The sequence below is a fragment of the Haliaeetus leucocephalus genome, unplaced genomic scaffold, assembly GCF_000737465.1.
Source record: "Haliaeetus leucocephalus isolate CR32 unplaced genomic scaffold, Haliaeetus_leucocephalus-4.0 Scaffold184, whole genome shotgun sequence".
NCBI classification, from domain to species: Eukaryota; Metazoa; Chordata; class Aves; order Accipitriformes; family Accipitridae; genus Haliaeetus; species Haliaeetus leucocephalus.
In genome coordinates this window covers 4,703,776-4,837,596 of record NW_010972620.1, presented here as the reverse complement: position 1 = coordinate 4,837,596, position 133,821 = coordinate 4,703,776, and the positions used below count along the sequence as shown (strand labels likewise).

General features: G+C 40.0%; 4 protein-coding genes across 4 annotated transcripts; 3 read left to right on the top strand and 1 right to left on the bottom strand.

Moving 5' to 3' along the window:
• The first annotated feature begins 4,918 nt into the window (after positions 1-4,918).
• HABP2 (hyaluronan binding protein 2) lies at positions 4,919-16,475 on the top strand. The gene is made up of 12 exons (XM_010564987.1): positions 4,919-4,937; positions 7,759-7,887; positions 9,059-9,169; positions 9,620-9,736; positions 10,104-10,223; positions 11,144-11,315; positions 11,756-11,850; positions 11,977-12,223; positions 13,105-13,247; positions 13,596-13,730; positions 15,244-15,389; positions 16,299-16,475. Exons 1-12 carry the CDS (start codon positions 4,919-4,921, stop codon positions 16,473-16,475), a joined length of 1,611 nt encoding a protein of 536 aa, XP_010563289.1.
• Positions 16,476-17,739: 1,264 nt separating this feature from the next.
• Positions 17,740-70,793, bottom strand: NRAP (nebulin-related anchoring protein). The gene is made up of 42 exons (XM_010564731.1): positions 70,712-70,793; positions 70,351-70,445; positions 69,570-69,657; positions 66,380-66,484; positions 65,736-65,840; positions 64,993-65,100; positions 64,049-64,153; positions 63,381-63,488; positions 61,750-61,854; positions 58,909-59,013; positions 56,895-57,011; positions 55,039-55,143; positions 53,999-54,106; positions 53,190-53,294; positions 50,684-50,782; positions 50,059-50,163; positions 48,340-48,447; positions 47,420-47,521; positions 46,715-46,912; positions 46,387-46,491; positions 44,003-44,101; positions 41,866-41,970; positions 41,279-41,386; positions 40,328-40,639; positions 39,165-39,269; positions 36,919-37,017; positions 34,992-35,096; positions 34,490-34,597; positions 33,599-33,712; positions 31,956-32,153; positions 29,996-30,100; positions 28,858-28,956; positions 28,085-28,189; positions 27,619-27,726; positions 25,642-25,953; positions 23,543-23,647; positions 22,686-22,784; positions 22,465-22,569; positions 20,845-20,952; positions 19,864-20,175; positions 19,464-19,616; positions 17,740-18,175 (listed from the first exon to the last, which is right to left on the bottom strand). Exons 1-42 carry the CDS (start codon positions 70,781-70,783, stop codon positions 18,074-18,076), a joined length of 5,214 nt encoding a protein of 1,737 aa, XP_010563033.1. The 5' UTR covers positions 70,784-70,793; the 3' UTR covers positions 17,740-18,073.
• Positions 70,794-77,135: 6,342 nt separating this feature from the next.
• Positions 77,136-100,419, top strand: CASP7 (caspase 7, apoptosis-related cysteine peptidase). Its single transcript, XM_010564732.1, has 7 exons — positions 77,136-77,905; positions 78,737-78,849; positions 95,009-95,157; positions 96,037-96,165; positions 96,664-96,839; positions 98,336-98,474; positions 99,104-100,419. Exons 2-7 carry the CDS (start codon positions 78,737-78,739, stop codon positions 99,325-99,327), a joined length of 930 nt encoding a protein of 309 aa, XP_010563034.1. The 5' UTR covers positions 77,136-77,905; the 3' UTR covers positions 99,328-100,419.
• Positions 100,420-105,600: 5,181 nt separating this feature from the next.
• PLEKHS1 (pleckstrin homology domain containing, family S member 1) lies at positions 105,601-120,766 on the top strand. The gene is made up of 13 exons (XM_010564730.1): positions 105,601-105,631; positions 106,883-106,974; positions 107,080-107,186; positions 108,570-108,704; positions 110,071-110,146; positions 110,824-110,931; positions 111,619-111,714; positions 115,226-115,336; positions 116,320-116,435; positions 117,752-117,952; positions 118,196-118,297; positions 119,761-119,896; positions 120,698-120,766. Exons 1-13 carry the CDS (start codon positions 105,601-105,603, stop codon positions 120,764-120,766), a joined length of 1,380 nt encoding a protein of 459 aa, XP_010563032.1.
• Positions 120,767-133,821: the final 13,055 nt, after the last annotated feature.

Below are 133,821 nucleotides of genomic sequence, written 5' to 3'. Positions count from 1 at the left end.
CACTCCCCAAAACCTGCAGCCCCCTCCTGGACCCCCCACCCTGCAGCCCCCAACCTGTGTCCCCCTCCTAACAGCCTCCTTCTGCATCCCGCATCCCGCATCCCGCAGGAAAGGGCGAGCTCAAGCAGGCAGGAGGGAAGGAGGTGAGCACTTCTCCCTCCTCTGCTGCACACCACCATGGAAAGCTTCATGCAGGGAGCCAAAAGACTTAAATTTGGCCCTGTGGTGGCTGGTGGGGGTGAAAAGGCTTCAAAACCAGTGTGGTCTTGGTGAGTGGTCCAGTGGACCTCGAAAGGGAGGAGAAAAGTCTCCGTGCTGAGAGGTCAGCTCTGCCTGGGGTTTTGTCCCCTGTGGCTCCTCTGGTGACAGGCACACGACTGGGAAAAGCTCCAGGACAAAACAGGACACCAGAGCCTTAAGGTAAAGATTGGGTTTAACTCTTTGTCTCCCTGTGCCAGGTGCTCCAGGAGCTTTTGTTCCCAGTAACGTTTGTACTGTGGCAGCAGACAGAGGCTTTCATCCAAAAGCAGGAATCAAAATTCGGGACTCAGCCACCCTAGACTACAAGCGACTGCCTGCTCTGAAGGATATTATTGGAAACCTGCACGTTTTTTAGGGCCCCAGTTTATTGCAAGTGGGAGTTTAGGATATCTGCCCTCTTGCAGTCAGCTCTGCCCATTGGAAGAGTGCTTGGACAGGAGGGATAGGTGGGTAACCTGGAAAAGAAAGTAGTGTAGCAAAGTGCTTGGTCTCTCATCTTTCTTCTTTTCTCAGTGTGTGAGCCATCCCCTTGGGCACTGCGAGACTATCGTCTCTGCTCTACAGTGGGGGAAACTGAGGCACAGAAGAGCATGATGCGGTCATGTCCTGCACCTAACTCAGCCTGGGCTGAAACCCTCTGGCATTCCCGTGTGGTGCCAAGGGCTGCCCCAAGTGCAGGGGCAACCTCGCTGAACTCAAACCCTTCTGCCCCCAAACCCTTTCCAATCCCATCAGGCGAACAGCACAACAGGGTGCCGCGGAGAGCTGGGGGGGGAGATGAAATGTTTCTTGCTTCATCCTGCTCCCGTTGCTGCTTCCTTGCTCTTTGTTTCGTCTGTTCCTCCAAAAGAAAGGAGTACACTTGCAGGGTTTGTTTTGGTCTGTGTTTATGGATGAACGCTACCACTAATTGTAAATGGAGCAATTAGACCTTTTCTTTATACAGGCTCCATCGGGGTCTGGCAAAGGATCTGACGAACCCTGTACCTGCACTCAAGAAACACATACACCAAGGGCAGAGCTTTTACAGCCTTCTCATTTACTGTCATGTCCGCACTCATTCAGGAGGGGCAATTGTGTGAGTGCGTGTGTCCTTCCAGCTGCAAAGGATTTACTTATGTATGTGTGTGGCTCACTTAAGTGCACCTGGAAAGGGGCTCCGCTGAGCGGTTCAGGGGACATCGCTCTCATTAAAGGCAGTGGGAAGGGGAGAGCTGGAGTGTCTGTTCTCCCTGGCTTAAACACAAGAGGGATGCAAACGTGCCTGAAGCAAAAACTCATTTATATATTCCAGATAATATTCGCAAATGTGAATTCTGAGCATTTTTTGTCCTGTTTCTTATTCATTGCTTCTGATTCATTCGTTCCTAGTGACAGCCAGCGTTAACTGAGAATGTCTTTCTTCTGTATACCGTTTCTATACATAATGCTCAACTAACCAGGGCTTATATTTACAGTTAATTGTATCTGTAGCAATGCATAAGTGCACATCGTGTGTGAGTGTGTGTGTATGTACGCTCTCTTTATTACGCGTGTGAAATTGTTTGGAAACATGTTTTCTTCTGACAAATCATGAGAGGGATGAAGAAGAGCAGCTCCAAATCTCCTTCTTTACCTCCACTGTTAGCACGCATGTTCTCGTCGCAGGCAGGTAATCCTGTCCGCAGCTGGGATTTAGAGCAAGAGCTGAAATCGTCACGCAGGGGATGCATCCCGGTGTGGAGTCTGTGTGTCTCCTTTCAGACAAACCTCACTCACACTCTTCAAAGGCTGGGAGCCGTTTTCCTTCTTCTTCTGTTCCCTTTTGTCGCTTGCCCTTGATCATGAGCCAAACAGGAAAGGCTGGAGCCCCACGTCGGAGGTCAGACACATGGCATTTCCTCATGGCAAGTGCCAGAAATGTTCTCCTCCACCCAAAGGTGGCTGACAGCCTTCCAGCTCGGAGGTCCGGATCCCACCGCCTGCAGCAGACGTAGGCTCCCGGGCCGTGCCGTGCTGCCCGACCTCCGCTCTGCCCTGCCCAAGCGCGTCCCAACCTCCAGCTTCGGCAGCTGGCTGGGGCACGGTCTCCGTCGGTGCTCAGAAGTTAGACAGATAGTCAGTGCGCGGTCACTTAATAAGAAAAGAGGCAATTTAACTTGTTCAGGACAGGTTTTTCCCAAACCACACCAGCCCAGCAGTGTGGGCTGGATGCTTAGAAAAGCCAGAGCTCCCACGCAGGTTGTTGGGAGCAGGGGGTGTTTTAAGACGTTTTGTTAATCTTTTGAAAGAGCTCTTAAAATCCAGCCCAGTTAGCTACAAAGTGGGTAATGAGCTTATCTGAATATCCAGCACTGGGGGCAAACAAACTTTGTGCCATAAACCTGGCTCTGTGCTGGCTTTTGTTTTTCCAGAAACTGACCCTCTGCCCTTTTTTATCTCATGCAGGCTTCCCATTTCTTCTTCTTTATCGACCTGCTGCATGGTAAGTGGTTTCAATTTCTTCATTTTAACTTCTGCATACAAAACTGAGAGGCTGGCAACCTGGTCCACCAAGAGTCTTCACTAGTGCCCAGCACTGAATTTTATTAACTTCATACACAGCTTTGCTGAGCTCAGAATAAGGCCTGTGATCAAGCAGAAAGTCTGTTTGACTTTGGACAAGTAACATGGTGAGCACTTTCAGACCTCCCCGTGTGCTCTATGTCAGTGCAGGAGACAGCCCTGCATCAGGTTGCAGCCAGGAGCGTGTCCAGCACGCTGGAGCCCAAAACAGAGGTACGGCAGCAGTACCAGCTTGCAGCTGATCATGGGGTATTCCTAGACCCCACCTGCAACTCACAGCTCCATTCCAGTCCAGGACTTTTCTGCCACTCTGCGGCTTCATGTGCTCAACACAGTTTTGGGGACCCATGGGTGACACAGTGGGTCATGGGCTGGAGGAGAGGTCATGGTGCTGGGCTGCAAACCTCACAGAAAGATAAGCAAAGAGTCTAGCTGTGCACAAAAAATTGAAGGTCAAATAAATGAAGGCTAACTTTCCCTTGCAGCATACAACTAACTGTGGAACTTATTTCCGCAAGGTTTTGTCCAAAGTGCAAGAAGGTTCAAAAGCTCATGCAAGTAAAAAATCATTAAAGGCTATGTAGCATTAAGATGTTGATAAGAGAAACGCTGTGATAAATGTTGTGTGAGGATGTGTAGATTGTGTGAGGATTTGTACATCCTTTCACAGCCTACTTGGTCCACGTAGAAGATTATGGTTTTATTGATAAATTTAGTATTTTTGCAAGTAAGCCCTGCTCCTCCTTTTCTTGATTTCAGTGGCTCTTAGATATGCGTTTATAATTTATAGCTAATAAAGTATTACATTAATATTTCTCATTTTCCTGCAAAAAAGTGTGTGGCTTTTACTATGCACTCATTACTCATCTGCATTCCGGTTCATTCCAGTGGCATTTTGGCTTCCAGGACAAACCTGCAAGTCTAGCAGCCTTGTAGCTCGTACATGACTGCTTCTTTCCCCAAATCAATGTTACTCTTCTAACAAGATGTTTGTGGAAAACAAATTTCCAAAATATTTGTGCATCTGAGCTCAGTATTTGGCTTCTGCAAGTATTTGGCCACAGAGTCACGTCCTTGGCTTCAGGCTTTACGCACAAGCCTTGTGCAAACCGGTTGATTTGCCTTTTGATGGTAGAGTAATCCCTTTCACCGTTTCTTAATTCATTCCCTCCCTCGTGTGTTATGGTCCTTACCTCTGTCCCTCCACCGTCCCTGCACTCTCCCGCTCCCCATCTTCCTGCGAGTCCCCACTCCTTCAGCCGTCATCGGCCGCCTTCGCCCAGCGCCCGTCCCTCCAAGGAAAAGGTGCTGCAAAACTGCTTTTAAGTAACAGCCACAAAACTATTTGAAAGGCTTGCTGGCTTTGTTGTTAGCGAGTCTCACTTTTTTCACAAGTTCTTTCTGAAGCCACAGATAGTCCCAGCCACAACCTGCGTGGAAGGGAGGAAATACCGTGAGGTCTCATCTCTGCAGAAGTGAATGGGGAACATCTCGTTATTTAAAATACAGTCAGGATTTCAGCCTCATAAAAATAACACTACATTATTCTCAGAGCTGGAGACAAAAAGTATTTAGAGAGGTGGTAGAAAAACTCATCCTGCTTAAATTAGGCCAGATTTCAGTCAGTCCCCAGAGGTTCAGAGAGCTTGAATAAATGCTGGGTACTTTCTGGTGCTCTTGATGTGTGTTGGCAATATGCTTTAACTTTGCACATCACTCATCTTGACAACTGCAGTCCAACAAAGTTACCTCGCAATTCAGGTCACTCGATGGCATCCTAATGCATCACTTTCCCACTCGGAACATTAGTCATGACTTGATCCAGTGAAGGTTTTGAAAACAGTGTGACTGCCGGCGTTGGGATATCTGTTCTCTCCATAACAGAGAGCCCGTGTAAGCTAATGAACAAGGGGATATTGATCAGAAATCCATCGCTTGATTGACAGCTCTTGGCAATGTGAAAAACTGCAGATGAAAGCTTGAGCAGTTTAAAAGATCACCCAGACCTCAAAGCTGATTTGAAGCTTTAAAAGTCAATCTCTGCCTATCAATTATGGGGGGATTTTTTTGTACTACACAGAGGAAAGTTATTCTTTGAAAATTTGCATGCAGGATGTCTAATTTAATTTCATGTAATAGTCACATTTCAGTGACAAATGTCAGATCACTGCTTTTTTTAAGCATGTTAAGGTTTTCCAGCACTTACAAAGAATGAACACTCTGATTTAGTAATATGTTTAAATCAACCACAGTATCAGACTTTGTGCGTTAATTATGTGCTCAGATAAAAAAAAAGTGTTGTTTTTGCTTTACTAAACCTATAGCTTGTTATGAATAATTAAAAAAATGGAATGGGAACACTTCTTAAATAAGAGATGTGGAAGCCAAATAGTGATTTAGTGTTGAAGCAATGATAAATGAGAAGACATCTTTTAGTTTGATGTCACGTACCCAAGTCAGGGTATTCTGTTCTTTGTTTTTCACAGCTTTGTGTGGCTGGGGAGGACACGGAGTAGCTGGGAGATAGGAAGCATCACTCACGTGACCCGTAGAAGCTATTTCTGTTTCACAGTTTCATAAAGAGGGATGGCAATGGAGAAAGCAGGGACACTGGTGATTTCTCAGATTGGCTGCACTCTCACATCGCTGTGGCTGGTTTCCCAGCCAGGCAGCTCAGCTCCACGACTCCCACTACTCACACGAGGGGCCAGGGTACCCAAAAGGGTTTGCTGATGTTTTCCGAGCCCTTTCCGCGTGTGCCCTTAACTCCACAGCTTGGCCATAAAGTTTCACTTAATGGTAATCGCCAGCCTACGAGGGGGTTGCTCAGTGCCACTCACTCGACTTTAGCCCTGGCCACCCAAAGGTGCTATCCTCGAGGGCTGCTGGGTGCCAGCCTGGCCTCAGGTGTGCATTAGCCTGTCCCAAAACTGCCCAGGGGTCATCTGCCTCATCAGTGCAAACAGGGGGTTGTGCTCCTCCACCTCTCAGAGCTGCCAGAAGCAGACATCCTGCAAAACGTGAATTGCAGCTTGGCCAACTTGGGTTTTACTGCAGAGATGCGCTTAAAATAGTCCATAATGGGTCAACAAGTAATTTCCTAAGTGTTGTTAATAAATGATTAATCTATTGCTAAGAAATTATGCCAGTGTAACAAAATGAAGTGACAGTCTTGTAATTTCTTAACACCATACTTACACTGAGCAGTTGATTTAAAAATCATGGTAGAGGCTTCTACAATGGCTTAGCTATTTGTGCTCATTCTGAGCACTTGTTTTTCCTCTGTCAACTCAAGAGAGTCCTCACCAGCCTCTGTAAAACATGCTGGGAGTCTTTGCAGTCTGCTTTTGACAGCTGTAACTCCCCTGTTCATCCTTCATAACTTTTAACAGGTATATCTTTTTTATACAAAGGGCTACCCCATCCCTCAGGATACTTCTTTAAAGCATCTGTGGAATAAAAGCGAACATTCCCCACTAAGATTTTGAAAATAAACAGGGGAAACAAAATCAGACTTGTTCAGACAGTTCCCTCAAACTCAAGTCCTCTTGCAAAATCTCCCCTCCGACAAAGTGAGCTTGCAGGCTGCATTTCAGGCAAAACCCTCTTTTTGTTTTCCTTTCTTAACTACATCACATTAAATTTAATTTTGTTCACTGTAGACAATGTCCTTATCTTCCAGTGAGATCCTTCTGTTCCTCAGCAAGGCACACACTTCTGCAACACTTGCACACTGTCGAGACTCAGCTCCTGTGGAAATAATGAGCTGAGGAAAAGGAGTCTTGACTTGACATAGCAATAAATGAGGTGAAACTTTCCTCTTTTTTTTTTTTTTGGTGAGAAATGAGAGTTGGCATGTAGGAAAAAAAGAAGAAAAAAAGACAGTTCTATTTTAATATGAAATATAAAACACCCATTGTACAAAAGTGGAATTTCTTTTTTTTTTTCAGAAGCAAAGAAAGAATAAAGATAAAGGCTGCAAGCGAATGAATGAGGAGAGAAAACTAAGATAATGCAGTCGATAATCAGTTCAAGGCAGAGCATTATCCATGGGGCCATCGGTCCGGCCCTAGGGGAGAGCTTTTTAAAATGTCTCTGTACGTAGCTTAGCTTTGCTCATTACCATAGCTTGTCTTTGAAACACCGGAGTGGCTTCCACCGGCAGCGGCCGTACCTGTGCAAGGAGCTGCCAGCCCACTTTAATCAACCGACCCCCCCAAACGCGGGCTGGCAAAGCTGCGGGTCCTGCCAGCGCCAGGCTCCCGGGGAGGACGCTGGCTGCTGGGAGGCTGCAGGCTCCGCGGAGGCAAGGTTGGGTTTTTCGGCACGTGTCTGCTGTGCCCGACCCTCGCTCCTCTGCAGGGGCTTTTGGACGGGGAGCCACATAGGCGTGCGGGTGCCTTGGGCCCTCGTTCCCCTCCGATTTCCCCCAAAATGGGTTTCTGTGTCCCCACGCGCAGCAGGCACCCACGTGCTGATGAAGGTCTTGCCTTGCGCTGCGGCGGCGGCGATGCTGGTGGTCAAAGCAGCTGGACAAAGAAAAACCCTTCTTCTCGTAGGAATCTAAATCTCCTTTTCTCACTGTGCCGGTAATAGCCATCAGCACCTCTCCTGGTTGTGGGGCCGTGCGGGGGGGGTCGTGCCCGTGCCTGCAGAGCCCCCCGCCTGCGTCCCCTCCGGGGCATCCCAGTTGCCACCGCGGGAACTGGCTGAGCAGCCAGGGCTCCAGCACCGGTCCGGTGGTGCACTGGGTGAGCTCTGTCCACGCCAAGGAAGAGCTGAACAGCACCCTTGGTCCTCCAGACAGTGCGAGCTCTGGACCCGCTGGTGTCCCAAACAAGCTGAAGGAGAAAAGGACTGGGCATCCCAGGGAACGGCTTCTTTGATACCCTCTCTCCTTCAAGCAGTTTTAATTCCTCTGTTCTTCCACCCGCTTCTCTCCCCTCCCTGCAGACCAGGCTGATGAATACGAGTACTACGACGAGTACACGCAACCGGACCAGGACCCCCTCCTCCAGCAGCAGTCCTCGGAGGACCCCGACTGGTTCGAGGCATTTTTTGGCTACAGCGATACTGGAAGAGGTACCTCTGAGGGGTGGGCAGGGAGGTGAGGAAGGGGTAAAATCCCAGCCCTGCGCTTGCAGCATGAGCGTGGCAGGCCTCGGCTGCCAGCCTGCTCTGGAAATGCTTGCATCAAAGAGATGAGTTAGGAGGATTGTTTGCAGTGTTCTCCTTTGTATTTCTCTTGTAAGGAGCCTGTGTTTTATCTCTGGGTTTCACAGGATGGATTCTGATAATGCAGAACATTTCTGATTGCTACTACAAAAAAGCACAGGCTTATTTGTCTATAGACACTGTAAGATGTAATTGCTGTTTTCATGGGATATATGTTCTGTATCTATGCTGGGAACCAAATGTAGAGCAGGCTTCCTTTTTTTTTTTTTTATTTCTTCTCAGTTGCAGGGTCTCCTTTTCTCTTTTCTTTTCTTTTTTCTTTTCTTTTTTTCTCTTCTCTTCCTGTTTTGCCAAACTTCAGGAAAGCAGGAAAGGTTCCTTGAGATTGCTCAGGGAACACAAAAGGAGAGACAGGGAAGTTGCCTGTAACATCCCCTGGGTTATCCCCAGGTACAAAGAAAGCAGAGCTGGTATGTGACTGTCCCCAGCACAAATTGCTCCTGGCAGCCTGGAGTGGAGTGGAGAGGTTGAGCATGGTGTAAGGAGCAGCACTCCAGTGACTCTCAGCAGGTGCCTGCTCCCTTGGAGCAATAGCAATAACACCAGGAGGTATTACACGGTATAATGGTGGGGGATGGCTATTGCAGGGGAGATTTACTGCCCAGTTGTGACCAGGGCAATGCCAAATCCAGACCCCTCCACACTAAGTGCATGAAGGCACATGCCCAGGGCCAGCTCTAGTTTTTAAGGCATCTGCTTCTGCCGCTGCCATCGAGTTAAATCTGTCCCTGAGCAAAGGAAGGGACTTGCCCCATTACAGGTCCATCATAGACATGGCAAAGGGAGCTGAGGAGCTCCAGACCCAAAGCCATGAGCTGTTACAGCTTGCGATAAGCTCTGCAGCAATTCATAGCTGCTCCTATGGCTGCTGAGCTGATGCATAAGCACGGTATGTGTTACACGGGATGCTGTGCCCAGCAAGGCAGCCTTCTGCAATTAGAAAATGTGAGAAGAAAAAGCAGGTGATGGAGGTGGAGAAGCTGAAAATAAAACTAAAAGTTCTCCATCCTTACCCCAGCAGACCCATGCTCCTCCAACCCCTGCAAGAACAACGGTAGGTGTGAAAACAGAGGAAGCAGCTTCAGCTGTCTCTGCCCCGAGCCATACGCTGGGACTACGTGTGAGAAAGGTAATCGCCCTTTTGCTGATTTACACTCCTTATGTTGGCAACTGATGTTACCGTTACAGCTCTGTCAATGGAAGCAAACACAGGGCTTTATAAACCCACTGTTTGCTAGGCTGGGGGTTTTGACACCCCATTGCAGTCATGTTCATAGGTCTCACACTTAGTTCCTCATCCAGATCAAGGTCTGTCTAAAGCAGTATCCAGTAAAATAGACTTCAGGTGTGCAGGAAGCACTCCTCTATCCCCTGCCAGGTGGGCAGTGGGGAGCTGCTCGTTGGTCCTGCAGACTTTTTGCCATAGATACTGTGAACAAGAAGAGAAATCCCAAGTCCACACCAGCCAAATGAAAGCCTCCTCAGAACGTCAGCGTGTCTTCCCATGGTCCCTGCAAGGGCACAGCTCTTGCGCACACACAAATGCTGATGAAGTACCTCGTGTCTCTGTTTCACACAGTGAAGAACATGTGTCTGGAGAAGCGTTGCCATGGTGGAGACTGCCTGATTACATTAACCCCACCTTATTTTCAGTGCAGATGCAATCATCCCTACAAGAAACCCGACTGCCAACGAGGTGAGCACTCAGCAGAACGCTGAGTGAATTGTGGTGGGGACAGTACGGTGGGGTCACCTCACCACGGCTGGTCAGAGGTGGGAAATCACAAAGAGCCCACTGCAGAGGGTGGTCCTGCCCTAGTCGTCCAGCCTGAGTCTGCTACAGCTCCCATCCGTGGGGCTGGTCAGTGATGAATCATGCTTGATTTATAGGGTGGTGGTTCAGTCACTGGTAAAGCCCCCAGTGATAAGTGTTTTTCAAGAGTTCATAAGAACTTGATGCCGGCAGGCTAAGTGGGAGCTCTCCCAGTTTCCATTGGGCATGCAAATGGCTGCATAGTGTTCAGCAGAGCGACAAAGCTGTTCTGTGTTTTCCACATTGACAGCATCTTCACCGTGCAGGCCAAACCCTTGCAAAAATGGAGGTATCTGCATACGGCACAGAATCAGATCCAAATTCACCTGCAAGTGCCCTGAACCTTTCAGCGGGAGGTTCTGCGAGATCGGTATGTCACCACACCAAGCGCCGAACATACCCGGGGCACTGGCCTCCTTGGGGAGAGCGTTGGAGGAAGAAGCTGACTTCTGCAGCCACCATTAGCAAAGGGACTCCAAACAGTTCCCATAATGATGTTTTCTAAGTGTGCTTCAGCAAGGCCCCACTGGTATATAATGAATGAGCACATATTTCGCAGAGGTTGCATGTGTCTCATGGGGTAGGAGCGTCGGGCTTTCCTTAAACACTCGAAAGCTGATGTAGTAAAGATTCATGTCCAGTTGCCTGTGACTCCCCAGGCTGAGGGGACAGACACTGATACAGGATGGGTGGCCAAGGGCATGGGATTACCCCAGCCTGCGTGGAGAGCCTTCTGCCCCTGCAGCACCACCATGGGCACCACACTCCACGCATGTTTCCAAGGAGAAGGATTTCTTTCTTTCTCTTTTAAAAGTTGATTGCACGTCAAACTCTATGTACCAGTACGTGCTCCACATTGCAGGTGACTTTTCCTCCACCTCGCTTATACGTTAGGTTCACAACCCCACAACCTTCCTTTTGGCTCATCCATTGCCCTAGAATGATAGCAGCTCTATGCCCACTTCTGTCTAATCCTGCTGATACCATTTCTTGCCCAGGACACTGATGGACAGATTCAGCTTTGGCATTAAGACACCTCTTAGCTGCTAGGTCTTCACCAAGCAAAGAGGTTTCAGGCATTTGAAGTCAATCAAGCTTCAAGCTGGACAGATGTTGGGACATTACTCTTATTTCTGGCCTCTGTAGGATAAGGGATATAATTACAGGACCCAGTAGGTCCTTCTGATCCTCCATAAAATTAACATAGGGCAAGGAAGGGAAGGAAGAGGAATCACTTTGGGCAAGGAAAAACACAAAAATAATTTTCATATCAGCATTGTCTTCCTACAGGACCAGATGATTGTTATGAAAAGGCCTCCTCTAAGTACAGAGGAAGTGTGAACCAAGCGGTGAATGGCAAGACCTGCCTGCACTGGAATTCCCACGTTCTCTTGGACTACCCTATTAATGCCTTTATGGAGGACGCTGACTCTTATGGCATCGGTGAACATAACTTCTGCAGGTAATATTTTGAAGAAGCAACTGTGGAGGTCTATATCAAAGAGAGCACTGAGGAAAAACTGCTCATGAGTTTGGCAAACTGATGGTGTTAAGATCTCACGTCTTTCTAGACACCGCTTGTCTATAAAATACCAAGATGTTAGAGGTGCATTCCCTAAGTCACTGTACTGAGGTGAGGTTTCCAGAAGCAGCCCTCATTTCCCTGAATCAGTCCCTCATTTTTCTTAGGGTTAAGATGGGTATGGGAATAGTAAAATGGCAGAAGCCCTGCTTTCTTATCTCGGGTATCTTCCTTGTCAAATCTTATGAAAGAGTATCTTTGAAAGCTTGGCTGTCATATGGGAGCATGAGGCTGCTTCCCTAAGCATCCTCAGATCCTTCACTGGTTTCGTGGAGATTTCCCCATTCCTGCTGGCTGATGCTCTCAAATGTTCCCTTCAGGAACCCCGATGAGGATGAAAAACCCTGGTGCTACATCAGAAAAAGTCACAAAGTGGAATGGGACTTCTGTGATGTTTCACCCTGCTCAGGAACAGGTAAAGAATCAGAAGTAAGTTTGGCGGCATGTAGGTGGTCCAGAGCAGCAGGTAACTCCCTGTTACTTAACTCCTCCAGTCCGATATTATCTCTGCATAATGTATCTGCTGTCTCTTCCAATGCAGCTGAAGAGAGCCTATGGCCAACAGACAGCTCAACAGACCCACCTGGATCAAATGAAATATTCAAAACATGTGGACAACCAGAAATTCAAAGGCCACTCACGAGGATCTATGGTGGAGCTAAGACTACAGCTGGCAAACATCCCTGGGTGGCATCTCTGCAGATAAAGACTTCAAAAAGGAACACACATTTCTGTGGTGGAGTGCTAATTCAAGCATGCTGGGTTCTTACTGCCGGGCACTGCATTGAGTAGGTGCATGTCCTATGCCTAGGGTAGATAAATGTATAAAAATCAGGATGGTTATTAAAGGCAGTTTGGAATTCAAACTATCTGCAATCTAAATGATTGCTGGGAATCAAATTGAAAGGAAAACTTATATGTGAAAAAATGAACACGTACATGAAAATATGTATATACTTGAAGATGGTGCTTGCTGGAATAACAAATTAAACTTACCCCCCACTCACCCAAAATGAGCTAAAATAGTTGTGTGAGAGGAAAAAAGGAGGAAAGTAACAAAGTTTTGCAATGTAGAAAAGAATGTATGAGAACTTCAGGGGATATTGGGATACCATAAACATCATCACGTATTGCATCATAATTAATATCTCCAAAACAGCCAAAATATGCATTGTGCTTTCAATTGTTTATGTGCCAGCTAGCTTAGAATATGACATTCCCTTCAACATTTTTGTTGAATAGGTTGGAAACCACCATACTTGGAAACTGGTAAATTACACTCTGGAGATCATTCCAGCTCAGATGATTTTACGCATGCCCAGACAATGGCAAGCAATTGTACCCCCATGGCTCCATGAGTTGCCACTCATCATCATAGCTGTAGTAACAGACTGTGTGCACTGCTACTCTGCCCTAAAATGCAAAGAAAACAATGTTTGTGCAGCTTTAAATCACTTTATTTCATGATTGCAGCAAGTTAAGAGCACATGTATTGTCCAACACCACCGCTTCCCTGACTAAGCCCTCCTATAACAATCTTAGGAAATCTTCTTGCCATGCTCTACAACAGGAAGCAATATCTTGACTTCCAGATACTAAAGGTGCAGGTTTTCACCACCACTGATAGACAATGTCTGCATGTAATTTACTTTTTTTTTTTTTTTTGCAGGCAACCAGCAGAAAATCTTCAGGTAGCCCTTGGAAAGCAAAACCTCAAGAAGAAAGAGCATCAAGAGCAAATATTTGATGTGGAGAAGATCATCGTACATTACAAATACAGAGAGAAGGATGGTGTCCCACACAATGATATCGGTAAATCCCTTTTATTGAATATTCATGTGGCTCACCTCCAACCTCAGTTATTTGAACGCCTCTTTCCAACTCAAGTCAATGTACAATTTCCATTGAGACTATATTCTGGAAATAATTAGGCCAAATTGAGGTTTAGACCCATTTGAATCTTTAGGATGTGAATTGTGATGGGCAGGCAGAAGTCACTGTGTGGGAGGAGCAAAACAACAGGGACAGGTCCAGCATATAGTGCAAATAGCACGTCAGGTATATGCAGCTTTGCGTGGGGTTGTGTCACAGACTGGTAATGATGGTTAGGGATTAAAATTAGCTACAAATACTTTTTGTTGTTGTTTATCGTCTCTCCAGCACTACTGAAATTGAAGCCAGTTGATGGTCACTGTGCAGTGGAAACAAAGTATGTGAAAACAGCGTGTCTGCCGCACTTCTTCTTTCCCGTTGGGACTGACTGCTTCATTTCTGGATGGGGCATGACAGAGACAGGTATTTGTGGCCTAGCTGGATTTTGGTGGGTACTTCCATGGCAAGGTGGGCTGGTGCTTTCAGTAGCAATTGCCAGACCCAAATGTGGACCTAGGCACTTAGTGAAAACAAGAGATGGGATTCAGAACAAAGGACAGATAAACCCTGCCATGGAAATTACTCATTAGGAGAAATCTCCAACTGCTAGACCAACCAAACCTTTCAGAGTTCTGAAAAAATCTCTGATGCATTTTTTTTGCTTGCCATCTGACACACCATGTCATGGTTTCATCTGAAGCCAGCAATAGAAGCAAGAAGGTATCAAGAGAGAGGCTATTGTATAGTTTGTGTGTTTCAAGACAGGACCAAGAAAGATGGGAACTTTCACATGGTTTTCCAGCCCATTGGGTCAGATAAAGCTTTTCAGAAGCAGCATCTGGATCTTCAGATGCACTGAAAAATAAAAAATCCCAAAGCTTTTCAAGTTCAACCAGCTCTATCCAAAACCTTTCTTGCCCACAGTAAATCCTAAGGGGAGAAATTACTATGCTTAAAAAAAGATAATGGCAATTTTCTGAAAAATGCATTTTCTCATGTTCTGATTGATGTGTTGCTGTAAAGCAGCAGAAGGAAAATGTGTCACTGAGGCTGCAGTAGGTGTCCTAGTGCTTTGTGACTGATACAGCCTGATACGATACATAGGACCAAATTCTCCCTTCTGATGTAACTCTCATTGAAGTCCACAAGAGACAAGCGTGTTCATTTGATCAGAATGCACCAACAGAATTTAATGGACATTTTTTAAAAGTTCCAAATAAAAAGTCTCTCTTAAAAAGGGTACGGGGAATTTTTTTTTTTTTCCCCCAACAAAGATATCAAGTACCCTGTACATGTTCACACTAGATGGCTACTTCTTTGAGCAGAGCTATTATTAGCATTTCAGGAAATCACTGCAGAAATGGAATATTTCCTGAAACTCAAGCAGAACCAAACTTATAAACCACCTTTGATTATCTACAGATGTAGTGCTTTGAAACTCTGGCTATTGCCTTTAGATGTCAAGTTATGTCTTTAGATTCACTGTAATTAATCATTGCCCTTAAATATTGTATGATTTTCAGTTTTCATCTGTTTCATTAACTTGTGTGTTAAAACATCTAATCGCACCAGTCTGAGAAGTGCTGAGCAGCTCAAAGCCCCATGGGGACCTGTGGGAGCTGCAGACAACCAGCACCTTTGAAAAGCAGGATTACACGGGTAAAGCTGATTGGAGCCAAATTCTGAATACTTGACCTTATGCTTTTATTCAAGCAACAACTTGGTATCCTGAGTGAAGCTTCCAGGCTCCAACTCTATCCCTTATCATTTCAGACAGGTACTTCTTTTCTTCCCAGGCTAGCACATGCATTCCCCCCCCGCGCCCGCTATTCCCCCCTCCCATCCAAATGGCAAGCAAGCTCGTATTTTGAACAAAGACAACATGTAACAGGATTGGAAGGAAGGTGACTCCATTTTTTTGGTGCACATCCTGTAGATGAAGAATCCCATCAGCTGCTAGATGCCAATGTCAAGCTGATTTCACAGAAGAAATGCAGTGCACCCAGAGCATATGATCACATACTGGATGAAAGCATGTTTTGTGCAGGAAATCTTCGGAGACCCAGAGCCGATTCTTGTCAGGTCTGTTGCTTTTTCTGTATTTGAACACTAATTTTTTGTGTAAATAGTCAGGCTGTGCAGAGTAATAGCTTTGGCAGGGTGCTGCATATGTATCTGTTTCTCCCATCAGTGTATTTCAACAGTGACCATCTTTCTTCAGTACAGTTTGAGATGTATATCCCTAGAGCTAATATTGTCACTGTCAGCCACAGGCAGATCTATGGAAGCTAGAGACTAGCCTGGAAAGTTTGGCTTCTGAGGCAGTTTGTCATAATAACCTGGAAACTTGCCTTTTTTCTCTCAATTTTATTATGGCCTCTGCTATGAGCACCAATTCTAATCTGATTTTCAGTATCAGAGCTAAGACTCGCAGGGAAACTCAGGACTGGTATTTCTTTTCACTACAGCCAGTGCAAATGTGAAGCAAGTTCATATTTATACTGTTGTAAGATAGGGAAGAGTTTGAACAATGCTTCCTGACATGCAAACTACCACTGCAAGCATACTTCACAATAGAAATCACCAATAAAACAACAACAAAAAAAAGAGACCAACCAGCTCAGTATAAAGTTATTTTGAGGGGTGTGGGAGAGATCAAGTGTTTTCATTTATGTCAAGGATCACATCTTTATCTTTCTGAGGTCAGGTTCTTAATGCCTGGTACTTTCATGCCTGGGAAATTTCATGTGACCTTGTCAGATATACGTCACAGACTTGAACAAACAAAAACTTACATCCAAAAAGTCTGGTATCATTTGACCTGGTTCCAGAACTGCAAGCCTATTCAGGGACTGAGCAGCATCTGATAGTACATGTGATAGGAAAAAAAAAAATCATTACAGCTTCAAAGCCTTATGATGGGAGGGGGACATTCTTATTCTGGTTAATGTCTTGCTCCATATTTTGAATGTGCGTGCTTTTTCTCATCAGGGAGACTCCGGAGGCCCACTAACTTGTGTAGAAAATGGCTCCTACTATGTATATGGCCTTGTGAGCTGGGGTGATGGATGCGGGTTAAAGAACAAGCCAGGAGTTTATACCCAGGTGACAACATTTCTCAGTTGGATTAAATCCAAAATTCAGTCTGAGTCAAGGTCACTTCATTAGGAGACAGCTTTGGAATGACACATGGTAAGCTTGAGATATTTACTTATTTTTATCATTTCCCCAAATGCCTCCTCTTTGACCAAAACCATTATTGATATTTCCTCATGGCCTACATGGAGCATCCTTCACCACCATCTTGAAAATAGCCTTAGAGCATTTGCTAGAATGCCAGTGACAGTTTTCCTGTTGGGGACTTTGAAATAAGCCCACATTTTGTATGCAAAACAGATCAGAGAGTAAAGCAACTCCAGTTCTTCCCCAAATCAATCAGAGCCACAGTTGCCAATGTTTCAGTTTTGGTTTTGAAGCCTTGAAAATTCTGCAGGCTCAGCTGCTGCCACCCTGTCCCTCTTGCCCTCATGCCCCAGGCTAAGGTGTGTTTTTTCTGGACACATTGGACCCTGACACCTCAAAGCTATTGGTGTGTGCTCCTAAAGCCAGTACTGTTTTTCCCATATATAAAAATCATCATGTGCCTATGTTTGCAAGACTGCAGCCATTAGAATTTATCTGAGGAGGGAGGATCAGGCAGAAGAATTGTTTTTAAAAGCACTTCTGTAGGACAAATTCCACCAGTGATGGATTCCAGATTGAAAAAGCAAAAAAAATTTCAATATTAGAATTATCCACTTTATTCCTGATTAGAGGATAATTACTTCTTATGCTCCAGATCTACAATGGTATACATGTGCTTAACTTCAATATCAGTGAGACTTAAGCGGTATTAAAGCCCATTAAAAAATATGGGTCTAAAGCCATTGGATAATTCTTGGGTTTTCATAAGTTTTGCAAGTCAAATTGTGTAAATTTTGCCCAATGATTCTGTACAGAAATTTGAAAAACAGAGGATTGGTATTAAATCAGGATATAAAGAATAGATGTGTTTTTGAAGAGTCAATTCCTTAAAATAGTAATGTCCTTTTCATCTGAATTCCAGGGTTTACAACCTTCTCTAAGCAGCTACGTAATCTATCAATATCTACCCTTATTGTGATAATTTCTAACAAACTAATTCTGATTTTTTTGCTTTGGAAGATTTGAAAAAGACTGAAGAATTAATTGCAATATGAATACATCATGTTAATCAAGAACAAATTCTTTGACGTCTGCTAAAAGGCATGCCCTTGGTTAGTCAATGATAACTTTGCTTCCATTGGCCTTTGTCTTGTTTATCTGTTAAACCACCTGAATCACGCTTTTGTATTCTCTTAGGTCAATGGTGCCAATAATCCAGGAACATAAAAATCTCCAAAGATTACAAGTGTGGAATAAGATTCATCTGATTTATTCATTACAAATTATTTTATATTCTACCAATCAGGTTCATTCATCTGTAGTACAAAGCTGAGCCTGCCAGTCACCTAGTATTAATTTCATTTACAGCTTTAAATAAATATCAGATTCTGTAATACATACAAAGATAAATCACAAAATATCCACACAAAAATAAAACAATCACTTATAAATTGCAATGTTTAGGTTGCTTTTTAAAACAAAAAGTTCTTAGACGCCATCTATTGTGCTTCCCAGAAAACTGGAAAAGCTACAGGATTTGCAGGACAATATGAAAATCTATTTGTGTTATGTCATGTTTCTGTTTACTTCTGATACAGCTGCATTTTCCTTCTCTTGAATTGCAGAATTTCTGAAGCATCAGGGTTGACTGTGACCTGCTGAGATCCTTCTGTCTCCAATTCGTCCTGTAAAATCAAACCCAAGTAAATTGTGAGGACAGCCAGTGGACAGGAGGTTTTAACTATTATTCCATAAAAATGTTTGCATATTAAAAATTACCACAACTGGCAAACAAGTGAGCAAAATCTGCATCACTGCTCTGCACTGAGCAAATCTCTACAGTGGGAAAGTGCAAAAAATGGAGCCGTTCATATAAGTTAGATACTACACATACCAAAGGACTGAATGTGCTCAAGTCCTAATTTCTAATTTGAGCCCTAAATAAAGAGCAAACTAGCAAACACCTGTGTTCCAGATGGATTGCACACCTGTAGATTTCCCTGGAACCATCAGATCATTATCATACGTAGGGCTTAAGATATTGCCTGCAGTCCCCACTGCCTGCATTACTCAACCACAGTTATAATTTATTTCTGGAGTAACCTTTCGGATGGGAATGTAAATCATGGATATGTCCTGTTTTTCTTGGGCTGGATTATTGTTTGACTTGTTGCCAAAGTTAAAACTTAAATGAAACAAGTATTTAAAGTGCAGAGCTTCTCTTTTATTGTAATTTAATGCTTCCTAACTGCAGGGGCTACAAGGTCCCTATGTAGACTTCTGCTTTCTTGTGCAGGTTAGGAGTCACCCCTGTGGAGGCAGGGTTCTCCAGGAAAACCTGGAAGATCCCAGGTTGTAATTTCTTGCCTCTTGATCTGGACAGAGATGGAGGAGGCTGGAGCATTCCCCCTTTGCAAAAAGCCTCCCACAGTATTGGGGAGCCTCCCACAGTATTGGGGAGCCTCCCACAGCACAGATTATGCTGTTAGGAGTCTACACTGAGCCTGTCAATACAGTTGCCAGTGGAGATTACATGGCAACATGTAATTACATGGCAACACATGGTGTCTTGCTGAAACTAGGAAAAGAGAAGGGGAGTTGTACAGGGAGTCCCTTCTGCCTCTACTTCTGCTTTGCATGGAGGTACCAGGACTTTTGGAGATCTGACAACATCCACAAGTTAAGGGAAACACATCCCATAGTATAAGTAAATCCTATTCTGTGGCACTTTCTAGTCCCTACAGGAATTCCTCAGCCATGACAGTGCTGAATTCTCTTGAGAGGTTCCTTCAAGTTAAGGTGTACACAAAGCCACAAAGCTTTGCAAGGGAAGTATACGTATTCTGTTCAAATAAAGGGGACAACTGTTGACTCCAGGGAGTATTCAAAAGCATTAAACAGGATGTGTGCCTGTCTGCCTTCTGGAGAGCAGTGCTGTTTGGATTTGTGAGAAGAACAGTCTACTCTACTTACAACTCCAGGTCCATACTGAGCAGAAGCACCCTGCAATCCCATTTCCCGAATGTACGCCAACTCAGCAGCTCTTCTTGCCATTTCGACTTTGTGAGAACCTGGGGGAGTCCAGCCAATGCCTCTGAGCCAGTTCAAGTCAGACTTGTATTTTACCTGAGAGAATGAACCATACACCAGTGTGCATTATTTTGTTTGGCTCTAATCAAACCACATGTCCTGGGTATTCAAGAGAGAGCATATAAAGAGCAACAGAGTCAATAATAAACAAGCTATTCATTTTCAGCAAGCAGACTGTAGTTCTTTCAAGAGTGTGATTTTGTTGATAGGTAAAGTCTGTGAAGCACATTGCCACAGGCAGCTCCTAGCACTTGGAAGGACAGTGTTGCTCAGCTATACTTACATCACTCTGCAGCTTGTAGGCCTGCTTTGCATGCTTCACATTCAGCTGCTCAGGATCACAAGTGTATTGGTGCAAAGGCTGCCTGTAGTTAACACTGCTTGCAAGCTGCTGGCTTCTCTTAGCATGAAGGAATCCTGGCTGGTTGATGTGACTCTGGAACTGTGCCCTGTTTTGGGCATATCCGCTCCTGTATTGGTTGTCACTCTGGAGTTTCCCCGCTCTGAGGACATGCCTGATTTTGGGATCATCATTTGCACTGAGGAATCCAATCTGCTGGCCTCTGTCTCTCAGGAAGGCTTCTCTGTATTTGTACTGCAGGAATTGCAGAGGAAAATCTCATTTTCACATTCAGATTACCTTCAAATTCTGTTATGAAATAACTTACCCTCCCCTAGCTACCGTTCATGCTCCTGTAGTACCCAAAGACCAAGTGTTTGTTTGATATCAAACTACATCTTCTAATCTAACAAGACACTTCAGAAGAATGCTCTTTGTTCTAATTTTTAAAGGAGTAGGAAGACTTAGGGACCCCAAATTACTGATCCCTCAAAAGCAATCAGAGGTCCTCTTATTGTTGCACTCGGGTGCACCCAATACACAGCTCAACCAATGAAGTTCCCCCATCTTCAGTTTTCTTGCCAACTGTGGTCTTCTGTGTTCAAAGGTGACCCACTTTAATCTAGACCATGCTTTAACTATTCATAGCCTAGTACCTATTTTATTTAACTACATCATAATATGCCTCCTTCCCAAGAATAACTCTTTGAAGTGAAACAGAGCAGCCTGGTATTGGACATTATTAATGGTAGCCTTTAGTTGGAAATCTTTGCACTTAACTCACATTTGGTTACACTGGGTCACCAATTTTCCAAACCAGAGCCAGAACAAGGTTCAGAGTTATGTCAGAATTCACCCATTTTTACAGGGTGGGGGTGGCATAGGAAGAGGGTTGGGAAGTGTGTGAAACAGAACAATTCTTACATCACTAGCAATCTCTCTTGAAGCCTTTGCTGTCTGGAATGGGATGGCGTCAATCCTAAAATCATAGCCAGATGCCCTTGTCTGTTCCCAAGATGTTTTATACAATTTCTGTGTTGAAAAGAAAAGAACAAAACAGTCATTTCCCCCTGCAGTTTCTTAAATGCAGTCCCATAACTGCAATAATAAATGTTTTATCCTACTGGGCTTATTTGTATCAAGAGTCATCAGTACCATCTCCAAGGTTTTGATCCAGTTCTATAGCACTTCAACTTCTTTTCCATTCACCATAATGATAAAATGCCTCATCTGAAAAGTGCCACCAGGGTTTCCTTTTGTACTTGAATGTGGTTGGTTTTGATGTGATTTAATTTCTATTAGAAACTGTGAGGCATCAGTCACATCAATATTGCATTGATATTGCCCTTATTCTCTCTTTTGATGCATCCACTTGCAGTGTCTTGGGTTTCGTGGCATCATAATTTCAATACCAGTTATTTCAAGCTTTTCAAATGATCCCTGTCTCTATCCCCAGCCACATGTGGCTTCATTAACTCATATGGAATAACAGCCGGTTCTAACATATTTAATGTGACTTTGAGGATGTGAAATACGTTTACATCCTGAAGAGAAAATGCTCTAGATTTAGTTCTTCCATTAGTAGCTTTCTTAAAATAGCTTCCAGTCTGCAGGTCCGGCTGCACAGCCATGGTATCTTAGCTGACACTATTGGCTTGTCCCTTTCTGATTTTATTCATCTGCTTTCTGTAATTCTTTGATTCATCCTTTCTGGGGTTTGTGACCATATGAAAACAAGCACAAAATCCACTTCACATTTTAAAAGATATTCTTCTGTTTCACTGGTGAATTTAGTGCTAGGTGGTGCTAAATTTGAAGGTAAACTGAGCTGCCAGAAATCCTGCAACACAGCCTGGGTAGAAGCAATGCAAGCATTACTGTACACCCTGCCAACAGGTCTAGGGCTGACCTTTGCCTTTTTACCTTCTCTTCTATCGCTTCAAAGAATGGAAATCCTACTTGTTTCTTTCACCTACAGAGCACCTATCACCAAACAAGGAGCTCAAAGCTTCTTACAAAGGTTGCTCTGACCCTACAGTTAAAGACAACAGCTAATTTAATCAGGGAACAGTAGATTAGGAATAGACTGAGTGCCTCTGTCTGGGATAATATGGAAGCAAAATCCCTTTAAACCTGATTCAGTTGCATCCAGGTTGATGACAACTGTGCCTAAGGGCACACAGTTCAACACAGTGGTGCAGCTTCATGACAGTAGATAGTCAAGGAAAGAGGATTCTCCCTCCTTCCCCACCCAAACTTAAGTAAAAAGATTTAAATTTGTAACTAACCATACCTATATTAAAGGACTGAAATCCTTAATAATAGTTTCCTGACCTAGAAAGCAGAACCAATTCTCAAAAGAAAAATCAACAGACTTTTCCTGATCCCTCCAGCCCAAACCTAGCAACATGTTGGCTGTCCACAGCCTCTGGCTTTTTTAGTTTTGGTCAGGCTCAGAGAACCTGGCTTCTACATATGTATGAAAGTTTTTCATTCCCAAGCAAGTTTACCAAGTCAGCTCCCCAGAGTAAAAGGCTTACTTACATCGCTGATGTGAAGTGCATTCTGGCGGGCTCGGATAAAGTCTGGATGATCAGGAGGCAGGGTGTACCTGTGCCTAGCTTCTGAGCCTCCAGCCTTGTATAATCTCTGTGGAGTCAAAAGTCATTGAATGCATCTGATACTGGAAGCAATGTCGAGATCAATTCTTTTATGCATTGTAGTACAACAAAAGTTAAGATTACTTATAGTAAAATGAAACCTACGTCACTGCACTGGAGATAGCTGGTTTTAGCATGAATCAAATCTGGAGAGTCAACCACGGCAGTGAACTTCAAACTTTGTGGCTTCTGGCGGTATTTTATCTAAGAGGGGGAGGAGGCAACAAAAACAAACGAAGGTAAAAAAAACACAGGACATTTCTGTTAATGATATGTCACAATTCCAAGTGTGTGATAGTTGGAATAAAACATAAAAGCCACCTTCCTGAAGCCACAGTATTAAAAACATAATGTTCTGCTTTAGTCTCAGTTGCTCTTTCAGCTAAGGAATGGGGATGCCACTGTATGATTGCTGTGGTGCCCAGGCACCAAACTTCTTTTTTCGTTTGTGTGCAAGAAGGACTTCCCACTGAAAATTCACATGCAAAAAACTTTTGAGGCACCAAACTTCTTTTTTCGTTTGTGTACAAGGACTTCCCACTGAAAATTCACATGCAAAACTCTTTTAAACACTACACTTTTGACAGCTCATAATTTTTCTCCATTAATGCATGATACTGAGCAGGCAAATGCCCCTTCAGTGTGGTTGTCAATGCTGTATCTTTCTATATCACTTCCATAACCACCTGCTTAGAATTTCATAATGGAGTTTACTGCATTTATTTATTGCTACATGTCTTGTTTATACTCTTGTGTTTCATTCGGAATGGAAAATATTCAGCAGGTGTCACACAGTGGACTTGCATCTCCCGTACTGCTTCTTGGTAACTTACACCTTGTATAAACAGGCTCCCACATCAAAAGGAAATGATAAGCTACATTCGTAAGTGTCATGTAACGAGGAGCCTTGATGGTAAACAATTCCTACAGACGTGCTATCCCATGAAAGATTTATCAGTTACCTCGCTGATGAGCTCTCCAGCCTTCTTTACACTTTCTATCTGCGGAGATCTCAGAGCCATCCAACCAACTCCTTTCATGAAGTTCAGGTCTGATTTATAGCGATGCTGTTAAAAATGAAAATCATTAGCTATCAGTTTTGTATCCACAGCTATTAAGGTTTTTTAAAAAGACTCCCTGATTCATATTAACATTTTGAGGTTTTCATTTGCCATGCACATATCACATCGTAAAGCCAAACTGTTTGCATTTGTTCATTCCACTAGGAATTAAATAATGTATCATATGCAAGTTACAAGAGAAGGCCCCGTGAGTGAATTAGTATGACTCAAAGCAGTAAGTAATAACCTGTTTGTACTGGGCGTAAAAGAACCCCTTTTGAAATAATTTTTCTGAGGTGAGTTCAAGTCAGGAATACTAATTATTTTATCTGGTGCATGCTTCCTCATTAACCCCATTTCTAGGACGACACATTACTCTTTACTCACATTAAAGGCTTGCTCTACCTCCTAATCCAGTAAAGAAAACAAGGCAGACCCAATAAAAAGTGAAAGCCAGTAAAGTACCCACAATCCCAACAATTCTGACTTCTCCTTCAGAGTGACAGTGGGTTACTGTGTGACTTCAATCCAACCATCCATTTTTTCAGGGTTGGGTTTTTTCCCCTATATGCAAAAGTACATAACAGCCAGCTAGCTCAAGCGTGTTGTATTTTACTCTACTAGATAGTGAGCGTATCAGACAAAACCACCTTCATCATTTCTCTGGATTCCTAACCTGTGGGGTCTAAAGGCAGGGAGCCAAGTGCTGAGGTTCTTATTCATCTTCTATCCTGTCCCTTTGTAGGCAAGCTCTGAAGTACATGCTGTTAGGGTCTAAGGACTGAGACCCTAGAAATGCTACTTTCCTATCACATGAGCCACCATCACACATCAGTAAATAGTAAAAAATCCTGCCTTCCTGGATCTAACTACCCATATGCCAATCTCTTAGCTATTACAGGAGAAGGCAGGAATGGGAGTTGGAAGGGCAAAGAACTGCATCTAGCATCAGCTTCTATACCATCTCAAGAATATCCCCAAAAAGTTCTGGCAATGAATAGTACATTTGGGATACCAGATAGCAAGTACACCAAGTAAGAAAGAAGGATACAAGCTCTCTGGTGCTTTGACTGCCACTCTGACTTTCATAGCTGGAATATCTGTTAATATCTGTTCATCAGATCTGAATAAATCCAACAAATATCCCATCACTTTGTCTCACAACAAAATCCTGAGCTCAGTAAATGATCAGCTCTCTAAAGACCTATAAAGAGTTAGCATAACTTTCTGAACAAACTTTTTCACTTCCCTGCTGAATGAGTCATTCTCTTTTCTTATAAAACAAAAAACACCCTAACAGAGCTTCCTGCTACAGAGCAGCTAATGACACTGGACCCTAAACTGTCAAAATACAGCTGTCTGCATCCATGCAGCTTTATGCATGCACTCAACATCTACATCTGTTTGAAAGCACATGCAGACAATGGCTTGTCCCTGGACAAAGGTACAGGCTAAGGCAAAGTGAGCATGGACGTGGCCTATGCTGAGATTCCATCATTTCTGTCATCAAAGTTTGTCTGAATTTACATTTGCATAAGAAATTTCTGCAAACACATCTGGGGAACTGGTTATTTGATATGACCCTTTCTGTTTGCAAAATGACCTTCTAACATATCCCAAATTAACCTCTGAGCGTATCCTAAATCAGCCTCTGAGCATTTAACCTTCTGCTCAAAGAATTCTGCATGTAGAGTAGTGGCTGTCAAATCACTGACTGGCTGTGATCCAAACAGCTGAGAGATGATTGTGCATATCCCTTGGCTCTACAATGAGTAACATGGACCACAGTGATTTTATGTCAGGTTCACAACACGAGAACCTCTGTGTTCCATATATTCCATATGTGAGGAGCAATCAGATATCTTGCTGCTACACATACATAAGTTTACAAACAGTCTTTCTAAAAACACTGCCCAACATCAATATACAACTCATGCCAGTCACACAAAGCTTTGTTATTGCTAAATTCAATTTGCTGTTAACAGAAGGAAAGTCTTTACCTCACTCTGTAGCATGTGGGCTCTTTTGGCCCACTTCATCTTCATGTCTTCCGGGAGTGCTGTAAATTCATGGAGTCTCTTTCTGTAATCTTGATCACTCGCTAAGGCCTGGGCTTTCCTGGCATGGACAAGATTCACCATGTCCATGGGCAGGTGGTACTGAGACCAGACTTCTTGGGATCCCTTCTTATACTCCTGTTCACTCTGTAATTTGGCAGCATGCAAGCAATGCAGCAACCTGGTGTCATCCAGAACACTTCTGGCACCAATGTGCTTTCCTCTCTCCATCACAAAGTTGTGTTTATATTGGTACTAAAAATAGAAAAGGGTAAAAGTGAAAAAGTGCCAAACTTAGACTGGCTACTTTAGCTAACTAACTTAGGGTAAGTCACTAAAACATCTATGCTGTCCGTAAGAACAGCCAAGGTATGCAGCACTAGAAAGTAATTGTTTGAATCTCTCATTGCTCTCAAATTTAAATACTGCAGTAGCTGCAACATTAAAGTTAAGCACATCTCAATACGTTCTCTGAATATGCCCAAAGCATTGATCATGTTTAACCTCATATCATGTACTTTTATTATCTCTCATAGAATTTTATTCCCATCACTAGGAATGAGAACATAAGAGAAACAAACAAAAGACAGAAGAAAAAATCCATACAAAAGAGAAACATTATGCACTCTGTAGCCTTCAGATTTGCAAATGCCACCCAGCTATTTTAAAGAGTAAATTCAGTTTTCCTGGATCAATAACTATGTTGAGAAGCCTAAGATGGTGGTCTGAGCACAAGAATAAGCACGAGCAGCCCCTCATTCTTATCTTAGCTGGGACTATGACTCTCCCTATCATCTTGCATTTATCCTCTCTGTGAAATAGTGATGATGATGATAATGATTATTTATACAGCATCAACAGAGTGCTTGGAACTTTAAAGGGAAGGCCTGGGCCCTGAAGAGTTCATAATGTAGTTGAAATGGGATAATAACACTTATCTACCACACAAGAGAGTTGTGGGGATTAAATTACAGTAGCTAATGTTTATAAAGTGCTTCCAAGATGAAGGGCCAAATTCAGATCTGTTGTGAGTGGATGTAATTCTATTATGGACTTGTACCCTTTAGAGCAGATCTGAAGCTGTAACCAAAAGCACTCTGCAAAATATGTTTAAGTATACATCATAAATTACAGCTAGAAATAGTTGCTTCATAAAACAAATACATATGAAATATATTCATATTTTATCACATTAGAGATAAAATATGCAACTAAATACTGCACAAAATGAAGACTTTTTTTACTAAATTTAGCTTAATTGTCAGTGTTTCCTAGAATTTATTAAATTTCTTGTGAGGAAGGGATGAACTTAGGCTTTCTGAGAAATGCATACCACCATGTCTGAGTGTTTTGCAAACAGCAATCCAAATGAGACAATATTTTTAAGGGTAAGAAGATTTGTTTCCTCTGTTTCAGAAATTAAGGGGACACATATTTATAGAAGCATCCACTGATCTTCACTTCTTAACCAGACAGGCAGTTTCTGATTTTCAGAGATTCAAAGAACGCTCAGCTTCTTCTGACTTCATTTCAATTCAGGAGCACTAAGCACTTCCAAATGTCAGCTCAAAGCATGGTGGACAGAATTAGTGGGCACTTTATAATATGAGGAGCTGAAAGCCTGCAAAGGAGCAGAATCCCTCTGATTTGTCTGTCTGCAAATACTTTAATTCAGCTATTTCCCACTGGAAGATGTTTAACCAAGCTTGGTTCCCGATTAGCAGCGATTCTTCCTCTTCTTTTTTTTTTTTTTTTTTTTAATTCACACAAAGAAACTCATTCATAAGTAATATATTCTGTCCCACACTTGTCTCACATGGTTATGGAGTTGCTTTAATTCAGTACAATCTGCTTTAGACATTGTTTTACATGAAGTTAACAGAAATTAGGCAAGAAGGAAGGTTGAATCATTCAACTCACATCACTGGCAATTTCTCTGGAGGCCCTGGCAGTCTGGAATGGGAGTGCTTCCGTTGTCAGCTTGTAGCCTTGAGCACGTAGATTATGCCAAGATTCTCTGTATTTTGCCTAAAGTAGGAAAGGCACATGTAGATTGCTGTTTCACTTTTAAATGCACAAAGGAACAAACAAAGGAACCCTCTTTCATTTGTTATTCTGCGTTACAGTCTCATTCTTCATAATCAAAGGATTTTTTAAAATTATCTTTGGGAAATCCTACTAACTCAGACAAAACATGTCTCGTTCTTTATGTAGATATAATTTACTCACAACCGTATATATGCTAATGGAGACAAATATCATTATAATCAAATCAGGGAAAGCATAATTAGAATAGACCTAAAAAGTATTCTACTTATCCATCTTCCTTGCCACTGCACAATTCATCCTCCATCCCAAGTGTAAGAAATACAGAACAAACTCTTACATCACTGAGGTTGGCTGCATTTATTCTTGCCCGTGTAAACTCAGGCAGACCCACTGTTGGTGTATAGTGATGCTGACTGTCCTCTCCCGCTGCTTTATACAGGCGCTAAGAAAGAGATCAAAAAGACAACTGCAATTAATTTTCTCTATTGTTTCAATAACAGCAGTACTAAGTTGTTTATGATTATGACAACTATAGTCAGCCAGCACAAAAAGCAGCTAAGAATATACCATTGCAATTGCAATTGCATGGGGTTTTTTTCTGGGCATAAAAAACTTTTACATTAATTTTTATACATATATCATGATGCCAACCCACTACAGTCTTAGCCTTGCATTGTTATGTTCTCAGCAGGCCAAAAGTAGACCTAAGAACATTAAGGGCATCATAAATGTGTGTTAAACAAAAGGGTAGGCATTTCTGGTAGACTGGCCATATTTTCTAGCTTGGATTTCTCCTCATGTTATTATAGGTGATTTTGATAATCTGCCTGTGGGCTTTGTCTTGTTTTTTCAAAAATTAGAAAAGCAATTCTTTTTTTAGGAACCCTCTAAAGTGGACCATACTATGCAAATGATTGAATTGAACATGGTATTAAATGTTTGGAAATAATAAAATGTGATCTAACTGTGAAAAAACACAAATGAGTGATGCTTGCTTTCTTTTTGATGCATTTTTTTTGTCAGAAAAGGGTTGTCTCTTTCCCACTCCTCCATCTCTCGCTTGCTGCATTTTGAAAAGCATATTTTCTGATTCACGTTAGGAAAGCCTACCTCATTAGCAATCATATTGCTGAATTTTGCATGAAGGAGGCCAGGAGAGTCTGTCACCGATGTGTACTTGAAGGAATGTGGCTGCTGACGATATTTACTCTGAGTTCACACACAAAGAAAAATGAACAGAATAACTAAATTGTCTTGTCAGATGAGGGACTTTTTCCAATACCAGTGGTATAGTATTGTTTCTTAAAATTCTACTTTGCAAAGGGTATGTGTCTATGAACAATTAGACTAATTTACCTTTTGCTACTCTGAATTTGGTGCATTCAAGTCTCAAAGGGGAAATGAAAAGTAAATAAGGAATAAGGCGTTAAAAAAAAACCACCTACGTGCTGCTGTGCTGAATACAGTAATAAGGTTGTTTCACTCCTTCGTGTCATTAACCCTGGCTAGTGGAATTATAGTAAAGGCAATCCAATCCAGAGGGAAGGTGCTGCACAAGCACACTGAACTTTTCTGTGAGAAAAATGAGGTTCCACCTAGTCTGTAGTCCTATGTCAGAATTGTGAACAAAATAACTGCAAGATCACTGCAAGCAGGGATCTGTTCAACACAACTAGGAAAAGGACTTTTATTTTTTTTAATTTCACATCTATGTGACTATGGGCAATAGATTCAAGATTTGAAACTGGGAGAGACTGTAAGAAGAGAACATGGCAGAGGAAATAAAAATCCGGTTACAGAGGGGACAAAAAAATAGCACACAAAAGCAGGAAGTGAAAAACAGACTAACTGTAAAGCAGGAGCAGAGCTGAGGGCAGTGTAATATATTGGGCACTCCACAGGTCAGTCTAACTTTGGAGAAACGGTACGAGGTACGTATTAGAGAGAGACACAGCCCTTATTTTTAGTCAAAAAAGCCCATTTTAATTCTAAAATAAATAACATAAAATAATAACCTCCTGGGTCTGAAACACAGGAGAAAAGATTTGCAAAAACAGTTAGCAAAGTCTGCAAAACCTTGAACTCCATCAGGTTCACCCATCTGCAGTTAGGACACGAATGGAATGATCAAATGCAAGGGGAGGGAGCCTAGCATTATCCAGTGAGTCACTTTGCCAGCCCAGTTTAATAGAAAGACATCTGGCAAACTCTTGTTTGTAGTGGAGAAATCAAAACCCTCTTTTGTTACCTCACTGATGAGTTCAGAAGCTTTCTTCTTTCCTTCAATCTCTAGGGCCCCTGAAGTAATACATCCAACTCCTCGCATAAAGTTCATGTCAGACCGGTATAAATTCTAAGGAAAACCAAGCAGAAGTAATTACAAGTTTGCATTTGAGATGCCCTATATTTATTCATCCAAAACCACACAATAATGGTATTCAAATAAATCCATTAAAATTAGTATCTACCACAGAGAGTTCATATACATTACCCTGTGCTCTTGTGTTTATATATGTGTCCGTGTGCATACAGCCCTGACAGATCTACAGTACAGATGAAAGATTCTGAGGAGTACTAAGTCTCATGAAACACTGACTGATACTTGGACTCCTAACTTCCATTTGTAACCTTGAAAAAACTTTTCCTAGATACATGAATTTTCTTCATGTATTATACATAAATCACAGCTAGATATTATTTATTTATAAATATATATAAAATAAGACCAGTTTATAAAAGTGTATAAAAATATTTTTAAATAAATGCTGGTAACTTTTTAATAAGTGAAATTGCAGACAAAATAGCCTTGGTTTTCAACAGTTCTGAATATCATAATGTAAGTAGGCAATACTAAGGAAAAATAGCACTAAGTCACTGTACAGACCTTGTTAAAATATTTTCCAGACCACCAAACCCAGCAGTGACTCATTGTAAGTATTACTTTTTCAAAAGTTACCAGTAGGTTACTGGTAGATATATTCTGACAAATATTATTTCATTTGATGATGAGAAGGGTGAGGAGGAGGAGGATCATCTTATTTTCTGCTTCAAAAGAGCTATAAAGACCAAACAACTAGTTAGATCCACTACAAACAGATTTGCCTACTTGACGGATATGTGGAAACTGCTGCTGCTTACTGAGGGAAGAACTAGCTTTAGTTAATAAGGCGTTTTGGTTCAGCCAACCACTTATAATGGAAATGGACTATGCCTTCATTTTATTCAGCTGCCTAGGAGAACAGAACCAGCTCCTCTTCCATCCGGGTCTGTCCAGTGCTAATCTCTAGACTCAAAGGCATCATGGTGCTGTGTACAGGAAATATCCTTTGTGAATCAGAAGGTAAGAGACGACAACACTAGCTCTTGTCAGCTATTAGCACTAGCTGGTAAGAGAGTAAACTCTGCACCCTGAGATGTGTTGCTGCCAATCAGCATTTCACTCCCAACTGAGAGAGGCATGGATGGAAACCTGCCTCAGAATCTCTGATTACCTGTGTTTTCACCTGAATTGTGGGCAGCACAACTGGCAGGTGATGTTTACACTTGTTTGAGCACAGTCTGCCATCTTTAAGACTGTTGGCTGAAAGTGTTAAAGTGATATGAAGTAGCATTTGGGGGCCAGATGTGTTTTTAAGATACAGCCCCTCCTGAGGTCTCCAGAGGCAATGTAATCTATTAAAAGCCCTTTGCTACCCTTGAATTTGTAAGGCATTATCCGGTTAATTTTACTCAAGATTACGTAGAGAGCTAAACTCATCCTTAGAATTTCAGTGCTTATGTCTTGGGCCAGAGTTTGTAAGTCTCTTACAAATCAGATTTTTAACAATAGGCACCATTCTTGTGGAAGTACACACGAATTTCACCTAGATGCAAACCAACTCAAATACCACTTGGTAAACATTTTGCATAGTTAGCAAGTTCTTAGAAAGAGTAATTCACCAACAATGCAATCATGCTCACTTGCAAGCGCTTCTCTGCCCAATCATCAAAGACTACTGTACTTTATCTCTCAGTATAGTGTGATCACACATGTTGTACAACTGCCCAATAAGATAAATGTCTCATTCCTGAATGTAATCAAGGGGGAACAGCCATTGTTGATCCCTCAGCTGCTGCTCAAATACATACTGTCAGCTGTCATGATTTGGAACAGAACTATCTTGCATGAGATCCAACAGGGAAATATCACTGGGATATTTTGCAATTACCTCACTCTGTAGTTTGTGTGCATTCTTGGCACACCGCAATCTCACATCATCAGTCAAAGAAGTGTACTGGTGTAGCAGCTGTCTGTATTCTTGTTCACTGACCAAAGACTGGGCTTTCCTGGCATGTACCAAGTTTATCATATCCAGTGGCAGGTGGAAGTGAGTCTTTGTATCCTCAAAACCTTGCTTATATTTCACCTATCAGGTTAAAAACAGATCACATAGATATCACAGCACAGTAATTAGAATTCAGGTTTTAATCAGAAGAGACATTCTCCATATTTCTTCCATTTTCCAGGATAAATTATTCTTTTTAGAAGTTCCCTAACTTGTTTAACTATACTGTGAATGATCGATACTTATAATTACAATATGTGGCAGCCTATTCTTCATCAAAATAGTAACCATCTACATTATATTCAATTTAGCTGAGATAGTATTTATAATTTTTTTTTGTTAAAACTGGATACATTGAATCTATAGAGTTACCAAACTGATAAATGAAATCTTAATTCAATGTATTTCTAGAAAGCACAACAAAAAGGTGAAGCTACTGCCTGAGGATAAAATGCAAACAGCCATATTTATATTAGAATTAGTACAAATCCCCACTCAAAATATTTGTTGGTCCCATTGATTTGGCCAGTTTCATTTCATATTTTTAAATGTCTTTTTTAGTGGTGGGGGTTTTTTGACTTCTTGTCTCTGTCCAGGAAAAGAAAGGTGTAGAAATCTTCAAAGAACATTTTTCACATGACATTTCCCTATCAGGTTATGCAAATTTGAGATGTTCATGCTGTTCATCCAAATAATGAACATCTAGAGTTATTGATGATCACCAAACTGACTTAGACTAACCTGACAGATGGATTAATTCTTCGGACATTTATTGTTACCTGTATGTCTAAGCATACCATCACACAAGAAAGAATCCCAGTACAAGCCCAGCACTCACTCAAATCTATGAACACTCTTCCATCTATATCCACAATCCAGCTCACTATGGACAGTTTTGGTAAGAAGATAAATAGTTCTTAGATTATTTATGTGCTTAAAGTCAGACAAATATGTCACTGCTTTCTGGATCAAGCCACAGTGTTCAAAATGCACTGAACAGTTACAATTCTTATAGACAATGAACAAATTATATGATTCTTAGCATAACCCAAGACCAAGTGAGAACCATCCCCCAATCAAAAAAGTCCAGCTTGAAATTCCATACTCATTCATCCTTTAGTCTTTCAGGAAAACAGTAAATTGAAAATAATCACTGAATAACTTTGTATCTCTACCAAATTTAATTTACTTCTGTACAAAGACCACCACTAATTCTCAATTAGACCTGCCTCTGAGTGATACTTTTACAGAGTAAAATATTCTGTGCTAGGCAACACTGGTATGCATCGGGATCGTGCAAGAATGCAGTCTTATTTTATTGTCAAATTAACGTTATTGTAAATAATGTAAAAGAATGGAAAGAATATCGTATTATATCAAAATATCTGGAAAGTGGGAGAGAAAGCCCTAAGTTTTAAATAGTAAGCTATTCAACAGCTAGTCCACAGCTAAGTGCATCTTCCATGAGGAACTACTAACTGTTAGAACCAAATCCAAAAAGCCCACATCTTCTTTCTTTTACTTACATCACTCTGCAGCGATGCTGCATGGACTGAATGAGCAATATGAATATCACCATCCAGGCCACATGAGCCAACCATCTGTCCTTTCATTTTCTGAAATGCCTCCTTATACTTATGCTAAAAAGGAAATAAGAATAGGAGTGAAGAGAAGTAAGTATTAGTCAGATTGTTAAAACCTGAATAAAAGGTGTTTCATATCACAGAAAGAGAGCCATGGACAATAAAATCTGTCTATACTCAATATGATAATAAATCTGAATGAACCTTTACTGCATGCTAGGAAGACCTCATATGTGCAAACATTTTAATATTCTATCCTATTTAGAGAGAAACACACAAAAATACACCAACAAACACTTACAAATAGCTTGGGTTAGTTACCTGCTATTGCACAGGTCATGGAAGACAAGAACCTGGTGCAGGTGCTCAGAATCAACCTCTGAGGAGCCTCTCTCCATCAGCTCTCTAGCAAAGTCAGAACAACTGGTCCCCTACTCTTGAAATTAATCTATATATCTCAACAACCTTTAAAGGACACCCAAGACAAACCCCTAAGGGTAGAATGTCCTGAGCAAGATCTCTCTTCCAAAACTTGCCTAACTAACAGTGGCTGACAGCTCCTGAACAATCCCTGTGATTGCCCAGTCACTACAGCATGTTGGTCAACTTTGATAATGGATGTTTGCTTTTGCAAACCTTCCTTTGCTTAGTTACCAATAACACTTTGTTGTTGCTGCTCCACCAAAAGTACAACTAACTAGACCGAGGCCAGATGTCTCCCAGATGTAGAGTTGGCTGGACATGATGTTTCCATCAAGAGTCACTCAGCAGAGCAGAAACAGTCTGGAGTGACTGACATACCTACTGGACAATATCAGCAGTAAGTTCACTTACATCACTTATGATTTCACCCGAAGCCTTTGCTGCCTGGAAGGGAATGGCATCTAGTCTCAGTTGATAGCCACCATCTTTCATCTTTCCCCAGGACTCCTTATAGCGAATCTAGGAAACATGGAACAGGAATAAAGCAGAGTTGCTGTTCAGAGGGTTGACATTGCAGCATTATTGCTATCCTAGCAATGTTACCACATTGGTTTCATTCTATTCTGATGCAGAGGGCTAACATAAATCAAACTATCAATACACAACAGGAATAATCACATGACAAATGTCCATTGAAAAAATGTATTTGTTTGTTCATTCTTAATCTTTCTAACTTAGGAGAAGTTTGATAAGAAGTTTGATTTCTCATATTACTTCAGAAACATTTAGACCATAGTATGATCATGTACTGGGGAAAGAAAAGAAATTTAGTATGATTTCCTGTGTAGGACAAATAGCAAAGCACTATCAACTTTTTCACTTTCCTTTAAAGTATTAAACATCATATTTATACCTCACTGATATTCATAGAATTTAATTTGGCCTGAAGGATTTCAGGAAGATCTGTCGTTGGTGTATACTGATGCTTTACACTCTCTCCATGCTCCTTGTACAGCCTCTGCAAATAGAGGTGAATTTCAGCAGCAAGTACTTACTACACATTCGATCACTAGTTCAAACAAAAACATTAACAAATAGGTTTATGGAAAGCAAAGACTACACAAAAGTGACAGCAGCATTAATAAATACAGGCAATTGTATCAGTCAGAAAGTATTCAAAAAGCTTTGGGAGTCCGATACACCTACCAGCTAGAGTATGCTAGAGAGGAACTCCTTGAAGTTTTGAGTGTATAAATCTATGTATATGAAAATTCAGATATTTCAATATTAATTTGATAAGACTTCCAACATATGTGAATAGGGAGAGGGAGAATAAACAGCATTTATTAAGGATGTGCAGCCATGAGTGGCCCACCAACACTTTGAAATTCCACAGAAATCTGGGGAGTTGAAGTTCCCCAAACACATCTCTCCAAAGTTGTTCATTTTTAGCAGATAAATATGATGGTAATTATCTGTGCAATTAATCTGAATTTATTTCCAGAGCTAGTTGCAATGGGCTGCTTAATAGTCAGTGGCAAGAGGTTATAAAAAACTCAGAAGATGACTAATCCCATTGTAAAACAGGTGTCTATGTGAGCTACTCCTATCAATCTTTGGAGGAAGAATATAGGGTTGTCCCAGAACTAGCTAACTTTTGGATGTCTGCAGACAGATAAGAGGAGTTCTATGCAGTTAACTGGAACTTCCCCTACAATGGATATGCAGAGTTCACCTCTTTCACATTATTTTCCTTTCCTAGCTTAGTTTCTTCTTACATTGACACCGTAATTTTCAGATGACTACAGACAGCTACCACTAGTTTTGGCCTTAGATATGACCCATGTCTTGACCACCCGACTTGCCTTTCCCAGTGTGAGTGTTTGAGACCCTCTAGATTATGATGAACCTCTCCATTTCACACGGCTGCAACTTTCTTTAGCAAGTAGGCCCACTTGTATTGCAGCTCCATAAGAGGAAAATTAATGAGAACTCCAAGTGTGAAGAAATAGAGCAGCAGACAGATTTTGACTGTGGCTCAGTGGAACAAAATGATTTATATTTATCCTGTCTGAGATGTAAGCATTTTGGATCTTATTAATTAAACCAAAGGCATAGACACTATAAGTATTACAATAGCATGTGTTTTACACAAAGTCTTTCATCTTCTTCTTCACTTTAAAAATATCTATTTTCACAATAAAACATCCTCTCATGTTTGAAACTTGTCTTTTTTGAGTGACTTTTGCTTATTATTCACTTCTGTATTATCCCAGTTAAGTCTACAATATTTTTAAATCGCTCTTCTATTAAAAATAAACATGTTTAAACACCAAACAGCCTCAATTCTTCCCTTTAAGGTTTCCCCTCCTGGATTTCTCTCTCAGCAGGATGACAGCTTGAAATAATTTATTTTTTCTTCCTTGTCATGCTGCCTTACATTTTGTTTCCAAAGAATATGCAGAAACTGAAATTTGAAAGATCCATTTGAAAAGAGGAAAGAACCCCAAATGTGTTCTTCCTCAATGAATATAAAAAAGCCAAAAGTCTCTAAAGGTCAAAGGTCAGCCTTAATCCTAAACTTTACTTCTGAAAAAAAAAATTGGACATGAAACTCCTTTTTACATGAAACTCCCATTCACTTCAGTGGGATCTCTATGACTTTCCATTCCAAGTTAGAAACATGCTCTTTGTGAGATGCACCACACCAGAACACAGAAGTTTCATGGTTCCCAATGATAATCTCAGAGAAAGAAAAAGAGAGAAAGCCAGTGCTTCAATCAGGTCGTTCAAAGAGGATACCACTCTTATAATCATAATGTATATACATTATAACTTACATCCACAGCCTGGTTATAACTAATTCTAGCCTGGATCATCTCAGGAGTGTCTTTAATACTGGTAAACTTCAAAGCATATGGATGCTGACGGTACTTCTTCTGTTGAGCAGAAAAAGATCAAAGCTGTGAATTTTGTGCTGCTCTTTCATGCTATTTGAAAGAGAAAAATCATAGGTTGCTGGAGATTAGAGTGAATTTGTGAACATAATTATTATTCCTCTTTCCTCATCTTTATGTCCTAGGTACTTTCAGATTAATATTTGTTTCGATTTAACAATAACCTTTTGCCGATTAATATTAAAGTATTTCTCCCTAAATATAAGGAAAACATTTCAAAATCAGATTCTGCCTACCTAAATACTCCGGAACTCAGGATTTTAAAATCTTTTTCAGATTACTTCAAATACCATATGACTGATTATATTTTTAATTTATAGTTTCTTTAAGCAAGAAATGACATACAATTGTAGTGTGTTAATAATGGCAACCATTTAACTTACTGTTTCAGGGTTTAGGTTTCCTCCTAAAATCTATAGGAAATCAGCGCAGCCATTAACACTGTGCCTAATTGTTATGGTATGTCTTCTAGATAACGATATTGATTCTTCTTGCTTGAAAGGACCCATAGTAGCTTCTCAGAGATCTTGTTATATTTACGTGATTAAAATGAAGGCTGTTTGATGGCAAAATGACAATTTTTCCATATGGCCAGGTAAATAAAACTTTCCCTTCCTCCATGAGTTGTCCTATACCCATCAATACTCTTATCTCTTCTCCAAATAGTACATAGCAAATTTTCCCAATGCCTGTAATGAACTCCCAATTCAATAAGCATGTCCATGACTCTTCTGGAAATTGTTTATATCTCAAAGTTCAAGTCTAAAGGGAAGTCATTCTCCTCTAAATTGAGCTGTGATCCACAGCAGTTTATTTGAGGCAACATCTTGACTGTGGACTCAAAACACCAATGTAAAACACATTAACTCTTTTAAGGCATTACAAGCTTTTAAGCAATGTCTTGGTTTCAGAAAGAAATCCCTTAAAAATGAGCAATCTTACTAAGTTTAACTGGGGACAAAAGTGGTTTACTCTTTGTCCTGATCAGCTGTACAGACCAGTAAGAGTTGACCAGAACATCTCTACATAAAAATCCTAGAAAATATATTCTGGCAATTGCTTTGTAGCAGTATTACAAGGACTAGTCATTGTGTGTATATAAGAAGGGAGGAGGCTCATAGCCACCTAAAATTATTTAGTACTCACAAAAAGGTTGAGATTAACAACCTAGTAGGTCAAATTTCTACTCGGCAGTTTTCACTACTATAACATCAAAATGGTATACCTATACAAATTCACAGGTACTATTCCAGCAGCGTTGCTGTACTAGCTTTTATGAAGCTACCTTGCTTTACACTAGTTGAGGATCTAGTTTATTGTGTCTAAAAAAAACATCCTTCTTCACTGTAGATGATTACACAGGAAAAAAATAGTGTTAGCAATCAAGCAGAAGTGAAAGGATGACCATATTTTTCTGAGACACTACACCAGTGGTTTTGCTGTTATTGAGTGGACAGATGATTCCTGTATCACCAGTGATTATCTAAAAAAATCACAGGATTCAGTCTCCTGCTGCAGCAGATTTGGCCAGTAGGACTTCCTCTGAAGGAACAGAAACAGAATACTATGAACCTTTTAACCATTTCCACCAGAACCTCCTTTGAAGGCCTCATTCAAAGGATTCTGGAGTTCGCTTTTTCCTGTAAGTGATATTGCTTATAGAGAGAAATAAGGATGAAAACTACTTGGGCCAATAGATAGCTACAGACAGAGACATCTAATGAATTTCAATTGCTAACGTGAATATATATGAAAAAGGAGCAAGAAGGAATGTGTATCTGTACAGAAGAAGGTTCTGGGTCCAATGACTGCATCTTTTCATCATCTCTCTTGTTTCGCTTCATTAAAAAGGTAGGTTAGTGGGTAGCAATTGAGCACTGTTTGATTGCCATTATTATTCATAATATCATTTGTCACCTACTTTGTTTTTGCAAAGGCTATATGGACTCCTACTGGTGTGTGTTTGGTATCTGGTTTCCCTCTAATTACCAGTCCTATCCCTGGTTTTGAGGGCTTTCATGTGGTATGCCTTTTTCTTTCCCCTTTGAGTGGAAATTATTTTAATTTTATACAGACATTTTGCACGCATTATGCAGCAAATTCTGTTACATGCTGTCATGAAATCTCACCTCACTAATGAGTTCTCCTGCCTTCTTAGCCTGCTCCACATTTAATGACCCAGTGGCTATCCATCCAACTCCTTTCATCCAGTTCAAATCTGCTCTGTATCGGTTCTGACAAAGAAAAAAAAGTCCTATTGTTGGTGTTCATACACTTAAAATGCCATTAAAGGATTCAGACATCTCAGGAACAGCAACCAAATCAAATTAGTGCCCGCTTTTGTTTTATTCACTATTGCACAGTTGCAAGGAAAGCAAAAAAAATTACAGAATGAAATAGAAGTATCAAGACTCACTAGCACTTGTGCAATATGCTTTGCAAGGTAATTTTTAGAAATGGTCTACACCTTACTGTCATTTGTAATTTTTATTCTAACATGGCAAAAACTTCAGTTTTATTGTATATAGTGCACTGTTTAAAAGATTATTAATGATTTGCAATGATAAGAAAATTATATTTAGCATTTCCCAACCCCTATCCTTTTGTTATACTGGAGGGAAAGCATTTTGTTTTGCTTTGTCCATGTGTCTTTAGGGAGGAAGAGTACAGGAATACGTCTCACTTTCCTCACAAATCTTTCCTACCAACAGTCTACTGAATTCCAAAAGCTTATGCAAGCACTACAGCTGGGTTTCTCAAAGAAGCCAGAAGGCTTTCAGCAGCTATACCTCAACAAGACCTGTGCACATATCTATCTTAGTCTCCTTGAAAAGTTCTGACTTAAAACCTCAGAATGGAAAGTCTAACTGATAGTAACCATTTACAGTATCAGACAGTTCAGTTAATCTGATGGTTACAGCTGAGCATGTGGTCTCCATATGCAATTTTATCACCATAAATTATTTAACCTCCCCGCACATTAGGTAAAAAAAAAAATATATACATCATATATGAATCCTAGTGTTTTATTAACATTTGAAGTAGGCTTTGAATAAGCCATGCTCATAAACAGGATTATAACTCTCCTCAAACACTGCAAATCTTAAATATATCTCTTGAGCAAATAAGTGGTTAATAGTTACTGTTTTAATATCAACTGTTTAATAGATGAAAAATTAGCTGCATAAATATGTCATGACATTAAAAGCATAAACATCTGAAGAAACTCAGCCCTAAGTGTCTGAAGGGATTGAGTGAAAGGGTATTGAAATATATTAAGCTCTGGACTTACATCGCTTTGCAATCCATAGGCCCACTTGGCCCATGCTACTTTCATGTCAGTAGGCAGGGCTGTGTAGTGATGGAGAGCTGTCTTGTACCCTCTGTCTGTGGCCAAATTCTGAGCCTTTTTGGCATGGACAAGGTTAACCATATCCATGGAGACATGGAACTGGTTCTTTGTGTCCTCAAATGCCTTCTTGTACTCCAGATCACTCTGCAACTTTGACATTTGAAGGGAATGAGCCATCTGCGAATCTTCCTCCACAGCCTTTACTCCAATCAGCTTACCCTTCATCTTTTCATAACTTTCCTTATATTTAATCTGTGAAGAAAAAAATAGACCATGAGTAAATGATCTAGGCTGCCAAACTGACAGCTCTGCTAGTAGTAAAGCAATGCTCTATCAGTATTGTGACATGGTTGGTCCTCAATACAAGCAAGTAAGAAGTCCATTTGCAAAGAGAAATTGAATGCCTTAGAAATTAGTGTTTATAAAGAATAAACCCTTTCTCAATAATAATATGTTCACAAAAATTGTTCACAAAAATCTGTAAGAAATCTTCTCTTTCTGGTTCTCTATAGGAAAAACAACATTCTGTAAGCACTGAGGTCAGATGGTTCTTTCAGGAATTTTCTGGCCAGGCATAGATGTACTAAGCTATGATGTTTCACAGGAGATTTCCACTTCATTTTGAGTTCTAAAATTCACCCTCTGGTCAAAATGAGAATAGGGAAAACACAGTCAGCATGTGGAGAAAAACTCTGAATTGCTCAGAGCAAACCTTCTGACTAATTACAGAATGCCAGTCACCCAGACAACTTCTCCATTGCTCCTTAGCACGAATTGAGTGAGGATGGCTCAGAGCACTGAGACATATGTGACACATCCCCAACACTCTGGTAGCAACCTGGACTGTCACCTGTCCTAAGAATAAAGAAGGCTGATGGAGTCCATACTCACATCACTTGCCAGATCCCTCTTTGCCTTAGCTGTCAAGAATGACAAAGCATCCAGACGAAGAACAAATCCTTTTTCCTTCTGCTTCTCCCAGCTACTCTTGTAGAGTTTCTAAAGAGATGACAATAACACAGTCTCTTTATTATTATCAGTATATTCTATTTGTTCTATAGTCACAGTGAAAGCTCTCAGGTAACATCAGACCAGCGTACACTCCATGCCCAGCAACCATATGTCTAAGGATCAGATAATGGTGTCTTCATTTACATACTGTAACTGTGGATATTGTGGATACTGTAATCCCATTATCTCATTGGTTCCAGTGAAACTGCTGATGTGCCACCCATCTGGAAGCATGTGGAAAATACATAGCTTCAAACTCTGAAAGTGACAAGTCTTCAGAACAGCAGATGTGACTCATATTCAATTAAGGGCAATGAATTAAATTTAGATATAAATTTTTTTACATCTAAAACATTTGGACCTTTTCAGAGAAAGAACCTAAGTTTTACCTACAGAAAAAACATTTCAACAGCAGCTGTAACTATTCACAAGAGTGAGGGAGTCCAAACCTCTGTCTTACACAGTACCTCACTGATATTGGCAGCATTTGTTTTGGCCAGTATGAAGACAGGATCATCTTTGCTGATGGTGTACTGATGAAGAAACTGCTCTTTTCCTGACCTGTAGGCAACCTGTACACAGAAAGCAAAGCACGGTTAACAAGCAGTAGTCTGTGTTTAATGTTGAAGGAATACTGATTAAAACACCCCAAATATTCAAGGATTTTTTACAGTTAATTTATTTGGTGAGTAAGTCTTTAGTATCATGACTTTTTTTGTCAAATATGAATTTAAAAGCTGACCCACAGAGTCAGGTTGACCAAATTACTCATGGTTAAATTTCAGGGAAGTGATGAAACAACATACATATCAGGATACTTTAATCCTCTTTCCTAAAGTTAGGTACTTAACTGGCTATAAAGCTGACAGTAATTCATACTCTCTACAAAATGTATGCAAAAATACATTTCATCCAATATTAAACTGCAGCTACTTTAATAGGACAGAGAAATAGTGAATTTTAGGCATGAAATGAAGAACACTAAACAATTGAATCTGCAGAGAAAATTTGTGACCTAAATGTAATTGCTGACATAATATTCCAGTGAGGACTAACATTGCAACTTTAAATGAAAATAGCAAGGACCTTTTATAATCCAAGTAGCAAACATCTCCATCGCATATCCCAGGGTAACATCAACAGAGAATTGAACTGCTCTGTTTCAGAAGCCCATAAAACTGTTGGAGCAGCTGTTGAAAAGCTACGAAAAGATGTCCCATTTCACAAAGTGTTACGCTTCTTACATCTCACAGAAAAAGAAAAAAAATATCCCTACTATAAAGCTCTAAATTCATGGTTACTATTCTGACTGCAACACACATACAGAAAGGCAGCATTGTCCAGTACACAGGAGATAAGTAAGAGGACTCAGGAGACCAGCATTCTCCTCTGATTCAATTTGGTGTCATCTTTGATACACACAACACTCATACAAGTAAGTGCCAGGTTTTTATTGATGCAGAGGAGCAAAAAAAGGAAACATGGTAGCTGCCTAAAAAAAGATCAATCAAGAAGCAATAATTCTTCATTCACATAACAGCTGAGAAGCTGACAGTATCTTCATTTCAAGGCACAACATATTAAAAGTAATTTTTAAAAAACCTTGGCAAGTCACTACTGTCCCAAAATTAGTTGCTCAGCAATTTTAACAACAGGTTCCCCTTCTTTTGAAAACTTAAAAGTGAGTTGCTGTCAGCTAAGTCCTGCCAAGGAGTTCTAAGTACCATCTCAGCCCTGAAGAGGTCAGGCAGTTGGACTAGATGACGATTGTAGGTCCCTTCCAGCTGAAATAGTCTATTCTAGTCTATTCTATCTGACAGGGTCGCCCAGCCCCAACAAAAATAGGGAGCATTCTGAAGTCACCCAGTTTAGGAAAATATGCCAATTTAGCATTTTACCAAATCATAGAATCAAAAAGTAAAGTCTTTTAGTAAAGTAAGTAAAGGTTAAGTACTTCAATGGCAATAGCTGAAGAACATGTGACCTAACAAGGCTGATACAGCTTTAAGTAGTATGACAAGGCCCTCAGTGGAGAGAAACACAGAACCTGGGATGGATGTATATCAGTCCCTGTGCTAACACCTAACTAGCTTTGAAGGACTGCCTGAGGATCAGCTGGGAAATACTGTGTTTTCCCTCCAGCTTCCTTCCTCCACTTTTACTACCTCATGGATAACCAATTTTCATGCAGATGACATTAATGTCTCAGGAATACTCAGGTATCCTCTCATGAATGCATTTCAGCCATACTTGAATCCAGCCTGCACCACCCACAAGATTGTCACCAAGACTGTCTTGTAGAGGCATCCCCCCACCCACCCAGCCTTTGACTTCATTTATAAGAAGCCTCACTTGTCTATTTCCATTCCCATTGGGGTTTGATTTTTGTTGTTGTTGTTCTAGTACAGAGAATTCAATCAGAGAATTCATCAAATAAACAAATAAAAACCCTTAGAAATAAATCTCAATAAATTTCATACATTGAAAGGTTTCATGACTGGGTTCTCTTCCATCACCCACCCCACTCCCCAGTGTACATATCTAAGGAGTTGTCACATTATGAGTAAGCTACTTGCAAAGAGACAAATTCAGTCAAGGACTCACATCACTTTGCAGTTCCTGGCTTTTCTTGGCATGCTTGATCTGAGAACTGTCAGCCACACTGGTGAACTTCAGAGCATCAGCCTTCTGTCTGTACTTTTTCTACATCAAATTAAAGCAGGTTACACAAAAGTTTCTACAATATTTACCTTCCCCCCAAAAATGTAGTGCTTTCAAAAATACATGACTGATAGAGCCAAAAGTCTCCTGTAATTCCCAAGACAGTTTTAGCACAGGTATCAACAAAATAAGCTTCCAAATACTACCCAGTGCTAGTATTTTCAAGGCAAGGAGGGTAGTGCAAGGGTATGCCAAACACATTGTTGCTGACACTGCAAGCATGGATACTCTTTTGTGCCAGATGTACTAGCTACATATCTTACAAGATCTAGGTTGCACACCAACCAATGAGTGTCCTTCACAAACCAGCTATGAATCAAGTCAGGACCCAAGAGACCTCATAAACTAGGCAGTCAATATTACTATCTCATTTTCTTACATGAGCTTTCTCAAGCATATGCATGTGTTGTTCAAATCACTGAACATATGTTACTGAGATATTTGTAAATTATTAAGATATTTCTAAACTATCAAATTAGAACAGGCAATTTCAGGCTCCTGAAAGTAACTTAAATTCAAAACCTTCCCCACCATCTCCCAGTTCTTTTCAAAGCAGAGCTCAGTGTAGACATTGCAGTCAAGCCTTCCTGGGAGCAATAGCTATAAGAGGCCTCCACAAGGCTCAAGTCTTGGATGTAGGAGAAAACATCGTACTTCATTCATCCTCTGGTACCAGTACTTACATAAAATCTATTTGAATGGACAAATTTGCATAGACTAAAGTTTCTAGTTTGATAAATAAGACTGCCCTTACTTTTATTCCATCTTACTTTTTGTTTTACATCTGAAACACACCAAAGTGAATGGAAAACTTCCACTGACTTCATTGGGCTTCGGATCAGGCCTGTTTTGAATCAATGTCTCTGCCTCAGCCTTTTGCATCACTCATTTGAGAGCAAGCTAAGTACGTCTTTCTATCTTTGAGACACTACAAGGAAATGCAGCACCCTGTTTCAAGACCACAGTATGATAGGGGAGACCAAGCAAACACCTCTTGTATACTTTAGTTGAATTCTTATTCTAACAGTTCAACCATGAATGAAGTGGGGTATTCCACCTAGGAAGGGTGTAAAAGCATTTTTTCATTGTCTGGCATTTCAGGAGGGAAATCCTTCTGTTTGAACTGATGGGTGAACAGATCAGTTTACGCTGTGTCTCTGCTAGGGGAACACAAAATACAAGTTAAAAAAGCATGCAACACTTCAAAGAGGCACTCATGGCTTTATTTTAGGAACCTGGAAGGGAGGGAGGCAGATTAAAACCAGTATGTTTTGTCACATTGCATGGAACACAATGTAGTGACATTCTGCAAAGAAATGACAAAATGCCAGGCTCTGTATGGCAATAGAGATCTCTAAAATAATATCCACCAGTCTCCAGCTTAAGTGACTGTCAGCCATCTCTTGGACTTACACAGCACTGGAATGAAAAGGCAGATCATTATGGATTAAATATTTGTGGAAGTGATTATTACTACAGCACACCACAGCAGCAGATGTCAGTCTATCCCTAGCAAGACACCAGATCTGAGAGTAGCTGCTCTTCTTTTGTTTCTAAGATGTATTTTTTCCCCTTGCAGGAGTAGGGAGAGGATGTCAGAGACCCAAGGTATCAGAGAGTGTGATCTCCAGTAACTAACTGGCTTCTATTCCTTCCTCCAGCACTAAGTTGGATTTTATCCTTCTTGTCAAACTTCCCCTAATTTATTCTTCTATCTGTCCTCTAGTTTTCCTAGCACTGGTGAGACAACTCAACCATAGCCAAGCAGCTGAGGACGTGTCCTTCCATAAGGTTAATGGCAATGCAAAACCATGAATTAATCAAGCGAAAGAAATGAAAAGCAGCACAAGCTGAAGCTGCCAGTAAAGCCACAGCCCTTATTTCCCAAAGAGCAAGGAAATTTCCAAACACGGTTAACAAATATTTAATTTTTCAACACTGTTCCTTAAAACTCTATGCACTTCATGTAGCATGTACCACAGGAAATTCTAATTCCTTTCAATGCCGCTCTGCAAAATGGGCAGGTGAATGAAAAGAGGTGGAAGCACAATTATGGGGACTTGTGCCTCACAAACTTGACACAATAATCATATAATGGGAAAACATATTTTTAACCTCTAACCCAGGATCTCCTAAACTGTAGAATAACTAAACGATGTCCATCAGTTCCTCCATTTCTCAGATTTTCCATATTAGGAATTCCTTACCTATTCCACATAATTAACCTTTGAATAAACAACAGACAGAAGCCTGAGCACTTTGCTTACCTCACTGACCAAATCTCCTGCCTTTTTGGCTTGTTGTATATTAAGACTTCCTTCTGTGATACACCCAGCGCCTTTCATCCACATCAAATCTGCTCTATATCGAAGCTGTAGAGGAAAATGACATTTATTGATATGGGGAACACAGGTACAATGTTTGCATGTGAACTTGTGCACCCTTTCCCGTTTCAAAGACATTGCAAAGGCATTTTAAAAAGGCATAGTGCAAATCAAACAGCGTCCATATGAAATGAGAATTAATGTCAAACTGAAAAAGGTTATAAACACTCATACTGCTTGTAACGGTTAAGCTGAGTATACATCATCTTACATCACTCTGGAGACCATAGGCCTTCTTTGCCCATTTGGTCTTCATATCTTCTGGAACCACTGTGTATTCATGCAGTCTCTTTCTATAATCTAAGTCACTAGCAAGTGCCTGGGCCTTCTTAGCATGTCTCAGGTTTATCATATCCATAGGCAGATGGAAATGGCTCTTACTCTCCTCAAAATCTTTTTTGTAGGCAATCTAGAAATAGAAGGAATTAAAATAAGTTGTCTGTACTAGTGTATTGCAAAGCCAAAGCCATCTTAAATCTCCACTCTTGTTTAGGTCCTTATGCAGCTTAGGCAAAAAACACATGTAGCAATCAGGTCCTATGAGAGATCCACAAAACAGATGGCAGGATGAATTTTATCGACTCTGGAGACATCTTCTCTATTACAGTACATCTTACTTTTAAACATACCTTTATCTGCTTGAAAGTTTTATGTAGAAGTGTTTATACTGGGGTTTTAATAGGATTTTATTTTCCTGCCCCAAAATAAGGACACCATCAACCCAAAAGTCCCTATGAGAACAAAAATACTGTGCAATCATTGCAGATTAACAGATGGAGGAAGGAAACAAATTTTTGTTAAATGCTTCCAAGAATTTCTTATAGTGAAAGCAGTAACAGTGGTAGATTGCATATCGTTGCTGAAAGATTTATAATTATGAAAAACACCTTTTGAGTAAAAGAAATAAATAATTTACCTCACTACTCATCTTGGCCACCTGCAGAGAGTGCAAAAGTCTTGAATCTTTGGTTCCAATTGCTTTTCCTTTTGTTTTTTCATATTCTTCTTTATATTTAATCTGTGAAAAAAATATAGTTTAAGCCAAAGAACATTTCCAATTACCCAACACATAAGCAATATGTTCTCCACTGGCATTTGGATGGTTAAAATTTACAAGGGCTTAGTCTGATTGTCACTTTGTCACTTCAGATTTCCCAGATTTTCTCAGAGGTACAAGGTTGGTCTCATTTATGTTGTCATTAACCTAATTCTTTAAGGCTCACTCCTCTGAGGTGGATATGCTTATAAATTTAAAGTCTTCTGATTAGCTACATTATCTGATTCTTAAAGCAAAAGATAAGAAAACAATCATGTAAAAACCAAACAAGGAATTCAAGATTTTATTTTCTTAATGAGGTGGGATTTCAGAATCACCATCATTGCTGAACACTTTCCAGCTGCAGGAAAAGTTTCTTCTTTTTCTGCCTCTCCACAGGTTAAGAATCATGAGATAAGCTGCTTAGGAGTTTGTCTGGAAATTTTTTTATATACATGTGTTTATGTTAAAGAAGCAGACTAAAGAAATATGCATTCCTTTTGCAGTGGATGATAGCAGTATTTTTGAGGCTCTAAACAATTCAAACCACTGAATTTTACTAAGGGATTATTTTGCAAATTTTGTTTCCTTCTGTACACTTGTATTTAAAAAAATAATTTTCAGAGAGTGAAATTTCATAGCAGAGTCTGAGAAAGTTTCCAACTGTTCATCAGCCATTGAGAAAGATGGACAGCCAAATGCAGTACTTAAAAATCTAGATGAAGTGAGCTAAGCTTTATTGCCCTGTGCTATAGCAACTTATGTGAAGAATAATTCCTAGGTAATTAAATATAACATACATCACTGGCAAGATCCCTTGAAGCTTTGGCAGCAAGTAAAGGCAGAGAATCAAGTTTCATTTCAAAGCCCCGGCCCTTACTCTTCTCCCAGCCTTCTTTGTACTTAATCTGAGAAAGGAAAGACAGCAACATGTTGCTAACCCATGAACACACAAGATCTTCAAATGAACATGAAAATTACTAAGAGCAAAACAGAAGTATAAATATGCTCAGTCCACAAATTGGAACCTTCTTAAGTCAGAGTTCATTATCATTTTGAGCTAATTAATTGGCCAGGATTGAGTCAAGAATCTTATTCTTGGAGTTTACAGGCACTTTAAATCCCAGAACATGCACCAATAGCTCTCAATTTCAAACAGGCATGAAGGAGGGAAGGTTCTTCAAAAGTGCCTGTGGTTATGTCTACATACACAAATAGTGTAGATCAACAGGAACTGATCTATAGGCAGAACAGCTGGTGCTCAGAATCAGACATCACACTACTCATTTCAGGATTTTTCTTTCCCCCCACCCCCAAACTAGAGCTAGTCAGGTCACATGCACTGAATGCCTATTTGTAGCTTCAGTTCTTTATGTGAGCTCCTGGAGAGCATCTTTCGGTTTGGCTGCATTCAAAAGGAATCCAGCTCATGTGCGCTGAGACCACCCCACAATGTGAAGCAAAGCTCAGTGAAGAAACCCTTATAATCCCATTTGCTTCAGAAACACACTCATGAGGTACACCATATCACAAATGTAGATGAAATGCATGAGAATCACATGCTTAACTTCTGAAAGTTAATGGAAGTTAAAGTACTAGTTGTTTAAGCTCTTTTTCAAGGTTCTACTTGAAATTCTATTAGAGCAGGATCAAGTATGCCTTCATGCATACTATGCATGCACCTAATGAAGTATCCAGGAAGCCCTGATCTCTGGATTTGTCTTTTTGCATGGTTATATTTTCCTAGTATCTAACAATGAGCATGCATCCCAACACATTATAGCCACAAAGAGTGCTGCTCCACAACACTCCACCAATGCAACTCAAATAAAACTTTGGGGAAGAACACAAGGTATGAATAGGCCAGGAAAAACTTGCAGTAATGCCAACTCACAACCATGAAAAATTATGAAACTGGTTCAAAAATAACAGTCACACCGGTAATAAGTCTGGAGTTTTTTTCTGGTTTTGCCTTTATTTGTCTTGTTGGGCTTTTTTCCCTCCAAAACTATCTACAACAATGGAGGCCTGAAAAATACTTTAAAAATTAAATAGAGGTTAAACTTTCCCTGCAAGTACTTGACTTCAACACCCAGGTCTCTAAGTAAATCACTACATATTGTCATGAATTATGAATGGCAGCAACAGTGGGCTTGATCCAAATTCACTGAAGTCACTGTGTTTCTTTCCATTGACTTCAGTGGGCTTTGAGTTATTAGAACTGTGCAAATGTTGGTTCTCCATAAAAATACCATCTCAGAAGCAGTTAATTTTCTGAAGTGAACACTGATTTACTGAACAAATTCAAATCATCTGAAAAGGTCTTGAAAAAAAAGTCTATCAGTTTCACTGTACTTAAGATTGTATCCCTACCTATTCTGGTTACCATATTTCATTCTGTTTAGTAAAGACCAATGATAAACATCAACTGCTTCCAGAGACAGCATCATCATCTTTACATTTATTTCTGTCTATTAACAGCATCATGAATACCAATATTTCCACATCGCTTGGCTTACCTCACTGTATAACTCAGCATTGGCTTTTGCCTTGACTAACTGAGGTACGTCCTGAGGTAGAGTGTAATTTGTTTTTGTCTTCTCGTACTGGGCTCGGTAGTTCAACTGCCATATATTGAAAAAGTCAACAACAAACTCAGTTATTTTTAACTCACTAAAATTATGACCATTACACTGATTGACTGCTGTTGAATTTCAGGCTATTAGTGCCATATGTTATAGATACACTTATAGGTATGGCTGACATAAATATGAGGGCAATAAAGCAATTATAACTTTTACCTAGGTACTAGGAAGTAGAATAATTATTCTATAAACAGAATAGCTACTGTTTATCTATAAGTAGAAAATATATTATTAAAAAGCATGCATTAATAAATACACAGAAGTTAAATCCCTAACAAAGCACACTAATACAAATCTTAAAAATGGAGGAAGATATTAGATCTACTAGTCTGCTTGGCACATTTTTGGAAGTGATTTCATTCCATTAGTATTCTTGTTTTGGTTGTAAATCTGCTGATGAACTATCAAGAATAAAAACACTTAAGTGCTACAAATGCTATGAAATAAAATTATCTCATAATTCTAATAAACAATGATGGTTAATGGTGACAGAACTTACATCACTGAGCTGCTGTGCATTTATTTTGGCTTGAGCAATTTGTGGAGTGCTGGCAACAGAGCTGTACTTCAGCTTGTCTATACTTTGCCTGTAGTTTACCTAATTTAAGATAAAATAAAAGATTTAATAAAGGAAGAAATGTTCAGACTGGAAAAAGAGAGATTAAGTAGACAAAGTTTTGTTAGCTAATGCTCTGGATAAATCATTACTTAAACCATAATAAACTGAGGTGAGGAAAAATGCCAGGATCTGTTGGATGAGATCTGAGTTAATGCTCTGAAAATTTCCTAGTTTGAGGTCACAGTTTTTATTCCACTTTGAAAATGAACTTCATTTATAAGCCCTCCACCTCAAAACCACAAATTCTTAAAAAAGATGCAGTTTCAGCTGGTCCCCCAAAGCATTCCTATAAAACTGATATTCTTAACCATCACTTAGACTACTTTTATCTTTGTCAGACTATCTTTATAATGGAACATTGTAACTGCCTACTAAGAGTTCTGTCCAGTGTAATGCTGTGCAGAGTAAATGAACTGTCTTACACTTTGTCTTTACTGACTTTTAATATAATAATCACAGAATTTCCCTGTGTGGCAAGAGTTTTGTGTGGATGATGAGAGAAGAAAAATACATATTTATGGTACAAAAAAGGTCATTTTAATGTCAGCCATTGATAGGATTGGAGCCTACTAAATTGTTAACACATTAATATGGTAGCAGCAATAATAAGCTATAAAATAAATATATTAAATCCCCAAATTATGCAAGATAAAAAAATCAAAGAGAAGCTTTCTTTCAAACCTGTTGCTGCCAAAGGACTCAGTGCTACACTGCCGGACGCAATTATTATTCTCTGTAGGCCTTAATTAATATTCACTGTAGTTAATCACCACTTTGCAAACATTGCAAATCACATCACTTAAAACTAGTTTCTTAAGAAAACTTTTTTCCAGTAAAGTGGAATATATTTCTAGAGACTTTGAGTTACTGCCACTATTTTAATGCAAACCTTCTTATCTCGGGTACCCTCATGTAAACTTGTTCTTTCTGCCATAAGGACAAAAACTAGGAAAAAAAGCCTGAATTATCTCACAGGTCCAAGTGATCAAGGTACTTAAAGCAGTTCATTTGTTTCTTTACAGAGACAGAAAGAATTTTAATTCCACCGAACGGGATCATTTCTTTTTAACTGAAACTGTGTATTTATTGCTACTTGTGATTACTTAGTGTGTGAGAGAGTTCTATTCTTAGAGGTCAAAGTAAGCATGTTGGTTATCGGTGAGCAGACGAGTCCTGGGACTGTTTCAAAGTACCAGATGGTGATCATAACTAGTGCAACTGAGTCTCTGTGGCCAATTGATTTACGTGCTCCAAACCCAGATGCTGACTATGAATTGTAGAGCCCCAAGTAGTGCTGAAATATTTAGAGTGGGTAGAACTAATTTTTACACTTTGGACACGAATTCATGCTGACTTTGACCTCTTTAAGAGTTCTTACACACACTCGAAGCTCTCTCACACACTAAGCAATCAAACACTGAACTTTACTTTTCTAATCTTTTTCAAAGACAAAGCTGAAATTACTGCTGAAGAGGCAATAGTGCATCTTACAGTTGAAGTATATCAAGTACTTCCTCAAAAACTTCAGGGTTCTCAATTCTACCTCTTCATGCTACCATCTTTTTCTTGGAAGAGGTATTTAGGCCCAGATAAATCTCATATAACGTTAATGGCCTCTCTAAGGCATCTTGCCCCTGGTTTCTTGCAATTTCAATGGAACGACAGCTTATACACATCTTACATAGTCAGAAATGCCCTGCAGAGGTGCTGCTCTCTTCCTTTTGATTTTGTAAGTAATGCTGTGCTCCTAACTAAGGCACAGGTTAAGTTCCCAATGGCAGATGAGATCATCTCAGCCTTTAATGCTTGTGAGAGGTGAAAGCATGGTATCCTCTGCAGTCTGACGTCCTGCATTTATCTGTAGAGCACATATAGCTACAGCAGTACACAAATTTCTTCACATTGTTCCATCAGTAACTCAACTCCAAGCACAGAGGGCACCTCTCGCACGGACCACAGGCATAAGAAAAGTTATGTGACCAATTAGTTCCCCTTCAAAGGGGAACACCCACCTTCAGGGAATTCACAGATGATGAGAAGCCTACTTAAGTCTCCCTGTCCTTTCAGAGCTTGATGCTGCTGTTGAAGCTGCCCAGGATGGTGAGGCGTTTTGCAACACAGACCAGGGATAGGGCAGAACTCATTCATTTCACACCACTGTACAATCTGTGCTGAACTGAAGCCAATGACAGGAGGTGGCAGCACTTTCTATTCCTCTGAGCCCTCTTGACTCCCTGCACTTTTTTCCTTTAACTTTGTTATCACTAGCTGTTTGCTCCCATGATTAAATCATCATTTCACACATGCAATCTATCACAATCTCGCCTACAGAGAGATGATAAGCCATGCAATTCATAGGAGAAAAAAAAACCATAAAATTATTTACATCTTTCAAAGGGACCAACTTCCTTGTTGTCTGATATGAAGGAGTGAGAGTAGCTGGGTAATTGTAGTCAACACCGTCATGTTTGTAATCAGATTTATAGGCTATCTGAAACACAGGGAGAACAAAAAAAAAAAAAACACATCTGTTTTTTTTAAGCTGTCATTTGTTTGAATAATTATCAGTCAAGAGGAAAGGAGAAACAATAATATTAATATTAAATGCAGGAAACAAAGTAAGTTCAATGTCATGAGTGACAAAGAAAATGAAATTATTTGCATAGTTTAGCCACTAATTGATTCTTTTTCAGCTCCTCAATTAATCCAATGCCAACAGTGGGAGCATTAAGTTAACTTCCACCTATGACACATCTCTTTTATCTTTCTGCTTAGTTCTCAAGCTTCTTACAGATTTGTAAATAATGTACTTGAAGGAATGGTATGTAATGAAATAGCTTCTTGACTAACCCAGTAAATTAAATTGGAATCCAGAAATCTTCATTAAAGGCTGTTTTTTCAGCAAAGGTCTGACCCTGAGGTCAAGGCAAGCAACCTTCAGCATCCTACTGATGTCAAAGAAAACTGAAAGAGCTCAGTATGTTGCCAGATCACTGAATTTGCTTATTTTAACTTCTTCCACACAGTGAGCTATAAATCAGTACAAAAGGGTTTCCAGAATTTCCCCCCTTCTCAACATATCTATCCTTCAGATCTCCAGTACAATATGATCTAAAGTTTTCTATCAACTTAATTCTGGAAAAACTTAAAGATGGGAAAGCAACAACCATATAAGTGTGATTAAAAAAGACTTACATTGCTTGCCAAACTGCCAACTTTCATGGCATGTAGCATTCGCTTGTCCATGCCGATACCTACATAATGACCTTTCATCTGGTTCTGGTAGGTTTCTTTGTATTTTAGCTGTACAAAAAAAGCAAAAATACTCTCAGAAAATATATTTAGTTTTTCTATGAGTTTCCATATATTACAGCAGTGGGACAAATTACTACAGCTGTGGTCTACTAGTGTTGCACCACTACAGAAACTCACGAGTTCAGAACAACCTTTGTACTTTAAAAAATAAAAACTAAAACCCTATATGAGTTTCCTATTTTACAAGATGTCATTTATGTATTCTTCAGATCACCTGGATGCCACATAAAGGAGATACTTCCACCTTCCATTGCTGCTTATTATTTCATCAGAAATAAATATTAGAACAAAGTTGCAGGGAAGCACTATTTGTACATCAACAAATGAACAGATTATCATGTACCAAAACTGGACCATTTTGGTGCAGCTTTTACCAAGCCCAGAATAGGGAATTTGACAACAAGATAAATTAATCACTCTACCATCTCATCTGTATGGCAAAATATTTATTCCTCCTGGATTTCAGAGAATGGTAGCAAGCAACATTATACTTCAGTATCATGAGATACAAGCCATGTAATTATTAATATTGATTACTTTCCCACAGCAAACATGTTCCTCTCGCATGAACTCTGGTAAAGTATCTTCTGCCTACATTTCCAGTCAGGAAATGGACCTACACAATGAAATAAGTAATAATTATGATAGATAATGCTAACAATTGACAGCTACTTGTCTAGATTAGCAGTCCATTGTAAACAACCTCTCTTCCATATATCATAATAGTTGTTTTCATAATCCTATATAAAATGAGCCCCAGTTATCCATCAGGACAGACTAGGATAGGTGCTGTACAGGCATGGGTTAAAATCAGTTATCAAATTCCCAGCGCAGGCTTATCTGAAACACACACACAGGTGACTTGCGATTCCAGCAGCTACTGGGTTAAGCAAGCCACACACGAGGTACTGAAAACTTACATCACTGGTGAATTTTGAGATCTTGCTCACGTTCTTGAATTGTGGAGTATCACAGTAGTTCATGCTGTAGCCTTTGTTGTTTTCGAGATCCTTCTTATACTCCACCTTAGTGACAAAAATGCACAAGGGAAAGATATGGTAAAACCATATCAAGTTCCTTCACACACTTTTTATTAGCCAGACCCACTATTCAGAGATTTTGATACATGAATTTCATCAGACGGCATATGAAGAAAATTAATAAGAAGGTGATTTTCATATACTCACTTCTCATTTTATAGACAAAAGAAATGCAATCAACTTCATCCATTGGGACCTTAGCAAAGTGTATGAGACAGTGCCATGAGGAAAATTATTAACAAAAACAAGGACCTATGCAGGAATTTTGAGGTGAGTGTGGAGCAAATGAAAGCAGAGAAAGCAATGGGTATTTTTCAACAGGAAGGATTGAACACAGGGAAGTTTACTAACAGAATTCCTCAGAGGAAGTTTAAATACAGAACTGGTTTAATATTCTCATTAAGTACCTTTGCTCTGAAGTAGGAATGTTGAGGGTGATATTAAAAGGGGTAATAGAAATGGGACTAAATTCAACAATGTAGAGGTTAATATACATAGGGAGTAGCCATAAAAATTTCAGCCATCACCTGGAGAGGCTAAGAAAGAGAAAACTGTTTATATGTAGGCTGACCACAGAAAGATGGCAAGATGCCAAAGTTACACAGCCATGAAAAGGGCAAATGCAGTCCAATGCAGGAGCAAAAGACTTTTGAGCAGGCACTAGGAAGTGCATGTGCTTTATACCAGGTTCCAGCAAGACCTCATCAAGAACTTATGTACTCTTACAGTCATTCCTGTTTAAGGAACATGTACTCAGCCTGAACAGCTGCAGTGAAAGACTGTGAGAGATGAGAAGAATTTGGCTTGGTTAGTCTAGGAAAACAAAGGCAGAGAGAAGAAAATTATATCCATTTGTAAACATCTCAGAAAGGTAATCATGCAGGCAGAAAAACTTTTAAACTAAAGGGCAATGTTGGCACAAAACACAATATTAATAAAGTGGACAGGAATAAATGTAGGCTAGAAATTAGAAGAAGAGGATTACATGATACTGTGCCGAAACAGCAGGAGTCAGGAATCAATGGCCCAGGAGGCCCCTTCCAGTCCTACTTCCAGGGGTTTTTCATTATTGAAGGTTTTATACTTTGACATCTCAAGAGTATAAGTTTTTAAACTGCCATGGGGAAGCTCTAGAAACTCACATTTATTAATAGCTTTATAGCTGATATGACACTATAAATAAATCAATAATTCAGAATCTACTGAGAATTCCTCAGCAATATTCCCTTGCCAAGCAGAAGAAGAATGCATTATCAGTAACTCACAGTCTTTCACATGATGGAAGAAAACAGAAACCTGAATTAACAGAATGATACAAATTTTGGCTCTGTTGGTGTTATTTCTTAATTATCAGTAAACCCATCTTTGAAACACTCTAAGGTACACACCCAAGTCATCCTAAAGCATTTACGATTATACCTTCACTGCACATTAAAAGCACAATTCAGGGGTTTTTTTAGATCTCTGTTCTTCATGTGGCCAGAATTAGAATTAATCTTCTGGGGTTAATTTCCCATACTTTCATGCAGATCACTGGAAGTGCCAGATAACAGCACCTGAAAATCTGTTCTTGCACCTTTCTCTCCAGTTACTGTGCTACACACAGGTATTTTTGTTACATATGGGGCAATAAGAACAACAGCTTTTTATATCTGTAGTCCTTACCCACCAGACACAAATGTTTGTATGGGCTGCTCTCCTCTCAAAGTTGTTAACAGATCGATTTAACCCCTTACCTCACTGACAAGCTTGTTAACACTTTGGGCTTGTTTAAGGACTAAGTTGTCTTCAGCCATTAGGGAGTGAAAGTGAGCAGCACCTTTCATCTTGGAAAGATCTTTCTTGTATTTTATCTGAAAAGAAGTAGGGAAGATTATAAAATAGATGTCTACCTTTCCACCATTGCTATTTAGACTGACTTCATGAGTTGGGATAAGGTTTTTCCTGTTGTTGCTTTGATAAGCAAATAGAACTTGCTAAGTTGAAACAATGCAAGTTGTTAGTTCCTGAAATAAACCATATATAAAATCACAACCCTAACAATCCCAGTCAAGCCACTTCACTAGACAGCTTTTTTTAAAATCCATTTTTTACATAGATTGAACAGCACTGGTTGTTGTTCAGAGCTTGAACAGATAACTAGCAGATTCTTGGCTGGTGACTGGTTGAAGCTTGTGTGCTCTTCTATTACTGAAGTTAATTCTCAGTACTTTAATTTTAGATTTCTAGTCAGAGAATTACAGATAGTTATCAAGTGCTCTGTGAACTTTTCCTTTTGCAGAAACCAGCTTTTCAAAAAAGCTGTATCTTTTTGCACTTGCAATGTTTTTAAGGGAATTCTATTTCTCTACCAAATCAAGGCAGAAATAAGAGAACTGTTAATTTAATTTAGACATGAGGTTGTTGACTTAAATTGGGATCAGATGGGTGAAGAGAGCTAATACTTATATTGGCCTTTTTCCAAACTTTGTCCAGGAAAAACCCTGTTGGGAATACATTTCTATAGTTCTTGCATACAAGGAGATGCTTATGTTCTTCATCTTACGTTACTGCTTCAAAAATCAGATTCATAATGTACAAAATAAGAAATTATTTTAAATGTGTTGCAGCACAAAGTGTTTGGGGTTTTTATTTTCTAAGTCTGCACGCAGTTTCTCAGGCTTTAAAGACATGTAGCAGCTTGGTAAGTGCTCGCGTGCAAATGTTACTGCCATGAACCAACCCTTCTCCTCGCTCCAGGTATTACAAATTAATAAGTAAACTACTGACCATTAGCATTCTTAAAACCTATGAAACTGCTGTCTTCATCTGGGAAGGTTCAATATTTCATGTTTAAACAGGGCATCACTGAGTTTGTCATCCAAATAGGTACTGGTCACAGAAGGTTTCAGGTTTTTTATATTCTCTCAGTCATAAGCTCAGGTAACAGAATATGACTGATCCTTTCACTCTAGTTTACTGCTAGTGTCTAGTCCAGGCTAGTACAAGCTGAAAGACTCAACCATTTGTTAGCTCCCCAGAAAACAGACTAAGCCCATCAGCTCATATAGCCCCATGAGGGACAGGTGTCCACACTACGAAGGTTGTCAGTCACAGGAAACCTTCACAGCAGCCACATGGTAATGACCTACAGCCTGAGCCATTTTTTGTCACTACTAGAAACGGTCTCCTCAAATAGGACTGAGGCTCTTTTATCAACGGGCTGCATGCAAGAATCACACATCACCACTTTCTTTGCAGATTTTTTAGCTTACTACCCAAAACAAAATCCCCAGCCTAGAAATAAGCTCAGTCTTGTGAAGTGACAGTGTCGTACTCTATGGTTTCCTTTCCTCCATATGACTTGCTTTGCGCTAGAGGCATGATACATCAAAATATCAAAACCAGTTCAGCTCATTCATCCTCCATTTATTCACTACTGGGAATACCACAGTAGTCCACAGGATGATTAAGGCAGTTGAAGGTTTCATTAATAATACAGGTGCAGATCTGCCAGGAGGGTTAACCTAACAGTAGGGAACCCCATTAGTTGCTACATCCGTCTCCTCCCTCATGCAAGTTGGAGATGTGTCCCCTTCTATTAATGGATATTATTAATCCCCTGAGCCATCCAGTTCCCAGCAATGCAGTGAAATGTCGTTGTTGTTTACTGCTCAAGTGTAATTTTAGCATTCTCCTCCCAGGCACTGCTCTGACAAACTGCTGGTTTTAATTGTTTATGAACTGTATTGATTCAGGTTTCATACTTACATCACTTGCCAGTTCATTTGCTTTCTTGGCATTTTGATAAGCTGGAGTGATCATAGCAGGAAAGCTTCCTTTCCCTCTGCGTTCTTCATACTCATCCATATAATCCTGAAGAAAATTCAGAGTGTTTACTCATCATACATGAGCAGGTGGGGCCATGGGTGATTTCACAAAGCCCCATATTCCTTGTTAGTAAGAAAGTTCATTGCTTAATTTTATTTTGTTTTATGAAAAAGAGAATAAAATTACCAACTGTAAGAATAAAATCACCCATTAAATTAACTGTGCCTGTAAAATCATTTGTGTTGCATTGCAAGAGAAATTTAGGTAGCAATTAGCTGTAGTCAAGATAGCATTCAAGTATACAATGATATACAACCTTCTAATCTCACCTCAGTTCTTACAGAGATTATATCTGCTAGTCCCTCTCTTTGTCAATATGTGTTTCCCTGGAAAACTATAAAAATATCTAATGGCGTAGGCAGCCAGGAGATTTGCTTAAACTTTCCAAGTTTAATGTAGGGTCAGCCTTCCTCTGTGACGTGACAGAAGTCTCTTGATCTCTCTGTGGCCATTTCTTACACCATAACTGACCAAAAATAGTATTTCTCTAGTGCAGTGATATATTTTGAAGAGGGATTCATTAATGAAGCAGAAATACCTAGATATTAAAGTGGTAAATACCTGAGGGAACAAAATCACAAAATTCCGTTTGCTTGGTATAAGAAAATAATTGTTGTGGAATTAATACTCTTAAATCTATCTACAGAAAGGTTTATGTGTAAATGTTTGACAATTTGAAAAGCCTTTTGATAATTTAGTGACAAAATACTGGAGCTTTTTTCAAAAATGGTATTACACAATGACTATCCCAAAGCTTTCTATGGCAAGATCTGGGGAGAATATAGCAAGTACACAAAAAGGTAAAGATATAGTGTAATGTGTCTTCTCTGTAATATTTTGTAAATCCATTGTAGTAAAGAGCCAGTTTAAGTGAAAAAAGAATGCGTGGCATGTCAAGAATGTCATGGAAAGCACAGATAGAAAGGACTGTAAATATTTGGGGTATCTGTCTTGTGACTTCTCCATGCAAAACAATCCATTGTAGGTCATTTTGTGCACCACCAATGTCACATAATAATAGGTCATATCATAAGTTTGTGAACAATATAATGTAATTATAGTTATTGCATCTAAATTATTCTATAGACAGGCACAGAAAACAAAAAATATCCCTGACTAATCAGCTGAGTTTCTTAAAATGCTATTTATGAGTCTGAATTCTTCAAACTAATTTGCCATTTCCTTTTTCTTCTTTCTCAAATACATTTTTACATAATTTCTAATATTGCTTATATTACAAAACAGTATTTTCAAAGTTCCAGATAATTAACATTAGCCAGTTCTAAGGTTTTTAAACATGAACAAAACAGGTGTTCAGCACACAGGAATTTTACAGCCAGATTCCTTACATCGTCTTATGTTATGTATATATCTGTATGATGTACCCTCATGATCTTGACAGTTAGAAATCTAATCCCTTTACCCGTGTTAAGTCACACTTCTCTCAGAAAGATCCATTAATTTCAGTGGCTCTATTTTATTTGAATAAAAATATCAGAATCCAATCTATGAAGATTAAAACTCAAATTAAATTTGAAGTCTTTGACTGAAGTTTGAAAGATACTTTCAAAGAAAAAAAAATCAAATTAATTCTAAAGATAGCAGCATTCCAATGGTTGAAAATGCAATTAGCGCTTTTTCAAATTCATTTTATTTGTTTATTCTTACTAAAACTTGTAGTAGTTCAAAAGACAGAAACTAATTGAAGGCTTCAATGCTACTTATTCTCAACTCATATTCTTGAAGGATGGTTTGCTTTTCACTCATTACATGGCGTACATTTGGGCAGAATGAAGAAACATAAAACTCCCAAATGTCTTATAACAATATATTCCCTGTTCCTTCATTTCTCCAAAGTATATGGGTCTTAGGAGGAGCTATGATGAAAAACCTAAGACTAACCATACAGTTCTGTTTATACAAACCCACTATTCAATTCCTTTCAAATTCCCTTTAGCTGTATTCAGTTCTATTTAGTGGTATTCTTTCTCTAACTTAATTGGAATAGAAATTTGGATGCATTTCGGGAGACCACAAAAATAATTGCATTCCCTTAAAAATTAAATAAAAGCAAAACAAATGCCACAGACCAAAACAGAGCTAAAGCCTATTTGGTTCCACAAATGCAGAACTACCATTTGTCAAGCTGACAATACCACTTTTGTAGAAGAGCTGAAATTTAAGAGATCGTGTATGATCTTTAGTGCAGTTGCACATATTTAGAGCTGCAAAGCTTCTAAGATTTCTAAAAATACTGGCAGAGGAAAGATGCTTAACTATCTACTAACTTTCTACCATTTCACAGCTCTTTCACTTTTTCTCCTAACTGAATTTACATTTTCTTTCTCATGGCATGGGAAAGTTTCCACAAGTAAACACATTTCAGCGTAATACATAAAAACACCACAATAGAAATGCATAGTGCATACATGTACACAGATAAAATTTGCCAAGGTAAGGCTTACCTTTTGGAAAGACCCTACCATAAGGATCACACAGTGACAGTGCATGCACCTTGTAGTCTCATCTTGTAAGTGCCAATGTGAAATATATTACACATTCAGAGCATGGTGCTGTGCACACCATCTTTTCCTTTGAGACCTTGCTTTCTCGTACAGGAAAGCAAAGTGAAAATAGGTCTCACTGCAGTTTCTAAAGTCTTGAGCAATCAGCCATAGTAATGATCAACATCAGCATGGGTATCTCTCGGATGTTGCATACCTGGCCATATTGATCTACATTTTCTCTTGCAGAAGTAACATCTGTTCCAGCTGTATGGCTGGCTTTTCCCTTGATCTCTTTTTCATATCTTAGATGATACTTTACCTAACAGGAAAAAACAAAAAGGAAAAGAATCATCTGGATTAATTTAGTCTGGTACACAGATGCGGCATAATAAGTAATAATCAATGACATGCACATGTTGACAATAAAGGATTGTCAAAATTCCCATTGCCACCAATGTACAGAAGTCAAATAAGCCACTTGAAGATATAAAAACAAAAATAGTGGTATGCTTTTTAATAATGCAGTAGGAACATGGGACTTGCCATTTCAACCCAGACCATTAGTTCAGTGTGTTCAGTACCACCTGCTTGTCAGTGGCTAATCCCTGATGCTCCGGCAGGTTAAAAAAATAGAACTGATTGTAATGTAAATCCATGGTTACCACAGAGCACTTTTTTTACCACAGGGTCATCTGAACGCCATTAATAAATGGGCTAGTTTCTGAAAGATGCTGATCTCCCCAGTGATCAAGGGAATTTTAGGCAATGAACCTTCAAGTTTAGAACAAGATTTGCACTACCTTTGCTGAAGTCAAAATCATGCCTGTAACCTGATGCTGCCCTTTAATCACCATGTGTGCTTGCTGACACAAATGAAGGGTTTTCCACAGATCAAAGGCAAACAAAAACATTTAAATGTTTTAGAGTCAGTTTCTTTTGCCTTCAAAATTACAGATCTCTTATTTTCCTCAATGACTCTTAATAATGTTTTACATTCACTTCCATTGAGTTAGCACAATATGTTATCCTCTCCAACAGTCTTCCTTTCAGCCTCCAATGACAAAACACAATTAACTGTACAGTTTGAAGCAATACTGATGTCTTTTTACAATGCTTTTTAAAGAATACAGCTGTGTTGTGGTTTTGTTGTGTTTGGAGAGGAAAAGAAAGCCAATAAAGATCAGTACACCATGGAGTTTAAAAAAAAAACCCAACAGTAAGGAGAGTAAAATGAGCAGAATAGAAAGCTATGGTTTATAAATCTATACCTATGTCAAATGTATGCATGTGTTTGTGTGTGTGTATGTGTGTGTATATACTTTATATATGTAATTGCTATTCAAGAAGCTAGTTTCTTGTGTGCATAAAAGCCTCATCCTGCAACAGCACATAAGAAGGAACAGAAGAATTTGAACTGTAAGGACCCACTGGGAGCATGGAAAGTCACGGCAAAGCAGAGGTCTGCAAACACAGCCCTCCCCTGATACAAGGTCACCCAGAAATATTGTGGCTGTGTAAATTAGAGCTGCACTTCAGCCCCTCTAACTCAAACTGAGTTGGGCAGAATAAAATCAAAGACCTCTGGCTGACTCCTTATTCTCTTCCTTCTCGGTTGTATGCAACAGGAGGCTGGGTAAATCCAGAGTGTCAATTCACAAATGAAATACCTAATTTTCTGTTGGTGCATAAAACTCAACTTTGTCCCTGCAAAAGACAATCACTTGAAAAATCTGTGTATGACGTGCACTGCTAGCATAACTCCACAATGCTAAACATTTTAATCCAAAATTTGTGTGACAATTTATTCTTTTCTTCCCAAAAAGAGACTTCGCTTTGGACACTTACATCACTGGCTAATTCATTCGCTCTCTTGGCTATTTGATAAGCTGGAGTGATCATAGCAGGAAAGCTGCCTTTCCCTTTCTGTTCTTCAAAGTCTTCTGTGTATTTCAACTGTAAAAATCCAAGACAGTTCAGGAGCAATTAGATCAAATGTATCTTGATTGCACACATAATCAATTCTTAAAGTTGCAAAGTCAGGTGTTCGATGGCTGTCATCTCCCAAAAGGAAGATGAACCATGAAGTCTGAATCTTTATAGTGTAGCCTTCATCTGCATGACCACATATCTTCTGCAGGACCTCTGTGTCTTATTCAGAGTACAGGATGGATCGCAGTCACTTAAAAAAAATACTAAAGTTGTCTGCAAGATGCCTGCTCTGTTTATATTAGTCAGGCAGCTTCCTTCTTTATATTGCATGGCATCCAGTTGCTGGGTATAGAACAGACTAGTTCCCTGCCTTCAGTTCTGACAGCCAGCTAGTCCCTAAAATGGCCTGGAACTGAATATGTTCTTTATAACTGGAAGTATTAAATACTAAATGGTAAAATGAATCTGCCTTTAAAATATTATTTTTTTACTTTTCTCTATGTTCATATTTTTAAGTGATTTATAAATGTCCTAAGAGCCAATTGTGGAGTCAAAACCGGGTCAACCTATTTTGTTTCACTTACCCCACTTGAAAGCTGTCCTCCAACCTTTGCATGAAGTATATCTGGAGTGTCTACAACAGAGGTGAACTTGGAAATTCTCTCTTCATGTCCCCTCTTATATTCTACCTGAGGGAGAAAATATAAAATACACATTACAAACAATAAACAGCAAATATGCATTTTCTATCAGAAGGCTTCAAGAGAAAATGAGCAACAGCAGCCACGACACTTCCCACTGTACAGTCAAGCTATTAGTATATTTAAGGCCCAATTATCTTAAAGTGAATGCCAGAAGCAGACAGAAATGGACCCAGACAATCACATTTTCTAATTGTACTAGATCTTTGTGAGCCATACATTTGATTAAAATATCAACATAATAGTCATTAACGGCCCAACTAAGATCATACTACAATACCAATGCAGACAGTGTTTGCAGAAAACAATGCAATACTTTAAAATAATTTCTACATGATTTATTTTTACTTTATCTTTTTCAGTTGAATTGTTATTTTTATAATTAAGCAATTTTCTGTGTATATATTTAAAGTAGCTTGTATATGAATTAAACTCAGTATTACAGGTATTTAACTTCAAATAATAAAGAAGGCAAAAAATGTCAGATGTAAATAGATTAATAAAGCCATAAAGTGAAAATAAAGGTAATGAATTAAATAAAAATTTTAGAGTGATTCACAATCTTTTTCAAGTTGGGATAAATTACAGCAAGAGGTGCTATAACTTTCAGGAAATATCTATATTGTCATTTATCCTATATGATTGTCCTCCCAAGCCAAGTAGTTTGTTAACCCCATTTCCTGTATCATGTTAAAGTTTTCTCACTTTGTAGAATTAACAGTACATCAAATATTCATCATAGAACTTACTGTCTAAAGTGAATGGCCTAAACCCAGGATTCTCCAAATTCAGAAGTCTAACATACAATTAAAAAAACTGCAACTTACATTACTGCTTAGTTGGGTGGCTCTCTTAGCAACCTGATAACCCGGAGTGATCATAGCGGGAAAGCTGCCTTTGCCTCTCCGTGGCTCATATTCTTCTGTATATTGAAACTAGAAAATGAATATTTTTTCGTTTGTTGTTACAGAATAACCCACTGTAGTTTAATGTGATTCCTCTTTTAATGCCTGCTTCCTAAAAGTATGTATCACTTTATTTAAAAGTAAACAAATTAAAGAACTTATACCTTATAAGTTTGTTAGGTAGAAATATTTCCTACATACAACAGAAAACATCCCCCATTCATATCAGTTATCCACTGTTAATTGGCTATGTTGACTGGGCATAGACAATCAGTCATAATTCAGAAGTGATTTTAATCAGTCATGGAAATACAGTCAATGAAAGGTCTACTCTACGGAAAATAAGACATGTTTTCCATCACGAGTTCTGCTCTACTGAGGGAAACAGCACTGCCTGCTAGATCAGGTCACTCAGATATCATTGGTCAGTAGTTTAAGTGCTTCTCAATTACATAAATATATTAGTTTATGATTTCCAGGATGGGCAATAGCACTGTTATGTGACTTTTATCACTTACGTGGTTAAATACTGTTATTGACAGAAGTAAACATGTCAGTCTCTCCTTTAGTAACATCTTACCAAAGGTTGCCTTTGGTGCACTGGTAAGTCTTCAGAATATGATAGACCACGAAAATAGAGTTATTCCAAACATCAGCCCACTTACCTCACTCAGAGTCTTCTCTGCCTGTGTTACCTTGACCATCTCAGGATCCGGGATGGTTCCTGAGTACCACGGTTTTCCTTCCTCATAGGCAGCATAGTAAGCATTCTACAAAACAAAAATTAAATAACTAGCAATCTTCACCCTTGTTTTAATACACAACCATCTGATCTGACAGAAAAAAGGAAACACACACAATGCCGTGGAAGTGAAATTTACTCTCTGCAGACATACAGCACAAGGCCTACACTCCGTTTCAGAATGCTAGGGCAGAACTTGTATAACAAGAACTGACATCAAGATGTCAGGACCTGGGATCCTGGAGTGAGACTCAAATAACTCCCCCTGGGAATCAGATCACTTGTTGTGAAGCTTCAGTGCTAGTAGAAAGAAGAGACATTAAGTATGGCTGTACACGCAGCAGTCCGAACAGCTAACTGTAAAGATACACTCTTCCTTCCTCATCTTCTGATTCTTGCACCCTAAGCTATAACCAAGCTATGCTGCCTTGAAAAGTTTAGCCAAATGAGAAGCAATGGCTTTTTTAGAATTTAAATGCTGTGAGTAAAATCCTAACAATCAGGACTGCCAAGGCCAATTCTTGGTCTCCTGAAGGCTAGTGGCTTGGAGACTCGGATATTTCTTACCTGGGTGGCCAGTTGTTGGGCTTTATAGGCAGCTTCAATTTCTCTGGACCTTACATCCCATTGAAAGACTGATTTGAATTGTTCACCCTCTTCTTGATATTTTATCTTAAAAAAAAAAAAAAAGACTTTGGATTAGTAGTTTGTTACTACAGACTAGCACACCCCCCTCATAGGAGAAGAACAACAAGGGAGAAAAACAAGGTGAACAGTCTCTCAGTCCACAGTGATATGGAGTCTGCAAGAACTGCAGCAACAAAAGGAGATGAATGCAAGACAAAACAACAAATACAGTGCAATTCCCACCATAACAAATTCACTTCAGTGCCTGCTAGTTCGGGCTGCACCTTAAACCAGTCTAAAGAAAGGCTACTTCCGAAAACACCTCTGGCCCTACTAGGTGACCCTTCTTCTTGTCTATCACACACTGACACCATCAGCCAGGCAGCCATTGGGCAAATTAGATCAGGGAATTAGTATGTAGACTTTTGGTGTGTTAGCTTTCAGCTGTATCAGTTCCTTCATCAGCCTCACTGCAAAAATCACCAATACCAACATAAGAGAAGCAGAGGAACAATGTGACTACACAGAACTAATTTTCTGGGTGACAGCATCAACACAACTCAGTTTAAGATGATTTACTCTGTTCATAATGTTTAACTGTGTCTGTCTGTTAGATCTCCAGTTGCTACAGACCAGCCTAGTTTTCAGTGCCAACTAATAATTTCACCCTGAAGACACATTTATATATAATATGAATGCAGAATCCAAGGGACTATGACAAGCACACATGATCTACCAAATCTCCACAACTCACAAGACAATATCAATCACCTTCTGAGAGCTTGCAAAACTGTCCATCTTTTCCTTCTTCACCCTCTTTAGATCAACACCACTTACACTCTGTTTGTGTACGAAAAGGCCACATCACCTGTAGCTCTATGCCATGCAAAGACTACACAAGTACTTCCTCCATGCCACCCATTCTTGGCAAAGGAGTTTTCATGGAAGAGAAGACTGCATTTAGCCCTAAGGTCAAAACGCTACTCTCTAATCCACACCCAACTTCTCCCTAAGATTTTTGCTATTATTGGAACTGCACATCTGTAAAGGAGCAGCATATTACACCTGAAATCTGGCATGAAGTTCTGAAAGAATATTTTGGTCTTTAGATAATACTTTTGGGGGAAATAATCTATGAGGATTGAAATCTCTAAGAAATTTTAAGCAGAACATATCAGTGCAGCATTAGATGAAAGAACTATTACCTGGTGGGCAATATTCTACTCTCCTATTTCCCTGCACAGTGTCCACGAAGTGTCATGACTGTGTATAAATGACTATTATATTTAGACCTGGGTCATCATTTTCCTGCTGTTACGTTTATCATGACAGCATACAGAAGTCCAAAGGAAATCACAGCTCTGCTATACAACTCACTCTACAAATGCAAAAAATAACAGTCCCTGTCCCGAAGAGTGCAAAATCTAAACTGACTGGACAGAAAAATCACTGAGCAGGTATACCATTATTCCCATTTTATAAATTAAGTACAGAGGTACAGAGATTTGAATGATTCGTCTGCTCACATAGAAATTCTGTGTAGAGGGAGTGAGCTGAATTTTTATCTCTGCATTCAAGTTGGTGTCTCAACATAAGACTTATGTGAGAACATCATGTTAGGATTGAAGAAAGATGTTACATTTTCTGCATAAGAAATAATCTTACTTAAAAAAACCCCAACAATTCAATTTAAATTGCTACAGTAGCAAGTGAAACCTTTTCCCAAGTTAGCATTATTTTCTACATTTACCAATGCAAAATTTTCCTGCACTCAAAATTTCTACAGAAGTACTCCCTTTAAGTAAGTACTGCAGAATCAGCTTCTTTACTACCCTTAGCAATTTTCTCTCTGGAGCAGAACCTCATTATGTGATTGAAAAGGACAGAAGGTGCTTTAGGTGTAAAAAACAAGGGAAAGTGATCTTTGAGCTATAATTTGTCTGGCGTGTATATTCACATGCACTGGAAGTATCAGAGTCTCATATCATTGCCTAAAAACAGAAATAGAACCTGCCGTAATCCCAGACTCATTCCTGACCAGATCTGTCACACACAGTTTAAAGTAAGTGTGATAGTCACTGCTGAAATAGTTACTGCCCATGATGTTGCAAAAACTGATATATAAGAATACTGTACAAGAATGATAAAAGATACAGTGTCCGATAAAGGCTATTAATGTATATCAACTTTGTACAGCTAATACAGAACATCAGAATTAATTTAGCATGCTATAATCTAAGAAATACAACTTTTTTATTTTATTTTAATGATGGCTAATCACATCAAAACACATTGGTTTGCCTACTAAATATAGTCATGCAATGAATAGTACTATTTTAGAGTATTAGAAGACATGACATTCAAGAAAATAGCATTACACATAGACGTGAGATAGATATCAATTATTGGCTGTTTCTGTATTTCTCATTTCATAAAATTCTTAGAAATGCAAGTTTGAAACAAATGTATCTGGAGGAAAACAATGCAAGACAGAAAAGAATGACATTTGAAAAGAAAGAAGACTTTGAGCACCCCTAGAGGTTTGCCGGGGCACAGCAGCCTTTTAGAGGATTGATGCAGTTAAAAGGGCATGGAAAGCTAGTCCATGCTGAATGCGTTAGCAAAACGGTTTTGGTATAACCACGCAAAACTCCCTGGACTTCGTGTTTTGTCATCTCAGGTTTGCCAGAAATACTTGACAAAGTATTTATGAGAACTTTTGCCTACGTCCCACTGAGACAGAATTTATTTTTTGTTTCGTGCCCTTTAGTATCTGTTTCAGAAGAGATCATAGAGCAAGTAGGTCATTCTTGTCCCCAACGGCTGTGTAAACCCCTCTGATTTAGTTACTAGGTTTACATAGCTCTGGGCAGTTTATGCAAACAATGGCAGGGGAGAAACTGCTATCCATTTTTCTTTCTGAAAATAGAAGCAAATTCAGATCCAACCTTTCTTACTCATGAGTGAATGCATTTTAAAAATTATGATTCAAACCCAGGCTGAGATCCTACTGCTCTAAAAGAACACAGGAGGGTAAGTAAAGAATACATATTTATTTCCAAAACAAGACACAAATATGGTATCAAAATGCAAAACAAAGCTAAATACATTTGGCCCTCCAGCTTCTTACCTCACTTACCACTTCCGACAGTTTTTTTGCATTCATATTTATTGGTGTCTCAAATACACTTGTGAATGCATTGTTTTTTGGATTATGCCTAAAAAAGGAAAGTGTGAAAGTATATTAGGAATGTACGAGACAGCCCACCAGAAAGGTTCTCTGTAAGCACTCAAAAACACAATACCAGCTTCCACCCCTCCATACATAACTTTTCCCTGACTCACACACAGATTTCAGATTATATTCAAGTTATTGTTGTATGGAGTAGGTGCCTAGAGCAAAATTAATTTTAATGATCGTCATATCAATGCTGTGTTTCTAATAACAAAAGAGAATAATAGAATAAAAAACAACTGTCATCTCTCCTTTTTCTGCTGACAAATTTGACAGGAATTGATCATTATAAAATAAAAACTTCCTAGAACAAACCAACTCCAAAATCTGCATTTTATACATTTTCCTGATGATTAGCTCAACCTTGTTAACTCTTAACCGCAGATTTGGAAAGCACTGAATTTTATGGTTTGGTTTATTTTCTTCCCACAATACTGAAATGGAACTTAATTTGGTATCTTTTAATAGACTCGACAAATGAGGAAGCTTTATACACAGTAACAAGAGTTTCCCATCATTTGTATATCCCAAAGATATGCATGAAGGCACTAACAATACATAATTTCACATCACACATGGGACCAGGCTGAGTCCAAATGGTGATCTTCTATTACATTAAGATGATTTGGCATTTTAAACCTTTGCTTTAAAAAAAAAGAAAAGAAAACACACTTACGCTTGACAGTAAGGCTTTTTCTCATGACTAACAAAGTTGTTTACTGTTAACATCATCTTGCATACTTCGCAGTGAAAACAGGCTTTATGCCATGTCTGGAAATACCACAAAACAGAAACCAAACAGACATGATTTGTATTTCATTATTACTCTGTTGATTTTTAAATCTCAGTATTGATCCTTAACATTCATTTCATGAATTTGAAGAATTTTTCTTCAAATATATGCCTATTATTAACTCATTTCAGTTCTGAACCCAGTTATGAGTAAAGAATTTTTGGAACCGAGAGATTTGCACTGTGTTAAAAGTGCCAATCTGTACATTTATTATAGTCCAAAATAATAAAGAAAGAGAACTGACCTGATCTATACAGTTAATCTTCTCAGCAGGGTAAACCCCATAGCCACATCTAGCACACGGCTGCACATTCATCTTGAAATCCACAGAGTGAAAAATATATAGGTTTATACAAAAGGTTCAAAGAGTATGAAAGTGACTTTTTGGCCTGTGCAAAGCACACTCTAGACACTCCAGTCAAGGCCTTTTGCTGTGGTCAATGGCTCCCATTAAAGCTCTGAATTGAAGTCTGTTGCTCCGTTTGCTGACCTTCTGTTTCAAAGTCAGCTGCGGGCTGGCTTTTAAAGCTGCCAGTTAGTAAGAGTGGTTATTTTGGCAACTGTGTCAGTGCGTAAGGGAGGGTAGCAATATCTTTCTCTAAATAGAAGAATGAACTCACAGAAACAAATCACGTCCATGTGAACGTTAGAGTCTGATCATTTAGTATTTCAGTTTTGCTGTAAAGCCAGTTGTCATAAGCCCAGGATGAAAAGTATATACAAGCAGCAGCAGCAATTTATCATAGTCTCTCATCACCTTGATATACAGCAAGTGACCTCATGAAGGACTACTCTGTGTTTAGGAACAGCCTCATATTAGAAGGAGGTACCACCAGAGACACAGGCCAGAGATGGGTTTGGAGATTCCTGACCCTTTGTTGGATCTAGAAGAGGTACACCACCATCGTTCCAGTCAAGTCACTACTTTTTTCCCTTGGTGCCAGCTCAGTTTCACCTTGTATGTTATGGGCAGCAGAACAGAGCACACTCATTTCTCATGTCTTTCTGTTTCATCAATCTATCACTACATCTCCAGGTGTAGGAGGACACACAGTGAAATGGGCAGAGCCTCTTATCTCCAAGAGTTCTAAACATGATGGGTACAAACCCAAACATCTATCTCCTACAGGAAAAACTTCAGAAAGGAACCATTTACTTTTGAATAGAATGAACAAAGCAGCTATTTAACAGTGTTCACAAAGAGCAGGCTGGCATAGATCAGAATATAAAAATTCCTTTGCCAAATAACGATAAGGAATTATTATGCCTGATATTAGGATTCAAGCACGTTATTAAGGTTGTGAAGTCTGCTCTGAACAAAAGAAGCTATTAAACTCTACCGCTACAAATAGTCAGAATTTGAGACTTACATCTCACTTAATTATAATACCTCCAGCTGCAGGGCTCCATAACCCTGGGACAGAGCTAAGAGTTATCTCAATCCAGGTAAAAGTCTACTTAGTCGTCCATGGATCCGCACCACTTCCCATGCCTGCAGCAGTCCTGGGATATTGCTAAGCACTTTCCTTTTCTATAAATTACAAACAATTAAAACAAAATAATTTCTGTCTAAACCTTCTGGTATGCTTAGAGAGCCTCCTATTCACCTCTCCACAGAGATACACAGTTCTGCTTAACTTATTATTACTACTTTTACTGAATGCTGACAATGTACTGGCACAACGTACTGTCAGCAACTGGTGTGCTGAAAATAGAGTCTCTAATCTGAAGAGCAATGGGTATGGCACAAAGTCCTGAAAACACTGGAGGCCCTTCAAAGTAATTAATATCAGTATATAAACAGATGTATTTTCATTTAAAAAAAAACTTTCACAGAACATAATTCCTTGTATTAAAATAACTGCTGAGTTACCTCATGTACCTTTTGGGGATCAGGAGTTATTTTATGTTGACCAAGTTACATCACAATAATATCCATCCTGCTCACACCTGTGAAACAAAATAGTTTGGAAGTCTTCCAGTTCCCTTCTCACACAGGTTTTCATCTTGTCCCAGATTGCCATTCTGTTTATGCAAGTGACCTATGTTAGGGTCACAGTGGCCAGGCTGTCCCCTCCTTATTTAGCACTGGGCACACTACTAGCTGCTGCCTCTCATCTACTCCAAGAGTCACCATATTGTATATTTTCTCAATAGTCCTGGTTGTCTTCATGCTGTCTCAATCCATGCTAGAGCCCTTGTCTCACACTTTGGCAAGAACAAAGATGCATGACCTACTCCTGTCCCAGCACAGACAATACATTGTTTAAGGCCCTCCTGAAATGAGTTCTGAGAGGTGCTGAAAGGACGACATCCCTGAACCACACTAAAACATAAAGACTTGGCAACTACAGAACAAATCATTCATCCAGGAGTCACCTGAACACTGATGATCTGGACAGGACTCCAGCCTGGAGCATCAGTATATACAGCCCATATGCACTGTGCACCCAGAGAGCATACTAGAGGTCCTTGAGAAGAATGAGACCATGTGTTCCTTCCAAGAGGCCTGTCAGACAGCTAGAAGTCCTTTATTTCACAGACAAAACTTAGTTCGTTTCAAGATATACAAAGCCTGTTTGTTTATTTTCAGTGACACGTATTACCAGCTTGGCTGGAAGTCAGCAAACACATTTTCCAAGTTCTCCTGCTTCTCCCAAGTTACAGCATGTTCAAGAGAAGCATGGTAAGGCACAGTGCCCTATACAGCTACTGCCTTTCTCAGCCACGCTACTTCCCTCACATCCATTGTGTGACAGTTCTGCTGGAGTCTATTGAAGATTTTCCCATTTCTGAGCACCTCAAAACTGTCCTGTTGCAGTGTCTGTTCTTCACCACCCAGGATTAAAACTGATTTGCTAACAGAAAAGAGAGTTTATTGAAAAACAAGCATTGTATGGTCTTATTACAAAGTACGTACTGCATTTTGATCATGTAAGGAATTAAATCACAAAACCAGTGCAAGTTTGTTATCTTGACAAATCTTAGCAAGACATTTTCTCTTCAGTTAAAAGCTCATTGTGGCTTTTTTCCTCCTTTAGTAAGGCCCCATAAAGGCTTTTGATATCAATGAAAATCTTAAAAGGCTTTACTTAACAGTAGAACCTTAATCAATGCGGTTTAAAAGTACTGCAGTTACGTGTAAAGTACAAGGAGACAGTACCTTGAAAGTGCAAATTAGTAGGAAGAAACATTGTTACCTCTCCAACCTCCTTAAATTCATTGAATTAGCTGCATAGAAAACGGGGCATGTCTGCATCCTGAATGTGAATTTTAAAAGCACACATTAGTTACACAAAGTAACCTCTCAACAGACATTCAAGTCAGGGCCACCTTCTCTGTCACTCCTGAATAGTGGCTGTGCCCTTCCAGCCACATGACTAGTGGGAAGCCAGATACCACAAATTATAGCAACCCTATCTTCTCTCTGTTTGCAAAAAAAAAAAAAAAAGCTTCTGTTTCACTACACAAACTGGGGGTGTTATCCACTGTTAAAAGCTGCCTGTAAACGTTCAAACACTAGACCAGACTCATCATAACCTTCTCTGAACTACGTGGTTAATTAGTTACCTGGTCTCAGGGCCTTTTACCTCATATAGCCTCGCCATGCTAATCGAATTTAGCACAGTAGCAAATCCAGCTTGCAAAAATATTGAAAGAAAGCTGGAAAAGACTTATCAACACCAGGATCTCCCAAGACTTGAAGAAAAATCTCTAAGGAACTGCCTTCCAAACTTGTACAGTAGCTTTTTACATTTTTGCTGTTTTGGAAACCAACCAACAACTGTTTACATTTCATGACTAAAAGGATTTGTGCTTACACTTTCCCTTTGTTGCTAGTGTCAGGAAAACTTGAGGGTGTGGAGATTTCGCAAGTGCTTCTAACAGAGCAAAAGAAAGCAAGAGAGGGAGTAGAGAGGAATGGAAAAAAGAACCAACAGGCCAAGAACGCATCACTGTTATAGAGCAGAGAAAGAAATGGTGAGGATGTGCCACAATTTAAGCTGAAAGCTTGAAGAAATGTGTGCAAAGCATGCACAACAGAGCCCACATGCATACAATGAGACCTTCAGTGTCGATGTCCATTTATCATATATTAGAACCTAAAAAAGACCCAATTTTAAAACTTGTAAAACATGGCATGTGCAACAGATCACCTCTGCCTGATTAGAGAAATCCCACACAAACACATACACCAAACTGAGACACATTATTTTACTGAATTTCATGAAACTGTGGTGTGCCAAATCACACTGCACAGCCCCCATATTCCCCACAGCATATCAAAACCATCCATCCTTTCTTGCAAAACATATAAAATTCTAACAACTGTCATTTAGAAGGGAACACCTTGCGAGTCGCTCAAATCCTCCATCCTCAAAGTATCCCCACACCTGCCTCCCAGGTCTCAGCAAAGCCCCATCCTTTCTTTCACAGATGTTGTGCAGAACACAGCACACAGTTATTATTCCAGACAGGTACTATTTAGTTGCCTCAAGCCTTCTAGTTTGTACCTGCCATCTACCTTTCAATTTCCCAAAGGCACGCTCCATTGTCATCCTGCAGCTGCTTACGTGGTAGTTAAAAACTTATTTTCTACAATGCAAATATCCAGTCAAAGGCTTCATTATTAATGTTTTTAGGGAGTATAGTGAGTCTCTGGGGATAAGAAAAGGAATGCTGATGCTATAGGTATCACATTGCTGGCTCTTCCCCCTGCCCAGTAATGCATATGGCCAGCTGTGCAATGTTATACATGAGAATTTTTTTCCTTCCTGACCCTTCCCCAGACAGCAATCACTCCGTGCCCTGAAGCAAGATACTTCCTTCTACTATCTTTTTAATTTCTCCCTTACTCATTACTGAAAACAAGCAAGATTTTCTGAAAAATCTAGCACCTCACACTGCATTAAAATTGGTTAATCTAACATGTAGTTAAGAAAAGTATTGCAGCATATGGAGGAATCAACCTTTCTCTTTGTAAATGCCAGCAACCAACCTGAAAAGAAAATAGAAATAGGAGGTTCATCAACAGTTTGAGTCAGAAATTCCCCATACACAATTCTGTTAGCAAACTCTTTAAAATTGGCAAGCATTATCAGATACAGTATCACTTTTTCAATAGCAATACAATGGCTTTTAGAAAAAAGCCATTTCTATGTCTGCTACTTCTGCTGTGAGGGCCAGATGGCAATGGATAAACATTTTCATCAAGATATAGAAGGTCACAGCTGGCAAATAGCTTCTGGATTTCCTAGATAACCCCCATACACATCATCAGGAAACCACATTTGGATTTGCTGAAGTTCAGGTGCCACTGCCAGTCATTGCTGGTGATGGCACAGTCTCCCTCATCTCCTCTACACGCATTTACTTGAAGATCTACACATTTCCAGCGTCTCTGTTGTCCATAATGATCCATTATGGATTTAGAAGTGGTGCTGTCTTCTTGAAAAGAAGCAGCTAACAGATGGCATGAGAGGAACCATGGGATTCTGCTAGTTTGATTTTCAGGAGAAAACTTTGGCTACGTATCCAACCAGGAGCTACAGGCATAATCCCACGAAGCAGAGACCGGCCCCAGCAGCAGCATGCAGACACACGGCAAGAGCCGCTGCGCCGTTCAGATGCTCCTCCATCACATTGAAGCAGTGACCTGTCGTGAAGCAAAAGGCTGTTTGTTACCATGCCTGTGTTTTGTGCCAATTACGAGGCAGTTACACTGAAAAATGTCGCTTTGATGTAAATCTCTTCAGGTAGTGAATGTTAAACACCACGCACTGCTGGGTAGGTGTATGATTTTGCAGGATTGGAGCCCGCATCCAGGAGTAATTAGCAAGACCGTGCCAGTCTTCAGTCCGTGTACTGGACTGCTGGGCCTGATGCAATGGCTACACAGTAGGATATCGTAATTAGCAGAGATGCAACACACTGAATAATTGGACAGATAAGGAAGTGCCACTGAAGTTTATATAAGGGAAAATATTGCCTTAGATCTAGACAGTGTCGTGTCGCCATGAAACTTAAGGCTCTTCTTTCGCGGGGGTGTGACGGAGCACAGCTGTTAAGAAGCGGTAATTTCCTTTTTGCTGTGAGGAAGCCGTCATTACCAGGGAAGCGAGGAGGGCCCGGGGGCAGCACCCGAGCCCCTCAGCCAGGGGGGCCCGGCTGGGGAGCGGGGCGGGAGGAGCCCTCGCCGCCCCCAACCCCGCACCCGCCCCACCGGGCGAAGGCAGAGGCCGAGGCCCCCCCCCTCGCCCCGGGGGACGGGCCCGCAGTCTTCCGCGGCCCCGCCGGGACAGGACCGGGCCGGCGGAGCCTGTCCCGTCCCGCCCCGCTGCCGGCCGGCGGGGCGCACACCCGGCCCGCTTTCGCTTTCGCTTCTGCCTCGCCGGAGCCCAGCGCCAAGGCAAGCCCCGGCCGCGGTCGCGGCTCCTTCCCAGCCCCCCTGCTCCTCCGCTTCGCTCCCTTGCCCGCCTGAGGGAAGCCCTCTCCGCTCCGCTCCCTTCCCGCCTCCCGCCCTCCCCTCAGCCGGCCGCCGCCTTCCCGCCTCCCCGCTCCTCCTGTCCCCCCCCACCCCGCGGGCCCGGCCCGCTGCCCTTACCTGACGCCCGCGGCAGAGGGGTGGGAGGAAGCGGCTCTCCCTCAGCACGGGATGCTTGGGCGGCCCTGGCTACACAACCGTGTCCCGAGCGAGGGCAGAAGTCCTCGCAGCGGGGCTTGCGGTGCGTGTAGGTGGGAGCGTCGGGGGTGCTGGATTCCTCCGCTCGGGGCTGCGTCTTCCTCGGCGGGGGGCTGCTTCCCCCCCCCTCCCCGCTCCGCGCTCCTCCTCGGCCGCCTGACTGCCCACCTGAGGCCTGCGCGCCCTCCGACCCTCACGGTTTGAAAAAGATGTATTTGTTTGTCAAAGCCGAATCTAGAACCCAGCTTTCGGGACCTGCTGTTACTCTCGGGGAGCTGAGAAACGCCAGTCAGTGACCCGGACGCCGGCTGGGGTGCTGCTGGTGGCCGGGGAGCCGCAGGGCCTAGCTGGCGGCCTCCGAGCTGCGGCAAGGTCACCAGGGCGTTTTTCGAGCTAGGTGTAAACATGTGCTTTTCTGAGTAAATGTATTATCAAAGCAAGTTTTATCTGCCTAAATATGGGGAAGGGGCAAGAATCGCCGCTGGTTTTCCTCATGAAAACCTGGAGCTGGAGTTGGAGAAGGTGGCTCAGTGCATCCCACCGCCAGCGAAGGTGGGGGTCCCGCGCCGCCTTCTCCACTGCCCTTCTCGGCCTCCGCCGAGCTGGTGCGGGTCATTGCGCTATCAGAAAAATGACTCCTTTCTTCTTGTCGTCTTCTGCCGGCTTAATGATCTAAATAAACTTCCTCAGTGGGCAGCTCAGTACCTGGAAGAAGAGGAGAGAGAGACCATTTTTTCGTCAGGAAAAAGTCACTAGGTCAGGTCTGCCTTGTTGTCTAGCGGTGCCCCGTGTCTCTTCTGAGATGAGTGAAGATGTTCCAAGCTTACACTGGGGTAAAAAAAATTGACGGAAATACAGCAATTAGTGTAAGAGGCTGCTTCATGTAATGAAAATACCTTTTAATTTCCAAGAAACACTTCACAACTGGTTTTTTTTCCCTAACAACTGTACACATATATTAGTTAATCATTAGAAGAATATAAAATTCATATTAAGTGTTGATATAGACAAAATGGAGAAATGAAAACCTAAGATCCCATCCATGGAAGGTAATAACAGGGGTTTTTCTCTTATGCACAATTGACTGTGTATATGCAAATGAAAACACAGGAGCTCTCTGGGTGTCTCAGTACTGGATAGGATTGCAGTTACAAATATTTTGATGTTAGTTGTCCTTGCCTTCTTCCCAACCTACTTCTTTCCAGACCATGAAAAATTTTCTGGGAATTAGTTGTAAGATCTCTCCCCATAAAATAATTTTTACTTTTGTTCTTATCTGCATATTTGAGAGCGGTATTAGACAAGTCACTTTTGATAACTGCCACAAGGTAATACAGACAGCTGAGCATGTGCAATGTCATGTTAATTCAGGGCCAGAAACCTATAGCCACTCTTACTTGAAGGTAAGTATTATACATTATACAGTATAACTGTAAGTTATACTGTAAGGTATAGTATTATACATTATACAGTATAACTGACTAACAACCCCACATGTATCTCATTTAATGGTTTGGTTTATAGAAGTATTTCTAAAATGATAGAGTTCATTGAGGGACACTTACATTCTTGTACCTATATTTGCAGATGTCAGGAGATCAGCACGTTGATAGCTCTACTCAAGAGGGAGGTGATGAAGATCACGGTGATGTAGTTGATGCAAAGCCAGACAGAAGCAGCAGATTCTCACTTTTGGGAAAGTAAGTTACTACTTTTATTCCTGTTATTGTTGTATTGGCTGTCGTGCTACCCTTCTAATGGGATTTTGGTGTTCAGTTTGCCATGTCCACAATGTCATGGATGGTCTGGATAGGGAGATGGTTTATGTTGTATAGGTTTAATGTATCTGGTCTGTACCTTAGAGCATCTCTCTATAGTATCTCCCTATAGCGAGACCTACAGTATATCCCATAAGCTTTATTTGGTAGTCAAGAGACCACTAAGTTCATTTAGCATCAATTATAGCCCTTCATCTTAAACATTGCCCTTTGGTGGAGCTGAGAATTAAATATGCCATTAATTACCTGTTTTACTGCATTCAGCTCAGCTAATCTCCTGTATCATTGGAATCCCCTGCTGACTATTTAAGTTAGTTTAAAGCCTGGATGTGCCATCTAGGTTGCAGCACAAAGAAGCCTCACTGAGTCTAGAGATGTAACCCATTACAGAATAAATTAAAAGCCTTTAATTTTAAAATATAGTAGTGTCACTGAAGCATAAGCTCAATTTCGTTAAATGTGTAGGAAGCAAGAACTATGTAATGCTTGTCTGTACTCCTGAAAACACTAGATAAATGTGATTGAAAATGAAAAAGATGAAAAATGAACATGCAAAATTTACAAATACTGTTGAATGTCAGCAAATGGCTACTTCACATTCTGAACTTTATGGATTTAGAGAGATTTAATTAGAGGTGTTTATTACAAAGACTATTGGATTTACAGAGAGGTTTTGATTTTTTTTTTACTATTGGACATTCACATTCAAGTGAACAGTATAGTTCAGAGAAAGTGCATGGAGAATATAATTTTATTTTAGCTGCTTATGAGTCTAATGGGGGTAACAAATCTGTGAGAGAAGTGAAGATGCTTTAGTCTTAGAAGACTTCTGATGTGCTGTTAAGCAAATCACTTTGCTTTCTCTGTCTCATTTTATCATTCCTCAAGTATGTTTTCTTATGTGTATTATTAATTTTAACAGAGTCACATCATGCAAAATAGAAAATGTAACATTTGTTTCTAAATCTTGCCAAACATTTTTCAAAGGTTTCTTTTAAACTTCATAAAATGTGTGGTTTAATATCTGAATTGGTCTTCTTTATAAGAGGCGATATGCTAATACTATTATTAAATTATGCAACTCAAAGTTAATAATTCCTGAAGGGAAGGCAATAATCGCATTTCTATCACTTTTTTCTATAAGAAATTTTTCAAATAATTTGGCTATGCATCAGTTTGAGGCATTCATCTTTTGGGAACTCCTTGAAGATACAATTTGAAACATTTTTCTTTAGAAGTAAGAAATTGCTCAAATTAAATATGAGGTAATTGGGAAGATTCAACTTAGATTTTGTTGAAAAAAAGTAAGTCTGAGAAATCTACCAGAGTTTCTTGAAGAAGGTGATGATTGCTTAAAGAGGAATGAGCTGGTTGACAGCGAAGGTCTTAAAAATCCAAGCACAGTGACAAGGTCTTTGTCTTATAGAAACAAAAACTCTTTGGCCTGAAGGAAGATAGGAGATGAATGTGAGAGGATAAAGGAAGATGGGATATGATTTTAAATCATGACTATAATGGAGGAGAAAGTGACTAGAGAATGATCGTTCCTTGTGCCTCACTGGAAATCTAGGGCACATCCAATGAAAGGTTCATGCCATAGGTTTAAAACAACTGATGAGATGTAATTTTCACATAGTGCAGAATGCAATTGTAGAACTTAAAGTCACAAGATATGCAGATGTCAAGATTTTAGATGAGTTCAGAAGAGATTAGATGTATTTGTGGAGGGAAAGTCCAGTAGGAATATTAATGTTAAAATCTTTGGTGCAAGACGTTCCTGAATCCCGTTTCTGTGAGAATATATTCTATATCCAGTTTCTTTTTTTTGTTTTCTTAAAACTCATTACTAGTCAGTAGCAGATACTAGGCTAAATGTACTTTTAGCTGGAACCAGCATGGCTCTATGTCTTGATTGCCAAGGCTTAATTTTGGCAACATGAAATTAATAGCTGTAAAATAAGATGTCTAGAAAGCTTTAGATTGACTACAATTTTATGGTCCCTTGTTTTGTTTTGGCAACCCAGTTTTTACCAGCTGTGCAGTACTTTCAGTGAAATTCTACATTGTATTTCATTTATTATTGCTTAAAATATATAAACTCAATTGGTAAAAAAGTAACTTGTGTTGTTAAATAAGCCCATTAGTTTTCATTTAAGAGAACAGGGTAGTGAGAAACTGAATTCAGAGCTGTACAGAAAGACCAGCTGTTTCTAGTAGCTTCACAGCTCCAAGTCACCATTCTCTGGCTGTGACCGGAAATTTATCTAGCAAGAGCAGTAAGTAGAAATAAGTGAAAACCTTATTCACTACAGCGTATTTCTCTCTGACAAGTCCGTGAGCCTGCTTTACTGTGGAGGCCACGATGCTCAGAACAAGCCATGGAGTGGGCAGGTTCTTCTGGCTTCACCAGTTTAGGGAAATTATCTTCTATGTTATTTCTTTTTCTTTGAAAAAGTGCTAGTATGTAGTTAATGTTGGTGGGGGAAAACTGTTTGATGGGGAAAGGAGTTGAAAGAAGTAAGTTTTGAATTAGCATCTGCTGGTGGTGTTTGGTTTAGGGTTTTTTTTAGCCACTAGATGGCAGGAGGGTATCAGTTTTGTTTATTGCCAAAAATGGGGACAAAAATTAGGGAGAGTTGCAGCTGAGCAAAAAGTTGTGTTTTAGAAAGCAGAAATAGCAGGATACACTCTGGCAAGCCTGTGCACAATAAAATTTTAAAACGTGGTTAAACAAAGATTGAGCTGAGGAGTTGAAACATGTATTTTAATTCTTTATGTCATAGTTAGAAATTAATAAAATTCTTCCCATAGAAATTTTTCTTTTCTGTGCTGTATGTGCTCCTGTTACACTTTCAAGGCCTTAAAAATATTCTCACTTCTCCACAGGATGATTTAATATCTTCATTTGGTATCTTTTGTCTTTTATTGGGGAACTCTGTTAGGGAGATTGATAGCAGCAAACCTATTTTAGCATCCAGGAAACATAAAGTAACATGAAACGGAATAAAATTGTGGTTCCACTGTATTAAGCAAAGCTAAAATTTCTCTTACTCCTAAGTTGTTTTTTTTGAAAATGCTCCATCTAAAAATTCCCAAGGCTTGGTAGACTCACACGTGCGCTGTCAATAACCATGACTGTGGGCTTCAGTGAAGAAGCATAATGCAGAAAAGGGTGGTTGTTAGTAGTATCTAGGTACCAGTTTTATTCTAATTTAATTGTATAGAACCATTTGGTCTCTGGTTACTTTTATCTACTCCAGCTCTACTGTCTTGTTTTACAGTCAATATTCCCCTTCTCATCTGGAAACAGAAAACATAATTTAAATATATATTTAAGAATTTTTACAAATACCTAGTTACAATTGAAACTCTGATTCTGTAGTGCCCTTAATGCAGAAACATGAAATATATTGTAAGAAAATCCCATTGAGGAATTTGAGAGGCTTGTAGGGTACACTGACATGTAGTTACCAACAGTACTACTTGTACTAGGGGGACAGCCTGCCTCACCATGGTCTTCACCACGGGCTGCAGGGGAATCTCTGCTCTGGCATCTGGAGCACCTCTTCCCCCTCCTTCTTCACTGCCCTTGGTGTCTGCAGAGTTGTTTCTCTCACATATTCTCACTCCTCTCTCCCAGCTGCAGTTGCTAGGGGTTTTTTTGCCTCTTCTTAAATATGTTCTCCCAGGGGCGGTACCACTGTCACTGATGGGCTCAGCCTTGGCCAGCGGCGGGTCCATCATGGAGCCAGCTGGCATTGGCTCTGTCGGATACAGGGGGAGCTCTAGCAGCTTCTCACAGAAGCCACCCCTGTAGCCTCCCTGCTACCAAAACCTTGCCACACAAACACAGTACACTGATCTTGTAAATTATAATTGCTTGCTCTGTAGAAAAAGTACTACTGCTAGCACCGTATGCTTACAAAGAAACTGTATTGGCCTCCACTGCATGAATGTCAGCTGTTCTTGCCTTGCAATTAACGTGTTCAAATCCAGATGATGCCTTGAATGATATCTCATCTTTTTTATCATAACTTTTACAGTTTTAAAATTAAAAATGCAGTTCTGTTACAGGTTTTTCAGAGACAGAATATTACAGACCTTTCAAAAATAAATATTGCTAAGTAAAGTATCTCTTTTATCCTTAGAATAAAAATAGCAAGTTACTTTAAAACAAATAACAGCTGATGAATCATTATCTGAAGTTATGCTCTGGGCTGCAACACAGAGGTCTGAACTAAACTCTTGGTTCAGCCTCACATTTTCTATATGTCTCTAAGCAAATCACTGTGTGCCTTAGTCTGTCCTGTAAATGGGTAGTGATCTTTTCTCTTACTATCCTAACTCCAAAGTCTAGCACAATATAATTTTAATTTTGTTTGGAGTTTGTGAGTTCTGCTTTGCACAAGCTAAATATCAGTGTATTTTCCCCTGAAGCGCTGAACCTAAAATTTCAGAAGCAATAGGTTCTGACATCCATAGTCTGTTAAAGTTAATTCCTACAAAGACAATGAAAAGATTTTAACAAAGAGCAACATAGATGTTTCATTTTCATTACTCTCTTTTAAGCCAGAGGTTGGTGGGTTTTTTATTCTTTGTTATTGCAGTTTTTGTTAGATCTGGAACTCAACTTCTGGAGAACACTGCAGGAGTATTTAACAATTAGTGAAAATTGTGGTCAGTGCTTGTACTTTCCCTTGGACACTGACTGGAGGTACCGTACAGGAAATGCCCAAGTGTCTTGAAATAGTGTCTAGTCTAAAGTATAAGAACTCATTAATTCACAGTCAGTATTTGTTTCCACTCTCCTTAGAGACTTTGTCTTGTGAAGCATAGCAAACACTGGGTTAACCATGAACTGTAGCTGTAGCAACCACAACAGTGAGTCAAGTATCCTAATTCCTTTTCAGTGTAGTAATTTATTTCCTTCATTACAGAAAACTCTGGGCTGTCATCATACAAAATTTGGAGGAAAGCTATTCGGTAGTGTCATTTTTAAGCTTTCAAAGTAAGCAAAACCAAATTAAGCCAAATTTATAATAAACCAAAACTGTTTAAGGGTAAATATACAAGAAATAGTTCTATGAATTAGAATACAAAGAGGCTTTGTAAACTGTGCGTGTTCCTTTGCATTATTTTCTGAGAAATATTCATTGTGTAAATATTGTAGTAATGGTGGATCAGGTTTTGAGAGAAGGAAGAAAGACATATTACAAAGTGAAGTCTGCTGTCCCACCTCCATCTCAAGATCTGCTGTACTTTCCTACACTCTTACATAGGAACAGTGATAGAATCAGAGTGATGGGAGTGTGTTTTCCGCTTGTCAGCAAAGGTAGATCAGGCCTGCATGACCTCAGCTTGCAGGGTGATAGCTATGAGGGTTTGAATAGCCCCCATAGAAAAGTCCAGCGTGACCCACTGCTGACACATGCGAATCTTTGGGCCTGAACACAGAGAGCATCCTGTTTCACTCTCCAATGTAACCCTGAGCATGGTGGGCTCCTAGCATTAGCAAAGAAGATTAGACTTGCTCTTGAGGACAAGCTGAAGCTGTTTTCAGATGCAGTGTGGAGTACCATTTGATGATGAGCCAAGGTACTGTAGAATGTTATTTATCTCCTTCCTTCTCTGACACCTGTTTGGAAATCTCATGAATGAATACCCTAAAAGAGTGTAGTTTCAGCGCTTATATCAAGCTAATTATAACTCTACTGGCATTTTGCAATTGCTAATCCCAGCCAGAGTGTTCTCTGAGAAATAGTATTTGGGAGGGTTGCTTTATTTTGAATCATTTTCCAAGCAGTCCATATAGCAATATATATACCCGTTAATTGCTCTTAGTACCTATGATAGATAAGAGAGGCTTCATCTTTTTTTTCATGTAATTGGCAGTTGCCTATGTACATTATACTACTTAGGATATGATCATGCAAAATTTCAGTTTCCAGAACACCCATGTATGTGCAGGTTTTCTAGAAATGAGCAGAAAGCCTTTCAGCAAGCAATATTCTTTATTTGTAAAATTTTACCATTTGAATATTATGTTGCATGCAATATTGTGAGGCCTGCACAGCAGATACCATGCAACTAATTAGGAAGCTGAAGATGAATTACAAATTGACGGTTGAGAGTTAGAACTTACTCTGTTTTGGTCCTCTCTGCTACAGGCATTACACCACAAAATTGTCATGTAGGCTGTAAATGATACTTAATATTTTAAGTGCACAAAGACTAGGATACTGCTACTTTACTGATACTGTTTCTTTTTCTTTCCCTCTTGTCTTTTTTTAACTGATGCGAAATGCGGACAACATTAGACATAATAGTCTGCATTGAAACTTTTTTTACAAAGTGCAGCTGGCTTAGCCCCAGTGCGCTTTGTCTGCTTAATTTGTATGTAATAAATAAAATTGCAGCCATGGTTTTGATTTGAATTATGTTAAGACCATCACTAATATGCAGTTAAAAGGAGAGGAAGACATATTTAGGTGTAACTGTCAGAACTCCAAAGATATATATAACATGCAAAGATATATATAACATACAAAGTATGCCAGAAGTTGTAGTCTGAAGCTTGCTCTTTCAAACAGCTCAGCTGCTTTCATTACACACTGAGTTTCCAGTTGTCCTGGACTGGGTTTCTCTGTTTTCCAAGTTCCTAGAGAGGATTCTCCCTCCTAATTGGAGAAGGGTCTGAAACAAAAATGGGACAAAAAAGCTAAAAGAGTAGCTCAGGATCTGAAAAGTATCTTATAATGAGGGATTTAAAATGTCTTTAGTTTCTCTAACTGAAGTTGAAAGACAATTGCTTGTACTATACAAATATGTAGTGTACTGTACAAATATGTAGTATACTGTACAAATATATAGGTGATGGAAGATCAGAAGATAGGAGGCACTTTTTGGAAGAAAAGAATTCATAAATTAATCCGATGGATCCATAAATGGATCTTTTAAAAAAAGGTTCAGTATAAATCTAAAAGATGTTTTGCAGATTAAACAGAAGCTGAAGGTTTGTAGAAACTGCTGAATAAGGGTTTGTGGCTTGCTTTGCAAGAGATCAGATGAAAAGTGTGTTCACACTCAGGTGGGTCAGTGCAATTAGCATGTTGCAGCTTACTAGTTGATTTTGTTTATCTCTGAGACTTGCAGTTGTGAAGCTTTGTGGTAGGTGAGGCCTTATTGTGATTCAAGCTAATACACTCTAGATTGTGGTTTCAAAGGAACATATCAATAGCCATTGCTGTAGTTCAGCTGAGTAGCTGATATGTGATAAGCTCTGATATCTTGACCGTTAAGCCAAGGTCTCAGAGGCCTTTAGAGCTATAATATACTTTGGGGAAATGCCATATTCTGTGTACTGCAACCTTGTCATTTTTACAGTTGACGTTAAATAATCATGTGCAGACGACAGCGGTTTTATTTCTTCAGGGAAGCTAATGTGCAGTAACCAAAGACAGGAATTTGTTGCTGAACTGAGATCCGCTGTAAACCTCCACAGTGGACAGTAAGAATGTCTTTGTTTCAAGCATTTTTTTCCAGGAGGCACGTGGCAATAAGCTACCTCACACGCTCTGGACGTAAACATTGTACACATGTACAAAATAGTGGATTTTAAATTCATTCTCTAGTTTATTGTACACGACTATCCCCTGGAAAGAAGCCATGAGATCTGCAGTCGTTTTATGAAATAAATTTGTTTAGGCTCCATTTTGTAATGGAAAAACTAAGACCAAGAGATATGAAGTTATTTTTCCCAAAGTTATTCAATAGCAGAAGCAGTATTCATACTCGGTTCTCCATCTAGAGCACAACTGTCTCTTAGTAGATAACAGAACTTATCCCCCCAGCTGACCATTTTGGTTTGTTTAATACTTTCCATCAAGTTAACCGAGTAAAGCATAGCTAGCATATAATCTTAATAAATATTTTTATGACTTGTGTTCTACTGTTGGAGGTCATATTGCATGCTACAGGAAACTTAGGGAAATTCCAGGATTTCTTTCAAAAAATTAAAGCATTTATTTTGCGAATTTTCTGCAAAATCTGTAACAGTACTGCTATATATGTCATAGTAAGAACAAAAGTAGGTTTTTAATATGATACTGTTTTAATGGATGAATGAACTCAGTCCTGTCATGGGCAAAGAATTTGTTAATGGTAGCTTAGGCCTTCCCCAGCCCTATTATTATCTTTATAAATTCAAGGAAATAATCCCATTGTTTACCTAACTCCTTTCTTTCAAGACTGCTACAGCAATATTTTCCTTTCAAAATTAGTGTGCTTACAGTTATAGGGAGGGCTTGGGACATGGGTTTCCAAAGAAACAAGAAACAAAGAAACAAGAGGCACTGTCTCCATTAGCTTCCTAGTTTCAGGTTCATTCAAGCAAAAGGCTTTGCCCCTGGTGAGTTTTAAACTGGCTTTGTTTAGTCAGCTGAGGATCTAATTCCAAAGATGTCCTTAAGAAGTCATGAACTAATTGGTGGTTCAAAAAGAAGCTGTAGGCTAAATAATTACTATGGCCCTGATCTTGAGAACAGTTACGAACAGGCATTATTTTACTGTCTGACTAGTCCTGTTGCTTTTAGTAGGCCTGCTCCCAGAAGGAAAGCGGGGTGCATTCATTAGGGTCTGTGGTGTTCGAGTAAGCACACTTGCCATTTCCTTTTATTCCACTCCTTCCAAATATGACTTTCAAGGTTTTGGCACTTCAGCAGAGTAACATATGAAGATGCAAGGGTTGCACAGACATTCTAAGTCATTGATAAATATGAATTTTAGACTCCAGTATTATCAGTCTGGCATGTTTCACCATGATTTAAAATTTCTTTAACAGAAAAAACAAGACCATTAAAGGGAACAGAAATCTAGGACTGTTTGACTGGGTTTTGTGTTTTAATGTTTGGGGGGGGGGGGCGTGTTGTATTGTGTTGTTTATGTTTGCTATTCCAAATTGCAGCTGCCAGTTTTCATGCCTTTTGTGTAAGACACCTCCTTGCCATAATAAGCAATATAGGTGGAATAATGTTTAGATGCTTTTGGGGGAACTTTTATGTTCAGTTTTCTAGGACTACTTTTCTTGTCTCTTCTAAATTAAGACTTTCTATTATGTTGAAAAGATTCTGACTTTAATATTAGAAATTTTTAAAATTTTCTTTTGACATTTATCTGGAGCATATTTAAAAATAGCCTTCTAAGGACTGGTTATTTTTTTGGTGCTAGTCTATCAAAGTCAGCAGTCATTTGCTAATAACTTTAGTAGGGAAATTGAAAGTATGCCGTATTTTCTTGAACTTCCTCCTACATAATTAGTATTGCCACTTTTTCCTCAGGAGATTTTTGCTTCAACTATTAAGCTGATTTTCAGTTTATCTACTGGCACATAATTTGGAAGCCTGAGTAACCTTTGTTTAAAAAAAGATTGTGAGGGATAGTATTTATTTTCTTGGTTTACAATTATATTTAACCTCTTTCAAAAGAGTCCTTGGTAAGGTGTTTTCTGTCTGAAAAGAGAGAGATGGAAATTGCACCTGCCATTGGAGTATATTCAGGAGAAAATGTTTGTGAGGCCGTAGCAAGTGACAGTCAGGTTGGAAACAGAACTGAGATCTCCCAAATGCCAACGTCTTCTGCAGTGGCTCCTGTTAGTGTTTATTGTAGGCTTCACTTAGTATTCTAGCATGCTGCCTTTTCAGTGTGTGACCCAGGATCACACCATCAAATGCAGTATAATACAGTTTTAGTATTTGGACTAGCCCTTATGGTTAACGCATAGTCCTTATCCCATATAATTTGTGCTTTCTGATTTTTAACAGTAAAGGAATATTAGGTTTTACAAAAGACAGTTCAAGTAATGACACATTCTTCTTGTCCAGAAATGTTGCTGCTCTGCAAACCTGATGCAATATTAATGGGAAAAGGCAACAGGATAATCTATTATTTGCATGCAGCTCTAAATCTGCGTGACACTTTACCAAAATGAATCTGACAAAGAACAAAGAGTCTGCCTTAAAGAACTTAAGATCTAAAAAGCTCTAGTCAGGTTTAACAAGTGTCTTTTGCTTGTTATTGCCAATAGGTTTCAAGAGAAAAAAAATTCAAAGAGGGGAGAGTGTACAGTAATTAGAGGTGTACTAAATATGGTGAAATTAGACTGGATAAAAGTATTAAAGCTGAATAGAAGTATTAAAGCTGGCAGTTTGGAGAGAAGGTTATGTAGGAGTAAGACATACTAATGCATAATCATCAGAAAGCATCAGACATATGAATAGACCCCTAATTATTGAGACTAAAGTAGAAACATAGAACAAAATATTGAACCTTGATTGTCTAATTTATGAATTTTGTTTCCTGTTCACTTCTTTTGGAAGAATAACTCTGAATTTGTCTCCAGCAGACTCAGTTTTACTACACATAGCTTGGTGATGCTTTGTGAATTCAAACACAATCCTCTTTTCATTTTCATTTTTTCCTATCTATCCTTTAACTACCTATTTAAAAAAATAAATCCAATCCAGGATTTTTCCCCAGGAGAGCAAACATAGCACTTGTGATGAGCAGTAGTTGCAAATGCCATTTATACTGTGCATGCAATAATGGAAGGAGTGGGGATTTTTAGACAGAAAGAGCATCAGAGAGCTACACAAACTGCATAAAATTAAATCAGCAATATAGGCTATGTAAGTTTCTTCAGAGGTCTTAAAATTAATGTATCGTCCTGTACACTTACTCCACAGTATTGTAACTTAACAGCAAATTTATTCAAATGAAGCCTTTAAAGAGATCCCCAAATGTAAAAGTCATGAGCGAAACATGTCAGTTGTTTGTAATAGAATAAAGAGCATTGCAGGTTTAAGATACCTTGCATCCCACAACATTAAGTGTATGAAAGTTCCGGTGGATGTTGATGGATTACCTGAGAAGATTTGTACTAAGGACTTTGTCACTGTACCACTGCTATAATCTTCTTGCCTAGAGTCAACAGAAAGGCTGACAACATGACGGAAACTAGAATAAAACTGTTCTCCAATGTCAAAAAGCATGGGGACTCCAGAAGGGATCCTGAGGTGATGTGTTCTGTAAAGATAGCATGTTTTTTAATGCAAATTTTCTTTTTAACAGAAACCTGTTATCAGTCATTCAAAAATGATATATGATTGCACATTGTATTAAAGAAGCATGCCAGGGTAAAAACTACCACAATGTTCTGTGATATTCCTTATCAAGTAAAGCCCAAATTTACTGAACTTCATAGAGCAAGACAGAGTTCTCGTCTTTTGTGTGTGTGTACTTCAAATAGAAATTAATGTAATCACTTTAGTCTTTTCCACCCACCTCTGAATGTCAACTTCCTTAAATTGAATAGTATCATAATTGCAGAATTTTTTTATCTGCTTACATTTTTCAGTACAGCAACAAAAGTCCCTAACTTTCCTAGGAGAGAAAGGGATTATAGCTGTTTTCAAAGCCCGGATATCCCTCTGTAATATCACTTTTAGAGTTTATTTGGATTGACACATTAATTTCCTCTTAGAAAAGCAAACAAACAGGAGAAAAACAAACAGGAAACTCCTCCCATCCTGTGACTGGGAAGAGATGACTGTAAAATTTGTCTTTACTCATCTAATCCTTCTAGGCAGATCTGTTTCTTCCATGTGCTGTCACATTGCTTTTAAGGCCAAGCAGCTCATGTTTTCAGAAGAGCTGTAAGGGCTGTCGGTTACTATCACCATCTTTTTAATCATTGTTAATGTTGAGGTTTAGTAAATGGATTGGTATAACTGTTTCTACTTAGAGATTGCACTTTCTTCTTAATGTTTCCCTTTCCTCCACTCTTCCCTTAAGAACTTTCCCTGCACTATGCCAGCTAGTACTGTTCCAAGGGGAGTCTATATAGTTACAGCAGACCAGCTTGCTTAGAGCAGAAGGTTTTTTTACAGTCACTGGCCTTTGCACCTTGCACAAAGGTAGGCAATACCAGACTACACAGCTGACATTAATTACGTAATGTGATGGGAAGTGAAGACCCTCCCCATGGAAATAAATCACACTACACTTTAAGTTAAGCAGCTGGTTCTCACTGAAATACTTGTTACTCTGGAGGGCTGGCAGACCTGAGACCAAGACCTTGGCTATAGCAGGTGAAAGAGATGATGAGAGACTGCAACACTCAAGGAAGAGATTCTCCTGCACGCACTCTCTTAGTGTGTTGGTGTGTCATACTAAGATGTGGTAGCAAAGAAAGTGCAGGATGATGCCAGTAGAAAGGAAGCTAAAGGAGAGGAAATGGCAGCTGCTGAGGCACTGCTTTCAATAAAATTGTTATTGAAAATAATCTTTAGGTATAGTTAAATGTTAACAGTGATATTTTTATCCTTAAATCTTGGTATCCCTACATACTGAAATCATAATTTACCCGAAGTGTAACAGAAAAGAAAGTTTGTTCTGATAAGTAGCAGTCCTTTAGACAATCAAGTTCACTGTTGGTGCAAGTGATGTATCTCCATTGACTTCGACAGAATTTTAGCCACTCATGGTGATAAGAAGCTTGGCCTTTACTATTTAAAAGTTCAATAACAAAATGATAAATAGTATGAGTAACTTTAATTTTATATTTGAAAAGTGAGACGTTGATAATAATGATTTTCCCAGGGTTGACACTGGTTAAGTCTAGACTTGAAGAAATCACATTCCCAGACATACTCTTGTCAAGCCTAAGGCATGGATTTACAAACACAGTAAGGGTGAAAATGTGCAAGCTATATGAAGGTGCCAGAGTGGAGTTTCAATTTTGCTGAACTCTTGACCAAAGGGAGAGAACATGAAATATGTGAGAGCACTGATAGCCAGAATATTTCTGTCTAAGGGAAAGATCAGTGACCACTAGTGGAGTGAGGAGTTATGGCACAGTTGTAACTAAAAGCTGAAGAAAGAGTAAACAGTCATAAAACTCAAGTTTCTATTTAGTCTGGGCAAGTTTGAATCCCAAAAGAGGGAAATTAAAGACACTGGATGTCAGAGAAGCAGGATGAAATAAAACTGAGGGCAAATAGTTTAAAACATTTTATAACAGCACGTAAGTAACCTGTAGAAACCCTTTTGGAAAATATGGTAATTAGAAAGCTTACTAAGAACAACAGCAGTAAACATTTATATTAACATGTGTCCAGTTCAAAGCTTAGAAAATAAATATTTAGCTGGAAAGCTTTAGGCTTTCAGTCATAAGCCAGCCTGTCACTGACAGAGCATTTCCCTTAAGGACTGATGATTACATATTTATTACTTTATTAGTCATTATTACAAGGTCTGATTTAGCTTGTTGAAACTGAAGAGTTGGACCTTATACTGTCAATTTAATCCAGTCAGGCAATTCCTATATTGCGCTGTGCTGGCACAGAAAACTGAATCTTCAAAAAAACTATTTCTCTCTGGACTGCAGGCCCAGGATATGTATACTGCACAACCTTTGCTTCCTTATTTGTTCAGTTTGGACAGATACCAAAAGATTTCTGGAACTTTTTGTTGTCTGCCAGTAAAGAAATGGTAGGCGTAACCCTACAAAGAATGCTCTGATTGCTTAGTATCTCATTAGCCTGATCAGCTTGGAAGGAATCATTAGAACAAAAATATACTATCCTTTGTAAAGAAATGGGGAAATGATAGAGTTATGTGTGCTACCGTGCTGACAAGGCTTGTCTGTGACATTTGACATTGACTGGCATAGAGCTTCTTGCGTACTTTTGGGAATACCAGCAGTAGTAGCTACATCCCTTAAACTCCCAAGTATTTCTGCATGAATGAGTGCAAACTATTGAACTCAGAAGTGAAGTGGTTTCAGAGAAGTTGTGTGGCTACGTTATTATGCCACTTAACCCTAGTTGCTGTTTTCAGTGAGGCTTTTTGTGGGATAACATGGCTACGTACTTCTGGACTAGAATTAGATTACTTCCAGCATTTTAGCAGAGCAGACAGTGCAAACATGATACCATGGTGCTCATGTGGATCTGTCCCGAGTGTTCACAACTGTTCAGGGGTTGAACATAAGCAGAAATTTGTGTACAATCCAATCCCCTTGAAAATATCCTATTGTGTGTAACAGCCATTGTTAGTCATACAGCTTTTTCAGGAAGTCAGTGAAGCCAGGTAAATCTGTAGAAACTTGAATCCAGTGTGGACTGAGGAAATTAGCCTCTTCATTGACCTGAGTGTTTATTTGTTGTTTTGAAATTCTTTTTTCTGTCTTTACCAGAGAGCTGTCTAGTGATGTAGGACCAGGGGGAATTTTAGGCTAAAATAAGAATCCAAGACCTCTTTGAAAGTCAAATGTAATATTAACATCATACAGCTGTGGATAATTCTTTAAAATGGTTAAAATCTTTTCTTGAGGCAAAGCATGTTTAATTATTGCTCCCAGAGCCCTCAAGAAGCAGTATGTGAGGGGAATACCAACACTTGCGACTTGCCAGGAAAAACTGTACTTCCAGAGTATCAGACAAAATCCTCAAGTAAATATGATTCAATACCTTGTTTTGTAGTCTCTAAGAGAAGTCTAAGAGAGGACATGATATTAGGATGGTCACATACAGAAAGAGTACAGAGAAAGCCTGCCAGCTGCAGCTATTTGATTTGGCCCTTTATAACAGACCACGAGGACACTCAAAGAAGCTGTTTTAAAATTGAATTGCAGTAGCATTTAAACACGATGAATCATCTAGAGAAGGTTTGTTGTAGTTTACAATTAGTCTTGTCCTTTAGTAATAAAAAAGAAGACACTTAAAGCTGAAAGACAACAATCGTTAAATCAGGAAGGTAAGAAAGTAGATTACCTAAACATTTAATCAGTTCACAGCAATCTCATGTCTACAGGCTATTATTGAAGCAAATAGCTTAGTAATTCTTTAGAAAGATGTCAGAGTGAGAATAGTGAAAGTACTTATATTAATCGAGATTGTGGGAAAAATCTAATTTTGTTAAAAACAAACTGTATTATACAGTTATTTGTGCTGCGAAAGTAGGTTATGTTTTCCTCTCAGACATCAGCAATAAATACTATTAGAAGCAGGATGCTGGACCAAATAAGTAAGAGACGTACTCATAACTTCTTCTGCCCTTTCCTGAGCATTGTTTTCAACTGGGCTTGCTCCAAAGCTTGTTTATAGTTCTGAGGTTGAATCAGACCCTTTATAGGCTCTCACTGGCTTCAGTTCTGCTTGAGGAGATCTTGCCAACATTTGAAGCCACCTGCTTGGACCAAAAAGTCCACCTTTAAAAGCAAGTACTGCAGAGTTCCTCATGCTTGTACTTCAGGTGTGCATGCTGGCTGTAATTGATTTGTTCTTAATACTTCAATGAGAATAAATTGCATCCCTTTCTAATCCAGTCTAAGACTTCTGCAGAAACATCAGTACATAGTCATATTAACAGATAATATTTATAGCTTGTTTTGGTTTGGTTTGGGTTTTTTAAGTGAGGTTCAGGTATTGATGATTACATTAAAATGTGCTTATTTATTTGCATAGGTTCAGACTGCTATTTGGCAGACCAAATTAACACAACCTGTTTGTATCTGTAACCTTTATCAGTAGAAACTACCTACTGCTCTGTCTTAATCTTCAGAAAATTTAGGCACGATGATGATTCAATAAACAAATCCTATCACACCATTGGGTAAACTGCATATCTTCCTGTGCTTGGAATAGTTATTAAGGGAGATCTGTCTGTCCTTCCATGAATTATTTATAGTAAAAGTGAAATATGTCCAGAACCATAGTTTGCAAAAGGTTACTGTCAGCCTGACTTCATGTTTAGGCCATTTGTTTTATCTGTAGGATCTGGGTATACTAGTGCTGGCTGCAGTTCACTCTAGAGTCGTTTTACCATTATCAGAATCCAATCACGTACAATAATCACTTCATGGCAATCACAAGATCTTTATGCCTTGATCTGAAATACGAAAGAAGAAAACAAACATTAGAGAAGAAGGAACATTGGGTAGGGCTGCCTGAATGGTTTGAATTAAGATAAATAGGCACACTGCATGTGACTGGCCACTGAAAATAATTTCATTTGGTTCACCTAGAAAAAAGAAGAATGGAGAAGAAGAACAGCCAAAGTCCTCTCTCAGTAATCAGTACCGAATTGTTACGCCCACATTCCAGTATAATATGGACTACAAGAAAGTTGGCAAATGTATTATTATAAACAACAAAAATTTTGAAGACAAAACAGGTAATGTTCTTTCTTTGATGATACTCATTACAGACTTTAGAATTTTTATACTTTCATTAAGCAATAAGTGTTTTATTTTTAGGACGTGAAATTTTAATGAATGTATTTATCTTTTTTGAGAAGTAGTTGTTCCTACAATTTATTCCTGTTCTTTAACACTTGTATTAGAGCGGCACTTTGCAGCATATGTTTCAAAGAGCATGTCACCTTGCTCTACCAACTTCAGAATAAACCTTTGTCCCAGAGTTTAAGGCTGTGTTGTTAAAATTTGAACTTTGGCATCTGCAGCCCATGCTATATCTTCTCTGTCCCTGAGCTACAGCTATGAGCTACAAAAGCTAATAGCTGTAGCTGTGCTCTGTTTACACTCCTGCATTTAACTTTTCAGACCATGTATGGTTTCAAAGCAGACAGATACTTGTGTTATAGTCAACTTTATAGGTCTTTTCCTATATACTTGGCAAACACACTAAATGACGTGTTTACTCCAAAGAATGTACATTAGTTTCTTTTATGTGGGTATCACAGGGACTCTTTTCAACAGTTTTGTCTTGGGGTGCTTTATGCATATGTTACACTGCATAACCAAAAAGAGATAGAATCATTCATAGAGGTCCTATGTTGCAAGGTGCTGGAGGCATGCCAACATTTTTCAGGGTAAGATAGGTGTTAACATTGAACCTTGCGTTATTTTGCTTTAAAACAAATCTCACAATTTGTTCTCAATGCTGAGAATACTGTTAGAGGATTGTTTTAAAATCATGTCACTGTGACATTGTTTAGTTTTATTAATTATAAACCTAAAAATTTACCTTTGAACACGTGAATTATTTTGAATTGTGTAATGTGCAATCAACCATATTCTTTGTTTTCTGGCAGGAATGGGTACACGCAATGGCACTGATAAAGATGCTGGAGATCTAGCTAAGAGTTTTAGAAACTTAGGTTTTGACGTTTGCATATACAATGACCGAAGCCGTGATGATATGGAAAAATTACTGAAGCAAGGTAAAAATTTAGAATCATAGAATAATTTAGAGTGGAACAGACCCCTGGAAGTCACCAAATCTATCCCCTGCTCAAGGCAGGTCAAATTAGAGCAGATTGCTTAGGCCCCACTACATACAATTTTCTGTATAGAAGGATTAAGTTTCTGAATGGATTAGGCTTAATTCCCCACCTCTTCTGCCAACATCAATTCAGAAATACAGTTTTCTTGTCATATTAGGTGAAGCACCTGTCCTATGTATTAGGTGAAGAGCCTTGTCATATTAGATAAAGAGTCCAGCCTGTTGACTCCTGTGGGCTAGACTTGGAGTCAAGTGAAGGATGCATTCATGTATTCAAGGTACTCACCACATTACTAAAAAGTGGGTTGTGTCATCTTTATCCACTCCTTCTTAGTACAGGCCCAATGTATATGTAGTCTCAGAAAACTGTGTTTGCTAAGTATAATTTTAATTTAAAATGTTGCTTCCTTTTGGCTAAGACATATTTGATTTGTAGCTGCTGAGGAGAATCACAGTGATGCTGCTTGTTTTGCCTGTATCCTTCTAAGCCATGGGGAGGAAGGCCTCATCTATGGCACTGATGGACCCATGGCTATCAAGAGTTTGACTGCGCTATTCAGAGGAGACAAGTGTAAAAGCCTTATAGGCAAACCCAAATTATTTTTCATTCAGGTAATAGCCCTAAGGTAAATATAGTATCCTACTGCTGCAGTGAGGAAAACATGCTATGTTGGTTGTCTGCTCTGGAAGAGCCCTGTAGGTTAACTTACTGAACTTTGCTGGAGGTTTTGTGAAAAAATGTGTTGAGAGAAGTTGAGTATGGGTGACTTGTATTGTTTGTTTTTAAAAGATAATTTATACACAAGATTCACAGATGTAAAGAACATAGTCATTGTAATTTTGTACATAGTTTCTCTTTATGCTTGGTAATATATAAACTTCAAAGCAGAAAGATAAACTCCCTCTTGTGTAGACAGAGCTGAGGACTGTCCAGGCCTGTTTGAATAAAGGCTGTCTCTACAAATCACTGCATTCTGCTAAATGAAATATTTTCTCTCTCCCTCAGTAGCCTAAAAATTTATATTGCATTATTGCATTATTGCATTAGCATATAATTAATTGTATATTACTTAAGCTTTTAAAGACAGCTGTTTCAAACAGTATTAACTGACATGCCATGGGTCTGAATTGCACTTTTTTATCATAGTGTTATGTATATATGGGAGTTGCAGCAGATGTGGTTTTCCCTAGGTTGTTCCATCAATTAATCCTCAACCTCAAAGTGAAAACTGTGTCTATTTTAGGCTCTTGATACTACTAAAGTGATGTTTCTTTTAATTGTAGGTTTAGAATGGGTATTTTTTGCCTTTAAAGTTATCTTAAGAAAGGCAACCAACTAAGCCCATCAGACTGCTATTTTTTTGCAAGAGCTGTCAGTCAAAGCTACTGATCAAGAGCTGAAACTTACCAACCTGGACTGTGTTTCCAGTGTGCCCTTTAGCAAAACCACATGATTAAGAGGAAATTAAGAATAAAAGAGAGAAATGGAAAAATGTTAAAAATGCAATATGCTTGAAATGGGTGGTCAAACACTGGAACAGGTTGCCCAGACTGTAGAGTCTCCATCTGTGGAGATATTTGAAACCCAGCTGGACATGTTCCTGAACATCTGCTGTAGCTGTCCTTGCTTGAGAAGGGGGATTGGACTAGATGGTCTCGGGATGTGATTTTGTTACTCTGTGAAATGTAGTGCTACAGCAATGCATGTCAGGAACCAAAGACAATGTGTAGTCGCCTGTAAAGAAAATGTCCAGAAGTCACACTGCAAAAGACATTATGTAATAATTGAGTGCTGAGGATGACTCTAGACTAGTAAAATTAATCATGGTTAGAATAAGCTAATGCTGACTTGGCACTTTGACAATCCACTGAGATCCACAGCCTGCAACACCATTAACTCCCTTTACTGTACAGGATGTATATTTTAAAATGGGTAAGCTAGTAACTTTATCACTGAAAATTAGATGTCTCCCAGAATTGCACTTCTGCTTCTAATACATGCAAAGTATTGCTTAAACTGTATCCATTAAAAAATGTTAATTAATATTTATTTTTATAACACCGTTTCTCCTTATTGGACAAGTTCTCTTTGTCTTCACTGCTTTCAGGCATGCAGAGGCTCTGAATTTGATGAAGGTATACAAACTGACTCTGGACCTGCAAATGACACTCTGGAAACAGATGCCAATCCGAGATACAAAATCCCAGTAGAAGCAGATTTTCTGTTTGCATATTCCACAGTGCCAGGTAAAGAAAAGGGAGTCAGGGTGGGGATAGAAGCCTAAAAATTTATCACTCATATTGACTTGATTGTAGACTGACGCTCATTGATGATACGTTGTACACTGATGGACAAAACACTAAGGCCCGCTGCATGTTGGGCCAGTGTGTTGTATCCACCGCTTTTACACTAGCTATAGCAGAAACAGAAGAAAGCCCAGATTTGGCAGGTGAGAAGACACAGACATTACAGGTTGCAAAGGCATTACTATTTTCTGGGAATCCTGACCTTCCATATCCTAGTTCACTGAGTATGTTGAATATGTGATGAAGGCAGGAGGAGGAACGGTTAGAGCACAGGACTTACTCTTAGAGAGGAAAAACATGAAATCTTTCTTCTTGCACTTTCCCAAATGCAGAATGGTACTTGAGTAGTGTGAGGTCTGGAGAGTTAATACACATTATTCTCCACTTTAATGAAGTAGGATATATGACACAAATGATAAGAATTAAACTTTGTGTGTGCAGTTACTCTTTGCTCAGAATCTTTCACACAAATTATTACATATCTCTCTGCCATTCTATTCTTCAGCACAGGATAATAAGAAAAAAGAGGAAAAATAACCCCATGTACTTTCTGATCTCTTCCCTGTAAGGTTATTACTCCTGGAGGAATCCTGGAAGAGGCTCCTGGTTTGTGCAGTCTCTGTGCTCTGTACTAAATGAGCATGGAAAACAACTTGAGATCATGCAGATCCTCACACGGGTCAACTATGTGGTTGCCACAAATTTTGAATCACAGTCTGATGATCCACGCTTCAGTGAGAAGAAGCAGATTCCCTGCGTGGTCTCTATGCTCACTAAGGAACTTTACTTCTGAAAGTGTATTTTAAGGCAGCCAGTGATGAAAGATCAGGATATGGTTTGGGGTAGAGATTTGATATAAACTGGAGTAACACATTCTTAATAACAGAAATGTAATTACACTAGATTTTTATATTGTATAAGCTGGGGTATCTGAGGGATGGACAATATGCAAGATTTTAAAAAGAAATAAATGCTGTGGGCCAGCCTGACAGCTAATACTAATTACTGTATCTTGATTTCCCTTAGTGTGGCTGTCATGATTTATGGCTACTGAAGATGTTCTGAGAGTCAGCTACCTGACCCATAAAGGTTTATTCCAGAAAACAGACTGTAAATTAAGAACAAAAAAATTTAATTGTGAGACTCCATCTTTTCTTTCACTGCTAGCTCATGGAACTATAACTTCCTCGGAAATTTGCAAAGACCATCATATTATGGGTATGTCCAGTGATGAAACAGTTTGTAGCTATTTAAAAGGGTGTTTCTTAGTCTAATATATTTCCTTTTTATGAACATCATTAATAAAGACTAATGGTTGCTCTGTGCTTAATCTGGAAGTCAATTTACTTAGGTATCACTCTAGCATAAGATGAATAATTAAAAAATCAATATTTGTAGATTATTTGCCTGAGTAGTATGGAAATGTAACAAATATAGAAAAATTAAAATGAAAATCTTTGTAAAAGATTGGCAAACTGTAATTGGATGATGCCTTATTAAAGTGCCATTGTAAAGATTTTTGCCTTGCAAATGACAATTAACTGACAGAACAGCCTGAAACAGTGGTATTGCAGTTTTTCTGCTTGCAGAAATAAAAATGTCTGCTTGTTGATTCAGAAGTTTTGAACCAACAGAAAGTTAATGCCACGGCTTTGTTATAAAACATTAAAAATTAATGTTGAAATCATAGAATTATATGTTCCAGTAACAAATGTATGTTTAGATATAGCTTCTATTTGTGAGGAATTTTGCCAAGACTGGAAATACTTACTTGAATCAGAAACCAGAAGTGCCTTTTTAGTTACTGCACAGTCTTGATTTTGTATTTTGGAGCTATGTTGGTGATGTTTATATTCCTACTTTTTATATTCTCTTTAAAGTTGGTAGCTAGCTCAAAAAAGTAAGTTTAATGATTTGTTTAAACTGATAAATGGTTAGTTGTTCACCCTTTTCCCAGTTAATGTACTCTATACTCTTTTGAAATCTTCTAAGAAAATAAGTGAATACTATTAAAGCCAAGTTACTGAATTATAAAGTTTATTTTCTTACAAATACTGTGGCATAGTGAGGCATTTTTTTTCATAAGTCAAATTTACAGTTGTTTGAATTAAATAAATGACTGTTTTATGGACATCTTGAGCATTAAATCAATAAAGACCTTTTTTTAAATTTCCTATGAATATCTGCATGTTTGTCACTCAATCTGGTGAAGTGAAAACCAACCAAAATACATCCCAAAACCTTTCTCAGCCAAGAATGCAGATGGTCTTCAGCGTCTTTTCAAGATGAGGTTTACAGTGTCAGTTGAAAAGTAGTTTAGAAAAGTAAGCTGGCATTGGGTGACTTAGGTTAGGCAGGCCACATCCTCTCTTCCAGTAAACCAAAATTATTGAAAATATTTTAATGGAAATATCCTGACCTACCAGTGCTTAATCTTGCCCTGTATATAAAATGTCTTTATACAGTAAACTGTACAGTGGTCTAGCAGTTCTTATGAAAATGTTCTTCTTATTACTTCTGGCAAATAGCTCCATCTTAAACTATTTTCTGGCATTGGAGATATTCTTGTTTTACTGTGAGAAAAGTGTCCAGTCAACATTTCAGTATTCATTACTTCTCTGGAAGCTCTTTCATGTCTCTATAGTTCATTGGTGTTTATTTGCTTAAGGTTTAGCCTGTTTTTAAATTTCTGTTAACAGTATTCCCCTGTCTCCAAAACTATCCTTTTATTCAGATGCATTGTAGCTCTGAAGCCAGAGAGCCTTGGGAACAATAAAGGAGCAAGTAGGGGCTCTGAAACAGGTCATTTAAGTTTTTAATATAATGCCAAGGAATGTAACAGCATAACAGGTAAGGAGCACATTTCCTTTTGTGTAGTGCTTTTCTCTTAAAGGTTCTTTGAGAATGATATTTTATTTTTAAAAAGCTATAGCAAATTTGTCTTAGCATAAAAGCATTGGGAAAATATAAAAATTACCAGAAATAGTCCCTAGTCTACAAGGGAGTGCTGAGAAAGAATCAGAGGAGTTAATATTAGGGAGTTTCCTCTGTCAGTAGGAAAAACTATTTGCCCTATTGGACATAATGTCTAAAAGTAAAAAAAAAAGGTGGACGGAGCAGGTCTTTATCAGATTTTGTTGTACATTTACCATGACAGACACTAAGTAAGCACAGCTTGGGAATTTCCAACTAATAGGTGAAATGGTAGCTGTCTGTCTAAGAAAAAAGGCAAAGTAGTAATGTTATTTGAAGCTGTTCAGTGCTCTAATGTGGCAAGCTAACAAGGCACTCTCTACATTTGCAAGAGGTCTCCTGGTAGACCAAAGGTTTCCTGGAAAAAGATGATAGTGTGGCACAAAGGAGCACAGCAATTCTACCTGCTGACTTACAATGAAAGGAAGAAGTTGAGGCTGAATCTTAAACAACCTTTGGACTAGTTCTAGTATATGAAATATACAAAGATCAGCATAAAATACCTGAAGACACTGCCAGAGAGGAAAGCAACTTGGAAAGATAATTTAGAGTAGCAGTGAAAGAAAGAGAGAAAAACTCCCTTGTGTGGGGACCACTGTGTCTGCTAGATGGAGCATTGCTTTAGATCATGTCCAAAAAACATTAAAATTATTTAAGAAGAAAACTTCCCACTGACAGACATCATGTCTGACTGGTGATGTTTACATGCTGAGGGCTGTGCCAGCCCAAGACCTGAAGGAACCCATTCAGAATAAGGAAGCCTGACCCTTTCACTTGAGCAAGGGCAGGTAGCTGAATAGTGACTTACAAGCTGTAGGGCATTTTAGCTTATTTCCTGATCAAATTTATAACTATTTTCTGTCTAAAAGCAATTCCCTTGCCATCTGCAGGATTAGCCAAATAGTTCAATGTGTAAAATCATTATCATTATTGATATGCTGGATGTTTCTGGAGAGAATCAAAATAATTCACCTATAACCAAGACAGACACTGACCCTACAATGAAAATACGTTGTCATTACATAGGTAGCATGAGAAATCCTGCTTCACCGTTGTATGTTTTAGTAAATGCTGTTCTTTAACTCTGAACTTGGTTACATTTTATAGTATTTTACAATCTTTTAGGGTTCTTAATGTTGCTTTATCTTCCAGTCATGGGTGGATATTATATTTTAGACACAGCTCAGGGGAAATGAAGGGACTGTTTAGAAAGCTGAACCAACAAAAACAAGCTGTCTCCAGGCATTTTTTCTGCATGGGAGACATTCATGGCTGCCTCAAATGTGCATATTTTTTCATTGCTTGTAAGTGAATATTAATCTTCTGGATTCCCCTTTCAGAACAGTCTTTTATTTGCTTCTCATAGCAGAAACAGGAATTTCCTTGTGGGTCATATTTCAGGGTGTTTGTATTTATACACAGACTATAAGAAGGCAGTCACAATACAGGGCAAGGACACATCATGTTTTGCTGCAGGATGCAATACAGGTTATCTGGAAATACTTAAAGGTGTGTTTCTCTAAAACCTCCTACATCATAAAGACATTTTGCCTGTAAGTATTAACACAGTTTGTTTTCCTTATCTTGGTATTATATTTTTGAAGTTTTATAATAGCCTACATCTTAATAATTTGAAGCATTTTATTTGCATTTTTACTGAAGTGCCTCATTGCCTTTCAAAAGCTTGAAAGCAATCAAGTCTCTTAATGCCAGGAATACAAAAATCTGAGGGGGTATAATCATGGAATTGGCATTGTCTATTCTGAATTAGACATAACCTGTGTAAAAATGTTGCTTTCCATTGAAGAGAAAAGGCAATTAAATGCAACAATTAAAAACTTTTTACCAAAATGCAGAGTGAGATAGCACAACTGTAATCTCACAGGTTTTTATCTTCCCACCTGCAAATCTTGACTTTTACTGAAACCTAGAAGAGACTTTTATCCTGTTACAGGCTCTTGGAACGTTGTTTTGCAAGAACTGTATCATTTGCCAGTCACGGTGACTCTGTCAGTCACACTGAAAAGAATATTACATTGCCTTTCATTGCAACCCCAGGCATGTGCCCCTGCTATTGACACTAACAATTTGACTTTGTGTGCAGTCATTTTTAGTTTTGGAAGTTGCTTTTTTGTCCTTTTTTATGGTAGGCAATAGGTGAAAACCCTAGCAGTAAATTTTATAACAGTCTGTCATAGCATTTGTACAACAAATCTTTTTCCCAAAAAGGCAAAATCACAAAGGTTTCCTTAAAAAAAACCTAACAAACAACAACAAAAATACAGGCAGAAATGCTCTGCAAAGATCTCCAATGGACCTAAGTTTGCAGTGAGTCATTTTCATTTATAGCATGGTATTGCCTGGAACAGGATGTGTGGAAGTCTATAGCTTTAGTCATGTGTCAGAGGTAAAATTTTGTGTGTAACCAATCCCATGTCAGGTGAGTGAGGCCAGAAAATAACCAATCATTTCTGACCACCGCTTCTGGCCATACCATGTTTACTTCTGGCACCATGGAGTAAATCACTGAAGAAACAGAAGAAAGGAAACACCTTAAATCTCTTAGTCCAGCCAGGGAGCTCAGCAAAGAACTAAAGAACAGCACTTGCAATCCTTCAAATTTTCCCAGAAGAGGCTCTGCAGCTTCAGGTGGCACACATTGGAGACCGGGTAACCTCATCGTAGCTAACAGACAACTTCAAGCCAAGTTACTAAAAGGAAAGTATTTGATTTTGCAAGGAATGAGAGCTTTGGGGTAAGGCAAAGGGAAACTTTTGAAAAGTTTCCTAAATTATGTTACAAACAGACACGGTATTACAAACCAGAAATGTAAGTATATGAGAGAAACTAGATCTGATTTTAAATAAACAAGAAAACAATTGTGAGATAATAATAAACTGTCAAGTGTGCAAAATGTAGTGTCGTGCATGCAGTCTATTGGGAGGAGTGCAGAGGTCACATACAAATTGCAAAGAAATAGCAGTGCTTTGGGAGTCTGGCACTGTTATCCTGACACCCAAGTGGTGTTCATCTCAAAGGAAAGCATCAAAAGGCAAATTAGCTCCAAAAAAAACCCCAATGGAAGCCCATTAACCCACCTTTTACTTTCTAAATACTCCGTCTCTGTGTTCCTGCACTTATCAAATCCCACAGACTGCGGCCTGCTTGTTTTGTTAAAGGGTTATTTAACAAAACTTCAGAGAATTCCATGAAAATGCAGCGGTGCATTCTGCCTTCCTGCCAGCCTCTATTCCCATCTCTGCACCAGCCTGGCTATGCCAATGAGTAGGTTATTTAACTTCTTCTCAGGTTTACAGTAAGATTCCCATTTCCCTGGTAATATTGGAGGAGATGTTGCAAAAATAAGCTGACGTAAATAAAAACAGATACTCTGTTTACCCCTCTGAAAAATCATACTAAACCACCTCTTAGAAAGCTGTAAAGTTTATTTCATCACTGTTTATAAATTGCTCTGAGGGCATTGTATTAAGAATGCTACAGACTTGCAAATTATTATAATTACCATAGTATTAGGACTAGATTTTCTAAATAGATTTTGAACTCTTCAGGCCAAGCTATGCCTGTTTTATACAGAACTGATCACACTGCTAAAGGCAGTGTCAGAAACATATGGGATGCAATATTCCTAGGTTACAGGTGTTGTGTCTATTACAAAGGAAGGGGCAAAATGAAGTTCTGTTGGCAGGTCTCGCAAGTTCCTAGGCAAATCATCTCTTTGGCCTATATACGTTTATAATTTTTATTGTTTGTAATTTTATAATTCTATTATAATAGAATAAATATAATATTATAGCATATAATGTATAATTTACTTTATAATATAAGATGTACAATAGTATGCTTAAATGAATAATAATAATTATAATTGTTTATATAGTTTATTATAGATTTTTTTCTATGTTCATTTTTTATAGTTTAATCATCACTACGAAAATAAACATTTGTGAGATACTTGTTATTTTCTTAGGCAACCGTGCGTGCAGTGAAATGCTGCTCAGCAGGAAGCAAAGCAAAAGGAGTTAGCTTCAAGGTTTTTGCTCTGTTTACTATCTGGGTGGATGAAACAATCAGGATGGCTTCTACAAGTAAAAGAAATTCTGCAGGTATGAAATTTCATTTACTAAGATTTGTCACTAATAAGGTTGAATCAGGTTTCTATTCATTCTTATCAATATACAATACCATTCTCTTTACCCTCCACCTACCAGGGATTTTGTGGTAAACAATAGGTGAAAAACAGGGGAAAATAGCATACTGAAAAATCTGGAGATCTCATCTGGGCTTACACTGTGTGTTAATTCTGGCCCTCTGCTTCCTTCCTTAAAGAATCTGTCCTAAATGCAGCATTTCCCTTTATACCAGATTTTTCTTGTCCCTGACACAGAGATTGAACTGACATTTGTAAAAAATGTTAAAATCCTTAAAAATTAACTGTGAACTGGAAGGTACAGTCAGTATCTCCAAGGCACTGACGATGAAGCCTTACCTCCACTGAAGTCAGTAGCAAATGGGATTTCAGAACCAAGCGTTTCTTGCATCACCCCAAAATTTGGTCATGTTATATTTCCCAGGACTTATGTATATTGTCTACTGTCCCTTACTGGAAGATCCAAAATAAGGCTGACTGTGCTCCTTTCAGTCACTGGATTCTTAAAAAAATCTTAATTTCCCAAACGTGGTTTATAGCTTAAAAAATGGAATAAGATTGCCACTCCTTTCATTGGGTATTAAAGTGTATTAATAAGACTGAGATTTTTATTAGAAATTCATCAGTGATTAGAAAATGTGAATCTTAAACTACAACTGGCCACAGGTTATGCAGGGTCATGAACAAATACATTCAGGCATTCCCCCCTGCCCCCCCCCAGGTTTTAGCTCATATTTTACTTGTAAGACTTTTTCCTGTTGTCACATCACAATTCATGGTGTAAGATGATCTATCCTTAGCTGTGTTTGCAACCGATCCAAATTGAATGTCATCTACAAATTTCATTAGGGGGCTGTTTACTCTCTTTCAGGAGTGGAGTTAAGTAAGACCATACTCCAGAAGTTAAATAAGACCAGTTAAATAAGACAGAGGCTCTTGATATCTTCTGACCCCCCTACATTGTCACTATCATTTGTTGACAGTTTAGGTCAGTTGTCAGCAGTAACACTGACATCAGGGAAGCATGGCCTGGCCCTATATTTTATAGCCTTGATTTGTGTTCATCTTCTCTAATTGTAATGTGCTTTATGGCCATTTAAGCACAGAAACCCGGTGCTCAGCAACAATTTTCAGTTCAAGCAGATCTGTGTAAGAGATTAATTGGCAACAAATTAAGTAATGGTGTTGTTCATTTCTCTTTGATTAGTGAGAACTCAAAATACCTTTTGCCCTGAAGGTGAAGTCTACAAGCACGGATTCTTCATCAAATCACCACCTCTTCAACTTTTCAGCTCACAGGTATGCTATCACAGATTAGTCATATTTCAGCAATCCCCCAACAAGCATCTGTTATTTCTGCTATCCTGAATTTTAATGAGAGACAAATTGCTTTCTCTTCGGCAGAATTCCTGGAAAAGGCGTTTTTTCATCCTGTCCAAATCCAGCAAGGGCAATTACATCCTGAAATATCTAAAAGGCCAGAACATAAAAGGCTCCATAGCTGTTGATCAGTATGTAACTCAAATGCATCCCCTTTTTATTTTAAGTCATGTATCAACACTCTTAAATGGCCACTGTACAGGCACTTATTCCTGATGGAGGTTCTTGATCCAAATCCCACTGAACTCCAGAAAAGAGTCCCTGGGGCTTTCGTAGGCTTTCGGTGCAACTTACAGTGTATGATATAGATAGAAGTAAATATCCTAAATTGCTTTGATGAAATTTGATACATTTATGTGAGTGATTGTCATGATGTGGTATCTGCAAACCAGACATCTTGGCTCCGTGATCCCGAAGGCTGTATTCCTGTAGTAGAAGATACTTTATCTCCTGTGAGGACAGTGCTATGCATTCACTCACATGCAAGTAAGGACAGACTATGCCACTCTTAACTGTGGCACACAACCTTTCCCACCTTACAGCTTTACAAAGTGCTTAGCAAGTTGTGCAGAGTTCTCCTGGCTTTCATGTGGTCCTTTGGGCTGATGCTGACTGCCCCACTGCCTTTTACTCCACCAAGAAATTGCTCTGCTTGGCTCATTTCAGTTGATCATTTCATTCCTCTCAGCACAGTGCCCACTACAGCAAGGCTGGGTATCATAGGCTTTGTACTGGCACCTTTTTCCATGTCACATGTGGTGTGAGATACATAGAAGGGAAGCAGTAAACGTAGAGGAAAATGTAAAGATTTTACCAGTCAGACCTGGGGATTAATACTCCAGGCTCCTGGAATTGTTAGGCATGGAGGTCACTGGACTCACATTGCTGTTGTGCTTCTTCTATTAAAAGGATTTACATTGTGAAGCTCTTGAAAAAATGCCAGCTTGCTCAGTGGTATGTGGTTACATTATTAGCATCATTATTATTGTTGTTGTTATTTTTACTTATTTAACTTCTTAGAAGTTAATGGAAGTAGTGCTTCTATTTAAGTATCCATTAAGAGTACTTCTTGTCTGTTCCTCTTCTCCATTAAAACACTGTTAATATACAATTAGTTTCAAAGCAAATGTATTGTTCTGTAGTGGTTCAAAAACATCTGCCAGGAATTTTTCTTACTGTCATTTCTTTTCAAGATTCTGTGTTAGACCAACAGCCCCTTTTTTCAGAAATGAGGATCCAAAATCTGGACACGAGTCTTTGCAAAAGTTGATTTTTTTTTTTTTTTTTGCTTGGAAGTTTTCTTCATTGAAAGACCATGTGTTTTAAATGTGTGCACTTTTTTTCTTGACAATTTTTTCTGTGGAAAAATGTTTACCTTTCCCATGTAGATCTCATCATATTACGCTGTGCTTAGAGTAAAATATGCACATACACACACATATGTATGTGTGTGCATATGTTTGTATGTAGGTATGTATAGTTATATAGGATGTTTCATATGGTTATCTTAACAGAATCATAAATATCGAAGTTGGCATAAGCAATTCTGAAATTATGGAAACAGTAAGGAAGATGTTTAAATGCCTTCCTGAACAGGTGATGTCCATCAGTACTGGAAACAGATGTTACTACCTCATTGGCAGCAGCAGGTAGGCATAAAAAGATGCGGAAATGCAATATGACATTATAGTTATGCTAATGTTACACTAAGCTGCTGCCCCAAGGCAAGGTCCTACTCCTTCACAGCTGCTCCCATTGCTTCCTGTGTCTCAGCTACTGATGGCACAGCTCTGGGATGAAACAATTCAGCTGGTTGATCCAATGGAAAACTGCTCTTTTCTATGCCATTTTTTTCCCCTGTGGCCAGGTTAATTTTTGCTGGTTCAGACAGGTGAGCTAACCTTCCCTGCAGCCACACTGTTAGAACATCCCACAGGTGAAAGTAGTGGGAGCATGCAGCTGGGAGTGGGGATGGCAGTGGCAGTACATCAGTGTGGCAGTGCCATGTCAAACTGTACCGGTCAAGGGTCAAGGAAGAGCAGAGAGCTTTGTCTTCTCACCCAGCAGCTCCTGGGAGTTAGGAAAGCTTCTGCTCTTTATAGATAAATCACAGGAAATAATCTTGCCCTGGAAAGTAGGTTGTTAATCAAGGGAAGCAGACTGAAGGGGAAAATTCCCCCGAGGGAAAACAGATCCCCAAAGGAATGACTGGGGCCTTTACTGCAGCAGGGTGGTGTGCTCCTTGCTCTCCCAGGCTTCAATCCAGTCCTCAGCAAGGGCAGAAACTGCTGCTGTAGAGGTGATCAGCCAAAGCTCAGTTAGGTGAGAGAGGACATTTGGCATGGTGCTCCCGTGCTGCTGCTTCCCAGCTTCTCCTCTTCAGTTTCCCAGCCACAAGCATGTCAGGAGTTTTTCTGCCTTTATGCAGAAGAAGAGCTGATGTGTGAAATGCTGATAAGCATAGAAGAAAAACACATACCTGTCTGTTACTTGACCGTGCCACACTACGCCTTCCCCCAGGGCACTGCTCTCACAGCCCACACTCCATGGGAAGCATTCCAGAATTAATCCAACTAAATCCACCGCAAGCATGAAACAGGGCTTCAGGGGTCCTTTCATGGCATGTTTCTCATTCTGCTCACCCAAATGCATTCCCAAGCCTTGTTAGCTGTCTTTATGGCAGGACTTGGCAGAGCAGCATTACACACAGAAAATGAAGCAGAAAGCACCACCCCACCTCTCCCTCCCTCTCCCTCTCCGTGTCTCTTGCACAGACACACAGCCCCCCCTGCATATCTTTTAGCTCCCAGTCTTAGGCTGCACATCTCTGAGTTCAAACTTTGCCACCTGGCTACGGCCACCCAAGTACTCTCTCTTGAAAGGAAGGTGCAGATTTTCCCCATTGATTTCAGGAAGCATTATTTTGGGCCCCATAGGAAGAAGGGGGTAGGCAAATGGGTTTTGCTTGTGTTTTACCTGTGAGTAGGTTTTCATTTCTGTTGTTCCAACCTACAGGCAGGAAACAGAGGATTGGGTCACTGTGATATCTTTGATCTGCAGGGACGCCAAAAGAGGTGGATGCTGCCCTCAGGTGATACGTTACTGCACTTGATTTTAGAAAGAAAAAAATATGTAATTTCATTAGAAACCTGTGCAAAGGATTTTTCCTGATTTTGGCCTTGCAAATTGGCTCTTGCCTTGGTTAATCAGAAATTCATTTTCCATATAAATCCTGTACCCAGGCTTTATGCATTAAGCAGGCATTGCACAGTCTGTCTGCGGTGGGATTGATTTTACATTGAAGGAATCTCTTTGAAGAGTAAGCCACATGGAAATTAGGAGATGATTGACATTATGCTGCAATGAATTGCACCTTTGATGTGTCAGAATGAAAACTTGTGTGTTATTCTTACCGTGTGCTTTTTGGTTATATTTACATGCTGTTTTACAAACCAATCCACATCTGGTCTGTCAATGTTATGAACCAGCTGGAATCCCTGTTAGTTCAAGCTCAGGCCCAAGTTTCTGCACCTTGTCAGCCAGCCAGGCCTACTAGCTCAGACTCAGCACTGAGCTACTTACATCCCTGCAGCTTCCAGTCAGCTCAAAGTGCAAGCAGGGCAAATTTATGTCAGCCTAAAAAATGCCATGTAGACAACCTCTCTGAGCCATTAGAAGTAAAATTTGGACTAGTGGAATGCATTGGTACATGGTAGACCATGCCCATCAGGTGCCTGTCTTCTTACACTGTTGTAATCTTATTTCCAGAACCAAGATCTTCCAAATCCAGAAATCAGAAGCCGGCCTTCCTCTTTGCCAGTATTCTTGAATTCTGTAGATACGACCAGTTTCTCGGAAAGCCAAAGCTGCCAGAAGGTAAACAGATTAGTCATCCTTAATAATGAGTTTGCTCCTAGGGGTGACTGTGAAATTTGATTTGTGTAGTTGCTTGTTTTCATCAAAAGTTCTTCAGAGCTTGTGCAACGGGTGCCCAGGTGGTCTGTTCTGCTCTCTGGTGGGGTTCCTGAGTAGGACCTGGATGATAACATCAGAGAGTCCCCACAAAGGAAAGACTTTTGAGGAAAGTCTGCATGTAAGTAAAGGCAGGTGTTGATGGCAATGAGAAATGATATTCATTGGCTGTCTCAACTGACTGGCAAAGATTAGTGGGCATGAAGTAAGCCCCTGAAGATTTGCTTTCACATGCCTTGGCAAAGCCATGTGATGATTGTTTTGGGAGCTACTAATCACATTTCTCCTGTTTTATGATTGTGCTGTTCTTTCTCTCTTCAGGCTGTAAAGCTCAGAGGGGAGTTCAGGTCCAGTTCATCTGTGCCTTCCAGATCTTCCCCCTCAATATTTAAATAGAAAGGAAGGAAAGCATTGCTGCTGTCCCAAAGCAATTGCAGTCCCCCGGTGACAGGCTGAAAAGCAGCCAAGGAATTGTTGGTTTTCTCTAGTCACAAAGCTGTGTGCAAATGGCCCAGCTAGAGGAAACTGAATGCAGGTGAAGCACTCGCAGTGTATCTTTAGGAGGAGTCAACTTTTTTCTTTTGTATACAGGAGGACGGTTCCTCAGAAGACAAGAACAGGCCCAGTTCAGATCCTGGTGCTCATCAGGCTCAGTGTGACTCACCAAGAGGAGTTTTTCCAAGCCTGGTGAGCAGAACAAATCAAACAGCTCTTGAGTTGTTCAGTCTGCAGAAGTGATTATTGGCTCTTATCTCACCTGAGTATCTGTAACTGTAGATTATCCACCTATTTTCCCAGCACACTGGATTGGTTTTCACTGTGAAAGTTTCCTAAATATTTAGTCTGTTGTCTTGTTTAGCACTGAAAATAACCTTCTAAGAACTTGCTTGAAATACCCTTTGTTTACTTTGCTTCTTGGAGGCAGATCTTCAGAGTTTCTGTGCAGCAATTGCAACTTGTGGCAGCTCTCACAACCTCCATCAAGAAAACTCTGAAGTTGCACTTCTTGAGGATTTGCTCCTCCCATCACATTTCTCAGACGTGCCACAGTCTTCCTAAATGGTTTCTTTCTGCAGCCTCTTCCAGTAGCAACTGAATCAATGTAACTGAACTAGAGAACAAGGGCTTGTTAAATTGAGGCACACCTCAGGACTAGCCTTCTGTCAGCATAAATATGACTTCAAGTAGTTTAGTTTCCATATCTGGCAGGAATGATTTAAAAAGATACCACGATGAATGTTATCATGTATTATCGGCTAAACGTTCCGACCTGTGTTCCCTGAACAAACACCTGCAGCAGTTTCGAATGGTTTTCACCCATCCTCTGCCCTGGATTACTGCCTTTGCAGCAGAGTCAACAGAAGAGAAGCACAACCAAGGCTCCACCTCACCAGTATGCAGTTGACAGCTGAGTTTAAACCCATCTTTATTGGCAGTTTATGCATTGGACTATGATCTGGAGCGGCTGAGGTACAGGGAAAAGAATCTGTTCTGCAGTCATAACTAACAGGGTGGTAAATCACATGCTGCAGTCACCATCCATGTATATAAGCTGGCAGCAAGCATGAGAAAGTACAGCTAAACTTAGTGGAAAGAAGTGAAAATAGTTGCAACTACATTGCAATGCCATGGGCAGTTAGCGCAGCTCAGCTGATGCACAGAACTTTATGAAGCTGCAGTAATTCAATTGTGAGTCTGAGCTCTGAAATGCATTGAGTTAACCCTTAGTCATACCAAGATGCTCTGTCTCTTTCTTATGCATGCCTTTTCTGTCTCATTCATTAATTCTTCTCATACTTATGATGCCTCAGAGAGCATGTATTATATGCAGCTGTTCCAACTAGGACAGGCTGACCATGAGGGTTAAAAGATAAGGAATTTGGATTTTACCTTTTCAGCCTGAAGCAGAGGGAACAGCAGAAAACTCGTGTTTCTGTTTCAGCATGTGTGAAAATAAATTACCTTGCCATACAGCTAACAAGAAACAAAAATGTTTGTTCATTCGATAAAAATATTTCACTTGCCTCATAAGTTTAGCATCTGCTAACATCTCCATATCTATTCTCTGCTCAGTGATGTCTAGACAGCTGACTTCCACATTAATCCCTTGTATTTACTTTCTTTTAGAAGTATGACTCCACATTTCTAGTATCTGATTCTTTTTGCTTTTTATTGGTGGTTCCCTCATCCAGCCACAGATCCTGAAAACTCTGGTTAGTAGCCGTTACTCATGCAAACAGGCCTCTGAATGTTAGTTGAGTCTAGTCACGCAGGCAGGGACCCTGAAGAAGTCTGGGGACCTGGCTCCCTTTCAACCCACATTTTGGAGCTCCCAAATCATATCTGACTCAACATCTTGATACACAGCTTTCAATACCTGAAATACATCAAAATAAGGAGCCCTGACTTGCATCACCCATACTGTGCATTACTGTATTGCAGGCACCTAGGCATCCTTGTCGGGATATGTTTGGCACACCTGATTTTTTGTAAGAGAAGTTCCTCTGTCCAAGGGCCTAATTTTCCTAAGGAGCCTATAACTAACAAATGCTCAGTTGTTCTCCGGGTATCATTTCCATCTTGTGCTACAGCCAATTTTCTCTATAGTCTACTTTCTCTCTAATGTAAATCTGCGTCATGGTTCAACAGACGCTTAAAGAACTTGTTCAGCTGTACAGTTGAGAATAACTGTACACTGATGCTAACTGCACTTCTCTGGTGGTAAAGCACCTGGAGGAACAGAAATGTCGGCAAACTGCCTTAGGGAAACAGTGCTGATACAGCTTAACCTTCTCCTTCCCATTGCCCCTGTAATCTGCAATGGTGCCAAGGAGAAACACTATGCATTTGGCAAAAGGTAGCCAGTGTCAGTGACTGAAGGCTCAGTTTGTGAAGCTGATGAGTGCTGTCTGCTCTCTGAGATTTCCTAGGAGTTGGAGGATCTCAGGACTTCATAAAATCACCTCCTCTTCCCCGTTCTCCCCAAGTGTTTGTTTGTTTGATTCATCCAAAGCCCCTGAAAAGTCACTAGGAAACTCATTCATGACTTTAGATCATGACCACAGAGCCAGTCTTGTTCCTGCTGTGCTTTTGTTACACGCTTCTTGAAGGACCGTTTGCAGGTTTGTTCTGACTCTGACTGCATGCGTTGCTTTTTATGTCATTTATACCCACAAGGAACAAAAATAGATTCATCATCTTTAATTTCTATTCAATGCCAGTTTCTTCTCTTTACATGTGAGAGAGTAATTAGTTTAATTTACTTTACCTTGAAAACAGTGATATATTCTGTGGCATGTTTAGCAATTATTAAAATGATCACCATGGAAACCAAGGATGTAAGTGGAGAGATAAAAAACAGTTGCATCACAAACATGGCACGGCGAATTGCATTGGGAGGCAGCTAAATACTAATTACTGTGCTCTTCGCTATAGTGAAGTCAACAAGGAGACATAAAAATAAATAATTTATCTTAGTGACTGAGAAAGATAAACTTGGTGGCAGGATTAATTTCTCCTTGACTTACCAGATTGCCACAAACTTAGTATTTCAGGTATTTATGAAGGCAGAATATCACTCAGGACACAAAGGATTCAAAATCAGATCTCCAGACCTCCAGGTATGTTCTAGTTAATGGAGAAGTAGGAGATAATAGACTTCTCATTAGTCAAGGAAGCCCCAAATTCATTCTTTACTTGATAGCGGTTAAAAGGTGCTTAAAAAGGACAAATATATCCTGATCCAATTATAGATTTCCTACAGATTTTTTTCCTAGTGTAAGGACTTTAGAAGTGAACGCAAATAAAAAATCTTCTCCACACAAGTGACCCTAAATGCATGCGAATTCATATGTGAAGTGTTTAACCCACTTGATTTTTAAACAAAATAAGAGGTTGTGAACATGCAATCAATTGCAACTGCCTGGTTACCACAGATCCATCTATGAGAAGTATTAATACCAGTGGCCAGTTTTGTCTGTGTGCCATTGATCTCAAAAATAGAAGAAGGAGCACAGATACAGAAACCTTGTTTCTAAAACAGACTGGCTCTGAGCATATCTCACTTCAAGGAGATACATGTCTCCCATGTTTTCTGTGGGTATTTGCTGATTCTATTACTTCTCCATGTAAATGGAAAATACATGTTAAACAATCTGTATAATTGAACCTGTTAAATACAAAATTATTCTTTTAACAGGATAAAAATCTGGAAAAGAGTGAGGAAAATCTGCTGTCATCAGATACAGATGAAGACATCAAAAAGGATGAAGAAGATTATTACCAAACTCCCAGCAATATTTTAGCAAAGGTAGTTTATCAGTTGCGAGTTCTACTGGTTTGTTAACAGCCCCAAGGAGACAGGACATATTTAATGAGCCAAAGAGGAACTGGTATGAAGAACCTCTTTTCTTTGCAAAAGAAATACATAGATAATAGGTAGGTAGGTAATAGAGCTTTCATTTGTACAAGAAAAAATACACTAGATTCAAAGGATCTTTCTGGTAGAAAGCGGCATTTTGACAAAAACATTGCCGATTTTGTTGAAATTCCCCAAATTGACCATTTCATTGTAAATGGCTCTTGCCTATTGTATAACAGGTTTTTTTTTTCCGAAAGTGAAAACTTCATTTAGAAAATGTAACAGTACATTATTTTTACATATTTTAAAATGTAATTCTTTTGAGGCATCAGTAAGCTGCATAAAACCAAGCAGTACTTTAAAAACACTGTGAAACATTTTGGCACCTACATTTCATTCTGAAACAAGGGAGCAGGAGGAATCATACTGGTAATTTTAAACAAATTTTGACACCTAATTTGGGAGGCTAATTTCTCTAGGCTTCCCATGTAGTTAGTGGTCAGGAGAAGCTAAGTGGTCAGTCTTCTGCAGAAGCCTCTCTCCCAAGACTGTACAGCTAACTGAAGGACATTAACAATATGATTTTATTATATAATCTAAGTGCTCTAAGTTAAGTACACCCAAAGTACAAGACTTTTTTCAACCTGCTTAAAATAAAACATAACACAGTTTTTGTGGTAGTACTTTAGAATATAGCTGGTTATGTCCCAGTCTGAAAGTGTCAATAATACCAGAGAACATTAACTTGTAAGTTTCAACCACGTTTGTAGCTCACAGTTTCTGGAAATTGATTTATCGGGGGGGAAAGCAGGGGTATATTAGCCAATGTGTTTAAACAGCATGAGCACTGCACAAAATAAGGAAATTAAGAAGATTTTTTCTGTAGGCAGAGCAATGATATTAACGTCTTATGCTGTCAGTGTTTTCAGCAGTGCACTACTGAAGTATCAAAGCCTGACCCTACAGCTGAGTCTGATGTCCCTGTGCAAGAGAAACCAGTGCGGAAGAACCCAGTAAAGGACAACATTTATATGTCAATGAAATCACTGTAAGTAACAACTTCATTAAGGTTTTGCAAATTAAAAGTGACATAGTGGTACAGATAGAGCTGTCATCTGTGGTATTTACATAACAATATCTAGAGGCTGCATCTTGTATGAATGAGTCCCTCTTTGGTCTTGGTTCAGAAAGTTCAGAACTTGTGGGAATACCAGAGTGAAATTCAAATTCATCAGCATGAAATTTAAACTCACATTGCAAAAGCATGCATTTAGAAATGTTCTGACTGTAGGATGCAGCACTTTTTGTTGACTTACACTTTTTCTAGGTTTTCATGACATAAGAGCCCACCACTTTTCTCAGATACCGCAGCCAAGCTCCAAAAACCTTTCAGACAGGTACTCTCCAAAGCAGGCAGCATTATTTAGTGGTTAGAAGAGAAAGGTAGACATGGGGCATTAGTTCCCAGCTTTTCAGTAAGAAGTTACATGCTCCTGAGTAGTTCATCTCCTTCCTTCCATTTTCCCATCCAAAGAACGGGTCTGATGCTGTGTACTTTGAAAGTACAGTGTTTGGCATGTCACAAAGAAAGACCTGAACTTTGTGTCACAGTTGTAGTGCCACTTGGGAACTTTACGACCTCCACAATATAGCACAGTATACTGAAGAGAAGTGTGCCTACAAGGTAAAACCATACCTCCTGAGCCAGAGGACTGGTCATTAACTGTTAGCTATGGCCTGCCACCTACAGACAGTCAGGTCTTATGTCGCATAATGGGAGGCAACTGGAAATGCCGACCCACAAACTAGTTTATTCCAATAGATTTATTCAAGCTCGTCTGTGCCTTTGGGACCCCCTGGAGGGAATTACTATAAAAACCTCACAAACCTATGCCATCTGAGTTGAAATATACCAAGAGCAGCTTTTGCTACTAATCCCAGTTTTGTCTGGGACGTGGAGGGGAGTTGGCTTCAGGCATTATAAGGCTCATCAAATAAACCTAAAATACGTGCAAGCACATCTGAGTTATTGTATCTCCCAGGGGACAGCATTACATCCCTGCAGAAGCCAGTACAGCCAAGGCCAACAATCTGTACTCAGTTTCTTTGTCAAGGCATGTTGTTAGCTGGAATGTTTTCAGGCTTAATAAATAGTCTTTAAATACTGAAAAGGTTTATTTTGGGATTTATGGTCCATTTTTAGAAGGACTGTTTACTTTACTTAGCTGTAATTTTGTCCACTGGATATTCTACAAGAACTTGTTATTCTTTGCTTCACTGATGGCTATTTGATCCAGCTTCAAACACAGCAAGAATGCCTGAAATGGTCAAGCCAGTTCATTTTTTATCATCATTCCTCTGCAGTAGGTTGCTGGATGAGAGTTGTCAGCTCATGTGCAGAGGTGATGGGGTCCCATCTCCTCCCAAATACCAGGACAACAGTGCATGTCCAAGAGACTTGGAAGCAAACAGAGACCTAAAATTCCCAGAAAGTCAGCAGCCAACCCTCCAGAGAAGGAAAAATTCATTACCGCTTTCGGTGGTTCAGTTGTCTATACTGCTCAGGTAAGTGTCTTCTCCATTTTTGTTGCAGAGAAGACAGATGTGTTCATGGATTTCAGCTGAGGTACAGGTAGAGCGTGCCAAGCCTGTCAGGGTTCAAGGAGTGTCTGGACGACATTGTCAGTCATATGATTTAATTTTAGGTAGTCCTCCAAGGAGCAGGGAGTTGGACTCAATGATCCTTATAGGTCCCTTCCAACTTGACATATTCTATGATTCTGTGGTCTCTGATGTTTTCTCTCACAGTCAAATTACAGATGAGACCCAACTGCAGAATTTGGATATTTTCATCCCGCTGGCTGATATTAACAGTTACCTAAAACTTACTGAAGCAGCAGGACAAATATGGTAAGTTCTGGATGTCTTGTGATGGTGCCTGTCAGATGTGAATGAGTGACAGTCAGGTACAGAAGTGTACAACCATATACATCCATGTACAGTTTTGGCAGTGCAGAACAGGGCAGAGTCAGTGTGTGCTGGTACTTCAGTATAATCTTCAGGTATTCAGTGTAAGGAATTTCTGCTCTTTCTGACTCTTCATGTACTTGAGTTTCTATTTCAACTGCTGTTGAAAAGGGCTGTATAGAATTGAGATCCCTCAGCATGCTGTGTAATAATTAGCGATGAAGTCCCACCCCAAAAGCTATTCTTCTAATGTTGGTGTGAAATCACCTAATTACCACTAGTCAGTTTTGCCTTTGATTTGGTGAACCACAATGATTGTGTGTCTCAGAGATATAGTGAGAGGATATATCTTGTGATAGGGTAAATAGGGTGTCAAGCTGACTTGAGTTGGATGTGAGCACAAAATTATCTCTGAATTAATCCCAGCGGTGGTTCAGTGCTAGGAATCAGTGCTAGGCAGAGATTTTCACAGGTAGGTGTTATGGGCTAGAGCACATACATCTTCTTAGTAGCCCGTTGGAAATTATTGCTCTCCCTAGACCTCCAATATCATTGACTAGGATAAGGAGGATGCAGCAGAAAAAATGCTCAGTGCATACTCCTGTACTTCCTGTTGACCTTTCACTGCCACACAGCACTGAGACTGTGTTTTGCTGCTGCGCTCATATTCACACCGATTAGGTGCATGGTGTGCACAGCAGGTCACTTCGTTTCAGCCACTGTCAGCAAGAAGAAAAAATACCATTGCAAAAGGGACTGGAAATGGGACCCCACCTCAATAATAGGATCTACATCTAAATTTATAGAGCTTTCTCTTTTTCTATGGAAATTCATATTGAAAGAATTTGGAACAGAGCACTAAGTCTGACTGTCAGGTCAGCTAATTCTAAATAGCTTGTCATCAAGGAAAGTCTATCAGAGACCAGCAAGAAAGAGATACTGGAATTTCCATAAGGGTCCTGTCAGGACAGCAATGGATCTCTGATGCTCGCAGTTATATCATAGATAAAACACATGATAATAAGTTTTAAGTCCATTCTTTTGGGATGACATTGGAAATTAACTTAGTCAAACATAGGGCTAAAACACCTGCAGCAGTGTACATGTACCTGCAGCGAGTCTGGCTGACTGCTTTTGCACTGGCATCCCCAACTCTCACTGGTGACCTAGCTAGTACCAGTCTCACTTGTTAACAGGCTGCAATGTCAGTGTCATGTGCCCTTTTAGGAGGACCTGTTGGGATGGATGAAGCAGCTTGGTTTCAGCTAGAACCAGATCAAAAAGTTGCAAAGTCATTCAACCTGTGTATTATTTCCAGAGGGCAGTACCGTAAACACAATCCTGTTCAGCCATTGCCATTCTGTTAGCAGTAACTAGATATCCCGTATGTTTCCTTTATTGTCTAGTATCTCACAGTGGACTGGTCCTTGCCGACTGGGATGTTTGTTTAATCATGGAGACCATATAGTGGCTGTGAATGATCTGCAACCCCAGAACGTGGAGGAGGCTTACTTCTTCATCAGCAGGTCCACAAGAAAGGAGGTAAGCTTGCCTAACCTGAAGGTGATAGTCAAACGAATCAAGCCAAATGAGAAAGCAAGTTGCTTTTTGCATTTAAAGTGGCTCCATTCAAACCAGTTTACTCTGTTTTAAGTTTGGCATGAATAACTTCAGTACCAAATAGCTCCTCAGCATCATTCTGATGTAGCATCAGTTATTCCTGGGCTATTTGGGGAATGCAAGGACAGCACTGCTGTGTTTGAGGAGTTGATCTCAAAAAGTCTGAGCAACCCCAAGAGATACTACTGGGCAACCATAAATTAGAGTTACTGGTATTTTTTGGCTAAGGCCCGTGAATTGCAAACTTTGGGAAATAAATTATTGCCTCCAGTGGATGTGTAGTTGCTTATAGTGGTTTTGTGTATTGAGGGCAGAGCTCTAGACTCCTACCTCCTACTGGTTATCAAGCACTACACATCTCTTTGTGTGATACCACTTTTTTTGAAGAATGTGGGAGATTTCTAAATCATGCCTTAACACCACTGTGATCTACGACATGTTGCTACCTATGTTTCTTTCAGATGGACTCATATTTTAGTATCCAGGTTCTCTGTCCCATACCCGAACACATTCATATTTGAACTTTGCTGAGAAAGTTAAGATCAGATGCTTTTGCCATCTAAAGAAAAGAAAGACAGTCTTAGCAAGGAAAAAAATATTTATCTCTCTTAATAGGGGATTTTTATTTAGCTAGTTAAAATACAAGTCAGATGATAGTAGCACAAATGTTGATCAGATATAACAAGATATAAAAATGTCTCGTCTTTTTTTTTTTTTTTCAAGGTGAAACTTACTGTATGTCGGATTCCACATTCAGATATCTTCCATGCTAAAGGCTGTTCATGTTCCTGAAAAAAAAAAATACTTCAATGATTAAGTAAGTGCCAAAGTTCAAGGGAAAATATTGGGGGAAGAATGTGATATATAGTGTATGGAGGTAATCTTTCTCCTTTAGAGCTGCCAGACATCTTTTGTTGCTGAAGTAAAAGAATAGAGAACGTGGATTTCATTTTCATTTTATGTCCTAATAACTTGTTTTGTTGACATGGATGGCATGGGTTTGGCTTGTATTTCTTGTTGGCATGTACTTCAGTTAGTTACATCAAAAAAACTGAGGGTCAAATCATTTATGAAACCTTTGCACTGTGTATACTTTGTACTTCAGCAGAAAGTACTGGTTCATGCTTCTGCTTGCCTCTTTACACTGAGTTACACTGATTTATACTGAACTCCTAATCAGTTAGGGGTGTGGAAACAAACTACATTTGGAACAAAGCCATGTTTTCCCTTGTTTCCACTCAGCTATAGAAAGGCAAAAGCAAGCTGAGAGCTGTAGTGTTGGAGGGAAGACTGGTAAATAAAGTGTTGTGTAGTGATTCAGTGGGGCCTCCTTTTGTGTTATGCCCCTCTTGCGTTACAGCCACAAAAATACATTCAAGGGATGACAGGAAAAAGAGCTGGTTGGAGGAAAGGCATGTGGCTGGAGCACCTTTTTGTTCATTGGCAGCGAAAATAAGCCCTAAGTGAAGAATGAATGAATGGATTTGGGAGAGAGGAGGGCTGACCTGCTCTGTGGAAGTGTTACTGGTAAAGACAGCTGGGAAAACCAGAGGGACAAATGATGTATATGAAAGCATGTGCACTTGGCCCAATGCAAATGGATCACTGAAAGAGTTTTGGTGCTACCAAGTACTACCATAGGGACATCATGGGTACCGCAGCATTTCCAGAGCAAGTGCTTATTTGTTTCCCAAACAAGGATGTTTCCTGTAAATATTTATTTGTGAATGTGTCTTGCTTCCATTGCTATCATAGAAACATGACTGATTTTCAGCTAATATCGCACCAAAAGGTGCTGGTGCTTGATATGGAACTGCCTGCAGGGGTGCCTTTAGTGGATGCCAAAAGGGAACTTTGTCCTGTACTACAATAACCTCTGTTGCTTACAGAAACATGGTGTTTTATGGCACATATGCAGAACACGTACCTATTCTCTATATGGATATGTACACTTTTGTATATATGTGTTTATGTGCAGGTGTATTTACATTCATATATATTGCTGTAAGATAGATTGTATTAATATACAATGATGTGGCAACAAACCGAATCACTGGTTTTGAGTACAGATAATTTTATCTTGCCAGATACAACCAAAATAACTACTGGGTTTAGCAGGCATAGGATTATTGATATTAAGAGATTTATACAAGCTTTGATTAAGGTGGATTTGTCCCAAAGGAAATATTTGTCCCGCTTCCAATTGAATTAGGCCAAGTCAGCTACTACAGTAAGAAACTACACTCATTAAAATCAGCGTTGGTGCCATTTAGTCCAGTAATAATTTTGACAAATGTGCTTTGTATATTTCCTTTAAAATCCAGTCTGGACTTTTAAAAAAATTGTTATAAAATTTTACTTAGCCAAAGATGAAAACAGCATCAGTAACTCAAAACGAACACACACAAATATTTATACAATCTATTCAGACTCAGCTCCTGTTCAAAACATTAATTTCCAGACTGAATGTTTTCACAGCCTGTCTCTTCTGCTTTTGAGGTAAGAGTGTTTGGGACATGCTTATTTCTCAAGGTGGGAAGGATAACTTTTTGGTATTTCTGTTTCAGTGGTGTTCAAAGGCCTGTTTGTGCTGAACTCTGCATAAAGACAGAGGGGAAACCCCAGTCCTGGAACTACAGAGGCTGAAAATGGAAGACAAGACATTCCTTGGGAGCTCTTCTCCAAAGCTGCTATAGGACTCCTTGGCTCTGCACTGCCTCTTTGAGCACAACAAATCCATTTCTGCCTAAGGAGTCTCTGAGGGATGGGATGGCCAGCTATTACCATGCAGGGCTTCTTCCAGCTCTGTAACTGTGTCAGTCTGCTAGGACAGTCCTCTAGGCCTGAATCCTAAAGTCACAGATCATCTAGTTCAAGAGCATCCACTGAGGATGTCACTCTCGACCCTTCCTGCCCAAGGTTTGCCTAAGCTCTTCTCCTGAAGTCTAGAAAAGTCCAAATCTTCCTCTGTTGTTCCAAGACTCATCTCTCTGTATAATTAGGAAGTTTTTCCCTAATACTTATCCTAGATGTTTTTTTTCAGAAAATGAATGTGATTTTTTTCTTGCCCTGTTTTCAGTGGGCATAGGGAATGCTTGATTTCTACTGTCTCCAGAGAAATCTTCATTCTGGAAGGTGTTTTTTCTGCCTGTTCTCCCTTCTCTTTTTTTTCAGACCAAACATCCTGCATTCTTTCAACATTTTTTCAAACATTTCCTGAAAGGTCATATGTCACTGAACTGCGAGACAAATACCTAGTGTTTCCAGTTATGGGTGAACAAAGGAGGTGAGACAGCCGTAAAGCAATTTCCTGGAACTTCATAGAGAAACATTTCCAAAAAGAAGTGAACTAACGAAGAAGCTTGTGAACCATACGTAGTGGTGGGAGGAGAGCCAACACCGTGGAACCTGCACAGAGCATTGCTGCTGAAGCAGGTGTTTAGCAATGCATGCTGCACCTCTCAGCCATGGAAGAATGTTACTTTTGGACAAGAGTAGGATTTGGGTAGATATAACATGCATAGGAAAATGGCAGAATATTTCAGAAAACTGGGGGATTACTTCTGTACTTCAGTAAACAGTTACTGATGTGTTACCCCATAATTGATCATTATGTCAGTTTGCACAATGATAAATGCAGATAATTAATGTCACATATTGGGTGATTCATAACACTTACAGAGATACAATATGGAAATTACATCGGTACAGTAAATTCTGGTAGGGTGTGTGAAGTTGTCTTCCCACATACAATTAATAAATGTTTTAACACTCTACAACACATTGTATTCTGTGAATACCTCACTTCCTTCTGACACAGCCCCTCCTCGTCCTCCAAAAACTACCTGTAACTTCCCAGTAACCTGCAGCTGAGTCACCAAACAGCCCTTTTAAAAAAAGCTATACTTAAAAAAACAAGATCAACCTCATTCTGTAACATTTTCCCCAATGTGAAAATTTTACCTTTCTTCAAATGAGCAAATTCTGCTAAATCTCTGGGCTGCTTCTAGAAGAAACAGCAAAGGGAAACGCCTACATGTATGGTATTACCCAGTGCTCACTTTTAATCCAGGAAGACCTGAAGGGAATGTCTTTAAACCTGTGGCATCTGAGCGGTAATTTTTTAGTCCACCTGTAGGCATTTTAAATGTGTCATGTAAGTACACGCTCTTAAAGAAATAGGTGATATTGTAGCTTCTTGTTGCAGCATGCTCTATGGTGTCAAAATCTTTTCTTAGCTGGTTTCCAGGTACATTTTGGGCTATGGAGGGATCCTGACACGGATGCTTAATTTTGACAGCTGAAATTCAGTCAATCCACAGACTAGCAAATCTATGTAAAACACAGCTGGAAGAAGGCTGCAGATCCCGAACCCTTCTTGCACTACTGACCCCACGAAGTAACCTGCTTGGACGCAGGGGCAGTTGCTGGCTGCAACACACACCACTTTGAATCCCTCAGCATCTGCAAACTGGGTGTACAAGACACACAAAACCCAACCGACTGCAACACAGATTACATGATTAGCTAACAATTAACATGCTCCTCACTAACTCTTGTATTTCCTGTCATTGAATACGGCCAGTGTCTTTAGGTTGTTTTCCTGGCTGTTAATTCGTGGCACATTCCCATGCTGCACTCACTCATTAGTGGCTGCTAATTTTCCCCCCTGAATTCCCAAATATGAATCATGCTCTTTCTACCACTCTAGTACCCTTCTCCAGCAGGAAAATGGCAACTATCCAGGAGAAAAGCAAGTTCAGGAACAGAGAGAAAGTAATGGGAAGAGAAATCTCCAAATTGGTGTGAGGTCACTGAAGTTAAGAAAAATAAAAAGCCCATTGTACAGCAAACACAAACCAGAGCGCACAACTCCCACACTTCCTCTTGAGGACAACACTACCGAGAACTGGGGTTGGAGTCATACACTGACCAAGAGAGCACAAGTCCTGCAGGAGAACAAGTCCAGCACAAAAGGTTATCTGTGCTGTCTGTGTCCATCCTGAACTGAGCCAGACACAAGCTCTCCATAGTGCAGTGTCTGGCTGCAATGCATTATTTAGAGTCCCTCCAGCCTGGGGTACCCAACCAGACATGCTTCTATGTGGCTGGACTTTCAGCAAATTAAGTCAGTAGAGGAGCACCTGCAATAAAGACGGGCGATGTCACCTTGCACACTGGGGAGAGAGCGGATCAGTGGTGAGCTGGGGACACCGGGTGCTTAATCTATGTTTGCCCCAAATTTTCTGGTGACCTCAGGAGAGCCATTTTCTTGCACACACTCAGTAAAATTAAAGAAGTGATTTCAGGCAGATTTGCATCGTGCTATCTCTTATCACGCATACGATCTCCAGCATCACATTCAATACTATGGATTGCTTTCCCTCCCAGAACATCTGCTGGAAACACCTCCATCAGACCTGTATGCTACAGGCGTGGGGACTGGTTCATCAATGCCCCATGCTATGCAGAGACATTGATGTGCCCATTCGGTGCTAAGGGAGAAGCCATCCTTAGTGTCCTGCAGAAATGTGGCTTACCCTCCATCGCCCTTCAGGCAGCACCATCATGAGGGAACATTAGATTAGATTCCCTGCAAGGAACCGGCTTACTCCATCTGTGTGCTGCTTATGGAGAGCTGCACCAAGCAGGGCCTATGGAAATCTTCTCAAATGGATTCATCCAGTACTTCAGGCCCCATCAGGGGACATACTAATATTTACAAAGGTACTTCCTTGCTGGTGCTCCCTTTGTCCGTGCAGGGACTAGAAAGAGAGTGTAATCAATCCTCAGCAGAAAGTCTTAACCACAGGACCGTCTACCTTCAGGTTTGGGGAGCTGACGATGTAACCTGAGATGCGCTGAGGGCTTTTTTGGTTTGTTTCCCAGGGATGAACAGCCATCCCACGTACGTGCCTCGCTGTAGCCAGCCGCTTCCCTCCTGCAGGCCAGCCAGCAGGTTGCTGCGAGGAACTTGGAGCGTGTCGGGCAGTTCCTAGAAATGCCACTGGAATTTCAATGTTCCCTTTGGCCCCTTATCACTGTCTAATTTATTGCATCATTTAAAGAAAAGGAGAGGCCAGCCAAGGTTGATGCAGATCTTTCATTCAGCAAAAACACCTTAAGAGAAACCACGTCTCTGCACTGCAGCAGTGAGGATACTCAGTGGCCAGGAGCTGTTTGCTTGCTGCTAACAGCTGCTCAGTGACTCAGCCATCCCACTTCCTTCTTACACCAGGACCAGCTCTTCAGGGGCCACCAAGCTGCTATGGTGGGAGCAGGACTGGACTTGTAGCACCAAGTGTCTAGCCCTGTTGATTTTCCATCCTGGGGTGCCTGGGTCACTCTGTGCCCGAGAACTTGTTTCTTTTATAACCCAGCGGTGGAGGGCGAAGAAGTTAAGCAGTTGATGGGAGTGCTAAGACCATGGCTATCAGTGGTGCTAATCTTGTGTTTCAAAATGCTGAATGTTTGCTATTATCATCACTCCAGAGCCCTACTCACAGGCTGCCAGCCCAGGGGTCTCTTCCCCAAAGAACTCAACACTTCTGCCACCAAAGCAAACAAACCCTCTGCATGGGACGAGAGCTTCTGTCTGCAAGGTCTCCTTAGACTCCTCTTCCCAGTTCGGTTCAGTTCTTCCATCAAGGCGAGGAAATGGGATTGACAAAGCTGATTAAAGGAGATAAGAGCCAAAAGAAAAGTCCGGCAAGCGGTTCCCAGGTGGCCAGAGAGCAGATGAGCTGCCGCAAGCCTGTTCCGCCTTTGGCCCTGCCACTTCCAGCAACAGAGGCCATCAACGCTGATTGTGCCAGACAAACTGCTGCTGCATAATGCAGCTTAAAGTGTACATAATCCCAGGCAGTGTTGTAGGATAATTAAATGGTTTGTAATTGTAGGCTGAAAATCTGAGACAGCTGCTGCCATGAACACCAAGGATGCTGATGCCTCTTTCAGCAGTGTTAGAGCTGGATCAGCCAAATAGCTAGAGATGGAGACCGTCTTTCCTGGGAGCCCTCTTCTGTTGTAGCTCTGCTCTACATAGCATCTACCTGGAATCACCACGGTGTGCTGCAGGCCTGTCTCCAATGGCCCTGGAAAATGGAAAAAGAAAACACGCAAAAAATAAACCCAAAGCAAAAACTGATTCTGACCTTTCTCCACATGGCAGAAGTTCCTTATAAAAGTGAAATCCCCAAGCCCCTCCCTGCTGCAGAAGAGAAAAACAAATCAATCTAAGCCTCCATCTTTTATAATCCCAGAAGAAAAATGAGACGAGGGGAAAAAAGCTTGGAAGAGTTAGAGCATATGCCTTGTCTGCCCTTACTTTTCTGTGAAAAGCACTGAATTATTAGTTGTATGCTATGAAACCCATTTGGAAAGGCCCACCGCATATTTGCATTTCTCAGACATGTCCTTTCCCACCTGGAAATGTTGTTCTGGCAGACTGAAAGGATCTTGTACATTTGCCCAGGATTTCTGGCCACTTGAACATCCGAAACCTGTGCACTGACCAGCTCCAGTGTTCTATGAAGCATCAGTCCCCGCACGCCTGTGCTGCAGAGAGGGTCTGTGCAGGTATGCGAAAACCAGCAAAGCACAGCAGCTGTGGGGTATGAGCACGGGGGCACGTCCACTAACCAGTTCCCGTGCACACAGTCCTGGCTAGGGAACCCCCCATCTGAAACTCCCAGCTCTTGAGACAGAGAGATAAATTTGGTGAAGCGATCATTTGACGGACTGACCGGGGGTGTATCAGAAGCAGCGATGCAGGCGGAGCGTGCAGGGATGGAGACGACAGCAGGTGATAACACGCAGCCGGGCTGGCAGAGTGCGGGTGCGAATGTCCGCTGCTGCTCTGTTCGCACCGGTGCTGCAGGACAGAGGAAGAGAGCCGTGGGTTTTGCACAGCACGATGGACATAAAATGCCACAGAACATCCTTCTGAAACCCAGCTGACCACAGTGGTCATCACCATGGTCATCACAGAGCTACATCCACTTTTTTTTCTGTCTAAGTTTTCCCATGAAATCTGTTTCTGTCTGTGCCTATAAAGCACAGCATAAAACCATGATTTATGCCCCTCCAAGGACTGTTAGAAGGATACTACCACCATCAGCCATGAAGGTGGCACAATATTTTTACCCAGGAGGAGCCCATGTTTTCAAGTACTTGCTCCTCAGCAGCCCCTACTGATCAGTCGCACATTCCATACTGGGACACATTTTGTCAAAATAACCTCATTTACACACTAAATGCCCTTAAACAGATTAGATGCCCCACAGAAATTCTGGCCTTCTACCCTCCAATTTGCCCCTCTTCTATTTTATTCAATGTCCCAAGCCCATGTCATTTTGCTTCCAGGCAAGTGTCCTTGTGCTCTTATTTCTAAGAATAAAGGTGAATTCTGGCAGTGTAACATTTCTGAGAAATCCCCAGTAGTGGAAGGGTAGCTGAGGGGTGAACAAAGAGGAAGGAAAACTGAGTCACGAGGAATAGCTATAAATAGCAAGAGGTACTGGAGTTAGGAAAAAAATCAAGTTAAAGACTGTAAAACCGGAATTCTGCAGAAATACATTTTTTTTATATTTGGTGATTAAAAAAAAAAAATCAGCTTAAGGTTATTGCCTAGCATCAGACAAGTGGCAGTAGTACCTGCTTTTCAAGGTCAACTAAAGCATTGTAATAACTCAGAGTAAATATATGTCTGGTCTCTCTGGCACCATAATGAAACATCCACTGCTCCGTGGTCCTGGCACCCTGGGAGTTTCCATCCATTTATCTTTGTCTTGTTTAAATCCTGCAAATGGTACTCACTGCTGATGCTGATGATCACAAAGCTGGAATAGTGCAGGGGTGTTTTGGCATTGCAGCAAGAAGATGGGAGGATAACGTCACCCAACACGCCCAGCCTGCAGGAGGTTGTGGTCACTGCTCTTCTCCCTTCAAGGGACCCACATGCTGCCTCATCCCCAGGGGCTGCGGCACCATGTTCTGATGGAAAGGAAAGGGAAAGGGGAAGGGGGAAAGGGGGAAAAGGGGAAAGGGGGAAAAGGGGAAAAGGGGAAAGGGGAAAAAAAGAAGCAGCTTCAAGGTGTACCTGGGGGCATGGTCTGAGCCACAGTTCATCTCAGCAAGTGGCCATCCTGCACGATGGGCTCCTGCTTGCCTTTGCTGCGTCATGTTTGTTCCTGGTGCTTCCTGATGACCAGCCCGGGGTCACGGCCAAATCTGTAGCAGACAAAGGTAAAATGTTTGCTGTCCCCAGTAGGCGGAGGAATCAGGGTGCTTGTTTGAATGAACATCCTGGGAGCAAACTGGAAGGCACCAAACCAGGACATGCGAGCCCAGACACCTGCTGGCTTTGACTGAAGTCACTGATCGTTCACTTCTGTTGCTGTGTAATTCCCTAAGTGTCACATTTCACGGCTGTTGCAGTGTGCAGCCCTCTCAAATCTTCATTCGCTCCAGCATGCTCTACCACTATCATATTTATTACAGATGCACATGGAGTCCTTCACCACCTTTTCTGTCTGCCTTTGGCTTAGACTCCAATTTGCATGCAAGGATCTCCAGTTGAAATTAGTACTCCTCCAAGTATTAACAAGGAGAGAGAAAAAAGGAAGAAAGAAGTGAGTTGTCAGCAGAAGGGAATGACTTGATTTGAATCACGTGGGGATGAGGCTTTTTATGAGCCTGATGGTGTCCCCCAGTTCTTTCCCAGAGCTTTCGGTTTCATTCACAGGTGAGAGCAGATCACTGGCAGCTTCTCACAGGCTGTGTTTGACCAAAGTAGTACAAATCAGGCAGTGAAAACCCCTGAGCGGATGGTAGCTGTCCCTTTGGTTGTGTTTGGCGTGGAAAACGGGTTAACGTGGGCCATTGGATTTCCTGCACTGTCCCATCCACGGACCCAAGAACGGCTGCCAGATCTCGAGGTGCCAGCCTCGCTGGAGCAGGGGAAGTTCACAGCTGGTTCCTGCCCTGATCCTCCAGGTGGGACATAGCCAGGACACTGTCAGCACACGGTGCTCAGCAAGTAGGTTTAGAAACGCTGCCAGGGCAGGTGAGGCAGGACAGACAGCCTCCAAGTAACTCCAGCTAAAGCTGGAGGGGTCTGCAGGCGGTGTTGGTGTGGGCATCGCTATGGGGAGGCTGTGGACCCCCGGCTCCAGCTGCTGGTGGCTCCGCAGAGCCATGCCCGGCTCACCCCTTACCCTGCTGTCCTTAGCCGGGCTTTTCCAGCATTGTGCATCGTCCTTTGCCCAATGGGCACGGGGGAACACATTCCCCCCCCCCCCCCCCCCCCATTAATCTGTTAGGGCAGTTTGGTCATTTGTCATTACCTAACAAGCCATCACTAAGTGTACCACTGCCCCCCTCTCCCTTTGTCGCTGCTGCTTTCTCAAAACCAGAGGGCTCCACAGCAGGAATACCGTGTTGTTGCATGGCAGAAACCCAGAAACCTTCACACGCTGCTGGAAACATTTGTCAGGGCCCTGAGGGCACCAATAGTCCCTAATGGCCCTGCCCAGCCCCCTCTGGGTGTCCCCCATGGCCCAGGACCCCATTTCTGCCCTCCCCGGGGCCATCGGTCCCTGCCTCACCGATGCCGGGGGATGCCGCTCTCCCCTGCCCGGCCGTGTGCCCTGCCGATGCTCTCCCCGTGGAAGAGCTGGGAGGAATGAGATGTGCTGTGAGTGACCATGAAGGTGTCAGAGAAAAACCAGGCTCCTGCTATTGCTGCAGAGCTCAGTTCCCAAGACAGTCGCTGGGTAGCAGCACAAAGAACCAAATTTCAGCTTTACCTCCCCTGTTCAAGCAATAGAGCAGGGCAGAGAGCCAAGCAAGTAACACGGTTTCAGTCACAAGTGAAATCCAACCTTTCTCTGATCGAGGAAGCCCTGCTGAAATAAATGCCTCAACCCATCTCTTCCCCAAAGCAGGAGCTGAAAAGTGGGTTAGATCCTGCTGCTGGCAGCGCTGCATTTGGGGAGGTCTCTGCTAGGAGCTGACAGACAAATAACTGGAGTGATCAGAAAAATAAATGTTGCTTCTCACAACAGAGTTCACTGAAATCAGTGACTCTGCACGGAGGAAGGTAGTGGGCAGCCGGGAAGGGTGGGAGGCAGTGGGGGTCAGTACCTGTAGAACCTCACAGCCAGCCCTGATCTTGCTGAACTCAGCTCCAAAGTCACTCCTGTTCACGTGTGTCCTTGTGCCACCTTTTCCTTGGGTGCACTGTTGGTATCTTTTTCCCTGAGATGGTGAACTTTTTTCCTCTTCCATCCTTAACAACCCATACAATGTACAGAAGGAAAGGTGAATAAAGTCAAATGCCAAATGAGAAAGCTTAGAGGTTTTAAAAATGTTTCTTTTATGTAAGTACTTGTTGGAAACTGGCACAAACAAGTCACTATCTATCTGCTCGGAGATACCAGAGCAGATGTGACAGAGTGGAAAAGCCTCTTCCCTGCCAAAGTATTTGCTGGAGATTCGATAACAAGGTGCCATTGCACAACAGTGGGTAAAGGTTCAGAGTAGAAAGGGGAAAGAGAGGAGGTACCCAGGCGGTGCAGGGCTCTGCCTTTGCAGGCTACAGCTTCTCCACTGAAACTCGTGCCTACGGACAACAGGTAGAGCTGGGTTGGATCCAGTGGGAAGGCAGCTAGCTCTTCGGCGCTGCCATCCTTATCTGCCAACAGTGGCAGCCCGTCTTGTCCCTTCATTTCTGTTAGAGGGCTGTAAGCTCCTTCTAGCTTTCCTGGGGAGAGCATTACATTTAGCACTCCAAATGCACATTTATCATCTGAACCAACACATAAAACTTAAGAGCTCCAATTTCTAGTATTTGTACTGACAAACTTTCAATAATTCCTGTGAATTTCATTCATCCTTGTCATAAATCCCCCTAGATACCAATACTGTGTTTTTTACAAATACTGAGTGTTTTGCAAACACAGTTGAGTTGGAATGGCAGATATCGAATACAATTTCAAATTTCACTATAAATCCTAGAGACCTAGAGCAGCCCATGCCCCACCCTCAAAAGAGATGCTCTTATTTGTTTTGATTCTGAAATGAGAAGCAGCTGGTTTTCTGTAGCTAAGGGGGAATGGGAACATTTGGGCTGCATTCTCTTATTCTCAAAACTCACCTGCTTTTCGTCCCCTACCAAAGAAAACTCACCAAAACTTATTCAGTAGACAGGGAAAACACATCAAGGCAATAACTGCACCTTTAACCTGACATGGTAACAAGTCTCCCACGTAATCCCCCTAAGCAGTCTTCAAATTCAAAACACAGTCTCAGTAAAAACCAATGCCAAATTGCTTGAAGGATATTATCTGAAGTCATGCTATCTTAAAAAACAAACTTAAACACAAATTTATCTTAATAGCCTTTACTAAGCACATATCAGTAGACAGATTTGATCAGATAAGAGAAATGCTTTAACCATCCCAATGACATCTCAGTTCCTTTCTCCACTCCAAGTTACTATCAGTCGTTTTGATGTCAAGGTTTAAAAAGCTACCCAGCACCTTGAAGTTCCCTTTAATTGTCCATATGCTTTTATTTTGCAGTGTCGTCCCAGAAGCCTCCTCAGTGACCACCATGGGGCATGGGTGCAGGTAGCTCCTTTCATTTATCACAGCCAGCCTGAAACCCATTGCCTGAGTCGGCACAGTGAGTGAGCTGCTTTCCTCCTCTCCCCTTTCCCCTCCCTCTACCCTTTCCAAACAGTGTTGCTTTTAGCTCATTTATCTGCCTATTGGGGCGATATGTAATCAGAGCAGGAGTCCTGATGGGAAATACAAAGTGATTCTTTAGAGTGGTTGGCTTTGAAAACCATTCTGGGCGCTGATCAAGAGAGTGTTGCAGCTGCCCCTTTCGTTTGCTTTGCCTTCTGCCCTGAGTCTGTCAGCACTAGACAAACTGGAAGAGCCTCCGGGATGTTCACAGGCCCATCTTGCTTTACTAAAATCTGATATTACCTATATCAACATGTGACACTCGTCTGATGTGAAGGTAAGGACACAGACTGACTCATTCACCCCACTGTTCAGGGAACTCTGGTCCAGCTTTAACACAGAGACCAAAAATCCCAGTCTATTGACTTTGAAAAAGTGGTAGATTTGCTGTAGGTAGAGGCAGCACTCTAAACCAAAATAACAAATGCTTTCACTCATGCATCTATAATGCCAACACTGCCAAAAGACTGAAAAAAACATTCACTCCTTCATTAGGAAAAGCGGAGCCACTCACTAATTAATTACACCTGTGCAATAATGCGGAAATCAGGTCTGTGCTCCCCAAAGGACTTAACCTGCTGTGGTCAGAGAGCTGTCCCTTGGAACAAGCTACACAAGGGAAGAGAAAAGATCCTGCTATAAATCTTCCCACAGAATTCTTGTTTAATTAAATGGTTTTCCACATCTGCTTATATGTTCTTCTTGGCAATCTAAACAATCTAATCCTGTTATTAATCTTCTTCCTTTACAATAATGAGAACAAAAATAGTAATTTCTTCCTGAGTTTGGATTCTGAAAAGACTTTTTTCCATACGAAGGAGGCCAAGTAACTGGATAACATGGAGATCTCCTAACACGAAGGTGGATGAAATGCTGCAGAATTTGAGTCTACCCACAAAAATCAGCTGGTATTAGTGCAAATACAAACCAGAAAGAGGGAGGAGTGAAAACAATGAGTGGGCTGATGCAGGAATACCTACAGCGGAGCAGGCAACTGGAAACAGGCCCCAGCACATAGAGACAAAAAATGGAACCCAGCACAAAAGCCATTCTGCTTTGCTGACTGAAGTGAGCCTATCACCATCTGTTCCAAAT

What these genes read in the sequence shown, in the direction of transcription:
- HABP2 (XM_010564987.1), top strand. An exon ending in GAAACCCGACTGCCAACGAG is followed by an intron (nt 9,737 to 10,103) that starts GTGAGCACTCAG and finishes CCACATTGACAG; the next exon opens with CATCTTCACCGTGCAGGCCA. An exon ending in CCAGAGCCGATTCTTGTCAG is followed by an intron (nt 15,390 to 16,298) that starts GTCTGTTGCTTT and finishes TTTTCTCATCAG; the next exon opens with GGAGACTCCGGAGGCCCACT.
- NRAP (XM_010564731.1), bottom strand. Translation starts at nt 70,783, where the DNA reads ATGAATGTGCAGCCGTGTGCTAGATGTGGCTATGGGGTTTACCCTGCT. An exon ending in CAGAGAAGACTCTGAGTGAG is followed by an intron (nt 65,101 to 65,735) that starts GTAAGTGGGCTG and finishes TTCATTTTCTAG; the next exon opens with TTTCAATATACAGAAGAATA. An exon ending in ATGCACTTCACATCAGCGAT is followed by an intron (nt 20,953 to 22,464) that starts GTAAGTAAGCCT and finishes TTTTCAACACAG; the next exon opens with AAATTGTATAAAACATCTTG.
- CASP7 (XM_010564732.1), top strand. Translation starts at nt 78,737, where the DNA reads ATGTCAGGAGATCAGCACGTTGATAGCTCTACTCAAGAGGGAGGTGAT. An exon ending in AGATTCTCACTTTTGGGAAA is followed by an intron (nt 78,850 to 95,008) that starts GTAAGTTACTAC and finishes TGGTTCACCTAG; the next exon opens with AAAAAAGAAGAATGGAGAAG. An exon ending in TGCATATTCCACAGTGCCAG is followed by an intron (nt 98,475 to 99,103) that starts GTAAAGAAAAGG and finishes CTTCCCTGTAAG; the next exon opens with GTTATTACTCCTGGAGGAAT.
- PLEKHS1 (XM_010564730.1), top strand. Translation starts at nt 105,601, where the DNA reads ATGGCTTCTACAAGTAAAAGAAATTCTGCAG. An exon ending in AAGTAAAAGAAATTCTGCAG is followed by an intron (nt 105,632 to 106,882) that starts GTATGAAATTTC and finishes CTCTTTGATTAG; the next exon opens with TGAGAACTCAAAATACCTTT. An exon ending in GAGGTGGATGCTGCCCTCAG is followed by an intron (nt 110,147 to 110,823) that starts GTGATACGTTAC and finishes TCTTATTTCCAG; the next exon opens with AACCAAGATCTTCCAAATCC.